The sequence below is a fragment of the Pithys albifrons genome, chromosome 3 (assembly GCF_047495875.1).
Source record: "Pithys albifrons albifrons isolate INPA30051 chromosome 3, PitAlb_v1, whole genome shotgun sequence".
NCBI lineage: Eukaryota > Metazoa > Chordata > Aves > Passeriformes > Thamnophilidae > Pithys > Pithys albifrons.
Window position 1 is genome coordinate 64789523 of NC_092460.1, and position 144179 is coordinate 64933701.

The 144179-nt window shown below is 40.2% G+C and overlaps 3 protein-coding genes across 4 annotated transcripts in view; all 3 read right to left on the reverse strand.

Annotated features, from left to right (window-relative positions):
* Positions 1 to 7862: 7862 nt before the first annotated feature.
* Positions 7863 to 74339, reverse strand: TPH2 (tryptophan hydroxylase 2). Its single transcript, XM_071549955.1, has 11 exons — positions 74221 to 74339; positions 71382 to 71534; positions 68987 to 69170; positions 68778 to 68878; positions 64734 to 64801; positions 58293 to 58489; positions 56430 to 56565; positions 49917 to 50043; positions 23804 to 23899; positions 8855 to 8988; positions 7863 to 8767 (listed from the first exon to the last, which is right to left on the reverse strand). The coding sequence occupies exons 1-11, from the start codon at positions 74323 to 74325 to the stop codon at positions 8593 to 8595; spliced, it is 1476 nt and encodes a 491-aa protein (XP_071406056.1). The 5' UTR covers positions 74326 to 74339; the 3' UTR covers positions 7863 to 8592.
* Positions 74340 to 85631: 11292 nt separating this feature from the next.
* On the reverse strand, positions 85632 to 119810 carry TBC1D15 (TBC1 domain family member 15). Of its 2 annotated transcripts, none has more exons than XM_071552210.1 (17): positions 119707 to 119810; positions 109050 to 109148; positions 108729 to 108803; positions 107885 to 108023; positions 105861 to 106071; positions 101787 to 101886; positions 100565 to 100762; positions 98940 to 99068; positions 97065 to 97168; positions 96702 to 96796; positions 95185 to 95301; positions 92456 to 92556; positions 91651 to 91750; positions 91199 to 91296; positions 88415 to 88531; positions 87694 to 87780; positions 85632 to 87016 (listed from the first exon to the last, which is right to left on the reverse strand). In XM_071552210.1, the coding sequence occupies exons 1-17, from the start codon at positions 119731 to 119733 to the stop codon at positions 86810 to 86812; spliced, it is 2004 nt and encodes a 667-aa protein (XP_071408311.1). In that variant the 5' UTR covers positions 119734 to 119810; the 3' UTR covers positions 85632 to 86809. The 2 variants fall into 2 exon arrangements, with proteins under 2 accessions (XP_071408311.1, XP_071408312.1); XM_071552211.1 differs by lacking the exon at positions 119707 to 119810 and adding an exon at positions 119224 to 119323.
* A 12456-nt stretch (positions 119811 to 132266) lies between these two features.
* The window catches only part of RAB21 (RAB21, member RAS oncogene family), a 12859-nt gene continuing 946 nt past the window's right edge, over positions 132267 to 144179 (reverse strand). The window contains exons 2-7 of the mRNA XM_071552212.1: positions 138022 to 138081; positions 137738 to 137845; positions 136204 to 136267; positions 135349 to 135403; positions 134832 to 134920; positions 132267 to 133949 (exon numbers count right to left, since the gene is read on the reverse strand). Of these exons, the coding sequence (XP_071408313.1) occupies positions 133810 to 133949; positions 134832 to 134920; positions 135349 to 135403; positions 136204 to 136267; positions 137738 to 137845; positions 138022 to 138081 (516 nt within the window). The 3' untranslated portion in view covers positions 132267 to 133809. The remainder of the gene's footprint in view (positions 133950 to 134831; positions 134921 to 135348; positions 135404 to 136203; positions 136268 to 137737; positions 137846 to 138021; positions 138082 to 144179) is intronic.

The following is a 144179-nucleotide window of genomic DNA, read 5'->3' on the forward strand; positions in this document are numbered from 1 at the left end:
AACTCTTTTGCTATTGATAATCTTAAATCTCTCCCCTACTGAAGTCATGTATCCTTTTCCCACTATAACTGTAGGAAAAAAGCAGATACTTCTCCCATGCTATGCAGAGTTCCCTCTTGGGCCTCCAGGAACAATGTGCAAAATAGTGCTATGAAATTCATTCTCTTCAGGTGCTCTGAAGCCATTCCCAACAAGGACAGGCCTGCTCTGCTGCCCACCCTACCTCCTGAGCCAGATCCCAGATTTCAGCACCCACATTGATGACTACTGCTGCTGTCATCAATTTAAGTGGCTCTAACAGCATTTTTCACATCAACTTTATACTCATATTTTATGCTAAGCATAAGAAGTAGTCTCAAATTCTTCAATGAAGTGACAATCTCATCACCATTTAGCAGAAGGGCTGCAATGGGTAATTGCTGTTACTGACCTTTAATTTTTTTCCATTTTACCTATGCAATTAGAAATAAGACTCCTAAATTCTCAACTGTTCAGCTTGTAACCCTTATTAATAGTTTTCATATCCATCTTTATAGCCATAACCTTCTTCCACTGAACTCACTGACTCTCACTGGCTTTTAAAAGCACTACAGAATTTATAATTTGGGACAGAGATTTCCTTTTTACAATATCTTTCTCCAGAATCTCCTTTCAAATAACCCTGATAAACACTAATACATCAGAAATATCAAACTCAGCAAGCCCTTCTGGGAGGCTGTTCCATTCAAACACACTGTTCCAATGAGCAAGAGGTATGTGCAGTCAGGGCTGGCTCACAAACATTTCCAGTTTAAAAACTGAAACTCCTCATAGTCCAAGTGATTTCTGTTCTCAATAAAACCGGGGTTAAAGGCAGAAAAATGTCATCCTGTCTTGTAAAGCAGCTTAGCACATTTACCAAATGCCTCTGGGAGAAGCATCCCTTTTTCACTAGAGTTTTATGTGACCAATTCAGCTGTAACAGTTCTGGCTACTTTACTATTGACAATTTGACAAGTGGACTCAAACAAGAAGTTTTTTGTGATTTCTTTTCACAAACCTGGATAGGAGAAACATTAAATAGAAATTGAACACTGAGTTCCATTAGCATTTTTCTTTTGGACCTATTTTCCCTGGGAATTTAACTTTATTTTTAGAGGAAAGTTCCAATAGACCACAGGAAAGATAACACTTGCTTCATTTCCCTCCCTTCCAGCCTTAAACATCCAGGATTTATACAGTTCTTTTTATTCTTTCCTGATACCGCAGCCTTGCCTGTTTATAAAATGTAAGAGGTAGACAGATAATTGTACTATTTCACTTAGTAAACAGGGAGCTATACACGAAACTGAGCTCTGAATTGGAAACCCTGTCAGAGTTGGGGTGAATCATTGTATGAAATAAATTGTTCACTTTCTGTTCAGTCCATTAGCTGCAAGGATGAAAAGAATTGCTCTTACAACGTGTAATGCTGCAATTTCCTATATTCACTTAGCACTTCCCCTTTCCCTTCTGCAAATCTGAGGCATTACATTTGAGGTTTGATTTGCTCCCTCTAACCAAGTTTTCATTCCCAATTTTGACAAACCAAGCCATTGCTCAGTGAAAATGCACCAGCTTTTACATAGCATTCATGAATACACTGCTCTTCCTCCCCATTGGAAATAAGGTAACGGCAGTGAAACAGAGAATATTTAGAGACCCCTATGCCTATCCATCTGCAAACAGATGATCTTTTGTTTCTCCTGAGCTTTTGGAGAGATGATATAATAAAACCGTATTCACATGAGCCTCATGTCATCTGTATGCCAGATTTTGAGTTGACATTGTGATGAGAAAATCCAATACCTGCCTATAACCAAATGGATGCCCATGACCTTTCCTTGCAAGTCTGAAGGAGCCACTGACTTTTAATAGTCTCAAGTGTTAGGTTTGCTAAACAAGCTATTTAAAGTAATTCTGCCCTGAAACAGGGAAAGGAAGATTGTACCAGGAGCCCTGACTGTCCTGGAGGGCTTTGCTCCAGCAGGGGGGCGGGGCTTACCACCTCAGAGAGACCTGTGCACCACCACACTGCATTCACATGCAGACCTGTATAAGGCTGCCCACCTCTACACAGAAGAGCTTCTGCAGGAGGACTGCAGTGGGAGAGAGGCATGGAGGGATGGTACTCGTGGGCCTCTATTTTGATTTCTTTTTTTTCAAAGCAGAAGCATGTGTTAATTGATCCTGCTACACAGACATCCGCAGACAAAACATGAGGAGTTGCTCCTCAAGTCACAGACAGTGACAGAAGACAGACAGTGGCTATCAGAGGCCACAAGAGTAGCTTGGAGTGGGATCTCTTCTCTGAGACTCAGGTGACTCTGTAACTTCTGCCTGTGAATTAGTGTGGGCCAAGTCTTCCCTTGGATGTGTGAACTGTGCTGACCAGCACTGGGAGGAAGCAATGAATGAGATCTCAGACCAGCAGATCATGTTGCCTCCACACCTTCCAACCAGTACATTTTTATTCTGGAGATAATACCTTCTTTTTAAAAATGCCTGCAAATGAAATAAGGAACAGGCTTTGCATGCCTGACTTATGGTTCTAGCTCCTGCTCCAGCCAACATGGATCTATCTCAGAAAACAGTGGCAGAGTTGAGACCTGCAGGTAAAATGTAGCCTTTCAGTCCAGTAACTATGAAATCTATTTTGAGCTCCTTCTAATTGAACTGACTGGCACTGGCACTAAAATGCCCCTTGGAACATGCGTTCGCTTTGCAGCGGTTTTGATTTTTATTCCCTGGTTCCCATCTGATGAGAGACACTTCCTTTTTCATAACTGTACAGGAAAAGGATCTGTCAGGGGTTATCATTAAAAGAGAACTCAGATTGATCCCCCTGACAAACTATGCTAGACTGGCAAATCCACTGTGTGCATAACCTTAAACTCATTTACCATTAACTGGCCTTATTCACATCTCTGAGGTTTGCAATTCACTGCAAGGAGAGGTGGTGAGGGAGGGTAGCACTAGGTGTACCCATCAATTGTTAAGCCCTGAGAAAAGGCAGCATCACATCATCAGCATTACTCTACTTTCACGTAAAGTGGCAAGACCAGGTAGGGAATTTGTTGGCACATAAAAGAGCTCAAGGCAGAAAATGCTAAGGGCATCAACCATTCCATAATTAACATAACTCTTTACAACGCTTAGGAAAAAATAAAATAGTACCATATTCCAAAAGGTTTAATAGGAAATAAAAGTGATTTTATTTGTGTCATGCTAGTCTCAAATCATCCACTTTTTCTCCTGTGGGGAAGCAGAGCTGTTTGGCTCTAGAGTGCTTTATTGCTGCTCTGTTATCAGGACTGCATTCATGCTGGAGCTCGCATAGAAGCCGGTGATGTAGGTGTATTTGGGTTGTCTTTCAGGTCATATGCCAGTTTAACATGGACTGAAATTTACCTCCTGCTGCTTTGCAAACTCAATCCATTACCTCCTAAGGTGGAGTGTGGCAACAGCGGCTTCTTCTCCATTATTTTTCTGGACATTTGAGATTTCTGACCACATTTAAAAAATGTCCACCAGAATATCCATCACCCACTTGCATTTTAAAGTATGTGACTGTGTAACCATTTCACATTTTTTCCACCTGAAAAGTCCCCTCTGGGCCAAATTCCAAAAAGATGCCAACATTTATTTTTAGTCTTATGTTACCTCACCTCAGCTTTTGGTAAAGAAATATAAATTCTTACTCTAAGATGTTAGAGGGTCTTTTTAAACTAAATGTAGTTGTTGTTTTGAATAGACATCACTGAGATATGATTGTTTTGTGTTTACTCACTGTTTCTCTAGGACCAGATACAAAATGAGATAACAGAGGCTTCATGGAGCATTTCAACTGAGAGCATTGTTTACCCTTCAAGCTCAGTTACCTTAAAGGAATTGCCAATAAGGATGCCAAGGACATCTCTACAGCCTTCACTATGTCAGCCAGAGGGAGTAATTACTAATATCTTTGCCAGTATAACCAGAGCTTTTCTCTTAGTGTCCTATTGCAAACACACTTTGAAGGCCAGAAGAGGAATCGGTCCTTGTTGTCCAGCTCTTAACTGAGAAAGCAAGAATTTGTCTGTGAAACATCTCCAGAGATGAAGTGATCAATATGACAGAGCATATCCATTACCTAGCAATAGCAGAATATCACTCTTCACAAATTATTTGGAAATATGATCATGGTTCCTACTGAGACAGAAGGGAAGCTGTCATATTTCTAAAAAGGCATAGACTGATGAAACAAGAAGTTTCCAGGTTGGAAAAACTGATTCTCTGAGTGGAAGAGCATTGCATTGATCCTTACCTGGCCTTTAATGTGACACCAGGCTGGACTGCAGGTGTAGTCCCAAGTTTCCCAGTAACTTGAGCCTAAACCAAAGTTTCCTTCTGGACCCCACCACTGGGTTTCTTTTCCTTGGAAATCAGGGGAGTTAGGGACAACAGGCTGCTCTGTGCCCAGACTTCAAGACACAAGGCTGATGTCTGGCTGGACCACTCAAGTCCAGAAGCCTGGGAAAGCTCCTGGTTCTCTAGATTATTCAAGGAAGCACAGTCTTCCTGACAGCCCAAGTGTAGGAGCAAATAGGATGAAAGATGTTTTCCCATTTTGTTTATAAAGTTGAACAGATGTAAACCTTGTTTATAAAAACCACAAATGCCGGTTGCATCTCAGTCTTCTACCTCTGGGCAGCTGTAACTAGCAGGTGAGTCAGAGAGAGCACTCTCTCAAATGGCTGATAAACTTAAAATAGAGCACCATAGTCAGCTACACTCTGACCATGGATCCTGTTCATTCCCTAAGAGAAGACAGAAAGGGGAAGAACCACCCTTAAGGGTTGGTCAAAGACTGAAGGAGAAGGCAGAAGTGCAGATGATGTATAAATGCTCCACAGTGGTGGCTGTTGGCCATTACTGCTCTTATGAGCTATCTGAAGCCTTTTCCAGGCTGTTGCTCTAAGGGACTTTAAAATGTTGTATAGCCTCTCCTCTGGTCTTAAGATGGGACTGATTGTGCCAGCATCTTTCCTGAGAGATAGCAGCCTAACCTGTTCTCTTAAATAATTATTAAGGCTCTGCTGTCTCCCCAGGCATCTGTCCCTCACGTTTCACTGTTACATAACTTAATGTTCCTTTCCTGCAATTGAAGTTCATTAGTTCTTGAGGCTGGAGAACAGCTTGTCCCTTCCATTTTGCAGCTATTTCTACATGTTTGAAAAAGGTTATCGTGTCTCCCCTCAGTCTCTTCTACTCCAAACTAAGCAATCGCAACTTCCCAGTTCATCACAGAGAAGCCAGGCTGCTGCTGGCTGGTGATAGCTTTCAGTAACTGCTGACTGGGCTGGATTTGTACCAGCAGCCTGTAGGTGAAAGCCTTCAGCAGCTTTAGCTCTCTGAGCCAGGCTGTCCTTTCAAAGACATGAAACTTTTTTCTGTAATCCATTACAGTACATCAGTAAATACACATTACAGTACAGTAAATTTCTGGAATTTTCTCTGTCACATTAGGATACCATAACAAGAAGAAAGGAAAAGAAACCTTATTTCATGAAAATGCATTTTTAGGTCCAAATTTCAAACAGGATTCCCAACAGGTATTGAAGAGTGGAGAGGGAAAATGCAATATATTGTGTTAATACCTTCCCTGTTCCACCTCCTCCATCGAGCAAATTAAATGAAATGCATGAACCATGTCTCAGCTGGCAAATGAAACTTGTTATTTGTATTTGCTGCCATGTCTCAGAGTGTTGTTTTTCATTTTAGACTTCACATGGCAGTAAACACTGCAATGCTTTACATTCATTAAGCTCAGGCCCATTTACTCTGTGCAGGCAAAGCAAGTGCATATATATCAGACCCATAAAGCATCAGTTCAGAATTACACAGGAAATAAATGAGACTAAGCCAGAAGTCCAATTTCCAGAGTCCAGCTCACTAAAGCTAAACAAGCACCTTAGATAAATATGGCCTATTCTAAATGAAATGTTGGTGTAATTTGATAACTGTCAATAATTCCCTCATTATGCCTAAATGAGCTTGTCATCCAAGGAGATTGCTGCATGGCTGATCTTAATTTGCTAACAAAAACTGCAGAGAAGAATTTCAGCTAAACTGAAACGATCTGATTCATAAAAGTGCAAGAGTGCACTTTTTAAAGCTTTCCTTCCCAGTCCTGGCTCCTGACTGGCTGAAACCCAAAGCCAGTTTGCTCTGCAGCCTGTAAGAAGGCCGCTTTGCTATGTAAGAACAATGAGTGATTGTCTCTCTAAATCACTGTTATTCCTTAGCCCATTATAGTTAATTTATTTTTAATCATGTTGTATAATAGAAATAAAATCATTGGATTAAGCATATATCTAGCAGCAGGAGCCCATTATCCTTTGAAAATGTTCTGTTTCATTGACATTATATCTTTACTGTAGACAGTTTCCTTGCCATCATTAGTCCTAAAGTGACTATTGAATTTCAAGGGTTTCTCCCTAATCCATAATAAGATTTACTTGCTAACAGCACAAAACAAAACTAAGATATGCTTCTATTGTTTTACTGCTGTGAAATTCTTACTTTAAGCTATTCAGAAAAGTCAAGTACAAATCCAGATATTATAAGTATTTAAAGTTTTCCTGCATAATTCTGATTCAAGGGGAAGCCTCAGTAACTTTGTAAGCCTTGGATCTTTTTGGCTTTATTTTACTTAAGCAAGCAACAACACTTATCAGTTCTTGAACCAAATAAGATCTAGTATCTCTTCTACAGTGATTTTTTCAGATCAGTTAAAGCAAATATCAATCCATTTCTTCTGAAAGGGCTGCATGGAGTTCATTAGATTTCATGGGAAGAAAGAGGCAGAAACTTTCCTGCTAAGGTTGCTAGCAATTCCTCTGTGGTAAGTGCTAGCTAACGGTCCACACTAATGTTGGGAGGTTAAAAACTCCTCCAGCATGAGGATCCCCATGGGATAATTCAACAGTTCTTCATTTGTACCAATGACAGTCACAGTTAAATCAAAAACCAGATTTTTCCACACCCTATTAACAGCAGTATTAGAATGCAGCAGGGACCATCCAGAGAAGAGAGCCTTTCTGTTATCTCATAGTTATCTTTGAGAAGGTGGCAGATTTCCCTTTGATAATTATCCTTATAGATTGACCCTTATTGAAAGATATGCTGGTACTATCAAGTGGTGCTCTTTTTATGCTGAAATTATTAGCAACACTTAAGAGTCTCTTCACGACTTCCATCTGGGAGAGCAGCTTCAATAGATACCTATTTTCCATATATGTAGATACGCTGAGACACTTTCATCCATATTGACATGATCTGCATAAGCCATGTGGTTTCCATTAAGAAGGGTCCATAAAATATAGCAAACTCTCCATTATCTTGGCTAATAGGAGAACAGAATAACACAGATAAAGGAAAGACATGCATAATTATTGTTTCCAGATAAGAGCCAGCTCAAATATTTCTGCACTGTGCTCCCCAGACAGAGCTTGTACTTCTGTCAGAGCTTGACAACTTTCAGTTCATTAACTCAGGCATTACCTGCATCCATCTGATACATGCAAGGCAGCTTGGGTGCCTCTATGATTTAATCACTCCACAAGCATTCTACTAAATGAAAATCATTTTAATATGATTAATATGATTCAATACCCACTTCCATATTCACCCTTTTATATGTTCTGATACTAATACAGCATAGACCTCCGTCATGCATGGCCAAGTCAAGGTTGAATGAAGAATAATGAGGAAAGGTAAATTATGTATGAAATGCAAGACAAGTATGTCCAAAAGACAAGGGAATGAAGAAGGCACACAATTATATAGAAGGGGTTGTGGAACTATCTAATTCCCAGATAGCACTTGCAGACAAAGCATGCTCAGGACTGTCAACAGGTGGCATGTGTGAACTAGAACTACCTTTCTACGTGAATTGTCAGAGGTTTCTTTTTTTTATTGTTGCAATTACTCAACCACATTGAACTTTTGTCAGTTGAGAGTTCTTATAATGTGTAATCTCCGCAGACCTTTTAGCACAAACATACAGCCTTCCTGATCTCAGCACTGGTATATCAATTGCATTGTTCAGTTACAGGAGACACTCAGTTCTGTTACAGATAAATTGACAAAACAGTGTCTTTACCACTACAGAAGGAAATACAGATTCTCTTACAAAGAAAATGAAAATGTCACAAATAATTTTTTCCAGATTCTTATGGAAGGAAAGAGATTATAAAGAACTAAACTTATTCAATGAAATCAGCAACACCATTTCTAAAACATTGAAGTGAATCATCTTATTTACCATTGCCAGGTAAATTTTTAATGATTTACCTGTGCGCGACATTGTATTGAGGAATTGATGATTATATTCTGCCACATTCCATGTTGCATTTACAAATTAGCATTGCCTTGGTTTGTCTGCACATTACAATTAGACAGAACTACACAACGGTGCGAGACACAGGCCAAGCTGTAGAGGGAAAACTGATGGGTTAGAGAAGTTAGTCATCTTACATGATGTAACTGGCTACAGAAAGCAACTGACAGCAAATGACAGTGTCAAGCATATCAAATCCCTAAATATCTGTTCATTTTGCTTAAAGCATCACATACAGTATTCAGATCACTGCGGAGGTCCTGGACAACATTTTCTATACTCCTGGTATCCTTCAGAATCTCAATGCTTTGAGTATATGGATTGAAATACACAGAGAAGGGACGATTGATTGATTTGGCAAAGTCCCTGAAAGAAAAAAGAAAATTAACATACTTTTTTTTCAACCACTAAAGAAGAGAAAATTAGATTTTTGAGTCAGGGGAAATAATTTACCTCATCTTTTCTTTGGCTTCTTCAAAACTTTCTGAAACAAAGTAAGCCTCCTGGAAAGTAGTAATAAGGCATTCTTGCAAACAGGTTGTCTTTGGATCAAATGTTTTCACATTGGCCTTGTCAGAGAGAGCATGCTGCAAAATATACCACAGGATCTGTTAAACTGTATTTTGATATTGCTGTGTATCTACATACAACTGCTCATATATACAGCTTTCACATCGCTGTGCTGTACATTTCCCATTAGCCGGTAGCCCCTCTTGTTTTACATACAGTGTTTTTTCAGTTTGCACAGTGAACATTGTGAATTTGCTACTTAAAAAAGCTCTTACTATGGAAGAAATTTTTCTCTTTAATAGTGAAGTAATAAAGAGGAGATTAGAAATGCACCTGCCATGAAGACATATAGGCCTAAATGTTCAGCTGGAAACAGGAATGTCATCAAATAACCATTCCTGAAAAATTATCTATACAACTGCAAATATATATGTTCCCAAAATGTCATTTAACTGGCAGAATTCATCATTGTCTTGGTGGGTAAATTGAGCCTCACCAAACCGTTCATATTATCTGTGCTTTACCTTTTGCAGGCCAAAACCATATACTGTTTTCCTGACAGTGAAAGTGAAACTATATATCTGAAAATCCATTAAGTAATGCCGGTGTATTGCATGGAGATGAAATGCATTACCCTTCTGTCACATACACCTGAGCAATAATGTTCCATATAGTAATGCAAAGGAAAAATAAGTAAACACAGACACAGATAAGTACAGAGTGGACACAGGGCAGGTGAGGCACCAAATGCACCCAGAGTAGAGATTTCTGGTTAGCCTTTCTCTTCTAATGACTTGCCCAAACTACTAGAAAGGACAGAGGTTTCAAAACTGAAAAGCAGGTACTGAGATATTTTCCAACACAATCTTTTCTAGCTCCCTTTTTGACTTGAATACTGGTGTTAGCTGTTGGATCTACCTTTTCTTCTAGATCATACATATTTTCATTCTCAGTGCTCTGTTACAGCAATACAAGATAAGGAAGGAGAGCATATTTAGGTCACCTTTAAACTTCCTTTAGTCCCCTGATATCTATACATAGTGAATATGTGCATGAAAACCATAAAGAAATGACAGGGAGGTAGTAGATCCCTGAGGTCCAAAGATGTGTCTGATTTCTTTACTTCCTATCTGCATGGACATTCTTTATAGCAGAGTAAGGTATTAACCTTAAGGTATTCACCACAACTTTTATCTATGCTCTTGCTGATGCTCCTTCCTAAATCCCTGTGAAAAAGGCACTGAAAATATCACGCTAGCTCTCAACCTGCAGTCTCCAAATAACAGGACAAAAAAAAAACTGGAACAAGAGCCTCTTTCTCCCACCTCCTCCCGCTCCAAAAATAAATACATGAAAAATTAATGCACAGAATCATGACACGTCAGAGAATTACCTTTCTTTAGTACATGTGTCTTTTCCTTCTCACAAGGTTTGCTGTTTCTAGCCAGCCAGCAGTTGAACAGGTTTGAAAACAAATATTAAAAATGGTCCTTCAACCAGCATCCTCTTCTAAATGGATTGTAGGATCAGGCTCACCTTCTTAGGCCCCTGCCTATATCCCTGTTATCACTTTCTCTTTGCAAATCCATGACCCAGGTGAATGTAAATTTAGGCATTTAACTTCTTCTATCAAAATGAATTTGTTTTTCTTCCCTGGGAATTATAATAGATTCCATGGGATGTTAGCTGAAAAGAAAAAAAATCCCCTCTTAAGGCGCCTTTGTACTTCCAGGTGAGACTTGATGTCTAAGGCACAAAGTTTTAAAACTCTGAGTGTACTGAGTGAAGCCCTATGCAAGGAATCAAGATTATGACACAGGCCATGATTTCTTAGAATCAGTGGGTGACCACTTCTGGCTCGTGGATCCCTTCCTGTACTGTGAAAGCTTCAAGAGAAAGGAGACAGTGTTGTCTTCTCTACTTACTAATGATCTCTGCTGGGCCAAGCCTAGTCTTTGGGACTGAAACCATCAGAGGTGAGAAGGGATTCAGCCTGAGGCTCCTACATCATGAGCAACAGTTCTAATCACTGAGCCCTAATTTTATAAAAGGAGAGAGTTTAAAGAGGAGGAAAAGCTAATTGGTTATCACAGGGATGTCTTCTGAGAAAGCCTTTCTAGGTCTTCTCAGATTATCCACATGAAATGACTCATACTTTCTGGATCCCAATTTAGTTTACACATGAGTAGAGATGCTGCTTTGAAGAAAAAGCAATTCTGCAGAGACTAGGATGTGAGGACACCAGAAAATGTGCACCCCGGAGACAGAGGGCAAAGAATTCAGACATGCCTTCAAAGTTAGGTGACAACTGATCAGTTATTCTTAGGATTGCAGTTGAGGAATTAAATGCCTAAATTCTGATTAATTCCCACTCAAGACATCTGTCTCCCCTCTAGGACATAGTCTTTGGCTCTTGGATCAAGTAGGTATTGTCATGGCTACCAAAACAATGTCCCCATCTTTGCAAGTCTGGATGGTGTTTTCAAATTCTGCAGCCTGGCCATCTGTAACGTCTGCTATTGAGTCAATACATAACACCAGCAATGCCAGAGTTCAGCAACTGAACTGAGCTTGCAGCCAAACATTCAGAGAGACCATAAACTGCCTAGTATGAACTAGAAAGGTCAAGATACTGACTCAAAGCCAAACAGAGCATTTTTCAAAAACATTACAGCACTCTGAAATGTTGATCCTTGGCACCCTTAACCCTTATATGAAGTATATCATTTCAACAAAAAACCTTGGTCTGGGGAGTCCAAAAGCTTTCACATTCAGGCTTGCATAATTTTTAAATACATGCTATTCACTTATGGTTTGGTTGGACATTCAGTTCTTCAGTGAATTCAAGTTATTAAGTACCTAATATAGATTTCTCCACCAGAACCTTCTTTGATAATTGTCTCTAAAGGTCCATTCATACAAATCATACTTATGCCAATAAACTATTGGTGATTATTCTTCAGTTTGAGAAGTAAGAATTTGGAGTGAAACTTCCAAATGAATCATCACTGATTCTCAGGAAAAACAGCAGTCTCAAGACAATGGAACAGCTTAAGAATTAGACAATTACCTATAGTGAAAATAAGCATGACCAAAAAGAAAGGCCTCCACTCTCTGCTAGACCAAAAGTTTACAGAGTGATTGAGGTACCTAACCATAGGTCTCTAGGGTCTAGGTTTTCTGACACATTGCACAGAAGATCTAAAGAAGCCTGACATGTTTCTACAGTAGCAGCTGGTCAGAAATACTGAGGCCCCTCAGATGGCATTTACACGCTACACAACTGTGAATCATTTCTTAAGTGACCACTATCACTGACACATGAAAAAAGAGTTTAATCCTGTAATTTCTCCTTTGAGTATAAAAAATGTAGTGTAATAATACAAATCTCAGCTTTTCAGATTCGAGGAAAAAATAAACAAAACCAAACCCAAAACGTAAAATCTTCAGCCACCAAGGGGAAACTTTGAGATGAGTTATAAATACTGCACTGTCTGAGGGAAGAGTACAGGAGGGCAGAATAAGAACACAGGTGAGGAGCTGTGTCCGCACCAGTACTGATTTTATCACCTTGTTATTACAGAGAGAGTATATACAGTCTTGGAAAACCTGCTCTTAATGTTTTTCTGCTTATCTACAACCTAAGTTGCAAATCTGACAGTGTCCTGATATTACCAGAATTTTTTTTCAGCAGTATAATTTTATATATTTTCTAGACAAATAAGGAAAAGGCTTCCTAAAGAGGACTAAAATGAGCATTTGGGATCCAGGAGTTGTTTTCTTGATTCTTTTCAGAAAACAGAGCCAAAATTTGCATTTCAATCTTTCTGATTATAAAGGCTAATAGTGGCTCTTCTTAAAATAAATTATCATTAAAACAAAATAATAAAACTGAATATTGTATTTGACTTTAAAAATTTATACATAAAGATTTGAAGACTACCTCTGTGTTTAATATAGAAGCATACAACAGGGATATATGACTTGATCTGCAGCCAAATGAAGTTGATAGGAGACTTCTTTAATGAAAGGATTCAAGAGAGCATCATGCAAAGTAAATGGATTAAAAGTTTCCAAAGACATTTGAACTGCCTTTTAGAAATAGTTTTAATAATTGAAATGTACATTATTTCCACCTTATCTCTAAGCCCCAAATACATACTGTGTAATAGTGTTAGCTAGAGTTAACCTGACTATATTAGGCAGAACATTTTATAACTACTTACTGCATTATTTGTTTCCCCCTAGGCTTCATGTTTAATCTTCTCTTTCTCCTTATTTTGTTGTACTTCTAAATTTTTTTTTACTTGATGCCTTCATAGCATGAACATCAGGAGATGCATTTTTCAGTATCTGAAATTTTAAGTCTAAATACTGAGTGGGGAAAAAGATTTGAAGGGAATCCTATATTGACAGGCTGGTGCCTACATTTCTCTAGCTTTTACAGTTCTTTGTTACTAAGCTGTTGACCAGATTTGCAGAGTGGAAGAGTGGAGCAGTGTAATATAGAAACAGGGAAGACTGAACAATCCATTCACTCCACTGAAAGGCCCAAATACTGCTGGCCATTTCCACCCTGCAAACAGTGTGACTTATTTATTTCTACAAACTTCTAGAAATTGGCCACCATGGTATTTCCTGTGAATACTGCTGCATTGAAAAGAGAGCTGATGGTGCTGTAGAAAGGCTTTTCTTCTTCCTCACCACAGCATATTATTAACAAATGCCTCTGCAGTCTTGAGTGCACCCTCAGTGAATGTGGATACAACACCAAGCTGAATTTGAGTATTGTCTGCTGGAGGACAGGAGGGCTCTGCAGAAGGATCTGGGCAGAATGGATCCATGGGCCAAGACCAATAGTTGAAGTTCAACAATACCAAGTGTCAGGTCCTGTACTTGGGTCACAACAATCCCATGCAGAGATACAGACTGGGGAAGAGTGACAGAAAAGCAGCTCAGCAGAAAAGGAACTGGGGGTGCTGGTCAACAGCAGCTGAACATGAGCCATCAGTGTGCCCTGGTGGCCAAGAAGGTCAATGGCATCCTGGATTGTAACAGCAATAGTGTGGCCAGCAGCACCAGGGCAGTGATGGTCTCCTCGCACCCGGCACTGAGGCCACATCTCGAGACCTGTCTTCAGTTTTGGGCCCCGCATTACAAGAAAGGCATTGGGGTGCTGGAGCATCCAGAGAAGGACAATGAACTGGTGAGGCCTGGAGCACAAGTCCTGTGAAGAGCAGCTGAGGTAGCTGGGGTAGCCTGGAGAAAAAGGAGGCTCACAGGAAACCTTACTGCTCTCTCCAACTACCTGGCAGGAGGTTGTGGTGAGGTGAGGGTTGGTTTCTTCTCCTGAATAACAAGTGACAGGACAAGTGGAAATGGCCTCAAGTTGTGCCAGGGGAGGTTTAGACTAGATATTAGGTAAAAGTTTTTCACTGAAATGGTTGTCAAATACTGGAATAGGTTGCCTAGGAAAGTGGTTAAGTCACCAACCCTGGAGGTATTTAAAAGATGTACGGATATGGCACTTGAGGACATGGCTTAATGGTACTTGGCAATGCTGGATTGACTGTTGAACTCAAAGATCTTAAAGGCCTTATCCAATCTAAACTATTCTATGACTCCACAAAGTCAAGGGAGCAAAATTCAACATTGAAATGATATCTGCCTTTCTAGTGACAAGAATACTTAAGTATTTGAATTTCTTCACAGAAGTGACTGTTGGCCCACAATCAGCCCTTTCTTAAGAACAGCAGTAATTATTTCTCAAATACTTTCAGTCTGACAAATATGAGAAGTATGGGCACTGCATACAAGGGGGTGAGACTTCATGGCCATGCAATCTGAGTCTCCTATTCATTCTCACTCAGCATTGAAATAGCCAGTATTGTCATCCTTTGCAGAACAATTGCTGCCACCCAACAGGATTTTTGACTACAATCAGGATATTGATATAATCGAGATCTCAGGAATAGTCTATTAACATGATTTTTCAGACTCCTTCAGGTCAAGGAAGAAATTTGCCCTCCCAGAAGGTGCTAAGAGAAAAGAGTGGTAAGGCAGGTTGCTTTCCCAGGAAACAGCAGAGACTGGGAATGGCTTGATGCAAGGCTGTGCACCAAAGTCATGGGTGCCCAGACAGTCTCCTTCCTAGGCACTTGCCTGATGTATCTTGTAGACAAGAAGCACATTCATGCCAGGCTTGTGGTCTAGAAAGGCTTCTGCCATGGTTACTTTAGCAGAAAACTTAGTTGTTTTTTGCATTTTTCTTCCCCTACATTTTACCTTCTTTTCTACCCTTGAGAACAGTCCCCCAGAGGCTTTCTGGAAATTTGTCACATTATCAGCCCCTTCATGAAGACCATGTCTACTTGTGGGATGGTGTTGTCCTGTTCCTGCAGTACACAAATGCTTAGTTTCTCAGTAAACAAAATGTCTAATTTAAGTCCCTAAGCATATGCATAATCTGGTGAAATTTAGCATTTTATGATACACAAGAGGTCAAACCAGATGATCTAATAATCCTTTCTGGCATCATATCTACAGTATATATACACAGTGTAATAGAAAAGTATATAATATTATTGATTTATGGCAAAATTACTATGATATATATGGCCATACCTTTGAAGCAGATCAGTATAGTCCATCAATGCGCAGATTACTTAATTTTTACTGTTGCTTTTCAAAAGGATTATTCTTTGCACTTATGCTCTGAGATTATTGATGAGCAAAGAATACAGATCTGGGATCACATATGTGTGGGACTAAATTATGCACTTGACAAGAATAATGTGTTTGTTTATGACATAGTGTCCTAGTTCAGCAGGAGGAACCAGCTAACCCTGTGTGGGAGTGATCAAAGCTGTGTATTCTACCCCCTCTATTCATTCCCCAAGGTCAATGGGCCATTAGCAGCAGCTGCCCAGGGAGCCATTATCACCTTCACACCCAGCCTGAGGGGGGTGGAGCTGCTAATGGGCCATCAACAGCTCAACACCCCCTGGCTCCCAGAGTTAATCACCTATTGTGTGAGTCCCCGCCCAGGGGGAGGGACTGAGTGCTCCCTGAGGGTACATAAGTGGTGGGTAAGAAGACCTCGGGAACTACTTGTCGGATCCAGAGCAGCAGCAGGACCTTGACAGGAGATCCCTGCTCTCGCCCAGACCACAGCCCTCACCTGCACCAACAGGTTTTTCTTTTCCTTTTGCTCTGGACTTGGGGGAGTCACAGGGGTCTCAGCACAAGGGCAAACAAACCCCCTTGGGTTTGTGCCCCAGGACACTGGGTTATACTGCTGGGGTTTTGTGAGTTGAAAGCAACTTCCCTTGTGTGTCAGTGTTGTTATTGTAATATTATTATTAAATTTTAGCTCTGACTTATAATCTCTCTTGTGGTGAGTTCACCTTTAAACCAGCACATCTTTCGGCGCCCAACGTGGGGCCATGAGAGAGAAGTCAGAATTACAATTTCATTTTGTGTATTTGGATACAGAAACTCCCTGACTACCATGTTGCTTGATGTATTCATGTGGATGGTGTATCTGGGCCTGTTCATATTTCGACACATGGGGAACCATGTGCCTATTTTGATGCTCTCTTTAATACCAGGGAGAAGGATCAAAATTGCTTTATTAATATACTATGTTTATGTTGTCATAACATCAGAAGCAATAAATTTCATTGTGAATGTATATTCAGTCTGGTCTGCCTGTCCTGGTTTGGGTTGTTACCTCTGGGGTCTCATTAAAAATAGCACCCAGACTGTGGGGAAAACAGGCGGAGATGGTTACTTCCACCTTTTCACCTCTGCTACAACAATCATTGAAAATATTGAGCTTCCTTTTGACGTTAGGGACAGCATAATCCTACTGTTAGTGCTGTTAGTGTTGCTTTGTCTCCTCTGTACTGTATACACCATGTTTAGGATCAGAATTGGGCTTTCTAAGGAGGCTTGCTGGAGGCCTGCCCTGGGAGCGGATGATGTTGAGTGGCACGGGAAGTGGGAAGATATGGGCCAGTATTTGGAGACCTTCTCTCCTCAAATGATCTGGAAATTCACCCCAGAACAACTGCAGGACCCTGCCAAAATGCTAAGCTATGTGAAAGGAAGATGCTCTGGTAGTCCCAGAGATGTGTAGCTCACAGCAACCTGCTGGGCCCTGGCCACTGCCTACCGCAAACTGCTTGGTGTGGTACAGCATCATCAGGAGGAGGAGAAAAGGAGCAAATCCACAGGCACCATGTCCACCCAAACCACGGCTGAGCCAGAGAGGAAGAGAGATACATCAACTAGCACCATGTCCACCCAGACCATGACTGAGCCAGAGAGGAAGAGAGATACATCAACCAGCACCATGTCCACCCAAACCACGGCTGAGTCAGAGAGAAGAGACACATCAACCAGCACCATGTCCACCCAAACCACGGCTGAGTCAGAGAGAAGAGACACATCAACCAGCACCATGTCCACCCAAACCACGGCTGAGTCAGAGAGAAGAGACACATCAACCAGCACCATGCCCACACAAACCACAGCTGAGCCAGAGAGAAAGGGAAACAAATCAACCAGCACCATGTCCACACAAACCATGGAGGAGCCAGAAGGACAACAGAAACCGATAGCAGTTGCCCCTGTCCAGAAAAGAAAATCAAAGACCAAATCAGTTCGTATAGCACATGACGAGGAAGAGTCAGGACCTTCATCTCAAGCAGAAGAAATGGAGCCAGAAATAATCACCCGGTCCCTATCCCTGGGAGAGCTGCGTGAGCTCCGGAGAGAGTTCACACGACAGGCAAATGAGTCCATCTTGACCTGGCTACTTCGAATCTGGGATGCTGCAGCCAATGATACAATTCTAGATGGGAGTGAGGCAAGGCAGCTGGGATCCCTTTCTCGAGATGTTGTCATTGATCAGGGCATTGGAAAGAGACAGGAAACTCTCAGCCTCTGGCGGCGACTGTTGTCAAGCGTGAGGGAGAGATATCTTTGTAAGGAGGACCTCCACGTACAGCAAGGACAATGGAACACGATGGAACAAGGTATCCGGTGCTTAAGGGAATTAGCCGTACTGGAGATAATCTTTTCAGAGGATGAGAGATTCCCTAAAAGTCCAGATGGTGTCCAGTGCACATCCCAGATGTGGTTAAAATTTGCACGACTTGGGCCAGAAATGTATTCTCGCTACCTTGCAACATTGCAGTGGAGAGAGGGAGAAGACAAGGTGGGCGCACTGGTCAGCAAACTCAGGATTTATGAAGACACTGTCACTGCTCCATTACGAGCCCACGTCTCAGCTGTGGAAACAAAACTGGCTGAACTGGAAGAGAAGATTAAGTAAGGACTCTTCCATATCTCTCCAGAACAAATGAGAGTCTCTGCCATCAGAAGCAGGTGTCTTCCAGCTAAGGAGAAAGGGTACACTCCACACGGCAATCTGTGGTTTTACCTCCATGAGCATGGAGAAGATATGAGGAAGTGGGATGGGAAACCCATCTCTTCCTTAGCAGCTCGGGTACGTGAATTGCAAAGAGGCACAACTAACACAGGGAATTCTTCAAGGTTGAAGGCTGCTCCAGTCTCTCATGGGCAAGGCTCCAGACAGTATAGGAATGATGATGTTATGCCCGATCCTCTTGAAGGAACCTCCCGGTCATATTCACAGGGAGAGCGCAGTGAATACCATGACCAGAACTAGGGGGGCCCTGCCTCTAGCCAGGTAGAGGAGAGGGACAATTGGGTTTATTGGACTGTGTGGATTCGGTGGCCTGGCTCATCAGATCCACAGAAATACAAAGCTTTAGTGGACACTGGTGCACAATGCACGTTGATGCCATCAGGATACGTTGGGGCAGAATCCATCTCTATTTCTGGGGTGACAGGGGGATCCCAACAGCTGGGTGTACTGGAAGCTGAAGTCAGCTTGACTGGGAAGGAATGGCATAGACACCCCATTGTGACTGGTCCAGAAGCCCCATGTATCCTTGGCATAGACTACCTGAGGAATGGATATTTCAAAGACCCAAAGGGACTGCGTTGGGCCTTTGGCATAGCTGCTGTGGAGACAGAGGAAATCAGACAGCTGAGCACCTTGCCTGGCCTCTCAGAGGACCCTTCTGCTGTAGGACTGCTGAAAGTTGAAGAACAATTGGTACCGCTGGCCACAGCCACAGTGCACCGTCGGCAATACCGCACTGACCGAGACTCTGTGACCCCCATACACAAGATGATTCGTGAGCTGGAGAGCCAAGGGGTGGTCAGCAAGACTCACTCACCCTTTAATAGCCCCATATGGCCAGTACGAAAGTCCAGTGGAGAGTGGAGGCTGACGGTGGATTACCGTGGTCTCAATGAGGTCACACCCCCCCTGAGTGCCGCTGTGCCGGACATGCTGGAGCTTCAGTATGAGCTGGAGTCCAAGGCAGCCAAGTGGTATGCCACCATCGACATTGCCAATGCCTTTTTCTCCATTCCGTTGGCAGCAGAGTGCAGGTCGCAGTTCGCTTTCACCTGGAAGGGGGTGCAGTACACCTGGAATCGACTGCCCCAGGGGTGGAAACACAGTCCCACCATTTGCCATGGACTGATCCAGACTGCATTGGAAAAGGGTGAGGCTCCAGAACATCTACAGTACATCGATGACATCATTGTATGGGGGAACACAGCAGGGGAGGTTTATGAGAAAGGAAAGAAGATAATCCAGATTCTCCTAAGAGCTGGTTTTGCCATTAAACGAAGTAAGGTCAAGGGACCTGCTCAGGAAATTCAGTTCCTAGGAGTGAAGTGGCAAGATGGGCGTCGCCAGATTCCAACAGAGGCGATCAACAAAATAGCAGCTATGTCCCCACCAACCAGCAAGAAGGAAACTCAGGCTTTCCTAGGCGCCGTGGGCTTTTGGAGGATGCATATCCCTGAGTACAGTCAGATTGTAAGCCCTCTCTACCTTGTGACACGGAAGAAAAATGATTTCCAGTGGGGCCCTGAACAACAACAAGCCTTTGAGCAGATTAAACAGGAGATTATCCATGCAGTAGCCCTTGGGCCAGTCAGGACAGGACAGGATGTGAAGAATGTGCTCTACACTGCAGCCGGGGAGAATGGCCCATCCTGGAGCCTCTGGCAGAAAGTACCTGGGGAGACTCGAGGACGACCGCTGGGATTCTGGAGTCGGGGATACAAAGGATCTGAGGCCAGCTACACCCCAACTGAGAAAGAGATCCTGGCAGCTTATGAAGGAGTTTGAGCCGCCTCAAAAGTGATTGGCACTGAGGCACAGCTCATCCTGGCACCCCGACTACCAGTGTTGGGCTGGATGTTCAAAGGAAAAGCTCCTTCTACCCATCATGCCACTGATGCCACATGGAGTAAGTGGATCGCTCTGATCACGCAGCAAACCCGGATAGGGAATCCTAATCGCCCTGGGATTTTGGAAATCATCACTAACTGGCCGGAAGGTGAGAGTTTTGGATTGTCCTCTGAAGAAGAAGAGGAGCAGGTGACACGAGCTGAGGAGGCCCCACCATATAACCAGCTGCCAGAAGAGGAGAAGCAATATGCTCTCTTCACAGATGGCTCTTGCCGCATTGTAGGGACAAGCCGGAAATGGAAAGCAGCTGTATGGAGTCCTACACGTCGAGTTGCAGAAGCGACTGAAGGACAAGGTGGATCAAATCAGGTTGCAGAGCTGAAGGCTGTTCAGCTGGCTTTGGATATTGCTGAACGAGAGAAGTGGCCAAGACTCTACCTTTACACTGACTCGTGGATGGTGGCCAATGCTCTGTGGGGATGGTTGGAGCGTTGGAGAAAGGCCGGCTGGCAGCGCAAAGGGAAACCCATCTGGGCGGCTGAGATGTGGCAGGACATCGCTGCCCGGGTAGAGAAGCTGAGTGTGAAGGTCCGTCACGTAGATGCTCATGTACCCAAGAGCCGGGCTAATGAGGCGCATCGTAACAACGAGCAGGTGGATCGAGCTGCCAGGATTGAAGTCTCTCAGGTAGATCTGGATTGGCAGCATAAAGGTGAATTGTTTCTAGCCCGATGGGCCCATGATGCCTCTGGTCATCAGGGCAGAGATGCGACATACAGATGGGCTCATGACCGAGGGGTGGATCTAACCATGGACAGTGTCTCACAGGTTATCCATGACTGTGACACATGTGCTGCCATCAAGCAGGCCAAGCAGGTGAAGCCTCTATGGTATGGTGGATGGTGGTCGAAATACAGGTATGGGGAAGCCTGGCAAGTTGACTACATCACACTTCCCCAAACACGCCAAGGCAAGCGCTACGTGCTGACCATGGTAGAGGCAACCACTGGATGGCTGGAGACATACCCCGTATCTCACGCCACTGCCCGGAATACCATCCTGGGTCTTGAGAAACAAGTCCTGTGGAGACACGGCACCCCAGAGAGAATAGAGTCTGACAACGGCACCCACTTCAAAAACAGCCTCATAGACACCTGGGCCAGAGAGCACGGCATTGAGTGGGTGTATCATATCCCCTACCATGCTCCAGCTGCCGGGAAAGTTGAGCGATGTAATGGACTGCTGAAAACAACCTTGAAGGCGTTGGGTGGGGGAGCTGCATTTGGCAAAGGCCACCTGGTTGGTCAACACCCGGGGCTCCATCAATCGAGCTGGCCCTGCCCAATCAGAACTCTTAAATACTGTAGATGGAGATAAAGTCCCTGTGGTCTATATGAGAGGTATGTTAGGAAAGACTGTTTGGGTGAGTCCCACCTCAAACAAAAGCAAACCCATCTGAGGGATTGTCTTTGCTCAAGGACCTGGTTGCACTGGGTGGGTAATGCAAAAAGATGGAGAAACACGTTGTGTACCACAAGAGGACCTAATTTTGAGCGAGAAGAGTTTGTAATGTTTCATTGTATATATGAGTATATATATGTATAGGTAAAAAGGGGATTAATTTGAGAATGACTAGATGGAGTAGAATAAGGGGTGGATAATGTCCTAGTTCAGCAGGAGGGACCAGCTAACCCTGTGTGGGAGTGATCAAAGCTGTGTATTCTACCCCCTCTATTCATTCCCCAAGGTCAATGGGCCATTAGCAGCAGCTGCCCAGGGAGCCATTATCACCTTCACACCCAGCCTGAGGGGGGTGGAGCTGCTAATGGGCCATCAACAGCTCAACACCCCCTGGCTCCCAGAGTTAATCACCTATTGTGTGAGTCCCCGCCCAGGGGGAGGGACTGAGTGCTCCCTGAGGGTACATAAGTGGTGGGTAAGAAGACCTTGGGAACTTCTCGTAGGATCCAGAGCAGCAGCAGGACCTTGACAGGAGGAGATCACCACTCTCGCCCAGACCACAGCCCTCACCTGCACCAACAGGTTTTTCTTTTCCTTTTGCTCTGGACTTGGGGGAGCCACAGGGGGTCTCAGCACAAAGGCAAACAAACCCCCTTGGGTTTGTGCCCCAGGACACTGGGTTATACTGCTGGGGTTTTGTGAGTTGAAAGCAACTTCCCTTGTGTGTCAGTGTTGTTATTGTAATATTATTAAATTTTAGCTCTGACTTATAATCTCTCTGTGGTGACTTCATTTCCCCTGCTGGTTCACCTTTAAACCAGCACACATAGATGGTAGAAGATTTACTATGTTCTTGACTACCCATTTCCTTGTTTTTATGCCCTTAGATTTTGTAAATGATGTGATAGGTATTTTCAGGGTCATCACCTAGTGACCATAACTGTTCGTTTAAATAAAAGGCCTGATTTTCTGCAGAATACTGCACAGAGTTTGGGGCTCAGCACTGAATGTGCTGTGCCAGAGGAAAGCAACTGAGACAAATTCGTCTCTTTGCATTTAACCATTTTTGCACTGTGAGTGTAAAATATTGCCAGGCAAATACAAATTACTTCTTTGGCTGAAGTGTGCACAGAACTCAGAGCAACAATAATGCAATCAAAGAAAAAATACCATGGAGGGTAATATTCTTCAACCTTTTTCCTACTACTGAAATAATGGCATCAAAAAGAGACTGAGATACTTCTATTAAACTGCCAGGTAGTTCAGTGAAAATCAGCCCAGGAGGGTGGGAAGATGTTTAAGCACAAATAAACACCAGATATCTTGCAAAATAATTTTAAATACTATTCTGTATATGCTTTCTAAAACCAAATCTTTACCTGCAAGGTCACCAAGAGTTCATTTGGATCCCTGAAGACAGCACCTCCCTCTCTTTACCCTTCCCTCCCATCTTGTCAACAGAGAGATGTATTACATCCCAAAAAACTACACGTGTGACAAAATACCTTTTGCTTGTTCCCTCTGTTTTCTAGGCATAAAAAGAGACAATACATGATCCACTACAACTACTCACACCACACAAGGTTAGACACGTTCACTTTTGTAAGAATAGGACTATGTATTGTCCAACAGGCAAGTGTAGCATGAGTTTATTCATATTTATGATTAAGGAATGTGTATAATCTACTGAATCAAGACCTCAATGAATGTTAGTTTTTAATATCAATAATGAATCCATTCAAATACACTGGATTACTTGCAACAGAATCATGTTTGATTTATAACCCTTTTCTGTGGGTATTAAAAATGCATGCTTCTCATCCAAAGTTTTTAAAGCCTAAGGCACCCTTACCTGTTAGAATCCATGAGCCTCCTTTAACAAGAAATGAAAATTCAAACAGAAATAAGTTTTGTAGTTTACAGTTGTTTTGGTACTTCAGGCCTTACAAGTCCATTTCATGCTTCAAGTACCAGCTGATACTTCAAACAGAGCTTTTAGGTCATACCACATTTTAAATATAAGCTTTTTATCTTGAGAATTTTAACCATTATTTGAAAATCTATATATTTATATCCAACTATTATTTGTTAAGATTAAAGGTTGATTCTCCTTTAATGATACATACCTTTAATTCTCCAATAGAAGACAGAAGTCCTGCCCCGTAAGCACGTAGTTGTCCTTCTTGCTTGCAAAGGCCAAATTCAATTGTAAAAAAATAGCACTGTAAAATATAGAGATTTTCAGATACATATAGTGTAGCTGCAAATGTGCACTTCAGCAATGACAATCAGTACCATATTCATTCGCTTGCCCCATTTCTTCAGAACTACCTGTCTTACAAATAAACTCAGATAAAGTATATTATCACCGCCACATAATTTAAATGCCATGTTCTGCAGTAAGGCAGCTTTGCACAAAAATGTGAAATTCTGCTTTTTGTCTGGGCAACCAAGCAGTTCACAGGAATGGCCAGTTAGGAACAGACAAACAAGATCATTTAGGTATCAAAAGCACAGACAGTAATCTGCAGGGATTTTGGAACCCTTCTGAAACCCAATGAGATACCTTAAAATAAAGTCCTGAAAGGCAGTTGGTCTGACTGTCTAAGAACCTAAAGATACTCTGAATTTACTTAAATGCATGTGCTTAAGACCCTTCTCACGTTCAGGCCTTAAGTCGTCACTAGATTTTATTCTGCCATAAATGAAGAATTCATATGGCATTTGGCTTCTTAAATTACAGAAAGAAAACTGCAGTCAGTCAAATGAGTTCACCTGACCAATCCATTACAGTTGTTCTTTAGGTCTATGTCCTAGTTCAGCTGAAGGGACCAGCTAACCCTGTGTGGTGGTGATCAAACCTGTGTATTCCACCCCCTCTATTCATTCCCCAAGGACAATGGGCCATTAGCAGCAGCTGCCCAGGGAGCCATTATCACTTCACACCCAGCCTGAGGGGGGAGGAGCTGCTAATGGGCCATCAACAGCTCAACAACCCCTGGCTCCCAGAGTTAATCACCCATTGTGTGAGTCCCCGCCCAGGGGAAGGGACTGAGTGCTCCCTGAGGGTACATAAGTGGTGGGTAAGAAGACCTCAGGACCTTCTCGTCGGATCCAGAGCAGCAGCAGGACCTCGACAGCAGGAGATCACCGCTCTCGCCCAGACCACAGCCCTCGCCTGCACCAACAGGTTTTTCTTTTCCTTTTGCTCTGGACTTGGGGGAGCCACAGGGGTCTCAGTACAAGGGCAAACAAACCCCCTTGGGTTTGTGCCCCAGGACACTGGGTTATACTGCTGGGGTATTGTGAGTTGAAAGCAATTTCCCTTGTGTATCAGTGTTGTTATTGTAATATTATTATTAGATTTTAGGTCTGACTTATAATCTCTCTCGTGGTGAGTTCATTTCCCCTGCTGGTTCACCTTCAAACCAGCACATCTTTTGGCGCCCAACGTGGGGCCACGAGAGAGAAGTCAGAACTACAATTTCATTTTGTGTATTTGGGTACAGAAACTCCCTGACTACCATGTTGCTTGATGTATTCATGTGGATGGTGTATCTGGGCCTGTTCATATTTCGACACATGGGGAACCATGTGCCTGTTTTGATGCTCTCTTTAATACCAGGGAGAAGGATCAAAATTGCTTTATTAATATACTATGTTTATGTTGTCATAACATCAGAAGCAATGAATTTCATTGTGAATGTATATTCAGTCTGGTGTGCCTGTCCTGGTTTGGGTTGTTACCTCTGGGGTCTCATTAAAAATAGCACCCAGACTGTGGGGAAAACAGGCGGAAATGGTTACTTCCACCTTTTCACCTCTGCTACAACAATCATTGAAAATATTGAGCTTCCTTTTGATGTTAGGGACAGCATAATCCTGCTGTTAGTGTTGCTTTGTCTCCTCTGTACTGTATACACCATGTTTAGGGTCAGAACTGGGCTCTCTAAGGAGACTTGCTGGAGGCCTGCCCTGGGAGCGGATGATGTTGAGTGGCACGGGAAGTGGGAAGATATGGGCCAGTATTTGGAGACCTTCTCTCCTCAAATGATCTGGAAATTCACCCCGGAACAACTGCAGGACCCTGCCAAAATGCTAAGCTATGTGAAAGGAAGATGCTCTGGTAGTCCCAGAGATGTGCAGCTCACAGCAACCTGCTGGGCCCTGGCCACTGCCTACCGCACACTGCTTGGTGTGGTACAGCATCATCATGAGGAGGAGAAAAGGAGCAAATCCACAGGCACCATGTCCACCCAGACCATGACTGAGCCAGAGAGGAAGAGAGATACATCAACTAGCGCCACGTCCACCCAGGCCATGACTGAGCCAGAGAGGAAGAGAGATACATCAACTAGCGCCATGTCCACCCAGACCATGACTGAGCCAGAGAGGAAGAGAGATACATCAACCAGCACCATGTCCACACAAACCATGGAGGAGCCAGAAGGACAACAGAAACCGATAGCAGTTGCCCCTGTCCAGAAAAGAAAATCAAAGACCAAATCAGTTCGCATAGTGCATGACGAGGAAGAGTCAGGACCTTCATCTCAAGCAGAAGAAATGGAGCCAGAAATAATCACCCGGTCCCTATCCCTGGGAGAGCTGCGTGAGCTCCGGAGAGAGTTCACACGACAGGCAAATGAGTCCATCTTGACCTGGCTACTTCGAATCTGGGATGCTGCAGCCAATGATACAATTCTAGATGGGAGTGAGGCAAGGCAGCTGGGATCCCTGTCTCGAGATGTTGTCATTGATCAGGGCATTGGAAAGAGACAGGAAACTCTCAGCCTCTGGCGGCGACTGTTGTCAAGCGTGAGGGAGAGATATCTTTGTAAGGAGGACCTCCACGTACAGCAAGGACAGTGGAACACGATGGAACAAGGTATCCGGTGCTTAAGGGAATTAGCCGTACTGGAGATAATCTTTTCAGAGGATGAGAGATTCCCTAAAAGTCCAGATGGTGTCCAGTGCACATCCCAGATGTGGTTAAAATTTGCACGACTTGGGCCAGAAATGTATTCTCGCTACCTTGCAACATTGCAGTGGAGAGAGGGAGAAGACAAGGTGGGTGCACTGGTCAGCAAACTCAGGATTTATGAAGACACTGTCACTGCTCCATTACGAGCCCATGTCTCAGCTGTGGAAACAAAACTGGCTGAACTGGAAGAGAAGATTAAGGAAGGACTCTTCCATATCTCTCCAGAACAAACAAGAGTCTCCGCCATCAGAAGCAGGCGTCTTCCAGCTAAGGAGAAAGGGTACACTCCACGCGGCAATCTGTGGTTTTACCTCCATGAGCATGGAGAAGATATGAGGAAGTGGGATGGGAAACCCACCTCTTCCTTAGCAGCTCGGGTACGTGAATTGCAAAGAGGCACAACTAACACAGGGAATTCTTCAAGGTTGAAGGCTGCTCCGGTCTCTCGTGGGCAAGGCTCCAGACAGTATAGGAATGATGATGTTATGCCCGATCCTCTTGAAGGAACCTCCCGGTCATATTCACAGGGAGAGCGCAGTGAATACCATGACCAGAACTAGGGGGGCCCTGCCTCTAGCCAGGTAGAGGAGAGGGACAATTGGGTTTATTGGACTGTGTGGATTCGGTGGCCTGGCTCATCAGACCCACAGAAACACAAAGCTTTAGTGGACACTGGCGCACAATGCACGTTGATGCCATCAGGATACGTTGGGGCAGAATCCATCTCTATTTCTGGGGTAACAGGGGGATCCCAACAGCTGACTGTACTGGAAGCTGAAGTCAGCTTGACTGGGAAGGAATGGCATAGACACCCCATTGTGACTGGTCCAGAAGCCCCATGTATCCTTGGCATAGACTACCTGAGGAATGGATATTTCAAAGACCCAAAGGGACTGCGTTGGGCCTTTGGCATAGCTGCTGTGGAGACAGAGGAAATCAGACAGCTGAGCACCTTGCCTGGCCTCTCAGAGGACCCTTCTGCTGTAGGACTGCTGAAAGTTGAAGAACAATTGGTACCGCTGGCCACAGCCACAGTGCACCGTCGGCAATACCGCACTGACCGAGACTCTGTGACCCCCATACACAAGATGATTCGTGAGCTGGAGAGCCAAGGGGTGGTCAGCAAGACTCACTCACCCTTTAATAGCCCCATATGGCCAGTACGAAAGTCCAGTGGAGAGTGGAGGCTGACGGTGGATTACCGTGGTCTCAATGAGGTCACACCCCCCCTGAGTGCCGCTGTGCCGGACATGCTGGAGCTTCAGTATGAGCTGGAGTCCAAGGCAGCCAAGTGGTATGCCACCATCGACATTGCCAATGCCTTTTTCTCCATTCCGTTGGCAGCAGAATGCAGGCCGCAGTTCGCTTTCACCTGGAAGGGGGTGCAGTACACCTGGAATCGACTGCCCCAGGGGTGGAAACACAGTCCCACCATTTGCCATGGACTGATCCAGACTGCATTGGAAAAGGGTGAGGCTCCAGAACATCTACAGTACATCGATGACATCATTGTATGGGGGAACACAGCAGGGGAGGTTTATGAGAAAGGAAAGAAGATAATCCAGATTCTCCTAAGAGCTGGTTTTGCCATTAAACGAAGTAAGGTCAAGGGACCTGCTCAGGAAATTCAGTTCCTAGGAGTGAAGTGGCAAGACGGGCGTCGTCAGATTCCAACAGAGGTGATCAACAAAATAGCAGCTATGTCCCCACCGACCAGCAAGAAGGAAACTCAGGCTTTCCTAGGCGCCGTGGGCTTTTGGAGGATGCATATCCCTGAGTACAGTCAGATTGTAAGCCCTCTCTACCTTGTGACACGGAAGAAAAATGATTTCCAGTGGGGCCCTGAACAACAACAAGCCTTTGAGCAGATTAAACAGGAGATTACCCATGCAGTAGCCCTTGGGCCAGTCAGGACAGGACAGGATGTGAAGAATGTGCTCTACACTGCAGCCGGGGAGAATGGCCCATCCTGGAGCCTCTGGCAGAAAGTACCTGGGGAGACTCGAGGACGACCGCTGGGATTCTGGAGCCGGGGATACAAAGGATCTGAGGCCAGCTACACCCCAACTGAGAAAGAGATCCTGGCAGCTTATGAAGGAGTTCGAGCTGCCTCAGAAGTGATTGGCACTGAGGCACAGCTCATCCTGGCACCCCGACTACCAGTGTTGGGCTGGATGTTCAAAGGAAAAGCTCCTTCTACCCATCACGCCACTGATGCCACATGGAGTAAGTGGATCGCTCTGATCACGCAGCGAACCCGGATAGGGAATCCTAATCGCCCTGGGATTTTGGAAATCATCACCAACTGGCCAGAAGGTGAGAGTTTCGGATTGTCCTCTGAAGAAGAAGAGGAGCAGGTGACACGAGCTGAGGAGGCCCCACCATATAACCAGCTACCAGAAGAGGAGAAGCGATATGCTCTCTTCACAGATGGCTCCTGCCGCATTGTAGGGACAAGCCGGAAATGGAAAGCAGCTGTATGGAGTCCTACACGTCGAGTTGCAGAAGCGACTGAAGGACAAGGTGGATCAAGTCAGGTCGCAGAGCTGAAAGCTGTTCAGCTGGCTTTGGATATCGCCGAACGAGAGAAGTGGCCAAGACTCTACCTTTACACTGACTCGTGGATGGTGGCCAATGCTCTGTGGGGATGGCTGGAGCGCTGGAGAAAGGCCGGCTGGCAGCGCAAAGGGAAACCCATCTGGGCGGCTGAGATGTGGCAGGACATCGCTGCCCGGGTAGAGAAGCTGAGTGTGAAGGTCCGTCACGTAGATGCTCATGTACCCAAGAGCCGGGCTAATGAGGAGCATCGTAACAACGAGCAGGTGGATCGAGCTGCCAGGATTGAAGTCTCTCAGGTAGATCTGGATTGGCAGCATAAAGGTGAATTGTTTCTAGCCCGATGGGCCCATGATGCTTCTGGTCATCAAGGCAGAGATGCAACATACAGATGGGCTCGTGACCGAGGGGTGGATCTAACCATGGACAGTGTCTCACAGGTTATCCATGACTGTGACACGTGTGCTGCCATCAAGCAGGCCAAGCGGGTGAAGCCTCTATGGTATGGTGGACGGTGGTCGAAATACAGGTATGGGGAAGCCTGGCAAGTTGACTACATCACACTTCCCCAAACACGCCAAGGCAAGCGCTACGTGCTGACCATGGTAGAGGCAACCACTGGATGGCTGGAGACATACCCCGTATCTCACGCCACTGCCCGGAATACCATCCTGGGCCTTGAGAAACAAGTCCTGTGGAGACACGGCACACCAGAAAGAATAGAGTCTGACAATGGCACCCACTTCAAGAACAGCCTCATAGACACCTGGGCCAGAGAGCACGGCATTGAGTGGGTGTATCATATCCCCTACCATGCTCCAGCTGCCGGGAAAGTTGAGCGATGTAATGGACTGCTGAAAACAACCTTGAAGGCGTTGGGTGGGGGAACTTTCAAACACTGGGAGCTGCATTTGGCAAAGGCCACCTGGTTGGTCAACACCCGGGGCTCCATCAATCGAGCTGGCCCTGCCCAATCAGAACTCTTGAATACTGTAGATGGAGATAAAGTCCCTGTGGTCCATATGAGAGGTATGTTAGGAAAGACTGTTTGGGTTAGTCCCACCTCAAACAAAGGCAAACCCATCCGAGGGATTGTCTTTGCTCAAGGACCTGGTTGCACTTGGTGGGTAATGCAAAAAGATGGAGAAACACGTTGTGTACCACAAGGGGACCTAATTTTGAGCGAGAAGGGTTTGTAATGTTTCATTGTATACATGTGTATATATATGTATAGGTAAAAAGGGGGTTAATTTGGGAATGACTAGATGGAGTGGAATAAGGGGTGGATAATGTCCTAGTTCAGCTGAAGGGACCAGCTAACCCTGTGTGGTGGTGATCAAACCTGTGTATTCCACCCCCTCTATTCATTCCCCAAGGACAATGGGCCATTAGCAGCAGCTGCCCAGGGAGCCATTATCACTTCACACCCAGCCTGAGGGGGGAGGAGCTGCTAATGGGCCATCAACAGCTCAACAACCCCTGGCTCCCAGAGTTAATCACCCATTGTGTGAGTCCCCGCCCAGGGGAAGGGACTGAGTGCTCCCTGAGGGTACATAAGTGGTGGGTAAGAAGACCTCAGGACCTTCTCGTCGGATCCAGAGCAGCAGCAGGACCTCGACAGCAGGAGATCACCGCTCTCGCCCAGACCACAGCCCTCGCCTGCACCAACAGGTTTTTCTTTTCCTTTTGCTCTGGACTTGGGGGAGCCACAGGGGTCTCAGTACAAGGGCAAACAAACCCCCTTGGGTTTGTGCCCCAGGACACTGGGTTATACTGCTGGGGTATTGTGAGTTGAAAGCAATTTCCCTTGTGTATCAGTGTTGTTATTGTAATATTATTATTAGATTTTAGGTCTGACTTATAATCTCTCTCGTGGTGAGTTCATTTCCCCTGCTGGTTCACCTTCAAACCAGCACAGTCTACATTCAATCAGGTAACATATCTGAGCTGTAAAACTGATGAGAAACTGTGAAAAAGATGTGCTAAATCAGCATAACAGTATGGTATCTAACTTTCTTGTACTCACCCAAAAAAGTTAAATGTCAGGAAGACTTCAAAAAGCACAGATAGCCCACTGCCCACTAAATGCAGAAGATGCTCCTACCATTCTGAGTTAGTTTGTTTTTGTTATGACACATCAAGATTGCTTTTTCCTATTAGATCAAACAGTTGAGATTAAGATAGTAAATATTTCTACATATGAAGGTTTTAGGAAGTTGCTTTCTAACTTATATGAAAATATAGCACATATACACACATCCCTATATGTGTGTATGTGTGTGCATTCATTACATTATCTGAAATATGAATGTAGGATAACAAATAACCCTGTATTTGTATTAAATCTTAAATTTTTCAAATAACAAGAATGGATCCTAACATAATGACTTTTTTCCAGTCAGTTCCTCCTTAATACCCTCTCTTCCAGGCTGAGTAACATACTAAATGTAAAAGAGTAGAAATTAAGAGCTCTTTTAAGTTCAACAAATGTTTAGAAATTCATAAATTCATAAAATTCAAAGAAGTTTCTGTAAGTTAGTGATTCATGCAGCATGGCACTATGTAGAAGGGTGTAATAAAAGAAAGAATAAAAACATGAGCCCTGTGTCTGATCCAAACCTGCTAAGTCAGCTGAGAAAAAGGAACAGTTGCAGAAACTTCAAAAGTCTTAAGTCAGATTCCATCACAGTAGTCAAAGGCACAGATATCCACAAAGTGAAAAGACAACATCATCCAACAAAACAAAACAAAACATCAAATTTCCACCTCTGACTTTGCTACTGACTCAAGTAAGTCAAGGTGGCATAAAATTTTTCAGTACATGCAGTGAACTGATGTCACCACTGAAAAGAAGGCCAAGAAAACTGGTTTCCAAAAATGTTGTCTCAGGGACAAACAGCCAGGTACGCAAAATTACAAAGGTATCACTGCAGAAGGGATAAGTGATGCTGAGACACCTACCACAAAGAGTACAAACATCACTTCTCTGCCTAAATATTTTGCTAGAAAAACCTTCAAGAGGCCACAATCCTGGCTCTGTACATGCTGTAAATGTCATCAATCAACTACTAAACTTTACACTTAAATCTCACTAACATCTTTGAATTTGCCTTCCCCTCCTCAACTCCCTTAAAGGAATCCACCAGGTAGTAGTCCTTATGCTATAAGAACATGAACATTCTGACAGATACATAGCAGGATTTGGCTTCTGATGAAACACAGTAATCATGCTCATTTTCATTCTCAAAAGCAACAGCAGCTAAAAAGAGGAAGTCTAGTGTTTATCTGTTACAGATCTGTAAGAGCAGCCAGGACTTTGTCCCCATATGAGGGCACCTTTACTGTGAACCTTTCACAGGCTAAGACCAAACCAATGTCATGCTGCTCCCAGGAGAATGCCCAATGCCCATGTAGCAATCTATAGGGTCAGCAGAGAGAGGGAAGAGAAACATTCTCTACCCCCCTGAGGATATGCACTCCAAGGAATGGAAGGGGCAGGAGGCAGAGACCTAACACAGGCACAGGAGAGAGCAATCACTGCTGTCCAGGGTGAATAAGTATCCTGTTTGCAAGACAGGGAGACCTCAATTCCACTTCTTCCTTGTTGAAAGAAAAGAGGGAGCTGCTATTACTTTAGTCCAAAAATTATTACAATCGTTAATATTATAAAAGGGAGTTATAGTTATGAGCCAATACTTACTGATGAAAGCAAATCTTTAATAAGACTTGTATTCTCAATATAACTAACGCAAATAAAACACATGCAAAATGGCAACATGTCTGCCTACTTACTAACTTGTGGCACCCACCTATAGCATTAAGAAAAGCCCTTCAAACGAAAAGCTGTTTTTTTCATAAATTTGCCATATGGAACAACTACAGTTTTGTATTTAAGAGTCCTGCTTAGCCAAGAAAGTGTGATAGCTCACCCAATGCTGCCATCTTCAGATTGTTAGTCAGTGATACACATTTCACCCCCACCTCCCCACTCACAGAGGTGGCTCAGTGCATTAACAGTTTGCAGGCTTTGGTAAGCTGTGCTTTCAAGTCTACAAACATCAAGCCATTCTGATAAGGAAGTTAAATATTAACTGTATAGAGACATTTTTTATAGACCAGACACATAGATAGCCACTAAATACCTCTCTTTGTATGGTAAACTACAGTTGTGGCACTCTATATTATACATAGGATAACCACACTGGAGTGGGAATGACTGTACAAAGAAATGGCTGTTGAGATGAATGCATTTTTTAAAACTTCACCTGAAGACAACAGCTGCTTATTACATTGTTGTTACATGTAGGGTGGAGAATGGAAGCACAAATTGGGGCATTCAGGCTCTCCTGCTCTGATTTCAAATCTTGGACCTGCCTCTGGCATACTTCCTAAACTGCAGCCTAAGACATTTTGCTCCCCTACCAACTACAGCAATATCCTGTCAAGTGCCGTTTCATTTAGTTCTGCCTTGAAAGAGGCTCTTGAAGTAGGAAAGGTGGCTTTCCATGTTCTATAAATTCTGCAGTTTTTGAAGAGCCTTACACTAAAATGCTTGCTCCATTAGTCAAATCAGCAAAATGAGATGGAGAATCAAAGTGCCAAATGAAGGATTAGAAATAAGTTTTATGCCAAATGACACCAATTAAATGATCAAGACAGTGTTCAATATTATTGTAATTTATTTCTATTATTTATCAAAATATATGAAAGATACTTTACAGTCATGCTCATGAAACATTGTATACATGAGTTCAAAAATTGTTAATCAGATGCACGGAAGAAACTCCTGTTAAGGTCTAAAAAATACCAATACAGCAGATTTCTTCCTTCAGAGTCCTTGAAACAAAAGTCACTGGCAACCAAAGCAGCACATCAGGAAAATATTGCCTTATGGCTTTAGACATACACTGTCCTCTGGATGTCTGCCATTTGCCTATGTCAGAGGCAGGATATTGGGGTAGCTGGTCTGGCCAAGTATATGTGCAATTTTACGAGACAGATCAGTTGTCCTGCTATTGACAGGAAAGATACAGAGAAGATCAAGCCCTGGCAAACTCCAAAGCTGGTCTCCAGGGAAAACACAATGTCTGTTCTTCACGGTCAGGTACTGCCCTGCATTATAAACTGGACTACCAAAAGAAAAAGAAAAAAATCAGTGACAGCTATGACAGCTAACAGAAAAAAATCATTATTCAAGGGTGTTTAGAAATTTTCAAAGGCAGGAAAAAAGGTCTGATAAGCTCAAGTCTCCTCACCTGTCTGGTTTCTAAGGCTTTGAAAATCACTTCTCACATCACATCATTTTTTATTTGCGAATCTTCCTCTTGGGACCTGAGCAAAGAGCTTTTTCGTGGTATTGGATTTTAGTGTCACTGAGTCAGAAGTTCAAATCCTGACTTGTCCATAAAAAGGCCTTTTGAGCCATTCCACTTTGCTTAATTTTCTTCTAGTATAGCTTAGACCCTGATACTTATATTCACTTGGCAATTTTCAGCATGATGTATAACACGAGTTTTTATCTGTTCTCTAAAAGTACCTTGTAAAAACGTTATTAGGATGAGTCCTGAAAACACCAACCATGTCAAGAGCTGGTTCACTTGTGCTCTCTGTCACAAGAGGGGAACAATGAGAGATTAATTGCATGACTGCAACTCTGGCACATGGGCAACAAGACTCACCACTGCCAATGGCATGGGGCTACAACCCCAAGCTGACATGTAGTAGCACAATCACATTATATGTGTATAAAATCAGTTACCTTGAAGACAATGCAACTACTAATGTATATAAGTACTTACAAGACCACTGTCAAATAACTACCCTTAAGAAAACATCCTTACATTTTTTTCTACTGGATTTAAGATTTCAAAGGATATTTGAATAGACCACTCAATTTCAATGAATGTGATATGCTCACAATACGCAAAGATTAACATATTTTTCTTTAGGAGCCCTTCAATATTTTAACTCTAACAGTATTCACATAGATATTAAATCTCTCATATAGTTGTAATTATCTCATAAGTAAATAGTTATATATAACAAAAAGACTTTTAAAATTCCATTGCTAGAAATTAATGAAATAAAGGTGTTTTCTTCCCTCCTGTAAAAGCAGCTCAAATTCCAAGCAAACGCTGACTTAGAAATATCTATGACTCATTTGTGCTTCCTTTCTTCATTCAGAGCTGGTGCAAATAAATTTTTGAATAGTTGCTTATTTTTCAATCTCAAAGACATCCAAAAAAAAAAAACAGCTGGCATTTCACATTTGACTGAATTATTCAAAATTCACAGTCTGTTGAGTAGCATCAGGAATGCTCCACTACAAGAAACAGACAGATGTAACACAGGTAACCCAGGCAACTAGCCAATATAGCCCAGTGTTAGAGTCCAGACATCAAGCAATACTGGCTATTTGACAGCTATTCATGCGGGAATGTTATTGAACAGAAATGCAGGGAGATTTTTGAACAACAAATAAATCTCATGATGAGCTTGTGAATAGATCAAAAGCAGAAAAGAAGTAAAATTCAATAGCTAAGTCTCATTATAGATGATTCACCCACCTCCAACAAAGGCAGCGACCCTTTTCACAGCCAACAGCATTTCTAAATAAGAAAACAAAGTTTAATTTTTCAGAGTTACCTTCTTAAAGTATTTTGTTTAGTCTGCCACTTTGAAATGCATTTAGGCTCAGCAAAACAAGGTTTGCTTTGGAGATTTCAAGGTGAATATATTTAACAATATTCTCCTTTTTCCCTCATCTGACTCCTTTGCATTCAGACCCTTCAATAAGGGTGAATGCTTGGAACAATATCTTTATAAACAGAAGTTTGAGTAGATGTGGTGCTGCTCATTAGAGCACTGGGGTATAGATACACACCAGCCTTCACAATTCTGTTGACAGCCACAGCGCAGTATCACTACATGCAAATTCCTCTAACGCAGAGGCTTGATACACTCCAAGAAAGAATGGCCTACAATGAGCACAGGGGGGCTTAACCCCTTGTGAATACTTTAAAATTACATTTCTTTTTTCAGGAGTTTCTGGAGAAAAGCTCATAATGGTGACCAAAGAAAAATTTCATCATGAGTTTGTAAGGAAGCAGTAAGTGTACCTCAAGCAATGCAATGCTACAGCAGTATCAGTAAGGAGGTAACTATACGTCCAACGCTGGGAAGCCCAGCCAAGACAAGGCAACGTGTATGGGAGCTGTCAACCTGGCAGGTGCAATACAACTTCTGCAATAAGATCTGGAGAACAGCCCCACTAACAATTTTGTGACTCTTGAGAAAACGTGTCTTTCTGTTGTCCATTCTCACATGAAGGAGGCCCTCTTGCTACTCTGAAGATCAGGCAGAGAGATTGAAGGTCGAAGAACTTCTGGGATTTTTCTGCGGTTCCAAAAGATGTTAGTTCCCACATAGTAGAAGTCACTGGATGTCCCACTTCGTGTCTGAATTATGCCAAAATAATCTAAATTTAGGTTTGCTCTGCACAAAGATGATGTCTGTCCAGCCCTCTCATTTTTATCTCCACTGAAAACCTTCAAGACCTTTGGAGGTGCAGAATCAGGAACCTCAACACATACACAGAAAGTCTTTCTGTATAAAAGGCTGTTTCCTGGTAAAACAGCAATTCTCTTCCACCAAAGTTAGTGGTCACAGAGATGGCCCAAAAAAATCAATGCTCCAAAAAGCACACTTGCCTCAACTTGCTCAGCATGTCCAGAGAAAAAGTCCTAGCTTTTCCAAGATAATTAACTAATAGTGCTGAAGCTTAATATGCATCTAAGGAGACAAGACCACTGATACTGCAAACTACTGTTTAGATAATTTGATAAAAATAAGGCATTGCGGGCCTAATACTTTGCCCTTCCCATTTCCCCTTCTCTATCATTTGACTCTTATCTTGAACAACTTCTAAAACCTAGAGGTTTAAGGTTTAGTAATTTCATGTGGACCTATGAAGAAAAAATGATGTGCAATAATGAGCCATTCCCTTTCCACTTTATTTTTCAACACATAACATGAATTCACATTCAGCACTCCCTATTTTAGCTGAAGTGAGTATTTACTCACTTCTTTTCAAGCTGTTGCTTCATATTTCAGCTATCCAGAGATTTCACACAGGTAATATAACAAGGGACAGTGAGGTCTTTTGACATGTTACCTGGGAGTCCAAGAGATGGGGTCCTCTGAAAATCAAATTACAAAGGAAAAAAAAAAAAAGAAAAAAAACTGAATAAAAACATCACTGCTGTCCAAACACACTCTTCAGTCTGTGCTGCCTCTTATGACACACTTGATTAATTATGACCCTTCACAATTCACAGTCTGCAAGCAGAGACTGTCTTTATGGCTTTGCCATTCATGTTTTCCAGATCTTTGTCGTGCTACTCTTACAGATGAGGACTTGGTGTTAACCAAACTATCAAAACAAGAACATGTCCTGATTTTATAGGCTACAGAGGCAAGGGCTGGCCCTCCATAAGTGTTCTCCTCAGCCCTGTGGCTTATGCTACTGCTAGAAGAGTATGACTGCTCCAGCAAGGGGCCAGGGACTTGAACACTGACAGGCTGGCATGACTCAAGTGAGAGCACAATTTGAAACAAATACACATACAAGAGATCATTTGTCTGTCCTTTGCCTGAGAGCATACTCATTTTATGAGCCATTGACCCTAGGGCTGTTGCCCTAAATTGAAAATTGCATTTCTCAGAAGAATACACAGAGAACAGACATGAATAAACTCACTTTTCTTCCTCCACCATCCAAAACCAGAATCTCTACAGAAGCTTAGCTCAGTCCTCAGGACCCATTTACCACAGCTATAATCCCTGCATTGGTCCAATATCATTCATCCTCTGAAAAGACCAACTTCCACTCCCCAGCAAGCATGCTAAAAAGGAGACTCGGAAGAGAAGGCATAAAGCTGCAACTCTCTGTGAAATACCAAGAAAACACCTTCAGAATGGGAAGAAAGAGTTCATCCTTTTGAACATGCTGCAATACCATAAGGAAAGTGTGTAATGGGAAAACTGGCACAGGATTCTCTTCCACTTATCCTGGAAGAAGCTTTTGACAGACTAGTAAAGTCAATCCACAGATTATCAAGAAGCAAATGTGCAGCAACTAATCACAGTACAGGCAATCCTCACTTTATAAGAGGGGAGTTTACTGAATCACTGCCCTGTGCCAGGGCAGTGTCAGAAGTGGTTACTGCTGTGAGGCCTCTTTGGCTACCACACTTGACCAGCCCAGAGATAGACCCCCAGTGTCCTCCTTAAGGGCGATTCCCCTGGGGAAGGCACCAGGCTCATGAGGTGCTTCTCATGATACCAGTCCCTGGAGCAGGCTGCGTCCCTGCTTACTGCGTATGACTGCTGCACTGTAGGGAGTGATGCAGGAGAGCCACTGAGTCTCCCACCACATAGCTGAAGAGGGCCATGAGGTCCTTGTGTACATGATCAGCTGCAGATGTTGTAGTGTACCAATTGATGTGAGAGAAGTCACATCTTCAGAAAGGGGAGCAGCCTCCTGGGGCTGAAAGAATCTCAGAACTCTTGCAAGTCCTGAAACTGTGGGTGCAAAAACACATTGAGGAGACAGGGAAAACTGGCCAGTGAAGTTTTAAAATTCTTATTTCAAGGAAAAAATACACTATTTTTTCAGTCATGTCAATTTCAAATTTATTTCTGAAGAGCAAAAAAGGTTAGGACTTCATTCCAAATTTACCAGCATCCACATTCATTTTCTAAACATTTTAAAAAGAAAATTAAGTCCTCACATCTATTTGCTGAAAACTGATTTAATAGCTAAGACTTGTTTTCAAATATCACGGTTTCTAACATCAACACTGCATTTAAACTCAATGTTCTTTTAATCATAGAAATGCCAAGGGACTCCTAAAAGCTTTTGTGACTCTTAATGCATTAACTGAACTTGCTTTGCAAAAAGGAAGCAAAAAAAGACAGTAGGCATAAGCACAAAAGTATAAGTTCTATTCATGTCAAGCTGACAGACAGATCAAAGAAGAAAAGGAGCTCTGGGAATTTTAAATATCTATTAATTTTGCTACTAAAAATACATCCCAATTGAAGATGTTTTTCACAGCCCCAAACAAAATCTTTTTCAAGTGCAGTTGAGCATCTCATTGCACACCCTGATTTTCAGCAGTGAGTGCATGTAAAATGAATCTATCATAACCACAGAACAGTCAACTGAATCACCACTGAGTTACTTGCCAGAAGTGTGTAAACTCAAAGTGAATCACAAGAACATACATTCAGCAAGGTGGAAAAAACTTATACTGAGCAAGTACCTGTAAGCAGAGAGATTACAGTCCTTCTCTGTTCCAAAGTCAAAGTCAGTGACTGCGGTCTAGGAGTAACTTACTACATGTCATGATCACTCTGAAATGGTCATTAGTGACCAGGCTGCCACCAGTACGCAAGAATTCTGTGCTTGTATACATCCTAAATTCATTGCAGATGTAGAGTATGGATCTGTTCATAAGCTAATATGCTTATTCAAAGCTGAAAAATTAAGCCTATAAAGGTGTTTACATTCTAGAAATGCAAAATGCCTTATTAACCTACAATCTTAGCCACTTTTATGTAGTCAAACTCTGTAATTTTTACAATTACAGCCTAATAATTCAAGGGAGGGAAGAAAAATCTTTAGGAAAAAAAAGAGTAACACATTTTATGGGGGGCAAAATATGATACTCTGAGTACACACCCTTTCTAGCATGTCTTGAAAAAGCTCTGAGCTCAAACTGCTTTATCTAGCACTATTAGTAGATGCCATCATTATGAATGGCATAGTGATGTTCTATAGAAAGTTTTCTGTAAGGTACAGAATATATAAAACCTACAGTTAAGAACTGAAACAAGGTCACCCAGTCTAAACTAATGCTTTTTCTGATGCAAAAGCAGCCTAACAAACAGAATGAAGGAGTAGCAGGGTTGTTCACAGTGTGCCTGAAAGGGCGCCATCACGTTGATGTTCTGTTGACCCTGACAACTTCAGCCACAGCTGGGAATCAAACCAAAACCACCAAAACTAATTGTCACAAGGCCCTTCTCTGTAACCTTTTCTTTGGCTTCAACAGTGCTCTCAGACTTAGAGTATTTGCTTTAACTTTCCAAAATCATCAACAAATAAAACAAAAACATTTATAGAATAACTTCAGAAGGCCTACCACTTCTAAGAGGGAGCTAACTACATGAGTTAGGACAAATAAAAAGGCACAACTGCAAAATCATGTGTACTCCAGAGCTAATTTCCCGACAAAACCCATATTCCTAAATAACCAGCTTTGGCAAGTATACGATAAACATTAATTTTACAGCAACAAATTCTACTTTCGTTTCCATGTGTACATCTCTATTATCTTTTAGGAAACAGTACACATAGAAATGAGGTTAGTATTTAGGCCACGAACCTAAACTCATTGAAAAAAATGGCAAAGTATCTCCTGGCCTTCTGCAGCATCACTGTTGGACCTATAAATATATAATTATGCTATACTTAGAAAATAATTATGGTAAATCACCCAAAAATATCTCAATTAAAAATTCATGGGATGATATTCCATCGAGGACTTTCATGCCATTTGGTAGAAAGATGACCACAGGCACAAGAACCATTTCCAAAGTTTCAGCATTAAGTAATTAAGCCCTAGGTATAGTTAGCTCTTTATGGATAGCAGCCATATTTTGTCTTACTTCCATACTTTAATCTGTGCACACAAAGAAAATATCCAAGACCTGTGCTGGATGAAAGAATTAGATCAAACAAATGAAGCAAATCCAGTCCTTGAACAAATATTTAAACAATTCAGGTTAGCACATGGTTGCAAACACTAAGTTAAGGGTCTTTTCAGCCCTGTACAGATACGTATTCTTAGATTCTTTTCATAAGATAATATTTGATGTATGCATGGTAGCTACATGTATGAATGTCCCTTTTGGAAAGAAAATTATTTACTGCCTGAGCAGAGAGGCTGGACCAGATGACCCACTGTGGGTCCTACAAGCCTTACCCATTCTGTGGTTCTGTGACTACACATAACTGGTTTGGTTTCTGCCTGAATGTAGAAAGGCTCCTGGCTTTCTTCTCCTGATGGGACCACCAACCCCTGAAGGGAGGTTGGGTGTGCAGGGTGGCAGTCCTGGTTGCACCACACAATGCAGAAGAATGCACAGACCCCTGAGCAAGGGGAACCTGGAGCTGGTCCACCCCAACACCACTGGTCTCAGCCAGGTAAGTGGGCACTTGCACTCAGGGAGCTGCTCCCCAGAGAATCCTACTGCAGTCATCAAAGCTATTTTTGCACAGAACTCTTCAGCTGCTCTGGCTCCATGGAAAGCATGGGTACAGCCAACTCCTCCACCTGTACACACACAGCATAGACATTCCCTCGGTCCTAAGCAAGACCTGGAGATGGCTGAAATGAACTGCCACATGCTGAACTATTTCACTTCCCCATTTACCTGTGTGCTGCTGCCAGAGGATGTCCATGTCTTGTACAAATGACTCAAATAATGTGTCAGTAGAATGATACCAATACAGAGCCTAGGATTTTCTCTTTTCTTCTACAAACTGGTGAGAGCACAGAGGGAGTCAGCAAGAGCAGTAGCAATATATGCCTTTCCTCTATTGCTTCCCCCCCCCCCCCCCATTATTTAAACTTTTATTTCTGTAATTTGTGGGCACTTTGTTTGTAGTTGTTACACAAAATGTTTGTCCTACTGTTGCTCACTGGCAGCTTATGCTGGATACTTTCTTTTGTCCCAGTTACATATGTTCTATAAAAGACACTTTATGCCTTTTTGCTAGTACATTATCTACTCTAGGTCAAAAGGGAAAACAAATATGCAAAAAACCCTATCAAAATTCATAGACTCCTTTCACATATTTCTCAACCTATCTCAACTGGATCCAACACCAAATCAGCAGATGTTTGCCACTTGCATGCACTCCTAAATTTCACATTTTTTTCTGAAGTTATTTTTCAGGCTTACTTTCATTACTGTTGCAGCAGAGCAAAAATTCAGAACGTAAGCTATTGAACTACCAGCAAAGATTACTATTGCAGAATCTGCAATTTCTTAATGAAAATGAAGTTGCTTCTGAAAATAAACAAATGTAATTAGCAAGCTAGTGCTGTGTGAAATTTGCACCATTCTCTTGTTAACCTATATGTCAAAATGTATTACTTGAGTGCATGCAAATTTGCATTTGCAGTTCAGTAACCTCACAGATTATGATCTAACCACTTCTGGAAACAAAATGCTACAAGAAATAAAAGCAAATCCAGTGCCTGACTGCAATTTGTTATTTTAATAGAGCCTTTTTCTTTAGCGCTTCTAAGTGCTTATGGCTTGATCTTCATAAATCACGTCCTGTCTAAAAGAAGCTTTATTATTTCTATAGCAAAATTTCTAATTTCTTCCCTGCTCCCAATTAAGTCAAATTAGTTTTCTCTCACATCTAGCTCACTCATTACAGGGCTGGGCCCAAGTATACAAACTTACAAGCATATTGTAGAACAACCCTGTTTCTAGTTAGTTCTGAGAAGAAAATTTTGTCTGTTAGGGTAACCTGAGATGCTTTCAAGAAGCAGGTTACTGACCTGACCAACTGGGCTCTTTCAGAGCAACAGGTGAGCCCTCCTTCACCTTCTCGACTTTAAAAGACACAGGCCAAAGCACAAGATGTTGTAGCAAGGTGGGGATTGGTCTCTTCTCCCAGGCAACAAACAGTAGAAGAAGAGGGCCAGGGGAGGTTTAAGTTAGACATTAGGAAGAAGTTCTTGACAGAAAGAGTGATAGTGCATTGGAATGGGCTGCCCAGGGAGGTCATCGAGTCACCATCTCTGGAGGTATTTAAGAAGAGACTGGGCCTATCACTCAGTGCGATGGTCTAGTAGGCAGGGTGATGATAGGTCAAAGGTTGGATTAGATCTCAGAGGTCTTTTCCAACCTAGCAGATTCTAAGATTCTATTCTATGTTTCTTTTCCACATTAATACATCCTGCCCTGACCTACCTTTTGTACTTTCTGCTGATGAGAAACTGGAGGGACTCGTATCCTTGAACAGTGATGCAAGATGGATCCACTGAATCCTACTTCCCTCCTACATGCAGCCTCTCTCCCACCACTAAGCAGCAAACTGTATCAGCTCTGCATTAGGTTCACTCTTCCAACCATACCAAAAGGTCCCACTTCTATAGCAAGCACATCCCAAACTGACTTAACTCCACAGTGCTACTCTTTAACAAAACTCAGATTATAGTTCAGACTGCTTGTTTACCCTGCTCCAGTCACCAGACTGGTGACTTGTTATCCTTTCTTTCCAGTTCTAGCTGGAAAGTTGCAAAGGGTTCAGGGAAGGAACAACATCCCCAATAGCATGAGAAATAACTACACAAACTATTGGGTTTCAATCCAGGAAAGGAGAGAACTAAGCAAGAAAATGCGTTCTGTGGAGTTATGATGGCATACTAAAAGCCTAGAGAGATGATTTGGTAGTTCTCTCTTCAAATACGAAAAAGCTAGTAGGAATCAGGTTAAAAACAACAAAAGGAGACAGCTTACTAGATAGGGAATAGTTGAGCCGTAGAGCTCATTGCCAAAGTGATTGCAGGTACTAAAAATCACATGTCTTCAAACATAGACAGCTGTTTCTGTACAGAAACTCTTTCATGTTAACTAAATACATAGAAACCGCATTTGGTTTAAGAGCTGCCCAAGTTACTGAATGGTCAGAAGCCTGGAAAACCTTTGAAAATAAACGGAGATCATCATGCTGTTCTTATATCTCCCCTAAGTAGCTATTTATGACTTGGGCACAAGGCACCAGCCACAGGCCTGACCAGCACAGCAATTCTCACAGATCCAAACCTGGAATATCTCTCCAAATCCAGAACAAATGCTTTAGCAGACTATCACAATTCCTGCAGAAAATATTGCACATTTGCTCCCATCCCAGCAACAGAACTCTTCAAGTTCTCCTTGTAGTAACTTCTCTGGAGTGCTATCTTATTTTTGTGTGATACACAGCCACTTGGTTTTGAGCTACAAAGCTGGTTAGCTACCTCTGCTAAAACTTTTTTCTTGTGCCACAAATCTCTGACGTGATGAATGTAAAAATGCACTGCTGGAGAACACTGCACTGTTCTAAAATATTAAATATTGATCTCTGTAATCTACAAATTCATTTTTCCCCTTTTAGTCCCATTCTGTGATATATGCACTATCCTTTCTGCCCACCTATTTGATTATGCATACTCTAGGAAGCACTTCATATCAGTGCTTCAGCTTCTTTATCAAAAATTATCACTGAAAGAAACCCTTAAAAATGGAGACTGTTACTTTTTATTAATTCCATTATAACATTTTGCAGAGCAAACCCACAAATTTCAGAATGGTTTTAGAGCAGCAATTGGTGAGCCCAGCAGCATCTCACCACTCAAAGAAAGTAATCCATCAGTAAGTTATCCTTCTGTCCTAATTCAAAAGGGTCCATGTGACTTTGGAATGGTTAAGAAAGCCACAAAGTTTCATCAGGTTCCTCTTCTGCTTCTTCTATAAGTTTTGGGTTTTGCACTTGGGCAATTTGCAAATACCTCTGCATATGGGCAGTTTTGCTTGGTCAAAGCCAGGACACAAACATAGCCCAGGCCATCTACTGATGAACAATATGGATCATAGACTTTTGAGTCTCATGCTGTGTAGCAGGACAATGTTTCACTGCAGTGATCCATCATATAAGTTTGCAGCTTTATAGTCCAAGCTTTTCCCATGGGAATTCATTCATCTTCCCCAAGTGACACACAGCCCAAACCACAGCAATTTCATGTGTCTCCTGTAAAGCCCATCACAATTTACTCTAGTGGTTTTTACGTCATATTCACTCCAAGCTCTTCAGGCTACAGCTCCTTTCTTCACTAACTACAAGTGTAGCTGAAAGTAACTCTTTTGTAAGAAACTCCATGATGTCACCACTGGACTTAAGGCACTCAGTGTGCTCACTCTTGGCCTCTGTCACACATATACAACATGCAATTTGGATACAGAAAAACAACTAAGCAGAGATTTGAATGTTAAACTTCAGCATGGTCAGGGACTGCCACAGCTCTTGAGCTGTAATACCAGGTTTCAGCTGGCCAACACAAGTATTTTCATGTGTCAGAATAGCTTCAGCAGGTGAGCCAGTCACAGACCTATAATGGAGCTTACTTCCCTATCTATCATTCTGTAACTACAAATGAGAAACACACAAGTAGTCTTGACTTTTCAGCTGTACAGTGGGAATGTTTGAAATCTCACATACTTTCCTAGTTTTCTTCTCAGCTACATTTACTCATTCATGAAGGAATACAGTAATCCAGTTCACAAACTGTACTTATGGCCCAGCACTATCAGACTGCCCTTTTGGAAATCTAATCTGTGTTTGTGAAGATGGGACTGCAACAGTCAGTTCTGTCCAGAGAGAGCACAAATGCTGTATATTCCCAAAGTTACCACCTGCTACTCAGTCTCTACCCACAATGCTCCCATTTCTTTTGTTCTGGTTATCTCCTCAACAAGCACAATGGAGAGTTGTCCTGAACTATGTGCCAGTCATTCAGCATGGGAAAAGGATGAGAATAAAGCCAAGACCAGGTAACATAGATCCTGAGGGAAGACAGGCAAGTAAACTCACAGAAATTAGCACTACCCAGAGAGGCAGTTCTGAATGTTGTTTTTATCCCACTATATAATTTTTAAATACATTGTTTGTGATACATTCACAGATAAGTCACCTCCAGAAATGAACCACTAGCCTCAGTCACCACCCAGGCAAGATAATGTATTTAGATCCATAAAAAGCCTGAAATGCATTTACAAGATCTCATCACACACAATTTCTTCAAATTCATAAGCAATTGCTGTGGTTTTCCACACAAAGGGTAGGAAGAACAAGAACAAATTTCTTGACTTCTACTGTCCTATGCTGTTAATATACAAGAATAACTATTAAAAAGAAAGATGAAAAGGCAACAGTTTTACAGTTCTAAAGAACTGAATGTTAAAATGTAACTTGCAGGGAGAAAGGATTGGGAAAAAACTTAGTGCAACTAATTAGGCCCTAATGATCAAACTCTTGTGTGGAAAGATTCAGTGATAAACTGCACACAAAGGCATTCTGCTAACCTCTTTTCTGAAATATCACCAGTTAATTTGGCCCACTGAATTTTACCTACACAAACACATCCTATACATACTGCATCTCAAAGGGGCAACCTGAGCTGTGCTGAAACAACTTAGCAGGAGTTGGATGTCATTTCTGCCATTAGCAAGGGAGGTAGATTCCTGCTTATCAGCTTGCAGCTTTACTAAGATAGCTGCTCTCTGGCTCCCAAGTCCACAAATTACAAGGTAAGACTGAAATGTAAACCCAGATGTATTTTTGTACAATTTTCCTGACAAAACCTTATGTTATGTGCTGTTAAATGTGTTGTAAATTATATACTATATAAATTAGTTGAAACACCTCATGTCAAGTCCCCTCTACAGTTTATGGTTTGATAGGTAAGCAAAGAAGACAGCCTTTTTTATTTTTGTACTATGTGAAAATAGAAAGACCAGACATGCTTGAAAAATCAGCTCAAAAGTGGTTTTAGAAAATCACATAGAACAGCACAAGACATGAGTAATGATGATGGTAGTAATTATCATGCAGACATGCATGGCCAATATTGTATTCCTCAAACAGTAAATGCATTATATCACATTACAAGCAAGAAAAGTGGATTGTGCAAAGATTTTTTCTGTTTCAGTAACATATCTCTCAGTCACTTTTTTGTTTCTTTTCCTCTTTCTTTACTCTCCTAAAACATTGTAAATGAAATAGAATTTCTCAATAAACCACTACAAATACAGTCTTTTGGCTCTTTCAATATTGGACTCTCATGACAAAGCAAAAGCAACTCCTTTCTCCTTTCCCCCACCTGATTACAAGACTCCAAGACGATGAAGGGAACTTACATACTTTCTTTTCAGCCCTCATCCCTTGCAGCCATCCTTCTCCCTCCAGCTAGCCAGCAACAAGGCCTCTGCAATGCCTCTATTTAATTCTTGCCCTCAGTGGGGCTGCACAGATGTGACTAATTGCAATTTACCAAACACTTCCAGTCTGCCCAGGCACTGTGCTCCAGCTTGTCCTCCATCCACCCGCAGGGACAAAAGCATCAGACTTTTCCTTTGCAGCTGAGGACTGATGGGGACAAAGAGAAGATCTATCAAAGCTGATACATGATGTCTTTTTGAGACCGGAATGGAACAAAAGATTACGAAATCACCTGTAATAATTCTTCTCTTTCTGATCTGAATTCCTAAGAGGTGTTTTCCTCTCTGCCTAAAGCCATTGTCCTCCCTGTAATGGTTCAGCTGTTAATGTCACTATCTTTTGAAACAGGTCACACTAATGGCAAGCTTGCTTGGGGCATATTGATTCAAACTCATTAATATGCATGTTCTCTCACCATTCATTTGTTTCTCTATTTACTTTGAAGTTGCCCTTCACTTCGTTGGAACCTGCACAGCTTTTCTGTGTTAAGACTCTTGGCTGGCATTTCTCAGCTTGCTACATATCTGTTTTTTATCTAGAATGGAAACAGAACCAAATGTTGCAAAAGCTAGTTAACAGCACCTCGGGTGACATTTGGTGCCCAGCTGAATAAATTTCTTGGCCTCCTCACCTTCATCACCGAGAGATATTCTTTCTACTTGCTCTCAAGTTGGCTGTTTACATTGTGAATTTTAGGGCAAGGAACATCTCTGTATTTGTCAAGCATCTGCCCCAGGGTAGTACAGCCCCTCACTGTGCTTCTACAAAAAATACCACCTGGGTTACCTTAAGTCTCTTTCTAAATGTCTTTTCCACCTAAAGAGCTATTTCCAGCAACAGAGGAGAAATCAACTTTGACTCATATCAAATTCTCAGTGTGATAAGGGAAAGTGATTCAGCTGTCTTCTTTTATTTTTGGCTTTGTGATTCAGTAGCAGCTCATTGTTCAGATGACACAGTCAGTCATAACTGGAAAATTCTGTGAGGGGGAGGAGTAAAATCATTTATATAATATTAAGAGGTCACTTTATATTAATATCTCTACCCAAACAGATCAGTACCAACTTTGTCCTCTGCAATAGGCCCATGTCATCCAAGGTTATTTGTGGGTAAAGTATTTGGACACGCCATTTTCCTCAAAGTACCTACAGAGACAGCCATTTAGATAGTTTCTCTTGAGACTGCATGTCATGTCAAGGTAGGTCTGCTTTCTAGTAAGTCCCTTCCTAGCAATCATGGAAGTAGCCACAAAACTTTCCTAATTTCTCCACACAAACATTTTCTTCTTCATAGCCATTTACTAAAAAATCAAGAAACACACCATGAAGTATGTAAGAGGAGCTTGTCATGAGCAAGACATAGAGCCTGTCTAAGGAGTGAAGCCAGTTTGATTAACTAAATTTAGTGGCCTCTTCTGGAGGGCTCCAGGATTCAAATCAAAAAAAAAAAATGGTACAAACACCTTTTCTGGCAGATGGGACTCTAAGTCTCTGCTAGGCCAGTGCATCAAAACTTCTACAGTTTAATTGCACCTTATGTGAATCTACCTTCAATGCTGTTATTTGCAACCCTTTAAATCCCCACCATGCTTTTTGTGATACAAAGCAGTAGTATGCTGGATAAGCTTGAAAGTAAACAATTCTTCTGCTTGATCTCACAAAATTTTTCAGGAGGTAAAATATTTACATATAGAGCTGTCTTTTAATCCAATACAATTCATGCAATTCTTTGCAGCATTGGTTTTAACAGGATCCACAAAAGGAAACACATTAAACACAAGCAAACAGAGCAAGTTGTATAGAGCAGGGGTCACTAACCTAACATCACAATGCAAAGGGCTGCGTATGAGTTATGGCAATATGGCAACAAAGCAGGGCTGACAGGTGGTCAGGACCTGAGAGTCTTGACAACTTGACAAGGTCTGCCACACAAGGGCCAAAAAGACTGCAGTTGCAGCAGCATCTAACACCTTTAACATACAACCTCTTCCAGTTCACACTACCTACTGGTTTGCACCTCACTTGATGCAAGGTAGAATCCATCTCCCAGCTGTCTGAGGCACTTGAACTTGGTCTAGATCTACTGCTGCACAGCCTTGGCTTAGTAACTACACATTCTCCAATAGGAGCAGTAGCAAGGGTGCAATGTGATCTCAAAATCCACCACACACTGCAATACAATGAACAGCTGCAAAACAGAACAGTGAGTACAGAAATACCAGTGCTGTGAGCCAAAGTGGCCACCTATGGAGGAACTAGCAGTGCAGAGATGAGTGCTCACACCAAAATGGTTTAAGTCAGGGTTTTTTCCAATATTACCTTCCTTATTTTTTCAGCACCTTCAAGTAGATAAAATCCATCTGAAAGTTGTGGTTATTGTACTTAAAAAGTAAAACTGACCACCTAGTGTGATCGGCTTCGGTCTTATGGAAAACAATGTAAAGATACCTAAAGTTCTGTAATTGTCACATCATAGTCAACTGAAAAATGTAGTCAGCTCTAACAAGACAATGCACATCACTTCATCGACCAAAGAGGAGGACAGATGAGAGAGCATGCCATAAGAAGATTTGACTCACAGTGGCTAATTTCTGAACATCTTCATCGGATGCTCCCAGTGAAGCAAGTCCTATCTCTTGTGAAAACTGTGCAAACTTGGGATCAGCAAGTAGAGGCACATGTCCCAAGAGTTCATGGCATGTATCCCTAAGGGAATGGAAATGAAAAGAGAGTCATTACAGAAATTAATACCATAATAATTCCATAATTAATTTAACATACGCCATTTTACATGGGTCTCACCCCTACTTTAAGTCTTACAATGAAACAGTTTTTACAGTGTAGTCCCTGTGAATGGTTTCTGTGTGTATATAGAAACACACACATTCGCCTCTGTTAAATACGTTATATGGCATTTAACCCCAGCTGTTCTGTGATTTTCTCATCATTTCCAGTTGAGTGGGAGAACCTGACCATGACTGTCTTCCAGACTTAGTGACATGAAGACTGAACTGCCCAAAGGAAAGCCAGAGTCCCACAAGTACAGTTTTCAGCATTTCTCTACACATGAATCAAGTTCAAAATGCAATATATTCTATCTTCCTCTTCTCCATTCCCCTTTCCGTACCTGAGTAGGGCTCCACACCAAACATTATGCCATTTGGCTCTAGAAATTTGGGGCAATATTTACAGAGGTTTCTGTGTGCTTAATTTCTCATTTAGTCATGAGATGCTACTGCAGTTACTGGGTACATTCATTATGCAGTTCTCTACTCAGGAAGGGGATTTCAGAAAAAGTAGAGAACTCAAACCATTTCAGAAATGAAATGTTCACATCTGTAAGTGCATTATTAGTAATGACAAAGTGCAGACATCAGTGTACAAAAACTGCTAACGAAAGTGCACATGCATCATCTGCAAAAGCTCTCAAACAGTTCTGAAAGTTTTGCTGCATTTGTTCACAGGAAATAATGGACTTGGTAGTAAAGTTCACTTTAAAAATCCAATCTGACATTTCCTTTGCTTTTGTCTCCTCAAAGACATTTCTCTCTCTCTTTTTTTTTTTATCCTAAGCTGTAAACAAATGTTTTAAAGGCAGAGAGAAAACATCAAGTTTTCTGCCTTCTACCCAGAATCATCCAATTTGTCTTTTATGAACTATTTTTGTTTGAAAAGTCACAGAATCCAACACTTCAGATAAATCATGAACAGAAAAACAACCTCTATATAATTTCAAGGCTTCTTATTCAGTATCTTCACCAAGAAGTCTGCACCAACTATGTGTAAGTAGGTAGTAGTAGACAGTGATTTCCAAACATGCAAATGAAGATTAACATTTTTGGTATTCCGAGTCTGCCTCACCAAAAGCTTATCAAATATAGTTCCAGTACTGCAGGGTGATGCCAAAGGGGGGTTTTGATTTTTCAATTTTCATATTTTGTAGAGTTTAGGAACACAGTAAATGTAATGCTGTAGATTTTAGTGAATTAATATTTAGCAGCTTATAGTATAAAGTCCTTCTATCTCTACCCCTGCTCCAGAACAGGCAGCTAAGATCTGCCAGCTATTTAGTCTCTTTCTCAAGGTACCAGATGAAAGAATATCAGAGAGAACATAAACATGGAGCAGTGTGACCCGAAGCCCTGAAGAGCGTCCAAAGAACCTTTGTGTGCTGAAGAAGAGGAGGTGGATGAAGACAGAGGGTCCCAACGACCCCAGTCCCAATTCAACAGGGGTGGGAACTGGGAAGGGACAGAGGTGCAACTGGACATGTGAACAGTAGTGATTGGATAGATTATACTATAAAAGCTATAGAACTTAGAGCTTGCAAATACGCGCGTCTGTGTATTCCTGGATGAGCGGGGCTGCTCATTAAAGTGCCCGCCCTTTATCTTATCTCCTACAAAACTTGGCTCAGAGTCTTTTTTTACAGACTTTTACGGCAACAAGGGTCACACTCAAGCCTTCCTTCTCAGTCCAAAAGGCCTCACTGACAGATGCATGCAACATTTGCTCATGTTATACTAGCAGTTTTTGGTGAGAAAAGCAACACTCTGAGAATGGCAAGTTTGAGCCAACTTCATATATGAGTAACTCACTCCACAAGATCCATACGTTAGACAGGAGTCCCTTTCTCACTGGAATTCAGACTTGAAAAATTGGTTAGCTCTGGTGGGTATTCATTTCTTTGTTCAAAAGTGGTTTGCGTCACTTGAGCAGATCATCATCAAAGGTTAATTACCCTTCTTTAATTAGTTCAGTTCCAGTCACAAAAATTTCTTCTACCATCTCCTGCAAGACTTAGCTCACTAGCAATACAAAGGACAGCTGGGAAATTAGGTTTACAGTCTGACAGATACACCCCAAGAACTCCCACTACCAATCAATTCACTGGAGGAACACAACCTCTCCAACCACCATCTTCCAACACAGAAATGCGCCACAATGCCCACTCTCTGGAGCACCGGCACTGTACTGCATCAGTCCAGATATACTTAGCTTTGTATCGGTAGCTCAAACAACAAAAGCAAAGAGGATACAGTGGAACTGGCTCCAAATTTCTGGCTCCAGGTAAGAACGCTTGTCCACAGGCAGGCTTCTACCACAGCATCACTGCTATTGATACCCAAGCAAGTGTCTACATCTCTATTTTCCTGTGCTGAAGCCACAACTCCCATTAACAACTAAGCACAGATGTGTTATTCCCAGTTCTGCCCTGGGACACATGGTCTTTGTTGTGTCCATCCTTGCAGACAAAATGAGAAGAGAGAAAGCCTAATCCCATTAACTTGTCTCTCTTGGCAAGGAGAAGAGAATGAGAAGGCAGAAGATATTTCTCTCCTGCCTTTAGCTTGTGGATTCCTCCATTAAAACCATGCAAAGTAGTATTTTGAATGTGCAGTTATAAAGAGCAGAGCTTGAAGCAAAAAACATATGACTAAAAACACCCAAACCCATAAAATCTTTCAGACAGAAACATGAACCAGCATTTGGGATTGTCATTGGAGTCTCTTAGACTTCCCTGCCAGTTCTGGCCCCTTATAGATAGTCTAAACAACATAAGTCTTCACCTAACTACTAAGGCTTGATTCTTTTGTTTTGTTTCATTCAGAAAATAATTAACTTCCTTTAATTCATTCACACACATTGCTCCAAGAAAATAAGATTTTTGTAATGCACTTTTTACAGCAAGATTTTTCTTGGAGTAAATTAGTTAGCAGGGCAGAGGAAATCTACATAGCTCTGTGAATGTAGTGGAAACATAATGAAAATCAGGAAGAAATATTTTAAACTGCCTACTGTAGTGATGCAGATCAAAGCAAATGAACTCTCTAATTTGTATCTAGCTCTATAGCCTGCATGTTAAATCTGATGGAAAGCCCACTGAAGTCAAAGGGAGTCTTTTTACCAGGTTTATATCATTGAAATGCAACACTCACCAGCCAGGGACCTGCAGCAAACCTCATTATAGCCCCATGTATCAACCAGCAGATCTCAGGGCATTGCATCTACTGTGGAAGATGAAGAGCTGTCCCCACTCAAGTCAATTCAGTTTTGCTATTGATTTTTTAAAAAGCCAGGATTTCACTCTGCACTTCTGGTAACATTTTCTATTGCTATCAAAAAACACTAAATACATTTTAAAAGCGATTTTTCTGTGGAGTTCCTGATAGTTAGTACACATTACTTAACTAATGTGAACAAGTAGGTCTGCAAGAAGAGAGTATAACATCATTAGAAAGTGACAGTTTAATTCCTCTGTTAGTCATATTTAGAGGTGTTAAGACTGTAACTCAGATTTCTAAGTTCAATCCAAATAAGGAATAAAAACCTTCATTTAACTGAACTATTATTATTACTCAGTGACTTTCCAGATAGCATGACCAGAAAGGTTATAAAAAAACATTACTACTAAGGATCAGCTATGATCTACTGCATAACTCTGAATGTAAGCAGCATCCTTAAAACTACAGGGCTCTCAAATACACAAATCAGTGAACCAGAAAACAGCAGCAAAAGCACAGACACACTTCATTGTTTCTTGGAAGATGTTTCTTCCTTCTGTCCTGTTGGAGTTATGTACGTAAATCTCCTATCAGTAGATGAATATGTTCTTCTAGCTTGTACTAAGTTAATAAACGTCATCATTCTTTTGCTGAACATTGGTACATGCTGCAGTCTGAAACTGGCTTCCCACAGGAGAGGAAATCATTGGTGCAAAACCTGGTACTTCCTAAGTGCCATTTATTTTTTTGAAATATCTACAGGTATTTTTAGATAGACTGGAAGAGGTTCAGTATCACGTACCCAAGACCTTCTTTTACATTGTAGCAATTTGGCTACAATTTTAGGAGAGTAACATTCTGATTACAAAGGTTATAGTGATGCCTTAAAATCCTTAAGATTTGTAGCATACAGATTTTCAATATAGCTGTATAGTTTCCAACACGTTAGAATTGCAGTTAAGAGTTTCTAAACCCCTTTCTCATGGTTTAAATCTAATTCTTGAAATCCTTGAAATTTTAATGTTCTTTTCAAGGAAAGATTTTAGCAAGGATATCTTGTTTAGGACACAAATGTAGAAGGACATAATAAGGATATAATTGCAGTCAAAGCAGAAGGCCCAGAAACCTTGGAGAAGTTCCAAAGAAGGCATGTGATGTGCAGATGATGATGGTGAAGAAGTAACAGGTCTTGAGACCTCCGACTCAGTTCTGGGGAGACATGCCAAGGAGCAGACCTGAGCAAGGTTCTGGGGGTGGACAATTCTTGGCTAGGATGTATCCATTAGATATGATAATTAATTAGTGTTATAAATTTGTAAGAACCTTATCCTGTGTGCTGCACTTGCATATATTGCACATAAAAGCACTTTTAATTAAAGGACCTGCTTTCTATTTTATCTATACTAATATTGTCTGGAAAGTTCTTTCTTCCATTTTAGGCATCTACAAAAATGAGTGAATTCCTTCAGGGATCACCACTTCCTTCCCAAAATAAACACATACACAAAACTAACCTTAGAGCATTTCAGCAAATACTTAGCCCTGTTCAGATGCTGAGGAAAAAGGTAGGTAAGTGTCTAACAGCACCACCTGGTGACTCCTGCCAGAATAATGCTAATGCATTTTTAGATTCAGCTTTATATGCAGCTCCATGAAACCTTTTATATCCAAAAATATTGCTCCATGGTTTTGGCTGTTGCTTCATGAAATCAAAGCTAGGCATGAGTCCAAATATTTACAGTATTGGAGCTGAATATATATGTATGAATCCTTTGTGTAAATTCAGGCAACAATCAAATACACTCAAGTAGTGCAAGCTGATTAAACCACGGCTACAATTTCATGCTAACGGCCTGATGACTGACTCACTGCAAAAATGTCATTCCTATGGTTAGAAGATCAGCAGATGCCTTTGGTAAACCCACCTCCCTATTATCTAACTTGCATGTATTTTCTGTTACTCCTGCTCAGAACACATAAGACAAGAACTACAGTCACTTTGATCTTCTTTTTCCCCACTTTTGATCAAAAGACCATATGCCAAAGTATTTCATACAAACTTGCAATCTTCTGTTTTGGAAAAGGTGCAATGCTGCCCCGTGAAAGTCGTAACTAAAGTGTTTTTTATTTCTATCAACAGACTTATTTCTGTAACAGACTTCACATCTAATATTCTTTCTTCGTGAGAGAATAATGTTTCATTACTTTCTTCCATTGTGTTGTAGGAGAGAAATGAAGTTTAGCTGTGGAGCCTGATTCAAAAGAAGGAATACGGGCACACAGAAGTACAAATTATAATTATATAAGCAATGTTTTTCAGGAGATTCAGGGCATTTTTCTTTCCCCAGTTTTGTTCCAGCTGTCCAAGAGAAAATAAAATTTTAGACATTTTTTCAAAATTTTTACTTGAAAACTCTATTTTCCACTTAAATATAATCCAAACAGTATTTTTGACCCATTATATACATTACCCAGCTGTTTAAGATGCTTGCAGAAAGTCATCAAAATCGTCTCTTAATTAAGTTCTGACTCACCAACATGAAAGATTTTTTCACAGAATCATAGAATCGATTGGGTTGGAAAAGACCTCGAGATCATCAAGTCCAACCCTTGGTCCAACTCCAGTCCATTTACTAGATCATGGCACTCAGTGCCACGTCCAATCTCAGCTTAAAAACCTCCAGGGATGGGGAATCCACCACCTCTCTGGGCAGGCCATTGCAATACCTGATTACTCTCTCTGTGAAGAATTTTTTTCTGATCCCCAACTTAAATTTCCCCTGGCAGAGCTTAAGCCTGTGCCCCCTTGTCCTGTTGCTGACTGACTGGGAGAAGAGACCAACCCCCACCTGGCTAGAACTTCCCTTCAGGTAGTTCTAGACAGTGATGAGGTCACCTCTGAGCCTCCTCTTCTCCAGGCTAAACAACCCCAGCTCCCTCAGCCTCTCCCCATAGGACTTATGCTCCAGTCATCAACCTTCCTATTGTAGGAAGGTTACTATCCTCAATCTTGACAAATTCAATTGGGTTTTTTAAGAATCTAGTGAGCATATTTTTTTCGGTACTAAAGCAAATGCAGCAACTTACGGTTCTGGTGTGTAGAGAGGATCTGAGCCATGTCGTATGTACTGAGTACAGTGAAAAACTCTGTATGCTAAGCCAGCTAAAAAATCACGGGGAGACAGGTATCCAGCAACTGGTCTCACTGTGAAGCCAGATCTTTCTGAAGTGAAGATAATAAAAGACCTATATCACTATATCAGTTTCTGGTGACAAATCTGTTGATAAATATTATACCAGAAGCGTGACATGAAGAACCTTGGCTGAAGATCACCACACATCATTGTCAATTATTATGTGCAAGTATTTTGCACTGCTGTCTTATGTATAATGAGAACAGCTTGAAGTATTTCAAAGTTGATTCAAATACCTTTGTCTGGAAAAGAATGCTAAGGTACTGTAAGTGATGTTCTTAAAATTTTTATGTCTGTATTAAATAGGAGAAAATTTTTCATATCAGATGAATTTTGTAAAATATGTTAAAAACTCACAGAACAGAATAGGATTAAAACAAATCTGTCCTTATTTTTACAGATAAAATATTATTTGTGACAATAAAATACTGATTTTTACAGTTGAGGTCCTCATTTAAATATTTAACAGTGTTCCTTTGTCAGATTAGTCCCAGAGGGGAACAGTTTCAGACTCAGTGACTTTAAAAAGCATTTTTGCTCCAAAATTCATTCTTTACTCTTTCAAAGCTTTTATAGGAGAATGCTTCAAGTTTTCCTGCAACAGATACTACCACTGCTGTATGTAGTCTGAGAACATACTTCTGAAAGAAGTCTGAGATTTTGTATTTCTACCTAGAGAGAAAGAACCTGTACAATTTGACATCATTCCTTAGAGACCATGACCCAATGTATGAAAGGCCCAGAAGGACACAATTAAATTCAAAGAACGATGAGTCAGCCATTAGTAAATGCAGGTGTTCACAAACAAGAGTTATGGATGAAGCACGGACAGATTGAGGAAAGTAAGACTGTCATTACAAATTCTGTATTTCTTTTAGCTAAAGATTTTCCATATATATTTGGAACAAAATGCTCTCCTAATTATTCTCTTAACAGCATACTTTTTTTTTCAAACACCCACCTTTATAATATTTTATTTCCTGAGCATGAGGATTAAGGAACAAGTGTATGTATCTGAAGGGCCCTTTGAGGAGAAATTAAAAATCTTAAATTAACTCCTTGGTGGGTTTTCCTCTAGAGCCAAACCCAACAGGTTCATGTCTGCCACATCTTCCATATGGGATGGATTTTCATTACAGATGAAAAATAAGACTATTTTCAAACTTAAATATGTAATATTCTGATCCTTTAAAAATGAAAGAGAAGTATCAGGTCAACTACAGTGTCCCATGTATTTTTTTTCAACATAAAAATTTAATTACTAGCTTCATTTGCACTCAGGAAAACCTCATATTCGCCAGGCTAGGAAACAAGGTGCCACACCTGCACTCCTCTTTAGATTCAGTTATTTTGCTATTTGACTCCTTCTTTTACCTGCCTGGATATTTGGGGAATGCCCACTGTGTTTATCTGAACTCTCAACCTGTCGCAATGAGAGAACAGAACTAACTCAGCTTTCTTTTCATTGTACTGAAGGACTTTTCTCCCTGTGCAAGATAACATCATGCTTTACATGTTCAGCTGTTTAATTTCTCTCAATTTCATTCTTGCAAATATGTACAAATACTGCTTTCTTAACTCAAAAAACTCTCTGCCATGGAGGATACCAAAACCAGAATGATACTTCAGGCTAAACCAAAGACCACCGATAATACTGGGAGTCTTTTTGTTTAATGTGCTTTATATTCCATACTAACAAAAAAAGGAGAGTTTTCATTAAACTGTTATCTATTGATAAACCAAATATGAATCTTACCTTTAAGAAAAACAGAAACGTCTTCCAACTGAGGTACATTATCCTCCCTGTAACCACAGTACTTGGTCAGGAGAGGAAAGTTTTTTAAATATTCACGACAAGCATGGGTGGGATAGAGTTTACTCAGTTCTCTAAATACCACCCCCCATGTTTTAACTTCTTCAGCTGTGTACTCCACTCTAGGAATGGGCTGACCACTGTAAAAAGAAAAGAAAAAATACATCTGATTCTAGACAGACTACAGAGAGCAACATTTCTACAAGAAGTATTATTTAAATAAAGGCAAACAGACTATTAAAACTATTTAAACTCTTTTAAATTGACTAGATGCTATTTTCTCAGAATTATTTCTCGATGTTATGATGTACATATTCTATCATTTTCTTAAATGTATTTCTTATTAAACATTCACATTCTTTCTTAATCTTTGTACATATCATAGTAGAAAGGTAGATTTCTTATATGCCATGTTCGTACACCATACTAGTATTTCTGCACTTATTGCCAATGATGCCTTTGCAAGCGGACAGCTGATTCCATCTAATGCATAGAAGCAGCAAGACCTTCAGCAGACTGCATGCTCTGTGCATTCTTTAAAATATGTAATATTCACACAGCATCATTACCAAGTATTTTGCAAAGTGAAGATTAGGCAATTACATAGATGCTTAGAAATGTATGGATGCAATTTAAAAATATATATTTATTGTTTAGACTGTTGTTTATATGTGCAGATATGTTTGGAACCCCAAATTCATGCAGGACTACATCATAAGGAAGCTCATCTCAGAGCCAGTTTCATCTGCCTAGGTGAAACGAAGCCTGTAAATACATCTCTGGGTTTTTTTAGTTCTGCACTGTTCCTCTGCCCTCCTCCCTTTACAAAGATATACAGAAATTGCAAAACAGCAGCCTTCCAGGGTACCTGCTAAGTTGTTTCCAACATCCAAGATTTGCCTTGAGTCGTTACAGCTAACTCAAAACCAGCTGAGAGTATGAACAGTGCAAAGAACTCTTACTTAGCTGTAAGGAATTTCCCATGCCATGGTCATGGGGCATCATCTCATGTCATTAATTCCCCCTAGAAATTTTTTAATCTTTCTCTGGATTTAATATTCACAATCCATTATATGTAATCTCTGCAATCTGCCTTCTCTTTAGGTATCTTCTTTTGCTGCACTGTAATGATGATATACAGACTGGCAGGTAGATTCACAGGATCCTCCTCCCCTCCATCAGTCCTATCCTCCCACTCCCATGCCACAGGTTGGTACTCCCAGCCCAGTGCTGCAGTTTCCCCAGAACCAGAGACAGCAGCTGAACAGGCATATTGGGCCAGGAGAATCCAATTGCAGCAGGAGAACTGGGGGTTTGCTGGCGTTTGTTGCCCGGTTTGTAATCCTGTCTCCACCATACAATGTAACAAGGAACAAGCCCTCATGTCACATTTGATTGCTGCTATGCAGTTCCTACATGCATACAAGAGGATCATCTGCCCTACATTCATTGTTGCTGTCCCCTCATCTTTATTGAAAACTTACCATTTAATCCTGCTGCCTTTCACTATATCAAAGGATTTTGATCCATGGCAGTTACCTGTCAGTCAAAGGCTACTTTGTATGAGGTACTTGTACTTGCTAAGGACTCACTGAATACATTGGCCAGTTTCCTGTCAGCCACTCTTTTGCAGACACGACAAGAATTGCAACACATTTAGTGAAGTATTTCTCATCCACAGAAGCTGCACTGGATTCATTCCCATCCTGCATTGGGAGCCAGTCTTTCAGGTCTAGTGTTTGCCTTCCCCCTTAACACTTCACCAGCTTTAAGCTGCCTGTCAGCTCATGGAAGGCATAGCACAACTATTCTAAATTGTACCACACGTGAGAGAAACAAGCAGGCTACTATTGCATCCACTTGGGTTTACCAGAATACCCTGCCTCATCCCTTTCCTTAGGCCTGACCTCGACCACGGATCCTGCCAATACGGGTCAGCACTGGCCCATCAAGGAGGAAGATATGCATGCACCAGTGGAAAAACTCATGTTTCTATTGTTACTAGAAAGACATAAACACAATCAAGGATCTGAAGCTTGTTCATGGCTCACTAAAACATTTATAACTTAGTTGCTGTTTCAATTAATTCATTGGTATTGAAGTAAGGTTCACCAAACATTAATTCCTTAATAGGATTTATGCCTAGGAGAACTGATCTTATTTCCAGCTGATCATGATACTGCTTTCTTTATTGAAAGAATCAAGGCAGCCACACTTGAGGGGCGATCTATGCCTTTTCCCCTCAGCTCTGTAAACCTCATTTTTCTTACCCTCTTATTTCAACAAGCAGGACCCACCTTGCACTCCAGCATTTCAATAAATCACAGAAATGGCCACCCTGCATAGCCAGTTTCCTTGTGGCTGAGTGAGATGACTCTACAAACTAACCTAATCTGAATTTTTATTTCTCCTTATTAAAATAGGGTCTCTCCATTTTGCCATGGACATGAACTATCAACTCATATTATAAATTCCCTCTTAAATATCATATGTTTCCTCCAGATTTAATTTTCTCAACACTTTTCCAATCCCTAATCAGTCTCAAAGGACTAATTAGCAAGATTAATACATTTTCACTATCTTTGGTATAGAAGATAAGTGAAGGAGGGAGGAATATGTTTTTTATGGGGTTTTTTGGTCCATTTATTTCATACAGCCCATCTTCACTGCTGTGCTCTATTTGAACAAGTCTTCCCCTTTAATGCCCAGCTCCAGCAAACATCTGCTCCTTCAAGTTCACTTCTTAGTTTTTTCTCTTTCTCTCTCCATTACAGACACCACTTTATGTTCAAACAAAGCAAAGCATCTACCACTATAGAACAGTCACAATTCATAAAGGAAATGCTGATCTGGGATTTTCAACTCAACAACTCTTTATGGAGCCAATTCCTTGCAGTCAAATCTCTTTGTTATTTTTTTTTAAGGAAAGAAGTGTGGGTAGGGGTTTTTTATGCTGGAAAATGAAAAGTGGAAACACATCAAGCCTCAGTAAGTGATTAGGAAGGTCACTTACCTGAAGACACTGAGAGGTGTTTATCCCCAAGGAAAGCAGCTTTTTGTATAAATAAGTAAATAGCCATTAGACCTCAGAAGTGCATGTTATGAGATTGCAATGTAGCGTAAAGACACCTATAACTCTGAGCTCCACAGCATGGGTAGCAGAAACAGATCAGCTGTAGCAGCACAAAGTCCTCCCTGAGCTGATCTGCCTTTCCTCAGCATGGCCCAGGCTGTGGTGCAACACCATGCCAAGGGTGTTTCTCTGGGCTGTTCTGCACAGATAGCCAGAGACAGACTGACTGTGCATACCAGCAGATATGGCACATCCTGGGGACTAAGGATAACCATTGCAGGAGACCCTAAGTATGACTGAGATTTTGACACATTAGGTAACTGCCCTAAGCGCTGGTCTCTCAGTCATTGTGGTCCATGGCTAAGAATATTTGAAGCCTCTTGTTTTCTCTCTGCTCATAATAGGACAAGTTTGAAATCTTTTAAAGGTTTGGAAAGATCAGTGGAAAAAAGGAGTATATCTGAGCAGTTCTGCTGAAGTACAAGATCTGGCCCCCAAATAATATCTAGTTATTTTATTTTTATAATGTGCATGCAAAAATGGTTCATAAGTCTTCAAAATCTAAAGAAGAGAAAGGTTTTCCCTTTCCTTTATCTGTCTGGGATTTTTTGGAATATGCAGGATTACTTAATATGATTTTGTGAAAAGATGTTTTTCACTGGTTTCAGGGTGGAAGAAAACCCACATTTAGAAGCAGAAGACCACCTGCTGCTCAGTAAGCCAGCTGCATGACATTTTCAGCACTTAGCTGAGAGGGAAAAGGGAGTAAGGTATTTCCAGCAAATTAGCAGCTGTGAAATGCACAGCACTGCTGCTACTACCATGGGTACAGGGAGAACTATCCAACTTACTGAAAGAGCCTGGAAGCACACACAACTCACCCTCATCTAAAGGTATCCACTTGACATTTCTCACTGCAATAAATGCTAGCACTAACTTTACTGCAAGCAACAGACTGAAAAAAAAAGATAATAAATCAATCAGCTGCAAGGAAATACACAAACAGAAAAGCTGTCTCAATTTGCAGTTGAAAGGTGGCTAAACCCAGGACTTACCTGGGCCACCTATAGAACTTCTCTACCAATGAACACCCTCCCCCAGCAGGCAGCAGCTCAGTGTGCTGGATGGATGTCATGAGTACTCAGCTAAACAAATGCCACTGTGGGCAAAAAGAAAGGGGAATGAACACTAGCACCTACACATTTGTCAGACTGGTAATAGCTTAATGACAGCAATGGGACAACAGTAAAGGAGAATTATAATCAGAATTATATGGTCACAAAGCAGAGTTAATCCTACTGTCCCCTCAGCCTTCTGCAGGCTGTATACTAGCCTTATACAGAAAAACTTTCAATTTCCAGTTTTCAATTGGTTCCTGACAGGACCTGCCTTCTATAAAGGGAGAAAAAAACTGCATGTTTCATACTCTTTAAACAACATAGGTGGAAATCTCAAAGGAGAACAATTAAAAACCTGAAAAAGTGTGGTAAAATGAAAAAGACCATGAAATTAGTATGTTATTTCCCTTGAGAAAGGGCTTAAGCCTGTTGCAAATAAAACCTACAGCAGGATTAGAGTTGGCTGAATGCTTCTGTGACAAGAAAATTGCAACACAGTAGGTGTTTGTAGGTAGAATAGAAAGTTTCCTAACTCCCAGGGACTGTAGAAATTGAAAATACTGACTTGAAATGGAAAAAAAAATCAAAATGAGGAAACACATGCTGTGTATTTGCACACAGGCATGAGCTACACTACAGAGATAGGCATTGACCAAATTCTAAGGAATTTGGAGCTGTGTCCGTCATCATGGCTCGGCTTCACGAACTTGGGAAGGGCTCTCCCCCTGTGGGTGTGTCCTTCGAGCCTGTGTAGTGGATTTTTCAGGTGAGGCACAGCATGCACAGAACTGGCCCCACCCTTTAACTCCTAAGGTTCACCTGCCACAGCCAAGCGAGCTTGGACAGTGACTGTGAAGTCCTCAGAACTAGAACTTACAGCCCGCAGTATTCCCAGGAGGTCTCCCATCCAAGCACTAACTGGGGCTGACCCTGCTTAGCCTTCTGAGATCTGACAGGATCAGACGTCAGAGTGGCATGGCTGTAACAGAGCTGTGTTCACAAAATTGATAAATGGTACTTTGCAGTATCCAGTAGCATCACAGAATTTTTAAGGTTCAAAAAGACCTCTATGATCACCAAATCCAACTGTTAACCCAGCATTGCCATGTTTGCCACTTATCCCCAGGTACCACGTCCACCCACCTTTAGAACACTTCCAGGGATGCTGATTCCACCACTCCCCTCAGGAGCCTACTCTAATGGCTGACCACCCTTTCAGTGAAGAATTTTTTCTTAATATTCCATCTAAACCTCCACTAGTGCAACTTGAGGCCATTTCCTCTTGTCCTGCATCTTTTTATCTGGGAGAAGAAACCAACCCTCAACTCTCTACAACCTCCATTCAGGTAGCTGTAGAGAGTGATAAGGTCTCCCCTAAGCCTCCTTTTTTTCCAGGCTAAACAACCTCAGCTCCCTCAGCTGCTCCTCATAGGACTTACTCTCTAAACCCTTATCCAGCTTCATTGCCTTTCTCTGGACATACTCCAGAACGTCAATATCTTTCTTGTAGGGAGGGCCCCAAAACTGAACACAGGATTCAAGGTGCAACCTCACCAGTGCTGAGTATAGAAGGATGATCACTGCCTTAGTCCTGTTGGCCACACTATTTCTGATAAAAGCCAGGACGTCACTGGCCTTCTTGGCCACCTGAGCACACTGCACAGATGCTGTTGACCAGCACCCCCAGGGCATTTTCGACCAGGCAGCTTTCCAGTCACTCTTCCCTCAGCCTGTAGCACTACCTGGGGTTGTTGCAACCCAGGTACAGGACTGGGCACTTGGTCTTGCTAAACCTCATACAACTGGCCTCAGCCCAGTAAAGTATGTGCATCTAAAGAAAAAAATCACTTGGGGTTTTAGTGAGCTCTTCCAGCTATGTAGGGATATATGTGTGATATAGAAGTACGTCAGTTTGTCAGTAAGACACACAAACATTTGTAAAATATTTTCTTAAATTTCAGGAGCTGTGAATAAAATGCTGAAGAGAGAGTGCTTGCCTTTCAAATGCTTTACTTGCCTGTATTAAAAATGTAACAAGATTTCAAGCATCAGGTTTGTAATTTATAGCCCACACTAAACTAGTCTAAGTTCAAAAGATGACTTTGTCTACCGTTAAACTTTATTCCACAGAATTAAATAGAGCATGAATTCTAACTAGTCAGCAGCATGGGAAAAAATTATGCAAGTACTTACTATTTATAGCTCATGGCAACATCCACAAAGTACTTTCTTCTCTGTCGATAGACATTGTCTTTAAATCCCTTAAGCAAGGAAAAAGAGAGTAATTTACAATAAGGACATAAAATTAAGATTAAGATTTATATAAAATAAATCATTACAGTGCTTATTTAGTACTTAGTTGCATTGTATTTGATTAACACTGTGTACTGGGCTGCAACAGAAGACCCACAGGAGATGTTTCAAGACAATTCTATGCATAGGTACAGTCATTCGTCCAAGATGTTGAAAAGGGAAACTTTTTTCTTGGCTTTTCATTTCACTTGGGTTTTCCTTGATCTGAGTGGAAATCTACACACAGGCACATAGCAGAATAATATACCTATGTCCTTAATATATTTTTCTTCACTAGAATCAAGCACCTAGAGATCATAAGCAACTAATTTTTGAAGATTCTTATTTCAGCATTTGCCACTTTAACCAAAACATTAGAGGCTGAACCATCAGCCTCCAGCACCAAATAGGCATATTGCTTCAGTTTGAGTTACAAAGGAAGGACTCTACCTCGTGGGCTACAGTAGGCTCACACCTTTTCCATACTAAGTGCAAAAGAGTTGTACAACACATACACACTGGCCAGTTACAGCTGTTTGAGCTATACAAAGATAGAGAGGGAGGGAGGGAGAGGGAGGGAGAGGGAGGGAGAGGGAGGGAGAGGGAGGGAGAGGGAGGGAGAGGGAGGGAGAGGGAGGGAGAGAGAGAGAGAGGGAGGGAGAGAGAGAGAGAGGGAGGGAGGGAGAGAGGGAGGGAGGGAGAGGGGGAGGGAGGGAGAGGGGGAGGGAGAGGGAGGGAGAGGGGGAGGGAGAGGGAGGGGGAGGGAGAGGGAGAGGGAGGGGGAGAGAGAGGGAGGGGGAGAGAGAGGGAGGGGGAGAGAGAGGGAGGGGGAGAGAGGGGGAGGGGGAGAGAGGGGGAGGGGGAGGGGGAGAGAGAGGGGGAGAGAGAGGGGGGAGAGAGAGGGGGAGAGAGAGGGGGAGAGAGAGGGGGAGAGAGGGGAAGAGAGGGGAAGAGAGAGAGAAAGAGAGAGAGAGAGAGAGAGGGAGAGAGAGGGAGAGAGAGAGGGGGGAGAGAGGGGGGAGAGAGGGGGAGAGAGGGGGAGAGAGGGGGGGGGGGAGAGAGGGGGGGAGAGAGGGGGGGAGAGAGGGGGGGAGAGAGGGGGGGAGAGAGGGGGGGGAGAGAGGGGGGGGAGAGAGGGGGGGGAGAGAGGGGGGGGAGAGAGGGGGGGGAGAGAGGGGGGGAGAGAGGGGGGGAGAGAGGGGGGGAGAGAGGGGGGGAGAGAGGGGGGGGAGAGAGAGGGGGGAGAGGGAGGGGGGAGAGGGAGGGGGGAGAGGGAGGGGGGAGAGGGAGGGGGGAGAGGGAGGGAGAGAGAGAGGGAGAGAGAGAGGGAGAGAGAGAGGGAGAGAGAGAGAGGGGGGAGAGAGAGAGAGGGGAGAGAGAGAGAGAGGGGAGAGAGAGAGAGAGGGGAGAGAGAGAGAGAGGGGAGAGAGAGAGAGAGGGGAGAGAGAGAGAGAGGGGAGAGAGAGAGAGAGGGGAGAGAGAGAGGGGGGAGAGAGGGGGGGGGAAGGGGGGGGAGAGAGGGGGGGAGAGAGGGGGGGAGAGAGGGGGGGAGAGAGGGGGGGAGAGGGGGAGGGGGGGAGAGGGGGAGGGGGGAGAGGGGGAGGGGGAGAGGGGGAGAGAGGGAGAGGGGGAGAGAGGGAGAGGGGGAGAGGGGGAGAGGGGGAGAGGGGGAGAGGGGGAGAGGGGGAGAGGGGGAGATACAGCTTTAGAAGATATGATACGTAGAGACTTCCGGTTTTGGACTACAAGAAGAGTTAATTATTTTCAAGGCAGAACTGCCAATCTTTTGAAGATAAAAAGGGTAAAGAGTTATCTAAGTTCCCCAGTTAGTAGCCCTCAAAGTGCATTTAAGTTTCCCTCAGTCAACACTGAAAATTAAAATGCTTTTTTTCCTTATTTCTCACATACACAAACTCAAATCACTGAAGGGAATGAAAAGATAACATGGCTAGATTTGAAATATTTGTAGGAGCTTCTTTAAAACTCAGAAGACATTTTACTGCCCCATAACCAAAGTTGTGCTGCTGGGGCAGAGTAAGTGAGGATTTCAGAGGACTGCAGAAAACCTCCAAGCCTCTCCTCCTACACAAAGAAGCTTGTTTGACTGGCAAAAAGTTACTGTAATCAGGGGGAGCCTTCTAGTCTTCTTAATACCTTTTGACATAAATGTTGGGTTACTCAGCTGAAGGCCATTCAAGACCTGTAAAGTGATAAAAGATAGCACAGGGGACTTAAATGCCTGTCAAATGTAGTGAAACTGAGACTGAAATCATTAGCCAGTATGGAGTAGGTTAGAACTACCACTGTTAAAGCAGTGCTATCCTTGCAGGTTCCATAATAGGATAATTCTCTTTGGTCCTCTGGCGCTTACATGACACCACTATGAAACAGGGCAGGCACCTGGAGTGGCTTTTTAAAAGCCAGTCACAGATTGACAGGTTTTTCCCCATTACTATCACCTAGCATGCTGCATAGGCTAGCAAATGGTGCATAAATCATGTTTGTAAGAGTTACGCCAAGTGTAAAATATATATTCATATAATGCAAATGTCTTTTTTTCAGTTTTGTAAAACTGAAGGCAAATTTTCAGCAGAGCACTCAAGTATTTAATGAAGGTACCAGCACAGAACATAAAACAGTATCTAATGGCCTGTCACAGTAATAAACTCAGAGCTGGAATAAGCTGTCACTACAACCTCTGAACCAAATTATGGTTAATGGATGAAGATAATCAACAGGTTTTCCTGTCTGAGAAATGGTGAAGTAAATCCTAGTTTGTCATCAAGGAGCATATGGTATAAACCAGGATCCCGGAATGTGCTCCCTGACTGTGGGCCCACAATGTGGGAAGACCTCACACATGGCAGAGGTGGCTAGAAATGAAACAAGGTGATGATGATTATTGTGGTGGATACGTGGGCAGGTGACACCAGGGACAGGGAAGTGGGGCTGCCAAGGGACATCGTGATGGTGTCCACCTGGCATATGCACACAGGTGAGAGAATCTGTGCTCAAGCTCCCACCACAGAACAAAATGTGTGCAACAAAAAACAAAGGGAACTATAACATGAGTTTAATTTGATTCTATTATAAGACAGTCTTTTGGTCAGATATCTTAGTTCGCTGCCTACCTCTCTTCAGATGGAAGTTTCCTACAATACTAGTTTAATCCAGTGTACTTTAGGAATTAATACAATAGCTACCACCAGTATCTTTCAGCCAAGTTGTCCAGAGATAGAAACTTGGATTTATAAAAAGGGAAAATATTTTAACAAAAATGCTTTCAATCTTCTGACACCTAAAGACTCAGAGGTTAAGCACTTATGGAAAATCACCAAAAGAAATACAGTAACAAATCATTTTTTCTGGGTTTTGAGTGTTTGGCACAACAGCGAATACAGCTCGTGTGAAATGCAGGCTCTTCTCCTGCCACCAAAGTCAGGAAACAATGCAAGACACCTTCCCATCTGCTGCATTCATCAGAAACAGGAAGATATTGCTCTATTTTGTAATTACCTCCTCCTGAGTGACTAATTATTACTTCATAATTCTTTCCTTCATTTTTCTTTCATTATTGACCCATAATTCTTTCTTCTCTGACACCTATTGAAAATATCAATTATGACCTAAGAGCAACTTGTAGCAGAACTGAAGGTTATATTGATTTTAAACTCTTTCAAGTTTGAAACCTTTCTATCAACTAGTTAATTTTTAAAACCCCACAAGCATTATGAAAGGGGACATACTTGTTAAACAAAGAATAAATTTTCTGGAGGACCTCTATTTTTTTAATCCTTCAACAGAAAAGGAACATTAATTCTCTGAAACCACTGAAGAGAAACTAGTCCCCATGCTCCAAAAACAATTTGCAGTCAACAGGCTTTTTATTTGACTGCCAAATAACCTGAACAAATTATCTACAGGACAATTTGGTGTTACACTTACAGGGTGATCTGCATCCAGCTCAGATCCATACATCAAAACTCTCTGTGAGCATTTGTCTAATTCAGATATCTTCCTGGGGAACCAAGGGACACAGTCGAGATCTGTAGAAGACAGAATGCAAGTTGAAAGTACTGGAGTGAAAAATCATGGAGATACCTGTGCAAAACATCTGTCAGTGTCTAAACCAAATGACACAAGAACAGCCTTGCCTTCTTCGTCTGTCCAGATGTTTTCTGGTGGATTGAGAGATACGATATTAGTCTGAAACTTGAGCAACTGGATTAGTTCATTAAATTCTTTCTTGCTGCAGTCACAGTCCACAAAAATTTCCACCTCTGAATTCCTTCTCTTTGATTTGCGTGATTCAATATGAACCATACTCACATGTTTTTCCTGTGGAAAGATGAAATAACGGATTAAATACAGACATACCAGCTAGAAGAGCAATATTGATAGCACATCCCTCAGGAAAGTTTTTCCAGTTATTAAAAGACCTTTTTATTGAAAGTAGTCCCTTTTTGTATTTACAGAATTAGTTTGTGACACACAATAAATATTGATGTCAAAAAGAAATCTGTACATGGAAAGTAAAAACAAAATTATTATAGTTAACAAAGAAAACTATTTCATTTTATCTACCAAGACAATCTCTTACAGAGAACAATATAAGTTTTTTTAAAAATTAATGCAATTTTATGTTTTCATTTGCAATAAATATTAAATTCTAACGCAATTTTATTAGGCAGTGTGCATAATAATAATGTTAATTTAAATAGATTTGAGAGTGTTTATTTAAATAGATGCTATTAAACATGTACTACTTCAGTCTCTCTCACGAATATGTGAGGAAGAAATTATTTTTGTGATAATTACTGTGTTTCGGTCCTCACCTATCTATTGTGTGGCAATTATCAATAACTTGAAGAGTTAATAGTAATAAAATTGTATTAAAATTAAAATGCAATTCAGTTTATTCTCTATTGCAACAAACATGAGAGTATAAATACTTCTAGCACAAAAACTTTCCTGTGGGGTATCTCTCCCACCACAACTACTGGCAAGTCAAGGGTGTAATACAATGACAGCTAACCACAGTGTGCTATGGCTGTCCTGATCTAGTGCTGTGACAGCCTTGCTTCTAAACAGGATGTTGGATTAGATGACTGCTTTCAACCAATACTTCTCCTGACTGATTTTTCCTCTCTTTTTTACAAACAGAAACTATCTGTTACTTTTCACAACTATCCTTACCCTTACTCAGTGAAGCCAAAAAAACATTTTTGCTGTATTTTACAAAAATGTTCACTTCAGGTGAAGGTCTGTTCTGATAGAGCCAACCAGCAGTTTCAGCTTTTACACCTCTATATATACACATATGCTCCATAACATATGTATACTGCGTACCTAACCCAATCACACAACAAATTCACTTTGATATACCCTAGGTTAAGTAGAGAACAAAACCTGCACTCCCCCTTGAAGTACTCAAATTGTTAAATGACTGCATGAATGGGGTTGATATCTCTGGCACATCTTCCAGCCACATTTTGAGAGACCAGAGTGAGTTACACACCTACTTCCAGGAAGGGGTAGTTAATGTGCAAATCCAGAATGTCAGGTGCAAACCCAAACAAGCATTTAAGCTGGAGCTGCAGTTAGACAATTAACCTTGGAGAGAAGCTGCATTGAAAACATGACCCCTTCTGCAACTTCCGTTCACTCGCTTAGGCTTCTCCTCTTTCTGTGAAACACCTTGCTTCCTGGCAGTGTCCCTCCTGTGGGTCTCCTTGTCCTTGGCTGGGGAATCTAAGCATCTAATCTACATCAGCCTGGGGAATCTGCTCCCAGAGCCAGCAACTCTGAGGGAGGACTGGCCACTCCCAGTGCTCCACACTTACACTCCTCCGATGGTTTCGCCTTAGAAGCAGGCTCCAGGTCACCTCCTCTTTCTCTTTACTGCACAGCACAGACTGAACAACATAAGACTTTTATCATACTGCTTTGCTTTAACTATCCTCAGACATGCCCCCGGGCCCTCTTCCATTTATTTAGGCAGTAAGCAGACTAAGTGCAGTCCCAGCAGCCTGACTGAAAAAAGCATCCATTGCATCAGGACCTATGGAGGAACCAATACCTCACAATTTAGGTGCCAGTAAAGACACATAAAGCCCTGACCCTGCAAGCACTTAGAGGTGTCTTTAAGTTAATGGCCAAAGACTGTCCTGCAGCAAGGCTGCCACCACCACTACCTGATTGCATGCAATTTATATTCTAAACTCTCTCTGAAAGTGCCTCCTTTCATTGTGGCCTGCACAGACAACTTCAAATCTGATTTATGGTGTTGACAGTCACACATCAGAAACCTAAAGTGAACGGTGTAAGTATCAGCATCACTGTTAAGCTCCATTCCAGAACACCCTTCACAAGCCCAAAATGCTTTGTTGAATGGGCCACAAAATTTTAAGTCACTTTCTTTCAGTTCAGCGCAGTTAGTGTAACTGCACTCTATTCCTTCTGCCATGGTCCATTAGGTTTATATCAACAAAGAGCCTGACCTCAGTAGCCCCCCTCAGTCCAGTCAGCATAATGATTTGTAAGCTTTACCTGGAAGAGTCGGAGAGCTTTCACCAATCCACCAACTTCATTCTTCAGGGAAAACACCACAGCTGTCTTTCCACCTTCAGAAACAGATTCACTTTTCCCATTTCCCTTATTCCCTTTCTTTTCCTCATTTTTCCCAGAACTCGACCTGTTTAGCTACAAATAGATAAAGAATATGGTCATCTCAGATGAAAATGGGCATCTCCCACAAAGAGAAATTTTTGTTTGAAAATAGCTGAACGGAACTCCTCCAGACTTTATTCAAAGGTAGAAATGGGATACAAGTATGACAGTATTATTAGGGCAATGCTATCATTAGTAATAACTATGAAGCAAAGGGAGACAGACTAAAATACTGGAAAAGCCTGCAGCTTTGTTACTCTAACCTGATCATTGCTGCAAAATTGCAGGGATGCTATTCTAACCCATATCAGTCAATTTACAAAGATTTGCATTGGTCTGTAATTTTGTACTAACTGTTAAATTTTAAACTTAAAATTTATGTTTTCTGTTGTAGTACAGTTAATGCTGTCATGCAATGTAATATTTCCTGAGAAAACAAAACCTTTGTTGATTATACAAACAGGATGGAAATACAAGCTTAGACTGCACTTCAGAGTATCAAGCTGGTCAGGACCTTAAGGATCACCTGGTCCAACCTTTCATGGCAAATGCACAATCTAGATAAGAAGTCCCAGCACACTATCCAGCTGAATCTTAAAATTGCCAAAGTGTGAGGAATCCACCACTTCCTGAGGAGACTATTTCAGTGGTTGACTCTTCTCATTGTGAAAAACTGTACATCCCATAAAGGATGAGTTAGTGAAGAACTCAAAGAAAATCCCTGAATATTACACCATCCTTGGTGACTTCTACATTCTTCTCACAATGTGGGAGTCAAAAAGTTCTTTAAGCTAAATTTCTGCCAGCATTATAAAAAAAATAGTTACTTTTATGAGCTTAAATCTTGTTGAGACGACAACAGTACAACCTTTGTAGACAATTTTTATAAGATTCACCATGATTTTCAAAAAAAAGCCTGCATACAGTCACTAAAAATTATGAAGATAGAAATTTAAAATCATATATAACTATTCCACAAGGATTGAACTGTCCTTTAGCAATTTGAAATGGAGCTTAGAGAAATTAACCTGAAAATGAAGCTTTTTAAACCAGTCTTAGAACACTCTTAAATGGCACAAGTTAAAACAGCCACATTTAAACTAGTTATTGGACATGCTAAGAAATCTGCATGGTCTGTTCTCATAATTCATTAGACTACCCAAAAACAATCTGGAAAAGCAATTATATTTGGAGAATGATATATGAATGGTTTCATGTTTATTTTTTAACGATTGTGCCTATATGATTCTGCTCAGTAGGAGGTTTACACAGAGATAGTTACAGGGAAGGTCACTTTTGTTCTGTCTTCAGTAGTATTTGGGATCTGACTAAGTCCTTTTCATGTACTTCAAGCACATAACCTCCATGTGAAGCAACAAAGGTGTTATTTTTATAGAATATGTGGGGGTTTCAAGTGTGCTGATTTATAGGAACATTATAGGAGGTCATGGAGTCAATTGAGTGTCTGACAATCTCAACACCATTAATTCCTCTGGAAAAAAATGGCGCTTGACACCTTCCAAGACTGACACAGGTTCCTCAATACTCTCATGAGAGCATTACCCAAATTGATAATAAAGACTTTCTAAAGCATTTGAAAACTAGAACACCTATTTGTTATGAGCCTAATAGATGAAGTAGAACTCAAATCTTATTAGTCCTGCTCATCAGTACATGTCATAATTAAATAACAACTAACAGAACAACTTTCCTAATGAAAATTAATTATCCAGAGCAAGTGCAAGTTAACTATAACAGAACTCAGTGAAGTAACTCAAATATAAAGATAGTAAAGCAAATGTATTCCATTTAATTCAATACTTCCAGTAGAAGTAGAGCATGTACAAATATGGATATTCCACATTTCACTATAAAGACAATAGGCCTGTTCACAACTGGTACAAACTGGTGCGTTCTGTTGGTTCTACGCAAGGGACCCAGATCTTCATGTGTTGAAAAATTCTATAGGAGGCAAAGTCCCCATAATCCTAAATATTTCACATATTCACTGCAAGTTGCCTCATTAGCCCCTATTAACATTCTTTATTCTTACTTAGGCACACATACATTTACCTGTAAGCATACAGAAGTTTATCGCATGCTTGAAATCATCCAACCACCTGTTGCACCCGCATCATCACCTGACAGAGAACTACATCTGCCTCCTGAGAGGATTTCCAGCAGTCTCCTGACCGATGCTCCCAGCTGTCCTTGCATCCCTGCCAGTGGGCAGGAGCTGGGACCGCAGCCGTGCAGCCATCGGCACCGATGCCGTGAGAGTTCGTGTGACCTGTGTTTTACCAAAAATGCTTCACATGGCACATTGTCCTGTGAGGCTTACGGGTACCGTGAAAAGGCAGGTTCTGCTGATGCAAATAGCCCGCAGGACTAACCAAACACTTCCGAATCGAAGTATTTAATCGAAGCATTTAAACCCTCTGACCCGGACCTCGCTGCTTTTCTACTAGTCCAGCATCAATATGGTTTCTTTCTGTAGTAAGGCTTGTATTACTAACGAAACTTTTTCTGTTCCTTACAGAACGGAAGGAACTTAAGGCAGTGTTGGCAAAGTTAGTTTCACCGGCCCCTGCAGCTGCTGGAGAGCTCCTGACCGACCCCACCACGAAGCGCAGAGAAGGGGCCATCCGGCCCCGGGCCCGGAGGAGCCGATGCGCCCTGACCCACCCGGCGGGTGCCCCAGCCCGTCCCCGGCACTTACGGGGAGGCTGCCGGCGGTGTGGCGCTCCTCCGGCAGCGCCGAGTCCAGCGAGAAGCCCCTCCGCGCCCAGTACTTACTGGAGAACATCATCATGGCGGGCTGCATTGGGCCGGCGGCGGGCGGGGGGCAGCGCCGCGCTCTGCCCGCCTCGCCCGCGGCCGCGCCTTTTATACGCCCCCGCCGAGCCTGATGGAGACACGATTAGGGGACACCGTCTCCGGGTGACGAGAGCCGCCGGCAGGCGAACGCCCACGGTCCCTGCTCGCCTCCGTGCACCGCCGGGGCGGGGCGGGACAGCGCAGCACAGCGTCGCACAGTCCAGCCCAGCCCGGTATGGCACAGCACAGCTCGGCACGGCATAGCGCGGCACGGCACGGGGAGATAAGCCGCCGCCGGGAGCTGCCCGGCCCCGCCGCCTCACGCCGCAGGAGCCCCCGGTGCAGCCGGTCCCACCTGCCCCGTTCTCCTCCCGTGACAGCCGTGCCCGCTCCCAGCCCGGCCCGCCCGCACAGTCCGCGCTGTGCCCGCACTGTGCCCGCACTGTGCCCGCACTGTGCCCGCACTGTGCCCGCACTGTGCCCGCACTGTGCCCGCAGCGCTCACGGGTCGGGGCCGCAGGGACAGCGCACGGCGCGGCACAGAACTGCAGGAGCTGAGTCTCTGCCGAAGTTGTGCTGAGAGAGCGATGTGAGAAATTCTTCGATGAAGAAAGTCACCTCTCTCCGTTTTATAGAGTGCTGCTTTGAACAGCATGGGCTGTTTCAGGAAAGATACATTCAGAGATAGAAATCGTATTTTGTAATGAAAGACTTTACATGCCGTATATTGACAGTATGTTAAGTCTGCCTGCAAACAGTATTTTCCCTGAAAGAGGGCACTGAAAGAGGGCACTTGACTGGGGAAAGCTGTTTAGCCAAGGCAGCAATGGCTGTGGTTTCTACCTGAGCTGTGCAAGGGCCAGATGCTGGTCCTAAAACTCCCTTCTAATCACGACATCAGTAAAAATCACTTGTGAAGGCAAAACAATCCCAAGCACTCTTGAAGGTCTTTTATATTTATGACAGCTTCACTTATCTCTGAATTACTGGTGTCTCAGGGTAAATATTTATTTACTGGGGTTTTTTAAGAAGTTGTTTCCTACTTAGTTTCAGACTACTACTGGCTCAGTTTTAAGTGAGCAGAAGGCAACTGCTGAAACCAGAACTTAACTGCAGTGTTAATCAGTCTCTCAAAACTACTTGTGAAATTTAGGATTTTGAATTTCTCTTGCATTCTGAGGTCAAACGCTCATTTTGTGACATGCTAGTCCCTTGCTCTCCCACTTCCTCCACTTTCCAAAGCTTCTCCACTACATCCATTGAATAAATAGGTTACCTTACAGCAGGTAGCACTGAACAGCACATCTGGATTGGGAACAGTATGTCAGTTTCCTTCAAATACAGAGTTTTCCCTGTTCCAATGCCTCAGTCGGGAAACTGTCACCACTTCCCCTTGAAAAGCACCACTGATGACTCATCCTGCGGCCTCCCCTAACAGGGGCAACCTTGCTGAATGCAACAGCTGGCTTCCCATGGCCCTGACTGGGTATACATACAGATCACACAGACTGAGAAGAAAAAGTTGAAATCAGATTGAGTGAAGGTGGAACACCAAGCAGGGAGCTGCACAAGGCAAGTAGCAGGAAGTGTCACTGATAATATGAAGCTTCCTGTTACATCTAACTCAGCCTCCCTTCACAACCTCAAAGCCTGTACCTTTGCAAGACTCAGCACCTTATAACTATCATTTACATATCAGCATCACCAGGGAATTTGTCTGGCTCTTCTGTAAGGCCAACACAGAAGCACAAAAGATTTGAAGTTGTTTTCCCATGGAGTAGGGTGGAATCTTACATTTTATAACAAAGAAAAACCAGCAAAAGCTTCCAGGCTAAACTCACTGCTGTGCTTCTTAAAACAGATGGTCATGCTTGATGTTCAGGACAAGGACAGGTTCACAGCTGCCTCAGAGCTTATGGGAGGTCTGAAGTAAACCCTTTTAGACTCACCTTTCCAGCGTTTCCCAGGTGTAGCATGTAATAAGGATCCTTTCTCCTGGTTGACAGTAAGATTGTAATAATATTTGATTACTCTACCTTCTCCTTTAGTGCAAATCAATCATTTTTGTTATGCTAGCCCACAATTTTACTTCATTTTCCCAGTCAGAGAAAAGCATGTCTCCATGTATTATTAGCTCTGTGTCATATCCTAAGCTATCAAGAGCTGTTTCCTGTCCAGTTTTTTCATTACTTTTGGTGATAGGAAAGCAAGTTGGAGTCTTTGGACTTTGATATTCCTACCTGCTATGCATGAGATACATAAACACCGTTCCTGCAGTTGAACAATTTATAAGAACAAGATTGCTTAGCACTCTCCAAATGCTCCAGCAATGAAACTTTTCACTTAGTGGCATGACAGCAGGATTTTAGCTACTGTTAGATGCTCAGCAGCTGGGACATCACACATTTCAATGAACCTACTCCCTGGTAGCCTTGCTACTGTCACAGCTCTGCCCAGTAACCAGAGCACAGCAAAGGTTTTCTGTCTCTCTTAACCTCCTTCAGCATGGCTCATGAATGCAAAACAAACAAAAGTACATTGTGTCAGCAGGTGTTACAGGCAGGGAAGATTCAAGTGCTTCAACTATTTTAACTGTGCTGCCTGCCCATGTATCCCACAGATAGATTGCTTTTTTCTGGAGAAGGATGTTCTTTTTTGGTAAAAAGTATTTTGTCGTGGACCTTTCCATATCAGTGCCACATCAAAGGACATTTATGGTCTGAAAGTTTATTTCTTCTTTGTTCTAGCTGCTGTATGACAGAGATGATATAGGACTCTGGGAATATTGCTAGACCACAGATTTTGTTTAGAGGTCAGTTTGTTTTTCCATAGTTAACAGAGCTGTATATGTAAAACAAATAAACACAAAATCACAAAACACTTAAAACACAAAAAATTAGAAATGCACTGAAGCAATTAAAAGTATCTGTTCTAGAACATATGTCAGGGTGTCACACAGCAGTGTTTTTTCACCTTGTGAAATAGAGCTAATGTTGACAAGAAAGAGATAAGTTTACTTATTACTAAAAGGCACCATATTTGCCTATAATGAGAATCCAGAAAGGTCCTCTGTAATTAACACATGCAAATTTTCTTATCCTTTCGCAAGATAGTAGAGTCACTGTCATCTGAAATCCTTAGCTATGCAGTTTTTAAGCTTAAAAAATTGCAGAATTCTCAAGTGAAAATTTAAATCTAAAGCAAACCTGTGAGATGTTTTCAATGTTTGAATCATTTCTGCTCCACCTAGAGATACAGATGGCCCAGTTCAGCAAAGTTTTCCTTTAAACTATTTGTAGTGTTTACCACAGTTCGATTTAACATGACGGTAAAATTCAAGGTGCAGAGTGAGTATTGACTGAGAAACTATCTGAATTTATCTCCGGCTCTCCCAAAACACCACCAAGTCTTTGTCTAGAGGTACTACAGCAGGAAGGAGTACTCTTAAGTCATCATGTGGCAGGACTGAGAAAGAAATGAAGCTATGAAAAGGTATCAAAAAAGCATAAAGATGGACTTCACAAGGATCTAAAATGAAACCAACAACATTGTCCAACATAAGGTCAAAAAGGCAAGGAGAAGAACAGATGTGCTTTTCATTAATGTAAGAGATGCTAACACAAGAAGAAAATAGAAATCTCAATACCTATTCAAATTACAATTTAGTTGATGAAACAATGACTTTGTGAAACAATTGACAAGTGGATTAGCCAAAGGAGCTTCTTTAACAAGGAAAAAAAAGATGTACAATCAAGATACACACATCAACTCCAAAGTCCGTTTCTCTGAATGACATTGGTCTGGTGAAAAAACTATGATGAGAATGCATGCTTGAAAATTAAGTCATAAAGATATGGGAAGTGCAGGTTTTCAAGCAGCCAGTAAAACCATCCCAAGCTCTAGTAGCACTAGGGGGATTTTAATCAACTGTCAACTCTTGGGAAAGGATATTGTTATAGTTTCAAAATCTTTCATGGATTTTTTTTTCTGTCCCTTACCAACACCGTGGTTTGGGAGTTGGAGGCCAAGACAGATGGCTTGTTGAAGCCCAGCCCCCCACTACCTGCTCCCAAAGTCAGCAAACTGTCTAAAGGCTAAACAAAGGGATGGCTGATAGCTTTGCCTTCCAGTGTGATGGCTGGGGAGAGGATTGTGGGAGATGAGGGAGAGAAGTTTCCAGGTTTTTGCTACACTTCCCTCCTCTGGCTGCTGTGGGTGCCAGCCACCATTTGCTGGGCTGGTGGAAGCACTTGGAGAGCGTTCTGTTGGCTTGGTCCCCGACTCCACGTGCCCTGTGCCATTCTTCAGAGAGAACAGTCACCACTACCTGGATTCACTACAGACTGCTTGAGAGCTGACACCATCTGCAGGAGTCACTAACCTCCCCCAGTGCTTTCTGACAAAGAACGGTGAGAGGGGCTTTACTCTCACCAAGCTTGCCCATGGGAAAGCTTTCAGCCCATCCCTATGGCTGCCATTCCCACGTGAGTTTTCAGCACCAGCACCTCTCCCTGCATTCCATCTTTGCCTTGCCAGAGCCCATGAGCCACCGCAGCTGCTGCCTCCCAAGGTGCGGCATCGCCTCCTGCTGTCTGCAAATACAACTGCACCGAAGGGGCAGAGATAGGACTGCATTTGTTTGAAAGTTTTAGTTACCGTGTTGGTGTTTGTTCTGGTTTTTTTTCTCTTGGTTATACCCATATATGTATTTGCAGTAATGAACTGTTACCCTTTTTCTCTACATTTTCTGATTAAAGTGTCTTAATTTCAAAGGTTGTGGTGTTGCTGGGGGAGAGGCTCCCCCACCTCTTTTCTAGTCTGGAAGGGTTCCTCACTTTCCTTGATAGATATCTTGGTTTTCTTTTAAAATGAGGCATATATCTACCAAATACTGGCTAGGAGACCTGGAAATACAGATGATATGATGAACATAAAGTAGAATCACAATCTTTCACTAAAGAAAGGTTCTGAGAAGGAAGCAGAAACTGACAATTTCAGAAAAGAAGGATTTGAATAAATTCAGTTATTACAAGCCAAAGGAAAGAAAACCTAGAGGAGAAAGAGTTCTTTCCTTGCTTCAGGAAAAAAATAGTTTCATCAGGAAACTGTTTCATTATAGAGGAGGTGTGGTCTTCTACTACACTTTTACTAGTTATAGTCATTAGTTTGTCATTACCTTCAATTCAAAAGAGGAGCTTATAGGAGATGAAAACCAGAACCAAGCTACTAAATACAGGCAGCATTATACATACACAAACACTATAGTACAAATTTCAAGGTAATTAGTACAGGACATCAAAAGCAACTTGTTTTTAAAATACAGCAGCAGCCAAAAGAATAGAACTATCAGACCACTACTGAACATAAGTAAAGAACAAAACAGAAAAGAAACTTAGTATTTAATGCACTTTTACATAATTATTTGTTAAAGAATCATCTGTGATCAGATGTCTATCATAATTATTAGCAAGGGCAGACAGGTAAGCTCTTTGCTTTTAACAAGATGAGACAGTGTTGGAGAGTACTTGGGGTAAGTTTGATCATAGAAAATGACAGCACAGAAACTACACTTCCAGAGCAGGCTCATTAAACCTCTGCCATCATTGACTATTTTAAAAACACAGGTGATAGATAAGTGACAAAGGACTGGAAAAATCTAAAATAATGTCAATCTTCAAGAAGATAATGGGAAGAAAGAAAGACTGAAGAATTATGATCCAGTCTAATATAATTTGTTTGAAAAAACAGAAGTACCAAAATTATTTGTAAAGATCCAGAAGATAATAGATGATTAAACAGTCAAGACAGATTTTCTGAGAACAAATTGAGTCAAGCAAATCTCATTTCCTCTTACAACAGTCCTGTGGACCATGGCAAAACAATACATACACATCATTCATCTTGATGGTGGTGAAGCATTTGGCATGGTCTCTCAAAACATTCTCACAAGAGACATAAGGAAACCAGGTAGAGATGAAACAAATAGATTGTACATAGTGATGGGTTTGCTGTTAAATGGAAGGGTACAGAGAATGGGAGAGCCTCAAGCACCTACCCTCACGCCTATACAATGTAATAAAACCCTCACATAAGCACGTAGAGACCAGCCATAAATTCCCAAACTGTACCTACCTCAGAGATGCTGTAACAGTTACAAAATTTAAAGGGATGCTGGTGAGGAGAGGGCTGCTTACAAATATCCAGCTGCACAATGACAAGGGAGAGCAAAGTTCATGTGAAGGATGTCAAAAGTTACAGAAAATCTCCAGCTGCATGCAATCATTCCATCAGCCCTGCAAGTCCACAAACACCTGAAAAGTGCTTGCATAATGGAATACAGGATCTACAAAGGTATCCTCCAAATGGACTAGACAGGTATCTGGCACAAGACAGACATGCTTTCCAACAGGAGATACTGTAGCTAATCTCATACTGACAAGCTATTAAAAGTGTTTTCTATTACAAATCTGGAATTCTAACAAACTTGCTGTATGTATATATTCACATATTCACCTCGTGAGGAGAAAACGTGTGGTATGATTGATCCAGCTAAGATGAAATTTAAGTCTAAAATTTATCAGCTCCTTTATAACATTCATTATACACTGCATAAATTAATTGTAATGGCGTAAAACGTTTAGCAGCCCAGAGCAGAGAACAAAGAATTGCCACTTTTGGTCACAGTATTTGTTGCTTGAGGAATTATCAGTTTGAACTCAAATATTTGTACTTCAAAGAATTTCTTGGTCTCTTGCATCAGTTACTTTAACAGTAAAACCAGAAGAGTATGTGGAAATTCTCCAAGACCAATGCCCAAAGTCAGCATGCACCCAACTAACCTAATGGTTATCTGCATCAATTCATACACCAAGAGGGTTTTGGAAAAGTTTCTGGTGTTGCAACTGATTGACTTACAGCAAGCAAAACAAAACATCTGAATACCTGTTGCTTATATGTAATTCAACTGTTTTTTGCATCAGCTCTAGTTGGGCACTTTAAAAGTGATATCTTCAATATAGGAAGGATTTTTTCCTAACATAATCTCAGAAACCATCTAGAGCGGCTGTTATCACACCAAACTTAGTTTGGGATAGAGTTCACTTTCCTCATTAGCACACATGGTGATGCTCTTGGGGTGTGTGTTGATGCCACACCAGGTTTTCAGCTATTGCTGAATGGTCTGCACAGCATTGAGGCTTTCTTGCTGCTTCCCCTGGGGCTGGGCACAAGGCTGAGAGAAAACACAGCCAGGACAGCTGACCCAAACTGACCAAAGGGATATTCAATATCATGTGCCATTGTGGTCAGCAATGAAAGCTCAGGGAAAGGAGGAGGATGAAGCTGGGACATTCATGGCCATGCGGTTTACCTTTCCAAGCAACTTGTGGGGAGGTCTTGCTTTCCAGGAAATGCCTGGACACCTGCCTGCTGATGGGGAGTAGTTGATGAAATCCTCTGTGCTTTTTTTTTTTTTTTTTTTTTTTGTGGGAGCAGCATTTGTTTTCCCTCTTAAAGTCTCATTGCCTCAATTCATGAGCCTTCCTGTCTTCCTTCTGTTTTCTCCCCATCTAATGGGAAGAGGAATGGGCAAGGGGCTGGGTGGGCGCTTGGCTGCGGGCCAGCATCAGCTACAATACACCAAGAGCAAACTGCCTTGTGCTGAACTGCTATAGCTGGGCAACAGTTTAGGCTCTACACAATGGGGCTCTGCAGGTAGTTGGTTAATAACAAGATACATCTGAGGAAACAGTTTAAGAACAAATGGTAAGGTAGGGTACATATGAGCCCTATATAATCAAAATATATACTATAATCAAATTCTTTGAAAACAAAACCCATCTAGAAGACTTCATTTATTTGAATTACATAGACAGTTTGAAATGTGTATTTGATTCAACTGTGAAATTCATTTTGGATGAGGCAAAAAGTGACATCCTACAATATATTTTTTGTTTGCAATTCATCAGAAAATTAAATTTGTGCCAAAGATGTTTTAACATGAAAAAACAGAACACATTCTATAACAAATGTTTAAGAATAAAATCCTAACGTGAATGAAAAATTAAATTCATGCTTAATTTATAGAAGGCCTGCATGGCAGGATCACTTAATTGAATAGCACACTTTCTATTTTCGAGTCCCACTAAACATGAAGCACAAGTCATCTTTTAAAACCATAAAAAAACATTTGAAAGCATCTGCAAGTCAAATATAGTGTCACACATATATGAAATCTGTCTGTTATGTGCTCCATTATGTATCTGTCTCATCACCTTATCAGTGCTCATATACAGTCATGTCAACTACTGAGCTATACATACGTACATAATTGCATACACAGAACCAAGGGTTAGGATTTCCTGCTTTAATCCCAGCCACCATAGAGCAGATCATGGAATTTTTCTCATAAGAACAAGCACTGATCTCTCTGCCATAGTTCTTTCATACAGAGATGGCATCAGCCACTGACTAAGTATTCAGAAAACAGTCAATAGGTTTGAAAAATGTATTTTAAGATATTTAGGCAGCCACAGACAGAATTATTGTTACCAGCCACTCTTCTGCAGGCCATAGACCAAAATTCAGTTTCAATACAGCCCACTTAATTACTTTTTTTGAATCCTATTTGTAACATGAATCAATTTGTAGATGCACTTTTAAAATGTCACTAAGCTCCTCAGAATTGTCATTTCTGTTGTCCAACAGGGAGTGGTTTGAGGAAAACGTAGCTTCTACCTACAGAAATTCAATCTCATACTTGGTTAAGGTTTCATCTGCATCACAGTAGGGTGGACAAATCACGCTAGCAGTTCACAATCCAAATTCTGAATGCTATATCGTTCACAATAAAATCTTTTTTTCAAGTTAAACAAATGTCTTGAAACAGAAAATTAGGTAGAAAAGTAAAGAAAAATTGCCTCACCTATTTTAAAGTAAAACATTACTTCAAAAAGTGGAAGCTAGAAGAATATTTTTAAGGGTTTCTGTAAAGTTTCATTGATGGCACATTAATTTGGTGCTCAAGAATGTATTTGCAAATAAAGAGGAATCTGATTCCTCACTGCTTTGACTAACTGGGCCCAAAGAATTTTTTCAAGCAATATGTGAGGAAAAACTAGAGAGAATAATTTATGAGGCACCATTAGCACCTTAAAATTGTCCACTAGAAAAATTCAAAGGTTTTAAGAAAAATCTTGTTAGCAACAAATTTGGGCTTTGTTGAACATTAACTCCTGAATTTAAATTAAACTACAAATCAAAACACATTGCTAATACAATCAACATCACAGTATTTCTACATCTGAATCTGAAAGCAATGAGGATGCATTGTAACATATATATATATAACATATATAGCCTAAATTCCTTAGGAAGATTACCCGCCACAACCATCACAAAACCTCCATACCTGCCATGGGTTTGAAGCCCATTGGCTATGGCATTCACTAGGTGCAAATGCAGTCACTGTAAGTGAACAGGACTAGCACTACTCAGTGTAACTTAAGCCCAAAGTGATTACCGTGGGTAACTTAGGATAATCTTTTTATAGTTTTCAGTCTCCCAGTATCAAACTCACAAACACTGACATTAGTCCAAACTTTCAAGAAACTTCCACCTATTCACTTTTGTAAGCTATTGTCTTGCCAACAAACAGAAGAAAACAACCTCAAGAATGTACTTGCAAAAAAATAAAATTGTCCAAACAGACAAAATAACTAAAAAAGTCTGATTTAAAGAGAACTACACAAATGTCTTTTTTACCGTGGGAAAAGAAACACTGGGAAAGTCCTATGGCTGAAAAATATGAAGTTTTAAACACACACTCACAAAAGACAATTATCTTCAAGTCAAGTATTAAAAAGCAAAACAGGTTTGCAGGAACTGAGCAAGTATTGCCTCTTTTATAGCCTGACAACTGTAACAAAACCTGCATTCTGAGTTAGTTCATATTTATTAATTCTAAGCAATCTAAATTATTTGCATACAAAGGAAATTTATACATCCTGAACTTTCAACCCATGGCATTTCAGCCATCATGATCCTGATTAAGGCCTCTCACAGTGTTTGTAGTCTCCATTTAAGACTAAATCCATCCCCAACAATCAGAAATAGTTTGATGGAGGATGAGGTTCCTCTTGCAAGTCTTTGCAAGACTGCTTGTCAGCAGGAAGAAAACTACAGACAATGAATGCAAGGGACGTTTGATCTTATTGGTGGGAAGCAAGGCAAGCAAAGCAAGCAAAGCAAGCCTACCTTCTCTGAGCCTTTCACAGCAGCTGCTCACTTTTAATTCAGGAGCAACCTTCTCATCCTTGGCATATGAGTGCTTAACACAAAGGGAAAAGATCAACAATCATAACCAAAAAGGAAAGGCAAACTTGACTTTAAGGGCTGGCAGTCTTTCTTAGCAGCCGTAGCTGTAATTATAAATTACAGAGTTCCACTTAAGTAAGCTTTTCCTAAACATTTGAATATTCAGTTCAGTTCGGTCAGTTACAGTTTTCTTCAAGATCTTAGTGTCTTGCATAGTTTTTAGTGGCTGCATATCCTGAATGAGTAAGAACCATGCAGTTAACTGACAGGCTTGCCCACTGCATTTCTGTTGTACACATTTCCCTCTGGCTTCCAGAGTTTCATCTAAAATAATTTTTGATTAAAATGTTTTGCAGGTACACTCCAAAGTGAACTAGGTGCTTTAGAAAATACTGAAACTAACTGGCTTAATGTATTTGAACCAAAGTGTTGAATATCCAAGTTCTAATGCCTTTGCTATGCGACATTAAATTAACTGCCAAGAAGTACAATGCTGCCAGTGAACAATGGCGTGATGCTTCACAGTAATTTCCTGGACAGGAAATGAAAGGCTACAGATAACACTCTGCTGTGTATCCTTGACTTTCCCTGCATAAGACTGAAGTTCTTATTAACTGATGAGAGATAGCACATTGACGATATTAAAACCAAAATCTATACTGATTCAGCTGTCCAGTGTGTGTTCAAACTGGTGAGAGAAGTTTAATCAGCTTCCAAATTATTGTAACTACTTGATTTATCTATTAAAGCCTTTTTGTATTACTTGTATTTGCTTAAGATGGCACAAATAACATTTGTAAAAGTAAACTGCTCCAGAAGAAAAGAAAGCTCCACCACATCCCACACATTAACCTCCTGGAAAGGAAAGGTGTGTTCCACTCTGTAATAAACAGATACTCCCACTGCCCTTCATTATTCACAGAATTTACAAGATCCATGGACTAACCATTAGCTCTTCCCTCTATCTCATGTTCTTATATCAACAACGAGACAACTAGATTTTTTCTCTAAATATGTTTTAATTAAAAACACTAAATCAGCTTTGATTTTTATTTTATATATGTACAATAGTTACCAAGTAATGAATACACTTAATCAATTATGTTAAATTTTACACGTCAAAGGACATCAGCATGGCATGGAATAAGCTCACTGCCTTTTGCAGATACAAAAAAATGCACTCATGTTAATTGTGATTATTATTTTGGTTTGTGGTTTGTTGGATGGTTTATCAATTCTCAAAATAATGTTGCCATAAAAAGTGTAAGTAGTTAATTGATTGCTTAATATACTAGCAAATATGAACATTAGTAAAGTTTGCAAGAAATCAGTTGCAAAATTGCCTCAAGTGTAGGACTGAATGCATTCACATGAAAGTTACCTGTTAGAAAAGTTTTGAAAAAGAGCCCAGGTTGGAGCTGTGCATTAATTTGGTCAAACTGATTCATATGAATGAACAGTCAAGTTTATTCAGATATTGAAAATATGACTATCCTTTTATTATCCACAAACATTTGTGTATATAGTGTGTGTACGTGTGTAAATATATATATATGTATATATAAAGTGAAGATATGTTAATGTAAAAATATACTGTTCATCCACTCCCAATTACACAAAATTCAGTATTTGGACATTAAACTGTGTAAGTATGAATGTCCATTTCAAATCTACATTCAACCAGCAACAAATACTTAGAAGTATTTTTGTAAACATTTGAGATAGGGAAAAATCCATTTACAAAACAATCCTCCTTTAGCACATCAGCATCTCTTCAGCTTGAAAATTTTGTATAGCAGCTTCAGCTGGCATATTATGAATCTGCTCAAATCAAAGAGCTCACACTGCCTTAAATCAGTATGTGTGAAAGCTCAACAAATGCAGGGTATTAAAATTCAGTCTTAATCACCATCCATTTCCAGTTTACCAGCAAAAAGAAAATGCACTTGGCTACAAAAATATTAAGGAATGTTATTGAAAACAAAAGGCTATCTTGGTAGAAGAAACTACAAAAATAGTTAAGTTGAGTCATGTTGTAAAGCTTTAATGCAAGAGCATTACAGTACAGATTTTCTTTACAACCTTAAAGCTTAATCAACATCAAATGTAAATATCCATCTCTCAAGTGCTTGAAAAAATGTGCTCAGTAAGTCTTTCTTCAATGTAACCAACTGCAATTATGCAGGTGTCAGGCTCTGTGTCTCAGACATCTGCTGAGCGCTGTCTCTTGTTCCATTGGCAGCAATTACAGGTGTCGAGATACTCTGATACAATGACGTTGGACAACTCAACTCAGCTCCACTTTCATCCTCTCCAGTATCTGAATCTGGTGTTACAGAACTGCTTTCTATCCCCAGAATCTCACTAACTGCTTGAGGCAATTCCTGGAAATGATGAGACAGGAGAAAATATTAAGAATCACTGTAGTGGAATGAAAATAGTTAACAGCAAGGTTCCCCCTCTGTCCATCCTGCACCTTCAGTAAGTCATCATTCATCTTAATTTAGCTCTGTTGAAAGAATCTTTCTCAGTATTACTTGCCTTACAGCTACTATTTTCTCTAGCTGCTTTTCAAAAAGACAGCAAAGGGAACAGGCTCAAGAATCAATTCCTGATTAACAACATTATCTTCATTACAAAAATAAAAGTCTAATCAACTATTACAATTACACTTCATGTTATTGAAATTAGTTTTACTGGGTGACCCACTGGTTTCTGTCTAGTAATTCTGGGATGCTTTCAGTGCAATACACCTTTCAATTCTTTTTTTTCGAGCACACAGAACATCAAATTTCTTGTGGGAATGTCATCTAGTGAGAGTCGAGAAATCACAACTAAAATGCACAATCCAGCTTTGCCTCAGTGAACAGTATTACTCTATAAAATCAATCACTCTTGCTTACAGACTTTTAGAATACAGGTGTGCTGTATAGCTACAGAACATCCTTTACTGTACTTGGGCATTTAGCTATTTCACAAGTCATACATGAACACTTACAGCTAACTACATACTTTTACTGTCTATAAACATTCACAGTAGATATAGTCAAAATATCTTTACCTTGCAATTCATCATCTGCATAGAAATTGCTTCTGCTTTGCAGAGTATATATTCCACATCAATTTTCATTGACAGTTCATTGATATGCTAAAAATACATTCACAAAGCATAGTGAGATAAATGGTAAATATGCTTTACTGCAAAATACACCAATACTGTACCACCTTGCTAGTATCACCTTATAAGCCTGCCCCTTAGGCTGTGAAATGCTAGACACAGTCTACTTGCTTTCAGAAATGGCTACTCAAACATGGAGTTGCAACAGCTGGTTTTCACCAGTATCCAAGACCTGCAAGAGGAATCCATGATACTGCTATGTATGACAAACTATCAAGCCTTTCTACATGCTTCCCCCAGCTCACATTTTCAGAGAAAACAAATTAGATGACAGAAGAAAAAGTAAAAGTTATGATTAAACATACTAAGCAGTAGTCTGAGGGGGAGAACCATTTTCCATCTGGCAATGACCTTATTGCTAAACAACATCCAATAAACCATTTTGAAAGCATGGAGGATAGACAATCAGTTGACATTTAACCCTTCAGAAGACAGTATGCATCTTTTCCTCCCCCGATATAAACCACAATCATATTGCAGTAACTCCAAAAACTTAATTAATATTTAATATAATACCCAAACCACAGCCCCATACTAGCCACTGTGAAGGCAATAAACTCTACTCCAGTCAAAACCAACAGAGTAATGCATAAGAATTTGGTACCTTTAATATGTCATTAAAGTCATAGTGCTTGTCCATTATTTGCTGTTTTTCAGATTCTAGGATAGCACAACAAAGGAGAAGATGAAAATTCTGACAAGGCAATTCCGTCCACATGACCTGTTAAAATATAAAAAAAGCATCTGAAATTATGATACTTTTCCTCTGAAAAGAAAAGCCGTTCACGGAAAATAAGTCCCCAAGCTGAGTTGCTTAACTAGAAATAAGCTATTTTTGAAGGCAACTAAAAGTATTTGTATAACTATTTGGAATTTTTCTTTCGGCCCATTAGTGACAACTGCAGGTCTGAGTCACGAAATGCTTATCTGGTTCTTTAAGACTTCTTTGTGTACCACATTATCCACTATAATGCTATTAAGCTGCTTGAGCTTGTGTGTTTTGCCTCAGCTCCTGTGAAACAGAGGTAATTGAAACTAAAAAATTATATGTGTGGCTTAGTGTGTCTGCATTAAGTGTGAATTGGTAGAAGCACACCATGCTCAGCAAAAGGTTCTCATGGTTATAAATAAGGTGATAAAGTTATAAGAACTATAAGAACCCAAAAACATGTTCATGCAGGTATTGAGGGTGGGTGGGTGTTACTTTCTGACTGCAGACACACTGACTTTTGGTCCCATGAAGGACACAATCATTCTCAATTTCACTGGGACTGAAATGTGCAACCTCAGTACTGATACCCTATTTTAGCTTGTTCAGGAAAATCTTTCCAAAAAACTCCCATCTCCAAGGTGCATGTCTAACAACTAGTCTAGTGAAGTATCTTTTTCAGTCATTTTTCAGATAAAATACTGGAAGTCATGAAGTCTGTGGGAATAGGGAAAAACTGTCCAATGCTAGCTTAGTAGTTCACACTAGTCAGAGGACAGAAATTCACAAGAACACTCTGAAATTAACAAACGAGATGCAAACAGCCCCCTAAGTTCTGAAACTTCATATGGTACCTCTCCTTCTTCCCATTTTACCCTCCACAAATGAGTATATTGCCTTCAATTGGATTCCCTCAATTCATGTGCTATTACAAAACAACACTTGAGTTTTGCTCAGACTGAGATACCCAAAAAAGCAGTTAATTTCTCTCTACTGATTACGATGGAGAAATGTGTCCTGTACCTACAGCTCACATATATCCCACTTACACACTTTCCTGACACCAGTGAAGCCGCATGGCTATTCACAACAATAAAACATCCCACTGTAAACTGGACTCAAACAGTGATAAAGGTGGCACTAGCTTTTGCATAAAAACATCAATATAATGTCTTTAATTAGTTTGTTTTAAAAAGGAAAAGAAGATATTCCATTTCCCATTCCGTATCTCCTAGCAAAGAAATTGAACACGTGCAGTAAACATACATTATGATGTGCTAGAAGGAACCTACAAGACTATCATACATCAGTGGGTTTCCACCACCTTCCTAAGAGAGGGAAAAAATGCTTGAGAGAGAAATACAGTGTGTTTCTTTTCTCTATGCACACATACACATGCATTAAAGCAGAGGTGATAAAAATATGCTAGCCTGGGACCATAAACTATAAATAGAAATACTGCTGTCATCATCTTAAAAAGAAAAATTACTGTTTAAAAAATACTGAGAAGACAACATAATATGGGAAGGAAGAGATGAGTACACTTCCCTGCCGAACCATTATCGTTTATACCTTGGAATAAGAGAATTCTTTTGCTACATATTGTTTCCCTTATTTATGAATGTTATTCGTGAACTTTTTCATTCTCTCATTAAAATACCACCACAATACTCTATGATTGTAAATTCCACCAAATGATGATAAAAACCTAAAAAAGATTTACTTTAGACAGTTTTAAATACTGGTCCTCCTTTTTATGTGACTCCTTTTTCATTAGTGGAAAAAGTCAATAAAAGTATCAACATTATTTTTCATCCCAACAGAAACAACATTATTTTTCATTATATTACAAACTTTATGCATCTCAGCCCTGTTCTTTTCATTACCCTTCTGTTCCTCAACACATGTGATGTTATGTCCTAGAAAATACTCCTTCCATTCATCTGAACAGCTATCCTCTTGTTTTGAGTTTTCAGTGGATACCACGCCCTTGTTAAATGCATCTTAGACAATACATTTGTACTGTTGACATACTTTGCAATTTTCTTGGAAAAAATAATTAAAGAGTGTTCAACAGAAATATTTGTTCATCTTAATTATTCTATCCAATCCCAAGATCACCTAAATCAAAGAGGATTTCATGAACCTGGATTTATCAGAACTTCAACAATTTTATGTTTAACAGAATGAATTTTGGCATCATAAGGCCTTATCATCAAGATTACCTAGATCTTCTTACATCATCCTGTTCATGGTTTTAGCTAACACAAACTACCCTGACAGTGCTTTATTCCACTGAATCTATAAAGTCCTACCAATACCAAGGGATTAATCACTCACATATACACAAATGCTCTATCTTTTAGCATGAGCTGTTTTCCATTAACAGTTAACTGGTACTCTCCACTTAGTACTTACACTCAAAGAGTCTGATTTGAAGGTTCCTGTCCAAACCTTTTTGAAAAATCCAATTTATTCCCACCAGCTCTAATAAATACTTTTTTCCATTAACTTCACAAGTTGTTCTTTTGGCTAAAAAGTCGTAAGATACATTTGTCCTCAGTTCATTGCACTAAATATTTTTTTTTTATCAGAGTATTAAACACTTTCCAGAATGATGAACTTTCAGTTTCAAAGTCCAAAAACTGCTGGAATTTGTGTGATGAAGTATCTCCTTACCTCCCAGAGTCGAAGAATATCTTGAAAGCTAAATTCCCTTTTAAATCTGATAAGAAGCCACCGGAAGCAAAAATAAAGGTAGCCTGAGTCTTGAGATTCTAGGAATAAGAGTGTTATATTTCATAAACATCAAATTTGGTTACAACAACAGGTGAAAAAAAAATAAAACAAACCCCACACTTTGCAGGTACACATTCATTTTAAAGATGGTAGCCCCTTTGCAGAATCAAACATATTTACTGGAGGAGGGCAAGTTTTTAAAATTGGTAGCAAGATGACCCTGTTTTTCAATAGGCATGGAGCTATTATTGAAATATTTTAGGCATTATTAATTTAGAAGTCTTGTATTCATATAATATTGCTGTTGAAATTATATTTAGATTGGTAAGGATACCAGTGCACACAGAATGCAGTAAGTTGTTTCAGGCTTTCTGCATGAATAATTCACTTACCTAAATAACTGCAAAATCCACTGTCTAGTAAACGAAGCAAAGCACTCAGCTGAATTAGTTGTGTCTTCATACCCTGCATCTGTTCTTCAAAATTCTGATGCTGTAAGGAATAAAATACTAGCACTGTCATTTTTATTAACTCTATGATAATTTCAAGATTTGCAGCTAGTTTTAAATTTTAAAACAAGTTTTGTTATTGCAACTGCAATGAGCAGTTCTCACACTCCAGGTATTTAACATATGAATATTTAACCACACTTCTACCTAATGAAACGTCTGCCTTTTACTGAGAACTTTAACTAAAGCAATAAACTGTATTTCTTTGCTAGCACTTTTTTATTTAACGTTAGTTTAAATAAACCTAAGCTCTCTGCTTCCAAGCAGCACAACTGCATTCAAACCAAAAAGACAACTTGTTTTTTCACTTCATACCAGTCACATTGTTTTGCCACACGCATATAAAAGCTTCAGTTTGTGCAAAGTCTAAATTGCATTTAACAAATGCCAAAAGGTGGGTATGACAGGGAACCATTATCCTGAACAAAATCCTGCTTGTGGACTCCTGATAAACACCATTTTGTCTGTGATGGCTCTGAGGTATTTCAGAATTCCTAGGGAGCCAAGTTTGTCTGTACTGCACAGCAACAGTACTGCAAACCCATCATAATCTGTGCCAATCAGAAAAAGTATGTTGGCTCCAAACGTAAATGACTGCTTGAAAAGAATTCAAAAAACCCACTGCAATTTATAAAATGCAATTAACCCCTATCTGTAGCTTATGTGGACTAAAAAAGCCTTATTTTACCATTTGATCCATGTATGATACAAAGCACCAAAAGGCATCTACTTCATTCTCCATAACATACAAGACAGGTGACAGCAAGTCGCTCATCCCCTGCACATACCCTTGATAGAGAAAAAGGGGGAGGAAAAAGCAAATAGGAATTTAAACTCAGCAGTTGAACAGTAATTTTTCAAATGTGAATGATCGAGTGAAACAATTGTAAGCATTCCAAGTTTGTACAGATACCATAATTCTCCAACTACAATTTTATATTAATAACCACCAACATCCAGAAGATCTAATAAGACTTTATCAGCCATTTCTGCCAATCTAAGGAGAGGATAAAGCAAACATACTGTTCTAGTAGTTGTTAAAATATGTACAACCTGAGTTGACACCACAATAGAATTTTAGGAAAAAAGTTCCCATTTAGAGCTCAGGAGCACATATTGATATTTTTACGAAGATTAAATATATACTTTGCACCATCACAAATACAACCTTGTATATAGTCTCCTTTCTATCTGTAATTGGTTGCTTTCTTCAAAACATTTAAAATTTTTTAATGTCTTCCTACTCTCCTCCACCCACCACCAACTGAAGATCTTCATCTCAGATTGATTTAAAGAGATGTTGAGTTTCAGCTCCAGGAAAACATGGTGCGACAGCTTTGATGAAGAAATTTCCCACTTTACACTTCTCTTATTTTTTCTGGCACTGAATATGCTTTAAGGATTCCTTTACTTTGGGAAGTAGGGACTATTCTGCTTGGGTGGTACTTTAAATACACCCAAACCTAAGACCATCTGTGTAACCAAGCAGATAACAAAGAATACTACCTATCAAAGTGAGGAAGAGAATTAATAGCAAAATATTGCTTGCAAGAAGCACAGAGGCAACATGTATCTAGACCTGATTAAAGGAAGCACTTTTAGGTTTCTGTGCCTAGAAGTGGTGAATCAAACTAAAAAGCACTCTCATGCCTTAGAAGAAAAGCTTCCACTTAACTGGAGAAGGAAATGCCCACTAAAGCATACAATTTTTCACAGTTATAAAATTTTAGTTATATTAAAAAAAAATCAAAATTTCATAGTTTTTATGTGTCTTCTAGATTTCTTGTTTGTAATTAACAGTCCAATTAAGAGCAGTAGAGGACAGTGATTTTTACAGGTCATTTTTTCTCTTCCTCACAAGTCTTCCAATTACCTTATCACTGATGCTAGTGTCATCTTATCTACTGCCTTACTGCTGAACCCAGTAAGTAGGAGAACACAATTAATGTGTATGTCTATCATCAGTGGTTGGTTCAACACAGTATTTCTCAGTTGGCTGATTTAATTTCTTAATGATGTCACTGTAACTGAATAACTGAAAAGAGGATTAGAGTCAATGACTGAAAATACGGGAGCAGATGTGAGAGGACAACTAGAACAAGTAACAGCAAACAGACAAATAATTAAAAGGTCAAAGATTTTTTTAAAAGTTTTATGCTCCACATGTTTAATACTACAGCCAACTAAAATAAAAGCAGAGAAAATTCTGTTCAAGAGAGTTTACAAGTCCCTTATATAATAAAACCAGTTTCATTAATGCAGACTTAAGAAATTCATTCAGAAAAATATTGTATTAACAGCTCTTCTGTCCCCTCCCCAGTCTGACAGAGTTTGTGGCATATTCAGATCTCTCTACAGATGCTGTCAAAGGATTAAGAGCAGTACTACACTAATGCTTGAGCAGCTTAGAAGCCTTGGACAGTTACTATGTCAAATTTACTGTATTTCCATCATTCTTGCTTGTTCATAAACAGAAGACTTGTCCACATTTAAGCTGTCTCAACAATGTTTTTAATAGAGTGGGTGATGAATCTACTTTAATTTCACTTAAAATGTCACTGCGTATTAACGCAGGCTGAAATGTGGAAAGACACGTGGACCAGAGCTACGTGTTTAAACCATCTCAATCAGTTTTCCTTTTCTCCCTTTTCCAGCCAAAGATCAAGACACTCTAAAGACTTTCAGAAAGTACAAAAGCTGACAAGAACTACAGCTCTATAGCATGTTTATTAGCAATTAAAGATTTATTCCTAATTTCTGTCTTCAAAATTTGGCACAAAGTGGGCTTTTAGAACCCCAAAACTTTTCTGAGACAGAATACCAAAAAAACCCCCCAAGGATACAGTAGCCAAATGTCATGCCTGCGATGGAGGGGCAACCAGCTAAGACAACTTCCCAGGACAACTAACAAGAAGTCAAGAGTTAGACATCACATTAACACCGTGATTAAGGCAAGATGTTAGATGATTTTCCCTCTGCAACAGATGCGTGCACTAAAGCGTAATTTTTGACAGATTGCTAAGTGCACTCCTCAAGAACCAGTTTTTAAAATATTCACAATAACACCATGTTTTACAAACAGCTGGTTCAGCATGCTGAGCTTTAATTACAGCAGTGACAGCTGGTTTATCATTTTTATTGATATTTCAGTCTTAAAAATGGATATAAACACTCAAGTTCCAAAGACCCAAACCCATTTAAAACTCTGAAAAAAAAATAAGAAAAAAACCCCAAAACCAACAAAAACCCCCACGACTAGGTCTATGGTGAAGACAAACTGTCACAACTTCCAATCCCACCTCAGCTGACAAATTCCAATGCCTGCAATAAGTACTAAATTGAAGACAGGAAGAAAAACTGTACCAAGTGATCTACGAAATCAAAAAAGCTTTTATATTTAAGAGGGACACAACTTACCTAAGTCAAAATCATACATGCAATAGGTCATCAAAATATCATGAAGTAAAATCAGTCCTGGATTATCTTCACCTTCGTAGAATTTATTTGTTCTATCTGTCCTGTTGACATCTTTTTCTAAGAAAACAGTCCAGATTTAAAAACATTTTCAAACCCAGTTCTACAAGGCCAGTATCAAATGAATTCAGAATGTTTAAGCTGCTGATTTCTTCCTCAACGTTGCAAAGCTTTGAAGTGTTTGAGACAACTGCATAGCTGAATGTCATTGCAAAATAAAGAGTATTTTAAAAGAAAGAAAATCCTTCCTATCTGCAATAAAAGGATTTGCATATAAACATTTTTTAAAGTTTTCTGCCTTTTTTTATTAATACTTTTTATGGATAAAATCCTGATTATAATTCAGCAAAAATGTTTTACACCTGGGAGGATTAAGAAAAATTTTATGTGAGTCAGCTCTACAATGCCAATTGTGAATACTTATGTGATGCAGCACAAGCCCTAGTTGGAAAGCTACTACGTGATCAGCTCAAAGATGCTGTGATAGTTCATGACAGCACATTTATAAATACTGTTTAACAAGTTTCTGTAACTCATAGTGACATGAAACTGCTCTTTCATCAGGCAGTCTTGATGCCTCAAACATACCAAGCACACGGCATACTCTTTAATAATGTGAAATTCAAAACTGAGTGAAATCAGCAAAATTTTGAGTGCACTTTGATAAAAGGAGTATTTTGTAGCTTGGGATCGATTTTACAACATAAGCCTAATTTTGTCAACTACATTTCAAATACTTAAAAAGGAAAAGAATTGCTTCAACAGAAACAAACATCTGGCCTTTTTTCAACTGTGAATATTATTTTTTTCTGTTAACACTCTCTAAAATGTATTTTACTAACCTAGCAAGAATAGATTTGGACCCTTTCAGCTTGCCTGTTGAATAATTGCCAGAAATAACTTTAGTCTATGTCTCAGAGTAACATAAAAATCTTGTCCTGTCTCCTAAAATAACTATTTAGTAATCTTAAACATTGGTGCCCAGATCTTGCTACCAGAGAAGTAAGGATACAAACTACTAATAGCATAATTTGATGACACTTTTAAAAGCAGATATAAAATCCAACTAGTCAGAATGCACATATACAAATCCCCATAAGGAATTAAAAAACATGAACATACTTGTTCATGTTCTTATTGTATGTCATTATTTTAACATTTCTGGCAAAAACAGATCAGGACATAACAGAAAATGAAGAGCCTTTGTTATCAAGTAAAGGAAGTTTAAAAAATCCAGCCATTTTGTTACACTAATGTGTAAAGCTCTGAATCACTCTAGTTAAGAAAGAGTTAGTACTTAGAAAATAAAAAAGTTTAGACACCCACGGAAAGAGAACAATGTTAGGTTTTAGTGCCTCTTCATACACATTCCTCAAAGTGGTACATTTTTTCAACCTAATACGAAATGGTAGAAGTGTGTGAATTTGTGCAGTTAGGTGCATTTCTAAACCTAAATTTACCTATAAGACTTCGGTAATCTCTTAATCTTGAATTTCGCTTTTCCTGTTCCTCACTGACAGATTTCCACTGCAGTTTCATCCTGAAATATTCATCCCTGAAGAAGAAAGATAACTTTGAAACCAAAACATTTTCAATTACTACATTTCATTTTTTTTTCATTTAAGCATTCATTCATTCCATTTGTTCTTTGACATAAAAGCAATAACACTACACAGTTTGTGTAATATTTTTAAGACAGTCTCACGTGCTTCTTGCATTGAAATCTTTCAACATCCCAAAAAGCTTTCTACATCACAATGTCTTAAGAAAAGATGCCACTTTTAAATTTATTTTGTAACAAAAAAACCCCAAACTGTACTTACGTCTTCCTTTTTTGCAGATTTGCTCTCTCTTCTTTAGAGCTATTCCAAGGAAAATACCCCAAAAGAAATTTCCATGCTTCTTTTCTTAAAGTATGGCAGAGGCCCTATGGAAAAACCGATATGAAACATTAGCAAAAAAATATTTCCATATTGTGAGGAAACATTTCTATAGCTATATAACACTTCTCAAAGTAACAACTTCATAGAATTCTTATATGTTGGTTTCTTTTTACATTGCCGCCAAATCTCACCTACTAACTAGGTATCACACTTGGAGAAAACAGAAGGGAGAGAGTATAATTAAGCAAAAACTGTAGAAGCACTCAATTCATGCTTAGATAAAAAAAACCTTTAGAAAATAATTTTCTCCCTATAGTTTTTTCACTGTTAGCATCACAGACTTTAAGAGGCAAAAAAGTACCTTTAAAATGTGTGAATTTAAATATCATGCTGCTTAACTGCCAGATTTCTGGTCTTGCCACAAACTGATCCTGAGGACTAGACTTCCAATTATTTATTTTTTAAAACAAGTATTTTCATCTAACACGACATGGCCAATCTTCAGATGAATCTTCCAATCAAACTACCAGTGTCCACTCAAGAACAGCGTTTGTCAGAAATCTTTCAAGTAATGCTCAACATTTGTAGATGACAAAGCTGTAGAAGTTGAATCACAGCCCACTCTCATCAAAAGAGCTTCTTTCAACTCCTGCAGTACAGTTGTAAGAATGAGGTACTTTTGCTATGAGAGTCCCCAGTACATCAGGCGAAGGCCAGCTTGCTTCCTCCCTATATTTCTTCATTTACCAATAGCATCATCACAGTACAAAACTAAGCAGCACCAGAACCTCTCCAGTAACAAGCCAACAGTTTAAGCGATGTATTTTAACTACTTTCTTTTTTTTTCACTTTAGTGAGGATCTGCACAATGTACTGGAAGTTATCTGAATCTTGAGTCATAAAAAAAATGGAGTACTCCTCTGGCAAGGGTCAGAGATGATGGGAAAAGGGGCTACAGGAAGAAAAGATTTGCAGTAATTCTCATGACTGTAGAAGGGTCCTTAGATAGTCATCTCAGGCACATGAATAATAAGAAACAGCCACAGAAACTAAAAAGGAGCTCCTTTTCACTCTACCCTCTTTACAGTACATTACTTAATATGTATAGATCTTTGAAAAACCTGTAATATCAATATTATCATTCTCTGCTTCTGCTCAAACAGACTGCATGCTTGCAAATTTGCATCAACACGCACACAGTGAATGCATTAAGGTAGCTGGATTCCCACCAAAAAATAGAAAAACTGAAGTAACATTAGATAGAAAAGCTACAGGATGCAACCATGGTTTTCAAAATTTCCATCACTGAGACAAAATCACATTCATATTCCAAAACCCCTCAACTCAATTAAAAATATCAGCAGAAGTGTTTAGAACTGCTCTGATGAGGCTCAAATCCAGGCAAACTGCTGGGCAAAAAGAGAAAATTTTGCTGAAGAAGGATAAAAAAACAAAAACATTTAAAAGAAAAGAATAAACCTGATTTCCTAGCACTGAAGCACTGGTCTTTTCCTGAAAGCCACTTTCATTTCTTTACCACTTAAGCCTCTGTGTTTTCAACTCATTCACTTCAGCCAGCCACTACAAGACCCCTCTCCTGGTAGAGCACTTCATATGGGTGCAAGACTGCCGAGGTATTTGGTTAGCATGAAATTATGCTTTATGAAGTCTCTAACAATACCGACTGGGTTGTGCTCAAAGTCCTGCATGAAGCATTACAAGTACAATGAAAACAGTGTAACTATGGTTTGGGAAGAAAAAGTAAAAGGAGTCAGAATCAAGAAACATCTTGCTGAATTTAGACACACAAGTTACCCCTTTGAATATCGATCTCTTTATGTAGTCAACATCTACAATTCTTCCTTCAGAATCCATATTCTTGGCCCATTCTTCAGCCGACACAGGCTCTCTTCTATGAACTTCAGGCTGTTTTCCTAGATCAATCTGAATCACACACACATAAAAACATCACATGAATCCTCACAAAGTGCTTCAGTAGTTTCCAACAACTGCACAAAACTGCTCAAATAGTATTAAGCTTGCTAGTTTCTTAAATTCAGTGCATCTACATTTTCACAGCACACACCTCAGTAGCAACTCTAAGGGTCTAAAGACTGTCCACATGAGCAAGAGTGTGGACCAACACAAGCAGATCTTTACAGTGAGACACTTTGTGATGACGACCTGGCTATAAATGTCAATATTTCAGATTTTGGAGGATGTATATGTGTTTTAAATAACTTTCTACCTCCACAAACACCTCTGAGCTAACCTCCCATAAACAAAAAGCCTCTATGCAACTGGAAATGTATTAGGTATGTGCAACACAGTAAAAAAGGACAACACAGACCTTCATTTTAAAAAGAGAGAACTGAAAAATTAGTTGGGCGCAGAGACTGCACAGCATGACTGAAAAGACCAATTTCACTACACATTAAAAAGGCCTCTTAAAAAACCCCAAGACTGTATGTATTTTCAGAACTTCTAACACCCATCCAAAGTTTCAGTTTGTGGTTTATCTCTCTCAGTTCCCAAATTGCATGTTTAAGCAAAGCAGAATTCAGCAGATAGTAATTCCTTACTTCCTGAAAATGTTTTTATGATGGCAACATCCAAATCAATTTCTGTTTCAACTCCTTAGATGTCCAAGGCATTTGTCAGATTAATACATATAGGTCAGTGTTATTTTCCATATGTAACATTCATTATACTTTACCTCATTGATAAATTAACTGATTAAGTGCAAGGCAGCAACTTCTTAGGACTGGCTCAAGTAGCTACTGCTAAGATATTAACACTACTTTAAATTCAAGAAAAAAAGCATAAAACAGTGTAATGCTTTAAAAATACATAAGATGCTTAAATATTAACCACAAGCATTTAAAAATAAACCTTTTCCACCTATCTGTAAAAGATACCAACAAGAGCCCACAGTGATTCATGATCCAATTCTAAGTTCATTGCAGTTTTGGTTCAAATCATACATGGTTTGTAATTTATACCCCTATGACATTAATCATTCAATTAAACACTTTGTTTTTCTCAGCTCTCTTAAAAGAAACTGAAATCACTGAAGTGATTAGGCAAGAAAGTTGCTAATTAACATGTATTCCCCAGTTTTACTTAACCTAGCTCTGACCTCAGAGGAAAGACAAAACCTAAAATCAGACATTTTTTAAGGGAGTGACTCTAAGATAACTATAGTAGCCATTTCCTTAATTACAAACTTCCTTTCAAAGCAGAACTTGCATTTGCATGAATAAAAATAACATATTCAGAAGTAACTGACTATGATCTTAACTCTTGTGAATAAATGGTAATGCAGCATATGCTACAACTGCATAAACAGTGTTAAGTCACCATTCTTTAAGTCCTACCATTCCTTCAAAGGAGGGCATAAAACCAATCAGTGCATCCCTATCATTCATTCATACACTCACTCGTGTAATGACTTCAAATCCTGGTTCTTCCTGCTGATTTATCTTCAGCCCTGGAATAGTATCATTGATAAGGTCTGCCATTTCTGATGGTGGTCGCCTCTGATTCGATGGGTCACTCAAACGGAAACTGTCAAAAATATAGTTCGTAACTTTGGAAAATCTTCCCATTGTTACTGTGTATGGATCTCTCTTCAATTTCTGTGTTATAACAAAGAAAACAAGCAAAACACAAAAGCCTCAAACTATTTGTAATCATTGTACTCAAAGCAAAGCATCAGGAAAAGTCCCATAGATCTCAAAGTTACTGAAGTTTCATGTATTGGTAGTAACACAGAACAGTCATCACATGATTAAAAAATGTATCTTAAGTATGAAGATAATGCTCCTGATTGATTTGAAAAATTGGATACCAGTGTTCTTAGTAAGTTTGACCTACATATAGAAGTGGATCAGATCTACTGTTTACTTTCCAGTGATACCAAACATCTTACTTATGCATAATTTCCCTACCTTCTCAGAAAAAATAGTTTGAACCACCATGTACTCTGTTAGGAATCTCATACAAAACTTGACATGACAACTAAATCCAGAAACTAATCCAATTCAGTCACAAAGATTTTATTAAACAGGTCAGTGGGTCAAAACTCTGGACTCATTGAAGTCACTGAAAGTTCTGTTGCTGACTTTCACAAGTCAATAGACCTGACCAAATGATAAGCAGTTTTAGTATTAAAAAAAAAAAATTGTTAGGCAATATTGTCCTCTCTGGTACTGTATTTGCAGCATCCTTTCAAAAGTGTCAGGAAATATCAATGAAAAAATATGCAGTCAAAGGAAACTTAAATTATAATTAATATGTTTGGGGAAATCCTAAAATTTTTCCTTTTTTCTCTGAAACTTTCTGTACCCAAATGTATAGAATCACAGAGAATATGAAATTGAATAAGTTTGAAATAGTACCACAGGGAAATCAGAAATTATTAGATCATAGGAAACAACTTGTAATTAAGTGCACTTTTTATAGTAAGCATTTGGTTTAGGGTACAGTCCATGCTTCTACAATGCCATTATTATTGGCAATAATTAATAATAACAATGCCATAAATGGCATTCTTGCTTCTATAATGGCATTAAAACATTTTTCAGGGAATATTTCTGTGACATGGTCGGGTGGATTTTTTAAACACATCTTTAGACTAAAAAATTGAAAGATAATACATACTTGAAATAAGCCATATGATGGTTCATCAAAGAGATTTTCAAAAGACTGAGACGGTGACTTCTGAGTCTTCACAAGAAGAACCCGTTCATGATCTGGAGATCTGCAATAAAATTTAAAAAGGGTGTCTGGATATCACTATTTTTTTCTGAACATATTTTTAGAACATTTACTGGTTTTTGAACTCACATTTCAGGCTTTGTGTAAAAAAAGCAGATTTGATGCAAGATCCCTCTTAGTCTTGGGCACAAGCTAACAAGCTAACACTACACAAAACAGGACTTCCATTTTTCAAAACAGTAGTCTTTGCCATATTCATTCTGTATTGTACTCTTTCATTCTTTGAAAAATGAATGTTTTGAAAAGTTTTTGAGAAATTACTCTGAAAGATAACTCCATTTAATGTAAGTGACAAAAGTTTTCTTCAACCATAGTCTTCTATTTTTGACAATGGACAAAAAAGAAATGTAGTGAGACATGAAATGTAGTGAGACAGAGTCAGCCTCAGCACAATATAAGTTGAAACTCCTTTAACATAACAGGAAGTGAAAAGAGCCTATGTCACCCTGTGCAGTTAAGGAATTCTTTCTATCAGTTGTAATGTAAAACTTACATTAAGAAATTACATTATAAAAAGGAATACAAACTGCTTTTCAATGCATGAAAACACATCAATTAATTTCTAACCAACGGTATTATAATAGACACTGTCACAATAATTCTAAGGCTCATACTGATAGGAGCTTAAAAAACACCAGAGCCATTGTATTGTGAAACAGAACCATCTCAGTACAGCCCTGCAAATGTATTTCTGAGCAGACCCCAAAAGCTAAAGGAACACAAACCCAATTTGGCCTAACTCACTGTATTCGTTCACTCTTGTTCAACAGAACATTTGCTTCTCGACAGGCTTCCACAGCCAGATGAAAACAGTAAAAACAAAGACGGTGGAACTGTGGTGCTCCCAGTATTTAATCTCTTCTTTTGCTCTCGCACCCACCCTCACTGCAACATCCCATTTTGTCTCCTTCTTCAGCACAGGCACCCCATCACTTCCTTAAACCAGCTCCTGAATCACCAATTTACTGCTCAATAGTTGACAGAACAGCTCAGAAAGCAGGCTCAGAGTTTGTAGCCAGACAGGAGAAAGCTGAGCACTTTGCCATCTGACTCTAATCCATCACACAGACTTACATTTATAAAATACCTCTCTATTGCTCCCTTCCAAAGTTTAAATCCACTACTTCTAGTCTTTGAAAGAAAAATTACTTTTCTTTTTATTAGCACCTGCATCATCTACCATGTTATTACAGTTAAAGATAAGAACTTTAATAAGCCTTATCTCTCTCCCATTCCAACAGGACAGGACACTGTTAACACTGACGGATATGAAATGCAACAAGAGATCTCATTTTAAGACAGCCAGACATCACAGTCATAGTTCTGAGTCAGCAACAGTTAATGAAGCTGAACTGGCTTTTGCTAAAAAACAGCAGGGGGCAAAGGCAGGTCATGTATTATGTTTTCCTTAACTAAAAAAATGAAACTTTATACCATATCTCCCTTTTAATTAAACACTCTTTCTGGATAGTCAGGTGGGCACCAACAGCTACTTAGGTAATGTTAAAAAATTTGTGAGCTAGACACTTTCTTAAACTAACTCATAATCCGAGTCCTCTGAGTTAGAAAATGTCATCGACACACAGTGTTTTCTCAATATTAGACTGGTGCAACCAAACTAGGAGGCACGTAATTCTTAAAGCAACAAATTATAAATACTTTGTGTGAGTTTCCCTGCTTCATACACACGGATTTCATCAATGACATGACATTTTACAAGGAACAGTGTTAGAAAAGGGAAAAAAACCTTTTGAGGTAATATGAATGTGACAAAATACCTATGACAAAAAGATAATTTAGAGACAGGCTAAAATTTCTGCCTTAACATCAGTATCCTATGTATTATAAATCAGAAGTTGGGATAAGTAGTAATTACACTGCCAAGTATTTGCTTTTAGCATCCAGGCAGCTAAATAAACATCTTTTCCTAAATAAGGTTGTGACCTTAGATGCATTATATACTAAAGACTGAATAACCATTAGGAAACAACAGAAACATGCAGATTAAGTTTGTTATTTCCACAGCTTGGATGGCATATTTGTTCTTTTCTCTTTTAGAAAAAATAATCATCATAATTCACGACTAGACCACAGAAGAGAATTTGGTGCCAGAAGCAGACCTTAACTGGATAAGAAAACTAAAACTAGAAGTTCCTGCTCAGCTCAGCGTTTCAGTTCATCTGTTTTCCACAGCTGCCATGGTTTTTTTCTTTAAAGTTCCCAAAGTATTTGCTGTTGCATTCATTAATGATTAGAACTGTTCAAGGTGATAATACTAAGCAGCGCAGCACACTCTGCAAGCTTGAATATCACCTCAAGTTTCCCTGTCTTACCTCAGCAATTAGAAAATTTGAAATATGTTGCTGCAGTACATAGGCAACAGATCATACAGATCTGGTATAAAGCTTTCAGTGACTCATTACAACACAGGTGTTTTTCCAGTGGTTGCTACATCACTTGCCTCAAAAACCTGCCCCAGCCTACCAGCAACTAGTCAGAAGTATTCACAAGTAAGCAAACACAGAGAAGTATGCTCAGAAAGGAAGGATTTCTTTGGGGGAAGGGGAGGGAAGTGGCAGAATGGCAGGATGACAGTATTTCCCTGTGGCCACAAAAGCTGTGAAATCATGGAACTAAATGAATGGAGGTTTAAGGAACAATTCAATTGGAGCCTAGAGAAAAAAAACCTTCAGGATTTGAAATGAAGTTGTCATTCAGGATTTTCTAATCTACAGTTGTAGAGAGATTATTCTTATTTACAGGTTCATCTTGCCTTCCTAATAACCTCTGCTTTGGTCTTCTTGACTTCTCCCCTTGAAAAGCTCACATACAATTGTACAGCCAGTACCATTTCACCAGCTGGTCACACTGACCATGCTACTTTCTCCAAGCAGTTGGCAACTTCTGATTATCAGCAACTCCCTGTCTGGAGACTGTCAAAGCGTTTCACATATTGGTTCAATAAATATACAACACTCATGTCCTATTGGCATGCTCTCCATCCTAGCAGTAATACTTCACAACAACCTTCCCTACTTGTTGAAAGTAACCCTGACCTCAGTGATGCTACCAATGTGAACAGAGCCCTCTGTAAGGATTCCCAAAGCCATTTCACTATTCACCTTCACATCTATCATCAGACTATTATGTTGGAAGTGACAATAGCAAAACACTTTTGAGAACAGAATACCTGTTACACTGATGTTACACGTGTTATAGGTGTGCATTACACCTCATTTGTTTCTTCATGATCTATCTAATCTTATCCACCCTGCTGCCTTCTTAAATTATATTTATGCCTACATGGTAAGAGCAGAACATTTTATTCTATTCTGCACTTATGCTATGCTGATCAAAAAGGTCCTTATCCCAGTGATACACCTGGAAGTAACACAATATGAACACACAACAACCCCCAAGTATTTAACACTGTGATAAGAGTCTACCTATGTTTACACTCAGAAAGTTGATTCGCAGAGTAAAGATCAAGTGTAAAACATTGACCATACAAGAAATTACAGGGAAACTGAATTCTGTAGGAAAACGTTTCTATACAAATTGAATTAGTTGACAGTACTGTAAGTTACCTCACACACTCATGTAAATACTCATAGATATCGCTCACAAAGGAGAAGGTCTCAAAATTTAACACAAATTATCCCATTTAATACATGTGGTTCATGAAGGATTTAACTTTTACGCTGAATGTTCACGAGAAGCTTTTGCCCCCACCAGAGGGAGTTAGCAAGGCATTTGGAGCCAATAACACTGCAACCGAGTCTAAAACATTCCATAAATAATCCAACAATTTTAAAACTTCAGCTTACCTTCCACATACATATGCAAAATCACAGTTCCAGTCACCTTGAAAATTGATTCTACTAATCTGAAATTCATTACAGGATTTAAGCAAACCAATAATTTGTATTTAACAGAACTAAGTTGTCTGATACTTACTCATCCAGTGCAACATGCTTTTCAAGGCATTTAATCAATAGTTTGCTATCTCCACGATGAAAGTGAAGAGCTGGAAGCTTCACATCATCCTTCAGACAGAACACCAAATAGGACCATCCCATGCCTTTTTTGTTTTGTTTGATGGATTTCAGATCTGTCAAACTGAACAGGAAGGACCACCTGCTTTCTCCATTTGCATGAGTTGTAGCATCTTAAAAACAAAATTACCACATGATTTCAGTTTGACTTCCAGTGTTAGCAATTACAAATTCATCGTATCTGTCCCTGTTCCTAAAAACCAAACTCCAAACATAAACCTCGCTAATGGTTCTAATAATAATATGCTATTTCTGGAGTTCTCTTTGTGCCTCCTTGTCTTTGAAAGACTTCTAAAATAATAAGCAAGTCCATCAGACTGCTTCCCTAAAGCTGTGCCTACAGTTTATAGGAAAAGCTTTTTCACACAGAGGGTGGTTGGGCACTGGAAGAGGCTCCACAGGGAAGTGGTCACAGCACCAAGACTGAGAGAGTTCAAGAAGCGTTTGGGTAACACTCTCAGGCACATGGTAGGCCTCTTGGGGTTGACCTGTGCAAGGCCAGGAATTGGACTTGGATGGTCCCTGTGGGTCCCTTATGGCTCAGGATATTCTATGATTCTGTGACAGAAGTGATCCAGCAGTTAAACATACAACTGCTGCATCCCATTCCAGCAGCAAGCTAAACCCAACCAGCACCTCCACTATGTAGTGCTACTTACTCAAACTTAACATGATATACATCACAGTACTCTAAGAGATGCATCGCCCACAGTTATTAGCCATGTGTTGTGTAAATCTGCTACCACAGGAAGGGTAAAGGAGCTGACAACCTCCCCCTCACCCCTCTCTGCTGTACTGTGCAAGTATCTATGTATGTATACACTCTGCACAAGACTGTGTACATTTCCACACAAGCAATTACATTTTACCAGAGGACACAAAATTGCCAGTGTGCCTAGAGGAATTTGGCACACCCTCTGGCTTGCTCCCATCAAATTACAGAAATTGAAACTAAGCAAGAAGTGGCAAAGAGTGTAATCCCAGGCAGTGGCATTCAGTGACGCTCATTGTGGATGAAGACATGCTCTGATGCCTGAAGATGAAAAATCAATAGAAACTAGTGATGCAATAAACCATCTATACTAGACAGAGATGTTGGGTTTAGCTATATATAGATATATTTATATACACATATCTTGTTAGCACGGAAAGCTCCACTCAGAGAATTTAAGAAGTAAGGATTGTGCTTTACCTAAAAACATTCATAATCTGAAGTTCAAATCCTGCACTCATACATGACATAGGTGACAATTAAAACCATCATAAAGATGGTGAAACAAACACAATGGTTCCTAGTCACAGGCTGTGAAATAGCACATGAAAAACAAGTATTATATAAAAAAAATCACCATGGGAGAATCAGAAAAAGATTATTTGTGAATCACTGTTCTTTCTCCCCAAGTTGTTTTTCAACATCTCTACTGAGACACTGTAACAAAAATGGTGTAGCTATAAAATCATTTTACTGAAGTAAAAAAGACCATATAAAAGACCCACGTACACATCACTGTACATTCCATCTCCCCCTGCTGCTGCAGGATGGAGACACATTTTCATTTCTAACATGACACTTGGTTCAAATTCTATCTGTTTCAAAGAATGCAAGAGCCCAATGCAGATAAAATTGCTACTTCATCTAATGATTGTCACAACAAGAAGTCAGATTTAATGTTCATTTTCAATACAAATCTCTAGCAATTGAAATTAAAAAAATAGATTGGAAGCAGACAACAGCTGTTCCATTTCTGAATTTTTTTTCCACACCCAGAGATTCACCTCTTACCACAAATGAATCCCAGCTTTTCAAGTCCTAGTAAAATCCATTTTACTGTATCTAAAAGACAATTCTTCAATTATAAGTTACAATAATGGAAAAAAACCCCAAAACATCCTACAAAAACCTCTACACATTTATTTTTTAAGTACCTCCATTTGAATGAGGTTTCTTCTTAAAAGAGACTGTGGTGACCATGTCCCATTCTGCTTCATAACTACTTGGACGGTCTGCTCCTCGGGAACCTTTTTCTTTAGGAGTTTGAGTCCACTCCACAACAGAACTGGAATCCTGAGAAAAACAACAAAAGCAACTATCAAAAAACACAAGGCATGAAAACTGAGATAGTTTCCCAGATTCAACAAGAAGAATCAGCATCTTTATTTCGTAGACAAAATTAAAACCCTCAGAAACATATACAGTTCAACACAGGAAATTTGGATTTATGACTAAGTGGATTTACTTAATAAATTCAACATACTAAAATATCCTTGCCTCTCTTGCAAACTTTTATCAACATAACAAATTTTTGTTTAAATGTAAGACTTGAATCTTTCTTCTTCAGTTGCATTCTCTTAATACCACTTAAATATCACATATCACTGCATCTTACAACCCCCCCCAGACTTCTATTTTTATTTTGCATTAGAACAGCACCTCTCAGGTTTATGTCTAAACATGAAGAGTGAATCACTAGACTGAAACATCACAGATGCAGAGGGACTGCTGACTGTGATATACTTACACTCATTTGGTTTTTACTATTCATATGGTTAGTCTCCTACTATTTTATTTGTGAACCATGTAAAAACTAAATGCAGTCAAGCTACACATGTATCATAATAACCTGGGCTGCTGTTCGCAAATAAGATTCCTACATGTAGCTATTAATATCAATGATAAGTAAGTTTTGCTTCCACTTATGAGATCACCTGATCATTAAAATAAAATCTCTGAAGAAACAGAATGAAGACGACTGATAACTAACAAACATACCTTTCCAGCACAGAGGATATTAGAAGTATCCAAAGTCTCATCCAGTGGTCTCCAGTCTACTACTACTTCATTTTCCTACAATGCAAACAATCATAAAAAAATTCAACACTACACAACAAAGTACCAACCACCTGATTTATTCACGGTATGATTATGGCACAACCTATATATACATATAGATGATGCACACAATGTCAAACATTAAGTGACATCTACTCATTTACAAAATCCTAAATGCCTTTTTCAAGTAGAGAATTTGCCAAACAAAATGTGCTTTGCTAGCAAATATACAACGTTTCCATAACTGTATTATGCAAATACCTTTTCTATGACACGTAGTATTCCTGCTATTAAGCTGTCCTGATCATCATTTTTTCCACAGGACGAATGAATGAAAACTCCGTCTTGCTCATATACAACCTGTAACAAAATGGGTAATGAAAAACAAAGAAAAACCTTTTGGTTATAATTGTTTCTCTGTCCTTTGGTACTCTATCATTTTGACTTGCCTACAAAAATTGAAATGAACACTTCTACTTTGTTAGGTAGTTTGTTATAAAGGTCACCCACCTTAAAGATCTGAGTATTTCACTTACTTAACTCAAGAAACAATAGAAAATGGAATTTGACAAACTTACTCTCTAAGCAACATACTGACTATTACTACTTTGTCAGTAAACCACAAGAAAATGCATTCAATATCTAGTATTTTTCAAATCAGCAAGTAGAAGTTCATATGGAAACACTTCACAGCTTTTAAAACATTAGAAGGCGTTCATATATAATCTGCCTTTTCCTCACCTGCTGTTAAGCATGTTGAAATTATAACCTTAATTAAAAACAGGTCATCTAGTTTATTAAATATGAATTACATAGATCTAAAAAACTGGAGCATGAGATTAATTGCCTAGTCCTACATTCAGGGCCAGCGACAAAAATTCCATTTGAATGGTAGAATACATGACAGTTGGATAAAAAAGGCTTATGGAAGTGTACACTGCTCATGCAACTTTTGCATTTAAGCACTTACAACACTCTTCACAGTATTCTGATGATGCTCTTAAAAAAAAAAAGAAACTCAGAGAACTGTCTGTCAAAATTCAGCAGGCTCTATAAACAATGCAAATGGGTTCTGTTTTACACAACTCTAAAAGAAGAGTGAAAAGTCTCTTAAGATGTTGTGGAAGTGAAATATATCAAATATATCAAATAGTAACAGTAATTGTTTTAGAACCATATTCATTTTCAAACCAAGCCGTAAACACTGCCTTAAGAAATACATATTTTTAAATGCAAAGCCTAGTAATTCCCAACTAATCACAGACAGATACTGTATTTCTTACATACTAAAATACCAGTATCTCTTTTGCTCAACTTACTCATTTGTCAGGTTTTTAAAATCACCACATCTGCAGTCAGGCCAGCAAGCTAAAACATTAAATGTGTAAGCTTAACTAGCCAGATGAGAAAACACAGGTTAAAAATAGCAATAAAATTCACTTAACTCATCCTTTCTGCTTTAGTTTTACTTCTTAAACTTCTCTTCCTTTTACACAAGTAAGAAATTTCTTAAGTGTCCCGTTTAAACACAGAAGTATCACTTGGAAGAAACCTCTAAAGGTCACTTCATATATCTCCCTTTTGAAAGATTATTAACTTCATTCCCTTTAAATATTGGAAGTCTTCTTTCCTATTCTCTATCTATCCAAAAAATCCTCCTTCTATTTCTACTGTCTGTTTTCAAATTCAATCTACTTATCACTGGGACAGGTGTTCCACAAAAAATCCAACTATTTGCATCAGTTACACTGTTAGAAGGGCACTTTTGCCAATAATGTATCACAAAGTAAACCTTTTCACTCTGGAAGATCCGCAATCGAGTAATTGGTTTTATTATTTTCCATTCATTAATCTCCCAGAAGGACAAACGATTTCTTTCATGGGAAAAGAAAACGTGATCCCAATGCCACAGTTGTCATGCAGCTGAAAAATCCTACGCTGCTCTTCGTAACAGCATCAGCTCCCTGCCCTGCCCTCCACCAAAACAGGTGATAAAACCAAAGAACATGCTCGGAAGTTTGGAGAGCATTTGTAAAACAGAGGACTTGTCACAATGCAGCTTATTTCCCTCCTACTGTTATTTAAGAGAAAAACTTCTCCAGGTCTGAAAGGCTAGAAGGCCAAGCTGTTGAGATTTTTCTTATCCAATAACAAGTGCAATCTTTTATTTATTTTTTTCCAACTGTTGACAGGAGTCTAGAAAACACAATAACATAAGTAATTTGAAGAAAGAGATGGCATTAGATATACAAAAGAAGATCTAGAAAGTGTTTTTTCACAGTTAATGCCTCTGCAAAACATTTTGGAAGTTACCCTTCTTTAATTTTTCAAAATGTTGAGCTGCTCTGTTCAGCAGTACCTGTAAGATTAGCTCCATAATTGCATTTGAACAAACTAAACTAGTTTAGAAAATACGGTTCTATAGTGGTAGCACCGGAAGATGAGCTACACTGGGCAACTGTATTTCACACAGTGTCTTTAGCAAGCTGAAAATTCAAAAATGCTACTAAGTAACATGTAGTTTGCCACAGATTTTTGTTTTCTGGTATTGCAACACTGGTAAGGTATTCAAAGTCAATTCAAAAAGGAGAAGTAACAATAAGTTACACATACAAGTAATTAGAAATTAGGAAAGTATCACAGAAAGAATACCAATAGTGAGGTTTGAATAAAACCCCATTCATCAGCAGACAACTGGAATTACACTGTGTAGCTCAATCCCATGTGAGGTCCACAAAGGTCCATTTGCTCAGTGCCTCTGCAGCACAGCAAGCATGGAAATGCCTGGTCAGTCGGCACACCTGGAGCTCTGCAGCAGCCAGGAAAACAGACATTTCAAAATTAGGCAATAGCATCATACACTGCCCTCTTGCCTAAAGTTACTGCAGAACATGCAAGATGAATGACTTGAAATGTGGGAGAAAAGACAGCAAATGCTGAAGGATTATCAGAAACATCATTAAAATATCAAGGACTTGCCTAAGGTGTGCATGCAAAATCTATGTAGCGATATCCTGGTACATATGGAGACAGTAGAAGGAATTATATATGAGCAGGGCAGGATAAGAACACTGCTGTCCTCTTATGAAAATTTGAAGTAACTTTAACGCCTCCAAACCTGACCTAAATCTGACTCAGTATTACCTGTCAACACCCTCTGCATCAGAAAGCAACCCAAACTCCTTTAACTCTTGATAATTTTTTGTCTTAATGATGGACAGTTGTGAACTAGGAAAGCCTCATTACTCCCTGTGTGAAAGAATCAAAGAGTTTTAAAGGATGTCATCTGTTCAGTTAGTCCATTACTCTTCCTGTATCATGAGACAAGAAAACACACTACTGGCTCACTATTCATTATTTTACATACTTCATCATGGTCTCTTTTACAAATGTGAAAAGCAGGTAGAGTCAAGCTCAATCTTTCATTTTCTTTTCATATGATTAGAGCCATCACTCTTCCTCTAAGTCTACACAACTTCAATAAGCCCATCATGGAAAAAAGACAAGCTCATGTTAATAGGTGTGCACCACAGGTGATCAGACAATTAACAAGTCCCTTGGGTGTTAATCAAACCCAAAGGTATTCCTTACCCCAGTGTCACAGCCCTTCCACCCACCCACCTCATCAGCATTCTGTGCTCTGCAGTTAACCCACTGTTCACAGAAACAGAAGGCCAGGGAAGAAACAGCATCTGTTGCTCATATGCTCAAGGCCAAAACAGCTGTCCAGAAATGAAAAGCCAAACTACAGATTTAAACAATGATGGTTTTGTTTTTCCTTACATACTTTTTTGCAAACATCTGTTGAACTGTCCATAGAGATGCATATTTCTCAGGTTTAGATGTTATTACACAAATGAAAGCCAGACCCTGCTGGTCCCACAAAAAAAAACACAAATGAAAAAAGAGTATTTGTCAAAAGCACACACCAACACAAGCAAAGCCAATGAGCATGTAATGTGACAGGAACTGAACAACTTTGAAAACTAGTTGATTTTAAACAAATTTTAATTATACCTTGTAACTATACATGTAGCTGGACATGTATCAGGATTACTGAAAGGTTTTCAGGCATTTACGACATTTCAGACATTTAATTCATTAAAGCTAGTTCTATGCAAAACAGTTTCCAGATTTATCTATCCCTGCTATCCTTAAGTTCCTAGAATGCTTCAAATCATAAGCATGACTAGCTAAGGCAACTTACGACTGTGAAAGCATTCAATTGGCAATTTTTTTCTGCAAGAAAATTCTAGAGAAAGTAAGAAAAAAGTTTGTATTATTTAAGTATTACTTTTAATAATGCTAGATTTTCAAGTTTGAAATATTATGTGCCCAGGAAGCTTATGTTCATAGGTCTTTCCTGCCTGTAAAACACATCCACACTGTCAGTCTGCAATCATGACTCACACCGTATTTATTTTTCCAGTTCTATAGAATGAAAACTAGACCCATTGCCTGTCTGTGTCAGAATCCTACCAAAAGCTAAAAATGGGTGCAAGAGTTTCCAAATGCTGATAAGCCACCTTGACCTGTTTGTTTGCAGGTTTCATTCCAAAGGTGCTACAGAAGTCAAAGGTGAATTCGCAAGTCATTTTAAGCAGTTGTTGAAAGCACAGTGCCACACAAACTACAGCTATTCCAACTCATATACTGACTGAGGGTCTGTAAAAACCTCAGGGAACCACAGCAGAAAATTCAGGAAAGCTGCATAAAGCAATAGTTGTCTATCCAACTGCTATGAAGAAAAAAAAACCTAAACCAACAGATGGAAGCAGCAGGATGTAGGCTCAGTTTACATGTCATGGCATATGCTAGTTAAGGTTCTGGAAAAACTGTTCAAGTATTTATAGTCTGTGTCCAGCAAAAATTAGCTCTTAGAAGTCCCACTGTTGCCCCAGTAACATTTTCTGAGAAAGAAATTGTATCATTCTTAATACCCTAAGAACACAGCACAGACAATTCCTATCTCCATATCTTTACTGCAAGGCTAACAATGAGCGGGCAGCAGGCAATGATTGCAGCTTTTTATTACCCAAGATGCCCATGAGCAGAAGGCCTTCAGCACACCACACCCACAAATACAATATATGCCAGAACACAAGTAAAGCTTTGTGATTTAACACTTGCCATTTGATGGCAATTTACAGCCCTGTGCTACCAGCTAGTGAAAGATAACAATATTGCACCCTAAGATAATGAGGTGTAGCCAACAAAAAAAAGGAGACCTAAAGTCTCTACTACACAGAACAGGGTGGTCCTGCCATTCTCACCATGTATCTTCCACCCTGTCTGTGCTGGGCACCCAAGTGCCAGCTGTCACCACGTGCACTGAATCATTCATACCTTATAGGTCTTGCTGTTAGGTCTGTCGAACACCAACAACTTGCCAGAGGCAGGACATTTGGGAGAATACAGGAGCATTGCAACTCTCCCAGATAGTTAGCTCGTCCCACATTTCAGACACTTCATACTCACACCCTGTGCTCTTGGACAGTGCATTCAACTCATTCTTCTTTTCCGCCAGAGAGTACAGATCAGGGCTGGCATTGCTCTGCCAAGATGCCCTAGAGCTTCTCTTACAGACATAGCTTGCAGCACTTATATAGTGCATCAGTCACTGCTCCGGAGTCAGTAAGTAATTATGGCACTGTAAAAATCCTGATTTTAACAACTTTTCAATAGCAGTTAATTAATTTTTGCCTTGTATTAGAGGTAAAGGACCTCACTGTGGATTCAGGAGCTGAAGCAGTAAGTAGGCATGCTCATAAGAAAGTGACAGAGTAAGAAAGTCTGAACACTCCACAGACTACAAATTAAGGAAAAATGGGTCTGTCCACAAACATTAACAATAGATATAACAGCTGCACAGCACCTTCTTTTCAGATTCTGAAGGAAAGTAAACAGATCAAAAGATTCAATAAGGTAAGAAAACAATTACAGGGCATTAAAATAAATTCCATTTAGGCAATGGTTGGCCTGAGAGACCTTACATCCACAAAAGAAAGCATCTTAGTTTAGAATTAAGCTTTAAGTAAGAATATAACTCAATTTAAAATGTAACTCAACTCTGCATTTTGCTGCTTGAATTTCCATCTCGCTCTTTAGAATAGCTGAGGTTTGCCCGGAGCTTGTTCACCCGTTCACTGCTAAACTGCCACTGGGCACAGTGGAGTACCCACTGCATCAAGGGTCTGCTTCCAGGTGCTCTGGAGTGCTCCACAAAGCATCAGGTTAACATTATTTGACCAACATGATCATCTGCTCCACAGAAGATAAGCTATAACTCCTGGCATTCAAATTTTAGTAAAATATAAATCATAGAATCATAGAATGGTTTGGGTTGGAAGGGACCTTAAAGATCACGGAGCTCCAACCCACCCTCCCATGGGCAGGGAACCTTCCACAAGACCAGACTGATTACTCAGAGCCCCATCCATGAACACCTCCGAGGACAGGGAGTACACAATCTCTCTGAGCAAGCTGTTTCAGTGTCTCACTACCCACATAGTAAAGAATTTCTTCCTAATACCCAATCTAAATCTACCCTCCTTCTTCAGCTTAAGGCCATTCCCCCTAAGTCTACATACCATTGTGAAAAGTCCCTCTCCCACTCTCTTGTAAGCCCCATTTAGATACTGGAAGGTGCTCTAAGGTGTCTCTGGAGCTTTTCTTCTCCAGGATGAAAAACTCCAACTCTCTTAGCCTGTGCTTATAGGAGAGGTGCTCCAGTCCTCTGACAGTCTTCATGGCCCTCTTTCCTCCAGCACGTTCATGTCTTTCCTCCTTCTGCCGGGAGCCCCAGAGCTGGATGCAGCACTCCATGTGGGGTCTCATGAGGACAGAGTAAAGGTGGAGAATCACCTCCAGCAATCTGCCAACCACACTTCTTTTGATGCAGCCCAGAATATATTTGGCCTTCTGGGCTGCAGGTGTGCAGGAACAGCCTCAAGCCTTTCTCCCCTGGGCTCGTCTCAATCCATTCCCACCCAGCCTGGACCTGTGCTTGGGATTGGCCCAACTCAGGAACAGGACCTGGCACTTGGCCTGGTTCAACCTTGCATGTCTTCTGTTTGCTGAGCCTATGGCTCAACTATTTTCCTGAGACAGTAAAATTTCACACCCTGCCTGCGAGTCTTAAAAGTCTTACAAACACCAAGTTTCTAAGCGCAGGTGGGATGAGGAGGGACAGTATCCCATAAATACTGTTTATGTTGTGACAAATATGAAAACGTTCACAACACCAGGAATCATACAAAAAGTTTTCTGTTTGACAACAGTACGTGCATTTTTCAAGGTGTGCCGAACTCTTGAACCACTAAATATTTCTGCTACTTATGCAATAATAGTGGGATATCAGTGTAAATATAAGTCTATTCAGGGTACCAAGAGTAAGAGCTTGAGGTGGTAACACACTGTTCCTATTTTGTGAGCAATTCTGTGAAGAGAAATCCTTACTGAACAGAAAACAGAAAGAAGATACAGAATTTCAGATTTATCACTGAATTGCTTTACATTCAAGCATAATGAAACCTTAACTAAATTCCAGAGAGGCAGAGGCTTCTGTTCAAATAAAACCTACAAAATACAATAGAGTAAGAAAGAATTACAATTGTGTACACAATAAATTAAAAAGGTTGAAAGAGTTACAACAAATAGTTTAAATCAAATACTTAATAAAATGACACAACTATGAATATTGTAGGAGCCTCTGTGCACCCAAATTTAATGACTAGAAGGTGGAACACGACATTGCCTATACAACAGAATATATATACACCTAAAATAATTCACTGTATCTGTGCCAACAAACTACCTGAAGGATGCAAAGCTAATTTTAACATACCACAGTTTAAATCTCCTGGCTAGTCCAGGCTGTAAGGAGGAGGAAAAAAAAAAAAGCTGAACCATAATCACAACCCCCACCCCCAACAATACAGGACTTACAATATTATTGTTTAGTAATAGCTACATTGCTACTTGAACACTTTGAGTTGCTGAACTAGTCAAACATCTAAGCTTTAGAGGCCAAGCTCAACTGTCTGGCCAGTTAACACTGAAGTTTTACCGCCAAGAGCAAGAGAGCAGGCAAGTGCAAAGTTACTTCTCTGACAGCCCACGTGTCAATTGGTAATTTGAGAAAGATCTTAACAGCCCGTGTGCTGAAGATACTCTGAACTCCTAGAACATAAAAAAACCCTGTTACTGTGTTTAGATCAGCTGCAATGATAGCCTATACACTGACAGACTAAAACTGAAGTTTCCACTTCTCTCCATACACAGCTTTTTACTTCATTTTCTACCACGGTTTTCTGTTGTAAGGGTGAAGTCAGTTTTCTGAAATACAGTAAACAAACTGCCATTTGCTAAGCAACAAAAAGACAAAAAGTATACCTGTCTTCATGCATGAAGTCAAAAGCTCTGAAAACCAAAGACCTTATTGCCAAGTTACTTGCAGCCAAAAACGCAACCCTAAGAAAGGGCAAAAAACTGAAGCTCACACTGTTCTAGGGCAGATGATCATTAATAAAGAATGAGTCACGACTCCAGAACTCAACTGCATTGACTGAAGTTTTCCTGAACCCAGTTAACCATCCGTATAGAGAAAAACACTGATAAGAACCTTCTCAGATACGATACAGTAAGAAAAAAAATAACAGGACAAAAGTCCAGGTAATGTAATACATGAGGTAACCATTTATCATTCATATCCCACTCATGTATGGAGCAGGAACAAGACACTACATCAAATAGCAGAGTTCTGAATCCACTGATACTAATGATGTCTGGGAAATAAAAAAAAATACAACAGAGAAGAGGAAGGCAAAGAGGGTAAAAATACAATATAAAACACAGTCTTATATAGGTGCTAAAACAAGACTCCCCCAGCTGCTTAATATACTTTCATGTGCATTCCACAGAATTACTTTGTGTAATATTTTGCAGAAAAGAACCCATACATTAAAATACAGTACTTCCATGTGATAAGATCTGCCATATAAGACTAAAGGATCGCACAGACTAATGTCTACTACTCTTTCAGAAAACTACCATCTGAAACACTCACTACAACACTGCGCAACCAGAATGAACAGTGTAACTAATTTAGGGCATCCACAGCTTGGAAACACATTAAAGAACAAAATGCCTGAAGTGAGAATGCTGGGTCTGTACTGAAGAGAAGTTTCACTAGTTTGTGAGCCTTTCTAAAATCCTGCTGCCGCCCAAAGAAACAATCTGTGGTCCAATGTATTCCCAACAGAAAAGCAACCCAGACAAAAATAAGAATAATCAGTTTTATGTATATTTCAGCTCACTAAATCAAGTCACTAAAAGATCAAACTAGTACTATATCCAAGAAAGAAGAAGTGCAACACACAGGTGGGGAAATACAGAGAAGGATGGAACTGCTCCTGAGAGCAGTGAAACTTCAAACCAGCCCAGCCACTTCATGAAGTTTGGGAGAACACAACTGTCTTTTTTCCACTGTATTAAGAGAGAATGGCAAAGAATGCTGCTGAATTAGAAATTGTGTTAACAGGTTGCATTAGTATTGTGGACGTGGCATAACTGGAAGACAGTTTTGCAATGTCTTGGAGATTTAATCTCAGACAAACAGGCTTCTTTTAAAGGGACAACGAATACAAAGCACATTCACAAGCATCTAATCCACAGGAGTTTTAGTCTCTCATATAAAACATAATAATATAGATGCTTTCAGGAGAAAGATGGTGAAGAAGATCCTGACAAAAACCTAAGGGGGGTGGGTGGGGGGGGGCGGGATAGAAACCAGCAAAAATTCAAATATTTCCTGTTATTTAATGTACTTCTGGATTGAGCTTAAAATGGACAAAACCAGAAAAGGAACTTCCATGTATACACAAAAACTGGATGTGCACAACTAGAAAGAGTTGGGAGGACAGTAAGGGTATCATGATATTTACAGCACCTAACAGCAGTAATGAACATTAAAATAAAACTGTAGCAACTCCAGCTACATAAATTGCCTGCTCCATGAAACAGATACGGTAAACTGGCACAAAGTAAGATCTGTACTGAATTTTCACACTAGATAAGTGCACTACTCAGCACCCTCAGAGCAGCACAGACATGGCTAACTACATGTTTTCTTACGCCGAGATCAACATGAGCTGAAATAATCATTTTCTGCCCTATGCTGCCGAAGTGATAGAGCAGCCCACCACACACTCACTGCCGCTACATACACAGTCCGACCGGACACCGAGATTTTAAATCCTAATTAAAAGATCCGCGTGCTCGGGAGAGCCAGGCATTGCAAAGTAACGCCCTTAGAAGACAGTCATGAAATAAAAATATTTCTATAACAAAATAATATGGACAAATCTCGTATCTGCTGGCGGGGGAGGAGGGAGGGTTGCCAGCCCCTTCCCCTCCCCGCGATATGAATCCTTACCAAGCTGTACCGCTTCATACAGGAACACTCAGGAAGAGTCCGCGGCAAGTACAAGCCCTGCAGTTCCCACCTCAACCCCGGACCGGGTCTGTCCCGGCGCAGGGCGGGCTGGCGCACACAGCGGGCGCGCAGGCCGGGCAGGGCCACCCCGCCCCGAGCACCGCCGGGACGCGGCCACGGCCGTGGGACCAGCCCCGCTCCGCCACCTCCGGCGGGGCGCCAGCGCGGCCGCGGGGGGCCCCGGTCCTGCGGAGAGAGCCCTGCCACCCTGGGGCCGGGGCCGGGCTGTCCGGGCGGCAGGTGCGGGCACAGCCCGAGTCCCGCCCGCCGGCCGCGGGCCCCTGGGGCGCAAAGGGCCCGCAGCCTCTGCCAGCGCCCGGCCCGCCCGTGCCCGGAGGAGCGGCTTCAGGCAGAGACCCCACACGGCAATGGGGAAAAGCCCCGCCGTACCCAGCCCAGCCCAGCCCAGCCCGCCCCCGTTACCTTGCCGCTCGGCGGCGCCGCCGCCATCTTGCCCACGAGTGTTTACGGTGACGTCGCGCTCCTCACGTGCTTCCCCGCCCGCGCCACAACACGGCGTCACTCGCCGCGCACGCGCACTGCGGCCGGGCGGGGAGCGGGACGGCGGGACGGAGCGGGGAGCGGCCCTGGGGCGGAGCGGGGCGGGACAGAGCGGGGCGGAGCAGTCGTGCTGGCTCGGCCTATCCCCCCCGTGTCGCTCCCCGTACGGGCTCGGGTGACGAGGCCGGCGCCGCAGGAGGGGTGGCCGCCCCACCACAGCGTGCAGGGACGGCTGCGAGTACTGTTTTCTCCCCCCTCACCCCTAAAGCTTTCCCTGAGCCACCGGAGATTGCAACTATAATTTGAAAAATGTTAGAAATTTGATAAAAAACACAAATATTCTTTCTAGTTGTTTTTCTTCCTGCTGTTGTCCAATCATAAAATCGTGGAATTAGTTGTTAAAAGGGCATCAAAGACCATCTGGATCCAACCCCCTTGCCATGGACCAGGACACCTTCCCCTGGAGCACATTGTTCAGTGCCCCATCCAGCCTGGCCAAGAACACTGTGCATGAGGCACCCACATCCTGTCTTTGCAGCCTGTTCCAATGTGTTACCACCCTCACTGTAGAGAATTTCTTCCTAATATCTATTCTAAATTTACCCTCTGCCTGTTTGAAGGCATTACCCCCTGTCCTATCACTACATGCCCTTGGAAAAAGCCCTTCTCCAGCTCTCTTGCAGATCCTTTTTAGGTACTGGAAGGTGCTATGAGTTCTCAATGTAAATATCAGGGTGTCCACAGGCACTAATAAGCTTTCCCAGTACTCATATACCAGACTTTTAATGTTAGTGAAAAATACACCACTTTCAAGGTGATGGCTTTCAACATACAACGCATTCGTATTTGTCAAACCTTAATTACAATGTCATCCATGTTAGCAAATATTCAGCTTTCATATGTCTATAGGTTTATAAAGCCTGAAAGAATTCTCCTGCAGATGCCAAAAGGTTTTGATTAGTCTTTACTTGGAAAAGCATATTATGTATAGTACCACTTTAAAAAAAGGGCTTTCACTTAATGTCTGCAACATTTGATGCTGCTGAGCACCATCAATAAAGATGTGTTTTAAGCATTGCTTATACTCCAACACCAGCATAAAATATTTTGAGCAAATAGTATATCCCTAAATATTGTTTATTCGAAACAGCCAAATGACATGTTTGCAGGGAAGTGATTTGTTACTCAGAAGGAGCAAAGGTAGTTTGTTGGGGTTTGGGGTGAGGTTTGGTTGGCTGGATTTTTTTGTTTCTGCCATAATATGGCATAATTTGCTTCTGACTTCTAAAATTAAAAACTCATTTGGTTAGAGTAACACCCATTACTGTGCTTTATACCAAGGAAAACCAGATTTGCAATTCTCAAGACAAATATTGACCTGTTGCAAAGTTAGGAGAGCCTGATGTGACTCTCTGTATATAGATATGCATAAAGATGAGAAAATGACATTAAAACATAGTAAGAACACAAGTTCTTGTAGTAATATCTAGGTCTGGAAAGCTGTATGGATGTAGCAAAAATGGACATAATTTCTTTGCTTGTCCCTTTCTTTGAATCTCATAAGAGCACAACTGAGTGTTATGGTGAATAGAAAAGGCTACACATTAAAAATGCATCACCATAAATTAATTGCTTTGAGAGATGCAGTTTTTACAGCCATCTTCCCCAGCTACACTGGTTTAATCTCATTTGGTTTCCCATGTGTTCATTTTCATTCTTTCACTTTTTTTTCCTTAATTTCTTTCTCCTTGCAAAATAACCATACATTAGTTACACATCCCTCTGTAATCCTATTTCCCTCTGCATTTCTTTCCAAATCTAACTTCCCTGAAATCTGCAATGAACAGTGGGGACTTCCTTCGCTCAGCTCCATTGCATCCCCTCATTCTGCTCCTTCAATGAAAACTGCTTTGTCAAGATTTCTTTCAAAGTTCCTGTCCTAATAAAAGCTCAGAATTAAGACTGCCATCTCAGTTTTGTTAGCCAAATCACAGTCTACAACAAACTCCTTGAAGTCTGCTCTCTTGACTAGCATGACTGCCAACTTCTCCTGTCTCTTGGACTTCATCATTAGCATATCAGATCTAAGCTTCTCTATCTTTGTAGGGAATTGTGTCAATAAATACTTATTTATCTCATTACTTACTGCCATGTTTCTATTACATCCATTAGTCCTGAACCAAATTAAAATCTCTTTTTATCATCTGCAGGCAGCTAATGGACAAGATGGTTTTATCTTCCTCCAGACTCTCTTGGCACTCATCTCTCTCTCTTCAGTATCACTATCCTTCATGTATTTCCAAGGCACACAGCTTGGTTAATGCCTCAGTCTTAGAGATCTCCCTGGACACTGTCTTTCATGTTATAGCTAGCTTCCTTGCAGCCTTTTTCTTGTACAACAGCACCAAAACATAGCTTTCCCCATCTATTCATACAGCTAAATATTTTTTCCTGTACCATTCTGTTTGCTGACAGTGATCAACCCCATTTTGATGTATTTGGACTTCTGCAGAATGTTTTTGCCATTCATGTAAGCCCATGTTACTTTAACCCTCTCATCTAGCTCCTCCTGTCCATTTACCAACTCTTACCCTTCTCCAGAGCCCAACATAAAATGCCATTATTCATTCTGAGGACAATTAACCTCCCACTCTCACTCACTGCCAAAGGTCCCATTTCCACATCGTCAACTCAGTGCTAGACTTTGCCTATTATTTGTAAAATTTTCATGCACCAAGTTGTGTGGAAGGCTCTTTCCTCAAGCTGACCTTCCTGGAGCTGTTAACTAAGTAAAGAACTAAAACATAAATCCCATTTTTATTACTGCTGGACATCAGTTAATTCTGCCTTTTCTGAAGTTACCCCCAAGTCCCTTTCCACAACACTGCTTTCCAGCATCTCATTCCACAGGTTGTATGAATATCCAGAGCTGCCCCACCCCAAATGCAGAATCTGGCACTTTCCCTTGTGCCCTCTGATTTGTCGAGGTCTCTCTGCAGGGCCTCCCTGCCTTTGAGGGAGTCAACAGCTCCTCCCAGTTTTGGGTCATCTGCAGACTTGCTCAGTATCCCTTCCAGTCATGTGTCCAAGTCATTTATGAAGATGTTGAAGAGCACAGGGCCCAGGATGGAGCCTTATGAAACCCCACTAGTGACAGGTCTGATGTCACCCCATTTACTATTACCCTCTGTACTCAACCCATGAGCCAATTGCTCACCCACCACATGATGTGTTTATCCAGCTGTGCTGGACATTTTATCCAGAAGGATCCTGTGAGAGACAGTATCAAAAGCTTTATTGAAAACCAAAGAGATGACATCAACTGGCTTCCCTTGATGAACTAGGTGGGTTACCTTGTCATAGAAGAAAATCAGGTTTGATAAGCAGGACTCTCCTCTCGTGACACGGTGCTATCTGTGACCCAGTGACCGTGTTGTCGATCAGGTATTTTTCAGTATTTCCCAGAATAAGTCTTCTCCATAACTTTACCAAGTGAGACTAACAGGCCTGTAGTTTCTCTTTCTTGCACTTCTTGAAAATCAGGACAATATTGACTTCTCCAGATTCCCAAGACCACTCAAAAATCATCGAGAGAGGTTTTGCGATGACATCAGCTAGCTCTTAGAGGATGAATCCCACCAGGACACAGTGTTTGACCACTGGGTGAATGCCAAAGCTTTTTCTTATGCTGAAATGAAATTTTTTGTCTTTCAATTTGGGTCCATTTTGTCATATTCTTTCATTGGATACTGCTGAGGAGACCAGCTGCACCTTTTTTATTCTCACTCAGAATATATTTTTAGACATTGATAAGATCTTCTGAGCCTTCTCGAGACTGAACAGTCCCTACTCTGTCAGCCTCTCTTTGTATGACAGATGGTCCAGTCTGCTAATTATCTTTGATAGCCCTCCACAGGCCTCACTCCAGGATGGCAGGTGTTTCTGTTGTAGTGGGGATCCCAGCACCAGACCCAGCATTCCAGAAGCCTCTCACCAGGGCTGGGAGAAGTATCATCACCCTCAGCCTGCTGGCAGTGCTCTTCCTGATGCAACTCAGGATGCTTTTCTTTTCTGGTTCATCTTTAGCTTATTGGGCACTGAGACACTTAGATACCTTTGTGCGAAGCTGCTTTCCAGCCTGTAGTGGTGCATTACATTATTTAAGTTTACAAACATGAATGATACAGAATACCAGGTTCCATAGGCTGATACAGTGTTAGCAGGTTCTCTCCCTTCTCCATAAATCCATTAATAAAACAATGAGATAATCTGTGGCTCTATCCTGAAGCCCAACCTTTTACACACTACACAAATGGGAATCTAAGGAGGAGGGTATATTTAACCTCGGGGCTCACTCTTCACTGGATTTTAATTAACCATCTGCTCTAATGAGGAATCTTTTGTCACATAAAGGTAGTCACAGAACACCAGCCAGCAATGAGTGTGCAGCCAGAGTGTTCCTGATTTTCCTGTTGCTTCTGTTCCTGTCACAGCTGCAAGCAGAGCTATTACTGCTGTGCCAAAAGCTGCAGTGGCTGTTGTTGCTGTTGTCCACACAGCTATTTCAGCAGAGTTCCTAGACAGTTTCCTGCATTCAGAAGTGTCAGCTGCCTACATGCTCAACCACATGGAAACCTAGCCCACATAAGACTAGTGCAGATTCTGTCAAGTCCTTCCATCACAGGCTTAATTTGTACAAAGAAACCCCTCCCCGGCAGAAGAACAAAGACAAATAATGCCAAAAATATCTTTCCCTTTGACCTTGGAAATATTGAAATGGAAATATTCCAAGCTTTGTTTTGACAGACACAACTCATAATTTTTCTAGGCTACTCCAGTTTGTCACAGACCACAAGCAGATAGTACATGGGGTGCTGTCCTGGACTCAGAGTGCAGCAAGACACCTAGGAGATAACTGCAGACCAGGTTTTTTAAGTGTCTCATATTTTAAGAGGTACCAGTCCTTAGAATGAATTGTATTGTAGACAATAAAGGAAATATCCCAGGATTTAGCTATCAAATGCTTTTATATTCCACATGCAAGAGGAAAAGGTTAAAAAAAAGGATTCTCCCATCCTACTCCACAGTGAAGAGAGCAGGAGGGAGATAAAGCCCTGGCTACATCCATACAAGTCAACCAAGTAAGCCTTGGGTATTGACCTGAAGTCAGCCTTTCTATTTTATCATTAGCTTGGTCTTTTATATAATTATGGCCCATACCATTTAAGGCTTCTCAGATTAATACCTAGACACAGTAAAGGAACAGCACAGCCACTCCAAGAAGGCAGCATATAAATATGATTTTAAAGGCAGAAGAGGACTTAATAATCACATGGATTAAAGCTGTACTACTGTGCCATCTGCTCTCAAAGGTGGAGCTCCTTAGGCACTGTGGCCCAATTTATTTGCCAGTAAAAAACATAGCCCCTGGGACCTTTACTACCCACTAGTTAAGAACTTCTCTGCTCACCAATTGTTTCTACCTCAAAGTAGAAATTGAGAGATGAACATATGAGAGCCTTTCAAAGCTGTTCCCCAAAGAAAACAAAAGAATTCCCTAACCTGCACAAGCAGACCTTGCAGACATAGTAATGCTCCATGCTTGGCTGCCTTTTGCCACAAGGTTAGACAAGAACCAGGACAAACAAATGAAGTATACATAGACCAAAATTAAAAGGAAGGAAATACCATTACCCAGCAGCACTTACTGTATTTAGAGTGTGAAGGCATGGAGATGTAACCAAGACATGAAGGCAGCACACTGGCTGATGAGCTTTCGTGAAGTATTTGCACTACATCACATTTTGTAAATCCATAACCACAGCTCTGAGTTCCAGTTTGTAACTTGATTTTTTTTTACCTGTGTATCAATTGAATTCCAGAATATGAATCCATCCAAAACATACAGGAGTTGTCACATAAGTAAACACTATGGTTGCTGCAACTGATCACCAGTTTAGAATGGCTTTGTTTGCTCAAGAAACATTTAAAAAAAATCTAAAAGTAGCAGAGCAGATATCAACAGGAATGCTCTGCATTTGTCATGGAAGGAATGATTCGTGATTGCATCAGCCTCCACAGAGGGTAGTTGGACGCTATCCCAGAGTGATGACTAAACAGAAACTGATCTGTTGTTTGCTGATTGGCACATGAATATTGCCAGAGCTAGGAATGCAGAGGGAAGGACAAATGGTCCATCGCTTCTACACGTGCACTACAATACCAAAAGGAACATTTCCTGGAAAGTGCAGGAAACTAATGGAACAACTTGGGGGGGGGGGGGGGGGGGGGGGGGGGGTAGAGGGTGGAGGCAGGGCAAAGAGAGGAGAGCGGGCAATGCTTGCTTCCTGAACTTACTTTATTGTCACAACTCTCTTCAGGGTCCACCTCCATTTCCCATACAGACTTGAAATCCCCAAGTCCTTGAAAAAGAGTCGATGTCCCATGGTCCTAGGCATTGCAATATTCACATACTAAAAGGATGGTCAAAGATTCCTTGAAGGCACCTTGATTGGAGTAATTTTAAGCCTCAAACCAACTTCATTATGGGCATATCTTACAGTTGAGGATTGTTTTGCAACTACTCTGTCAGAAAACAGTGGGAGAGTACACTGGCAATCAAAAGTGCTTTGGATACTTTGCTGCCTCTTGCTGTTTGAAATATTCACCACAGGACTCTGAAGGGTATTAACAAGCAGTGCACTTGCTCTTCACGACTTAATAGAGCCCTTTAGTGAGATGCTGACAGGCTTTGGAAAAACTAAATCTGTGAAGGAACTACATTTACTCTAAACAGCTCTAGATTACAGTTTCCTGGGGAAAAAAAATCTCATCAACTAGAAAATATGCCTTCTGACAGAAAAAATGACAGAGATTGTGAAGTCTCCCACACTGGAGATATTCAAGAACTGTCTGGATACAATCCTGTGCAGTGTGCTCTGGGATGACCCTGCTTGAGGAGGAAGATTGGATTAATGACCCACTGTGGTCCCTTCCAACCTTACCCATTCTGTGACACAAAAGTAGGATGTCATTACAAAGTAGAATGTCATTACTGTCTTTTAAAAAGTGCAAGTGAGAGAGCTAAGAACAGCCAAAGCAGAAACTCCTCTCACCTTGCCCTGCTTTTCCATGTTGCTTGCCATTTTCACTCAAGAGTATCCATCCAGTTCAAATCCACAGCATCACCTGAACAGCAGTTTTCACAAGGGAAGCAGGAACAAGCATTAATTGTGGAGATAGGACATTAGTAGGTTACGAACTCATAGCTGGTGGAAAATTTCCCTTAGCCTTGGTTCCATGGTTGACTTGGCTTTGCTGCATACAGGCAAGTGTCCCTGCGGCTATGGCTAAACTGACAAATGTGGTTCAACGACAACTGTTTCTTCCTCATGAACTTTTCTGAGCTGCCAAAGACGAGTTTTGAGAATTAAGGCTGCATTTTACTGGGGTTATGCTCGTGCTATACTCTCTGGGGTATAAGCTAGCCTGGTTTGACACCTTAATGCCATCTTTCATCACATCATGCTCAGAAATATTGTATTTGTAACATAAAATGACCTGTGGTCTCAGATTTTACCAAATCTCTTTGTAAGCCAGGCCACTGCCCTAAGCTCCAGTAACTTTCAGGGTGACTTTATTACAGACTGTCATCACATTTCAAATTCTGTAACATAACAAAATGTAAGATATAACAACTTTCAGATGTGACAGTTTTCTCTGTGTTGATTTTCACTACACCTTTTTCTCCTTCCTATTGATCCATTTCCACAAATTGTCACTTTTGATATTAGGCATTGATAGACTAGCAGTTGTGATAAAGAAGCTCTTGCTTTGTAGTTGATTGATCATTTGGAATTGATTTATCACAGCACTATCTTCCTGTAAATGCACTGGTATATAGAATACTCCAAGATTTATTTAAGAACTCCAATTGCAGCAATGAACTGGAAAATTTAAGATTTGTGAAGCCTCTGCCAGATACAATTTTTAATATGTTTTGTCAAAATGTCTTTTATCCGCAAATGCCAAATCGAATATTCCTACAACATTCAACATTGTCAAGTTACCTGACATGAAAAATGCTGTATCCTTTTCAGTATTGGCTTTTACCCTGCTAACACTTTCTTTCTACTTGATTGAGTCTGGTAACCTCAATGAGCTTATCCGATGAGAAAGCCATCCAGTGAGACAATCATTATAATGCCTGTATGATCAAAGAGCGCTGACAACACTTAAAGCTTTAGGTGCTTTCCTCTTCTCTTTTCACTAAGACAAGCCTGATTAGACAGTTTTAAGTTTCCTGTTCTGAAAAAGAAATTACTTGTTCTCTTCCACTCCAAGTCCCAAATTTGTTGACTTTTCAGAATGGAGTGATGGTTAATTTGAAGAAGAGCCTGCAAATTAACAGTTTAAACAGTTCAAAAACATCTCTTACATGAATTTGGATCTGTCACAGAATAGCAACTATTTGGCAACAGACAAGAAGTAGTCCTTGCTCTCTCCACTCCTCTCAACTTAGCTTTCTGATACGTCACTTCCCCTATCCAAGAATCAGGAGTCAGATACAATGGTAGCAGGAACTAAACACTAAACTTCCAGTATTCTCTTCCCTGGTTTTCAGACAGGATATGACCAATTGCTAGGGAAGATTGCTGTAATACCGCTACTCATCATCCTTCTTTGTCTTGCCCTCAAACTGTGTATCCCCTGGGTAACCTACAATGAAAAATTAAAATCCCTTCAAAAGATCAGTGAGACTAGGGAAAAAAATACTTGTCAACATGAAAGAAAAGCTCCTCTTGAGAAAAAAAATGACTGTTCTTAAAGTGAGAGGAACTGAGTATTACTGCTATAATACCTATCACTGTATAGTAGATCTAGAGAAGAAAGCAGAGAACGTGTGTTTCCTTTCTTGGACATAGGGATCTCCAGCATCCAGAGTCCTGTAGTAGTAATTCATTAACAACACAGGTCAGTGCAGCCAGCATGCAGGAAGAGGGAGAAGCCCTCTTTTCACAGTCATCCCTGCAGCTGCATCAGGTCCACGCTACTTGCCTGAGTGCACAAAGCCTTGGAAGTAGATTAAAACAATTATATCTGAAGTCTAACATTCAGCATCCTGGTACTGAATAAATACAATCAAACCTCCAAACTGGCCAGTGGAATATGAATGAGTACGCAGCTCCCTCCTGCAATCAAACATTATTTTATGGCTGTAGAACATGACAATCAATTTAAGTCCTTGGCCAATTTTAGAAAACTTAAGTCTTAAAATTTTAAGATTAGGAATTAAGAGATCATTTTGAAATAAGTTTTCATTTTAGGAGTAATTTTTCATCAGATTACAGTAAAAACTTCTCCAAGCCAAACTATTTTCTGTTGTCTTGGACAGAATACTCCTTTGGTATAATGGTAAAAGTTTCAAAGATTGTGATTTTTCAAGCTGTCTCACAAGAAACATTCCAGATTCTTCACAATTCTCAAAACCATTTCCATCTCATTCTGCTCAGTATGAGCCAATGACACTCCAAAAATGCAGGAGCAAAGAGTACACATTGTTATTTGATAGAAAAAGACTCTATTTAGTAGACACCTACATCATTGAGATGTATACGCTTGCCTAAATAGAGAGAAAATCCTGTTATTGAGCTGAGCCCTCCAAATAGTAGCATAAGCAAGTGCCCAGCACAGTTAAGAAGAGCCAGTTTTGGGCCCTTGTTGAGCTTGCACAGCGAATAGTGCCAACGATCCTGGTCATCAGCTGCAACTCCTTGACACAACTGTAGTTAAAGGTTTCCTTAATACTTCCTGACTTCTCAGGAAACAGATATCCTAAGATTTGATGCAAAGTAAGAATAATAAAGTCAGTGAAGTGTAAATAGTTCATAAATTAGAATATTCTAATAAAGTTTTAAGTAGGTTAGTATTGTGCCTAAAAGCCTGTTCAAAGTTAGTTGTATTCTCTTTAATGAAACAAAAATGGTATCTCACAGGAGAAACAACCTAGGAGTGACCTTAGAAATCTTGCATTAGGCACTACCATTGCTGAGATAACTTGCTAGCAACTCAAAGAAATGGTTAACTTGGCACCTCACTCAGCAGCCTACAACCAGCACCCTCAGTTTTTCCTACATGCCTCTTTCTTCCTACTTCTCCTTTTACTTCCACTAAAAGCAAGAAAATAACCAAGAGGTGGCTGCTTTTAACTTATTCCCATGCTCTACTATTCATACCGCTTAACTGCATTCAGCTTGTGGAGATTCCTGACTGGCATTTGTCCTCAAGTAGGCCTCCCATCCCTCCTACCTTCTTTCAAGTGTAGGAGGTTATTTTGTTTTTTTTCTGGTTTTGGTTGTTTTTTTTCCCTTGAGTTTTGTGTGTGTGCATGTTGTGTTTGGGGTGCTGGGGTTTTAATTTCTTTTTGTGTATGTGTTGTGGGTTTTTTCTGACAGCATCTAGTATTTCCAGACAACTCATTTGAGATCAAACCACCTTCCATGATGCCACACCTTTCTGCAAAGCTTTTCTCATCTGGTTGGTAATCTAAAGTAGACATGACTAAATTCTTCAAGAGCTGTAGTCAGAGATACAAGACGATACCTGAAGAAAAGAAGTGGTAGGATAAAAAAGAATAAGGGATACTTTTCAATGTGGTAGGAAGCAAGAATACTTATCCACAATGCATGAACACTGAAGACAAGCATATAATGAAGGTAACATTCAATTACTTGACTGCTTAAAGAGATCATCCAATACAGGTCATCCAGACATTAGATATCCCCATCTTGGAATCCTGCCCAAGATCACTGCAAAAGATAAAGTCATCATCCCAATTTTTACAGCTAGTTACACTCATCTCCAGGTACTACACATCTGAATTTATTAGTGTCCTTGACTGACCCAGTCTATTGGGTCTTTTATAACTTCTGAACTGTAGTCTAAGTGCAGTATACAGTGTCCATAAATAATGGTAGCAGAGATACAGACTGCTTCACTGAAGTGACTGGACTTTGGTTTGTTAGATTTTACTTTAGCAAGTGATAAAGTTTCGTTGGTAGCTCATGTATTCGTAATAACAGCATCAAGACTGTGAACAAGTCCTTAAAAAGTTGTTCTAGAAAAGTATTTGTAGCAAGTCAGACAATTTTATTTAGTATGTGAGTAATCTTTGTCAAGTTTTTATGTGAGGAAGTGTGCTCAATGTTGACTCACATGTAGTGCAGCGAGTGTCTGGCTGGTTCTATCTGTCCCACCACAGAAGGACTTTCTAAAGACAAATGGCCTTGTTCTCTTGCACACTTCTCACAAGAATGAAAAAAACAGCTTACTTGCTTTCAGCCACAAGAGTCAGGAACTTCTCCTTTAGATTTACAAACCAGGCACTCGAGATCAAATGCAAGATTCATGAAAAGCAAGCAACATAGAGAGTAAGATCCTGCTCAAATACAGAAACACAAGCTATTTGTGCTTTCCTATATATCAAATGCAAAGAACATTCTCAGTATCTTTGATAAAGATGCTTTTTCCTGGAGCTGTTGTATGTTGTCTGCTAGAACTGAATAGCTCAAGTGTTATGTTAATCCATATAAACACATAATAACGTTTTCACTTCTGCCTTGCAAACCATCTTCACTGACTTCAAGAAGCTCTATTTTTGTAAGGTTATAAACCTGTGCTTTGCAGGGTGAATTTCATAAAGTCCAACCAAACCGCAGCATACACAGAAAGGTTTCCAGTGAGTACTTTTATATTTAGCTTAAGAAAAGTAACTTGAGAAATTTATTTTTTAAAATATTTTGCTAATACCAACCAGAACATTTTCAGCATTACAAAATTGCAGGCTTCCTTCCTCCCACCTAAGTTTCCAGCAGTAGTAGTTTTAATTCTGTAAGACTTAAGAGTTAGTATCAACACATCTCTGTTAGTTTTGTAATTGACACAAGTCACATGGAATGCCCCTACCACAGAATACACTAAAAACTCTTTAGCCGCAGGCAGAAAGATACATTCCAGATACCGCTTTAACTAAGTCTAATTGAGGTTGGGTTGTTTGGTTGGCTTTTTTGCAGAGGTGGAAAAAATGAAGTTTGAATCAAAATATCTGGAACTCCTATTATAAGGAAATACTAGTCTTGAACATCAAGTTTTGCCAATTTCACTCCTCATATCACTGTTTTATCACTTACAAGACTGACTGTCAGATACTGATTTTAGATCAAAGTGACCTGTTTTTCAACTTTGTCAAAGTTCACTGTTAGACATGAGAATGTTAACGGTGCTGCTACATATACACACATGTAATCACAAATTTTAGATTTACACCAAAGCTCTGTACAGTCAAGAAACTTGATCTTCACTAGCACAAACAGATCACCTTTCTCCATCATGCATACAATCACGTCAGAAAAGCACAACAATGGTAGTCTAAGAGAAAGTATCTATACCACAGTTAAGGCAGAAAGGGAAAAAATGCACCAGGATCAGTCTGTATCAAAGCCATCTATTATTTCAGAGAAAACAAAAATCATTCTCAAGACAGCACACTTCTTACACATCCAACTAATTCGTTACTACTGCTCTTTTTGTGTATCAGAACATACCCACATCACTCAGTGCATTCATATGCCATACTAATTCTACCTTTCAGAAAAAGGAAGGCCAAGGATATTCTACTTTGTCATAGACATCACCTTTACTGTTTTTCCAAGCATGACAACTTAAGTAAAAAAAGTCAGAGCACAAAACATTTTGAAGTTTCAGCTACTGCCATTTGTGTTCCTTTGTGATAGGTCATACACTTTTTCTGAAAAAGCCTCCTCCCAAAACTTAAGTGGGCTTCAAAACACTTGACAGGAGAAAGAGCAAATCAGGAATAAGTTCAATTCTGCCTAGAATCCCCAAAGTTACAGCTACATCTGGCAAGTTTCACATCTTCCATTTAACCACTCCAAATCAGAAGCAGTTCTAGCTAATGCAAATTAAATTATTTACTCAAGCCCTGCAATACAGGGAAAATTATGTTCATAAATAGTTTATAATGCTGTCTTGGGACACAAACATATTAAAGCAGCTAAAGGTTTCCCATGCATCTGGTTTACTCGCTACCAGACAGATGAGGGCTAAAGTTGCTTGGACTTTCTGGGGATATTCTGAGAGGACAAAGTAACTGCAGAGGCAAAGTATATGCATGCACCAACTGTTTTAGCTGGGAGTCAAACACCTCAATGTTAAACAACAGTCCACAGATGCATTCTTTTCCCAATAAGGGGATACTCTAAATAGTGTTGCTTGCCAGAAATGGATTAAAAAATTGATGTAGCTATGGATGTACCCAAAACAAAGCTGTTTTCAAGTAGGGGGACTAGAATGAGTAATTCAACAGTACACATGAAAAGCTTGCATCTTTCACTGACTTATTCACTTCACAATCACTGACAAGACTGATGTACATATTTCTGCACCTGCAATTGTAAAAGCAGATAAAATATTTAATATGTAATTTACAATGTATTTTACCAGCTTGGCATTCAGGATGAACAGAATATATCAAAGTAGTTGAGTTATAGGCTTGTGGAGGCCCTGCAAAAATATTACTTCAGATATCTGCTAATTACAAAAAAAAAATCAATTTGCATTTTAGAAGTGATACAATTCCATCTACCACAAAATACAAAGAGCTGCAAAAACGTATACCATTCCAACAACAATGTATATAAGTTATTAAATAATGATCTGATTTAAAAGAATATAAATGAAGCCTTTAAGTAGGTCTTTTCTACATGCATATTATTCCTCATTAAAGAAAAATATGTAAAAAGGCCATTGGTAATTGCTTTGTTAACCACTGTAGAAAATGCCAATTCTCTGGTCACAGATGCCACTAGTTTAGCACTTAAGGTCTCTGCAGTGTTACATGTGATTATTTTTAAATACTGTTAATTCTATTACTCCATTGGTAAAGAATGCGTGACTTGGAATATGGCAGTCTTCATATTAAGAGGGCAGTGATGCACAGTTTTATAATTATCCAGAAGAACAACAACCTCCAGTGCTCTGTACTTGTGGCTCATCATCAATGATCTGTACACCTCGCCTTGCTATTCCTGACTGACTGGAACCATTGCCTCTTGCTCTTTCATCCACCTGAGCAGTTTCTATCATTCCTGTAAAGAAAGAAATGTATTAGATGACATTCCACCACATTTTTACACAAGACTTTGAGATCTCAATCTGAGTTATGCGCAGAGACAAAGTTTGGTAAGGCTGGTTCTCCTGTTTGTTATGTGGAACTAACCACTCAAGTATCACATGACAGCTGCAAGAATGTACTTAACCTTTCTAAAGCATCAAACATTCAGCAGCTCCTGCTATAGATGCCCAGATGTTCTGGAGTTAGCAGCTTCAAAAGCTAGATTTATCCCCCCATATCAAGAACATTCTGTTAAAAAAAAAAACAAAAAATCAACTACAAAATGAAAGAAACAAGCAAGTCAGGAAACTCCACCCTCTAAAAGAAAAAAATTAATCCAACCAAGTCTTGAGACATGCAGGATAAGTTTTTCTTAAGTTCTTCTATCACAGAAACACAACTGATAGGACAACTTTCCTGTGTAACATTTTAATCCCAACATACCATCTTTACCATTTGCTTAGACTGCTGTGTAAAATTTGCATCATTACAGCTTTGAGTTTATGATTTGTAATTGACAGTATTTGAGAAGATTTTGAAAGAGGTTGAAACAGAGGGCTTGAGGCAAGCAATGGTGAGACCAGTCATATGAAGTTCAATTTGGGTTACTATTTGAGCATGGTAAATGGAGCAGCAGTCAGTGCTCCAAAACACTAAAATATTTTTGAAGTAATATTGCAGGCATTCATACATCAAGCTTCCAGAGCTGTTATGGTACATGAATGGCTTGAAGTAGACTCAAATGATGTCAGTTCTTAGTGGTAGTTTACATTAAAGCTCTTCTATATGGCCTTAAAAGCATTTCTGAATTCGTTTTGTGAATGAGCTCTGTACCAACAAACTACATAATACCTACTTTTACAAAGGTCAAGAAACAGTTCTTCAATTCCTTTGTTCTGTTTAGCTGAAGTATGATAATGTTTTGCTCCAACAGATTCAGCATACCTGTCAAAAGCAGATACAGAGCTTCATTGTAGTAAAGGACTCAATCTTTCTAATCCACTTTATATGAAACAATAATCACAGGAGGTTTTATTCTGACTTCAGAGTCAATCTATACATGTTGATTTTATATAAAAAACAAGGTGTGTTTAAAATTGCTATGACTGATGCAACACACTAGACAAAAATAAGAAAATTTCATGCCTAGAAATGCATTTAAACTGCAAATGTTGACTTTAATCATGTACAACTCCAAAGCTGCAGTTTGGTCAATAAGGTTACCCTGGGACTCAGACACTTACAGAACACTTAACAACTGGCCGGCATAAACCAGCAGTGCCCAGCTGGCTGCTGTATTAACAGCATCACAAGTTTATTACTCCAGCATAACTCTGCAATGACTGTTTCTATTAATAATTGGTGTGACTTACGTTTCTGCTTCTTGCACTGAAACATGCCTCTCTTTTTCCAAGTCTATTTTGTTACCTGTTGGAAACAAGTTAATAATTCAAATTTCTATACTCCAAGATTCCCAAAAGAAAGCAGACAAGTAATCATTGCACCGCACCATTTTCTCACAAGCTGTCCCAGTAAAGACCAGGTCTTACACAAGTCTCAGTTTGGAGTACAAAGATAAGATTTGAGAATCTCCTTTCACACAAGCATTTACAGACAATGAGGATGAAGTGCTACTTCTCTAGAGAGACCAGGATAGCTAAATACCTCCATATAAGCCACCCAGTTTAGCCTTTTGCTTTCCTCCTGTAATTTACTGGCAGCTTCCCTGTGCTGCAGAGGTAATTTTTATAGAATGTCCATATCTCATGAAAGTGTTTGAATAATTAGATTAGATTTAAATCTAAAGGGAGTATTTCTGTTGCATTCCATTTACACTGAAATATCAGAGCTTTAAGACTCACTCTACCCCACAAGCACTTGTTTATGAAAACAGACAAATATCTAGACTATGCCACTGAGAACAGTAAATACTATGAGTTTGAGTATTTGAAAGAATTATAATACGCATTTGGTTAAATTACAGCCTGCAGGTGTCTGCACCATTCACTTCTGCAAGTCTATCATTAAACAGCTTATTTTTTTTGAATCAAACTCTTATCTTCCCCTATGTGATCTACTGAAACTTCTGGCTCCAATTTAACTTTAAGTATTTAATTAACAAAAGCTTTACCCCTTCACATGTACAAGCTGTTAAAGCAGTGTTTGGAAGATGCTATTAAAAGATGTTTCCAATTCAGTTATTAGAATCACATGTTAAAAAGACTTACCTACTATACATAAACAGATTTCATTTCCCAACATTTTTCTTAACTCCTTAACCCAGTTTTTTACCTGTGAAAAGAAGAGAGGTGAGTTTATTTTCACTGGCTACACTACTAGCTTAGGCTATGAGGAACTATCCTATTTCCTTCATTAGCCGTTCACTCTAAACTTGAACCAAACATGTTTAGAGCAACATAGGTGGAAAAATATTCTTTAGATAGCTACACATCTCTTGTTCAGCAGGTTTTAGTTCACAGGTGAAATTAAGAGCAAATGACTTAGGTAAAATGGCTCAATGACTCCAGAAATATAACTCACCACACTCATGTTAGCCCCACTCCAAAGAATAAGTTCACTGCATGGGCCACTTTAGGTCAGGCATGAGATCTTTTATCAACAGGCACTTACTGACAGATCACAAATGGTACTTTAAAGGTAGAGGCACCTGACCTGAGTTTTTCAGGCTAGATTATAACAGATGTTTGTTTCCTGAGAGAAGAGATGGGACAAGAGTGTCGAGTCAGCTGATGGTAAGGTATCTGTTGTCAGTCTTTGAAGTTGTATGATCACTGCATTGACTTAGGGACTGCTATTTTAAGGGAATTTGATTGGGAAGAGGCATTCCTTTCAAGAATCTAAAAATAGTTAGGCTACATGAGACAGTAGTAGTTATGCAATAACTTGTGCAAAATAGCCTTTTATCTCTTTTTCTGCAAATTTTACTAAGTAGGGCTCAGCATGAAGAGAGACAAATTGAAGTAAACTCTCAAGTCATCATAATTCTGCCAGTGGGGCAAGTGTTTTAACTGCTAGCACAACTGCTTTACTTGCCCTACACCAGACTATTTAAGAATTAAACTGTTGTGGAATTGTACCCTCACACTATTTCCATCATTGTTAACCCAAGGCTTGTCCATACAACCACAATTTCTTACTTCTCTACACAGAAGTCCCATGGGTTTTACCACAAGCAACTCAAACTGGCTTAAAAAAGAGCATCACTAGTTTTCAGCTGGAACATCCTATAGAGTGATAGCACAGATTTGACGCAGGGTTGGAAAAAACTCACTTGCTCAAACTCATCAACTAATACTGCTGTTAGATAATTAGCCATCAAATTCCAGGTTTTGATGAGGATTTGAAGTACCTATTATCACAGAGAATATAATGTTTCCACTATCTTGTATTGCACTTGCAGCATCCTCAGATCTGTGAAAAGCCATGTCACTTAATATTTTCGAGAAATTTGGTTTATACAGTAGAGAGCAGTATGGCATAGTAGCACAACAGCACCAGCTCATGCTTATAGCCTGTCACAGGTAGCTCACACATCTAATTCTCTGGTGTTCTTTGAATAACCCTGTTAGAATAGAAGTCAGCCTTCAAAAGAATAGTAATAAGGTGTATCCTTCCATTATATGGTCTAAATTTGCAAATGTCATGTATATTGCTGAAAACAGAAGATTCCCATTTACACATATCACAGATTATCCTTTAGTCAGTTTACATCTCACACAGATGTATAAAGATGTCCAGTACCTTTTGAAAAGAGTCTTCATCTGTTATATCATATACTAGAATAGCGCCATTGGAATCCCTGTAGTAGATGGGCCCCAATGCATGAAATCTTTCTTGACCAGCTGTATCCTGCATTTAAAATACACTTGTTAGCATTTAAGACAAAGCAAACAATAGTTCAAGGAACTCCAAGTACGTAACTTTATTAAGAAGTGCCTAACATTTGAGATATAGTAAGCCTAAGTATTTTTTCAGAAACACATTCTAATTAGCTAAGGGAGAAAAAAATAGGGAAGTAAACATACCCATATTGCAAGGTTTACTCTCTTCCCACCAATATTTAGCTTCTTTGTAAGAAAAGATGCCTGGAAATCAAAGCAGAACAGAGTTAAATTTTACACACCAAATGCTTCATTAGACCTCAGATTACTTGATTAATAAAAATATCTGAATCAATAAAACACACATTTTCAGATCAAAACATTCTGTAAGCCAGAAGGCTGAGTCAATACCAAGTCAGTTAGTCATTTCACTACAGTTTGCCAACAGTCTGTTCTAAATAAATTTGGCTTAAGCCAATCCTTTACTACATCTTTTTCCTGTTGTTTTGAATGATTTGGGGAGGATGAATTCTGTGGATAGAGTCTGAATTCACAGGACTAATCAGTTTAAACTGAAATCAAGGCATTTCACAGGAGTACATGCAGTTAGGTTAGGAATCAACATAACAGGATTTTTAATTTGCAGGAATTAGGCAAAGCAGTTCACTATTACTGAACTACTAGAACAAAAAAAAACCAATTTGAGTTTTATCACTAAACATTTTGGAACACTGGTATTCCACAAGTTTCCTTGTCTGTATATTTTCCTTTTTTTTGCTAAAGTGAGCCCACAACTCACCCTCATCCGTTTTTGGGGTTTGTGTTTTTGTTTGAGGTGAAAAGTCTCAGAATAAGCACACAAAATGCTTTGAATTCCACTACATTAGCTTCTGGAAACATTTTACAAGACTATGGCACATTGCAATGTTAGTCTAACTTCAGTAACTTGAGTAGATCTGGTTTTCTCCAAGCTTGCATGATCCACATTTTCAAATGCACCTCTGTTACCAAGTCTACAATTCAATGGCTAAAAAGGGATAAAATTTAAGTTTAATGGACCAGAAGAAGGTCTGAAGGCATTGTTGCATTAGGAACCCATTTCCCCCATTCTGAAGACTAGCAGTAACATGTTAACATCAGACAATTCAGTTGCCAAGGGTTAACTTTTGTTTTCTCCCTTAAGTTATATTCAGTTTTCCTTTCAGTTTCACTTCAGCTTGCACTGGGTTCCAACAGGTGCTAGGTGCTATTTTGCAATACATCCATCACAGGTTATTTTAGGCTGGATTGTAGCAGCTCAGCAGGAGTTCTCCTTACAAGCACTGACCAGCCATAGAACCAAGACTCACACATGTGGAAAGTGCAGTGGGTCAGATAAGCTGCTGGAACCACTTGCTGCTTGACTACACAAGTGACCTGTACATACGCACAAGACCATAACAGTTCAACTTAACACCAACCTAAACTGCTCTCAAAGTGTCTCTCACTCAGCTGCTACAGCAGCTCCTGCTCTTCAGCTACTTTCCTAATATCAACTCTGGCATTTCCCTGACCTAAGGAGAGATGATTAAAAAACCCCTTTTCGTCAGTAAGTTGTACCTTCCCCCAAAGCTTTCCACAAAGTCTGATGAATGGAACAGAGAGAACAGACCAGAAGAAAAACACTCACTTTCCAAGAGCAGACAGCAAAGAACTCATTACTACAACCACTGTGTTCAAATAACTAAAACATTAACATGACCCCTTCAGTCTACAGGTAAGGGGACACAAGTCAAAAGTCTGGAAAAAGTTCTAGAAAGCATGTTTGAATGGGTTTTATCTTCTAGCCAACCTGTAAACAAACAGCCAAACAGCAGAGTAGCAAATCTTTAGACATCAGAAAAGATTTAATTCTATAATCAAAAACTCTACAGAAAGTAGCTGCTGGCTTTCAGCTAGCTGTCCTTGAGGATTATCTGATCAGTACCAAGTCACCATAACTGATCATGCTACACCACATTTTAAAAGCTTAGAGGTGACTTCAGTAGTTTTAATTCACCAACAATTGGGCCATATGGAGAGAAGATGTGGTTGGGCACAATGAATCAAAGCTTACCTGACAATATTTTATTGATCTGCTGTACTACAGTACTCAATATTCTATTGCAAATTTCAAAGGAAAAGCTCTTCTGAACACTGTTTGCTTTTGTCACAACATCAACCATCCAAATCTGCTTAGATGACACCAGTTTCACATATGGGATTTAGAATCATATTTCTGAATCAAAAGGCAGAAAAATCGTTCACAGAAACAGGATTTATATTTAAAACTACAGAGAATTCACTAACTATAAAGTTATATCATCATAGCTTTAGACACTGACCCAATTAATAGCATGTGTATTTCCTATCTGACAGAGCAAACACTAAAGCAGGTTTATCTGCATAGCTGTTTTGCTTCAGTATCACCCATTCTACAGTTTTTATACCTGTAGTACCTATACTACTGTCTTTTTTCACTAAGAGTAGAATATTCCATTTTCTATGACCCAGTACTAGAAGACACCTACATTCAAGTAAGGCTTTTTACTATCTCCTGCAGAAATGTCCCTAACCACAGCAGACTGTGGCAAGGTATTTAGCATTAGGCTACTGTACTTGCTCTCAGTATTAAAACTTGATAAATTTGTACTGATTTTTAGTCTATCTAAAGTCTTGGGCCTGTAGTCAAAAAAGGAGAGACAGTATCCCATAGCAGGTACCCCGATTACAAGCAGGCTTGTCTGATAACAAGTCTGGAACCTGGTACTTGAAGCAGTCATGGTCAGTAATGAGCAGAAAGCTTTGCAAACATGCTGCAAGAAATCAGCAGTACAGTATTACAGATTAAATGCTTCATTCTTCTTCATTGTCATCATGTATTTGAAGAATAGTTAGCAGGCTCTGCTCTTGAATTAATAGGTATGGGTAAGTTTGGTGCGTTTACCATCAGTAAAATGCATTTTACTTACACAGTGGCAAACACAGTAAACACAAATCAATGAATATCCACCTTGTGACACACACACATGTCCACCCCCTTCACCCATTCTAAGGTTAGTGAGCACAAAACCCAACAACCAACCACAAAAAACAAACCAAAACCCCAAACCAAAACCAAAACAACAACAACAACACCAAACCAAAACACAACACCCACCCACCCCCACCCCCACGTGAACAGCAGGACTACACAGCAGCTTTTAGAAATTTGGGGGAACCCAACATGTAAGGAAGAGTCTTAACTTCTATTTTGAGATAGTTTAGGGAAAAAATCAGTTGCCAAGATTCCAAAGTTTGCCAAGTTTCAAAGTCAAAGCCTTTGAAATCATAACAGTATACACAGTGTTAGGTAATTACACATTGAAAAGGACTCAACATTTTCTCTAATCTCCCAAAAATGCACCAAATTGAGTACTGCAGTATTAAGTCTGAGTTGTGACTCTACTTAAAATCAGTAACTCCTTTCCATATTATTTTAATTACTGTGACAATTCATTTTTGCTAGGACTTTGAAAAACTCATGGATATACAAGCCCACAGTTAATTCAAAGATAAGTAATTTCAAACAGCTCTTTGAAGTAGGCTACTAACTTAGGTATTTTGACTTGAGTGTCTTATGACTGGTTTGAAGAATACTTGGGCACTTAGAAGAACAAGGATAGTGCAACTATAAGAGCTAAAATTCCAACCTAGGGGCCTGTAGGAAACTTTTCTTTCTTTTAATTCTTACTTCTAAGAGCTCAGTTTCACACGTCCACCAAATCCTGCTGGGAGCTGACAAAGAGGCTTGAGTAGAAAGAACACAAGGAAGACTCAGCCAGAAGAGTCTCCTGAAAGTCACTGAAAAAAAGCAGGTGTATGTTACCCGCCCTTGACTGTTTTATGTTCAACAGAAGCAGGGCAGGCTTACAAACACTGAACATAGCACTGAACTTCCTTGCTTTGTCTTGCACCCATCCCCATCTATCCTGAAAGCAAACACCGCTCTTCCAGGTTATGCAAGTCCAGCAATGCAATCAGGATCTCTGTAGTATGATCAGAACCACATGAGCAGATCTCTTGGGTGGGATATTTTGCAGCCCCCCACACATCTGAGAGATCAGCACTTAGAAGTTGTATTTATCTTGAGTAATGAACTAATATAAAGCATCTACCTGATTAAGAGTTTGACAGTAGGTTTATCATTGCAGTAATTCCAGCACAGTTCACTTCACATCAAGTTATAGCTTAGAATTATTTTATCAGTATGAGAGCACTGACCTCAATATTTCAAACAATGGGAACCAAATCTAACTGTCCTATCAGGTCTGACAACAGGTTATGGATTGTACCCATTGCCTGCAAAAATCCTTACCTCTCCTGCATCAGCTTTTCCACATTGTTCTACCTGGATGTTTTCTTATGTGAATCAGCAGCTACCTTAATTTTCATCTGCAGGTCATCAGTATGTCAAGTACATGACTTGCTGTTCACACAACTACATCAACATGTTCCAGCAGCCTCCAAAATCAAAGGAAGTTCCCTGTGACTCCAGCTAGCATTTGGAGATGGGGGTTGGGAAGAGAAGAGAAATTGCTCCCTTTTAGTGAAAGTCTTCTGTTGCTAGCACAAAACTTTCCTATTTGAGCATACAAAGAATAATTTCACAGCAGAATAACTCCACTAAGTGAAGTTTCCAGAAGGCTCCAGTCCCACTACCCTTTTTGTTGCAAGTATATTGGAATAATGCACTATGCAACACTTTCCTTTTTTGAGTCAGAGAATATTGTGGATGGAGACCCTCTTGCCTCAGTATCTAGTCACCTTTCCATGATTCATCACTGTCACTCGTTTGCTGGAGCAGGAGCAAAGGATTTATCTAATTTTGGGTTTATTGGAACAAAAGCAATTTGGTGCAATACTCTGAACTGTTTCCGTGAAACAAAGCAACCTTATCAGACTAAGCCTTTAATCTTAAAAAAAAACACAAATGAAGGATGCTTTGCAAATGTGATATTTCATTGCTTAATCAGATAACCAAGTTTCTCTTATTTTTAAGGGATGTTTTCATAGCAGAAGGACTTACTTAACTTTGTTCTAGAACTGTAAGATATATGGAAAGAATAATACAGATAATACTTCACAAGTGCACATGATCCATGGTTAAGATTTAACAGCAACTGACACATTTTATGATGGATGTGTTAACAGAAAAGCAAATGACTTGAGAAACAATGTGCAGTCCGTTAAAAGACACAGGTAGCAACCAGAAACCCAATTACAGCAGAGAAACAAAACCTCAGTATGAAGATGAGCATATGCTTCCACTCCTCTATACACCCCACTCCACACAGTCAAAGTCAAAAGCTCTTGAGCCACAGTATCTACAGCTATTTTCCTATCAGCATTTTGGAGCTTTTTAAAGGTCCATTTTATGACATTTGTGACCCAAGTCTTTATTCCAACCTATTTTTTGCTTATAATTTAAGGTTTTCCACTACAGATTTAAAGAACAAATCTCCAAACAACAAATACAATTTATATCACGTAACAATCTACTCAGCCCTTCTCTTTTTACATGGGATATGAGATTCAGCTACACATCATCATTTTGGATACACTTTAAACAACTGTTTGCTCACTGCTACACTTCAGCTACACCTCTGACACCTAGAAGTTATTAGTCATATCTGTAGCACCCCAAATATCCTCTGTGGCATCAGTGCTTGCCTTAAATACCACACCATGCCTAGGAAACCTACCAACAGCCAAAAGCCAGGTATGAACACAGGGTAACAGACTTCGAAACAACCTTTTTAGCTTTTCATAGGATAACTGGAGCAACATTATCTGTTTAGGAAACATTCACTGTATTGTTTCTAGTGCATCTATAACGCTTCTTTGGTTTTAAGGGAAATTTTCACTATTAAATACTTCTGAGATACCCAATTTAGGAATTTTACCCTAAATGCACAGGAATAGCACATAACTACCGTAGAGCTTTTTTTTTGGCATCACTTACTATTTCTTCTGGACTTTAAGAACCTAAAAAGTAGTTCAAAATCCACCAGTGGCCCAGCAAGTGGAAGGGTTTGTTTCTTTATTTAAAAATGAAAGTATTAAAAGCAATATACATTAAAACCCACATTTTCATATACATGCTCACAACTGCTAAGAAAGATGCTGTGCAACTGGTGTAACTGCAAATAAAACGGTTAAGCAAAGTGCTGTCCATCACTAGTAGGTCATGCAAAAACATTGCTTTGAACCAGACACTCTCACATTTCATAAACAAAACATCACTTTGTAGTTCTTTATAAATTAGCAGACAGTACTAATGACAATCCAGTCAAAATTCAGGG

What these genes read in the sequence shown, in the direction of transcription:
- TPH2 (XM_071549955.1), bottom strand. Translation starts at nt 74,325, where the DNA reads ATGCAGCCCGCCATGATGATGTTCTCCAGTAAGTACTGGGCGCGGAGG. An exon ending in AGCTGGATGCAGATCACCCT is followed by an intron (nt 64,802 to 68,777) that starts GTAAGTGTAACA and finishes TCCTTGCTTAAG; the next exon opens with GGATTTAAAGACAATGTCTA. An exon ending in GAAGCCAAAGAAAAGATGAG is followed by an intron (nt 8,768 to 8,854) that starts GTAAATTATTTC and finishes TTTTTCTTTCAG; the next exon opens with GGACTTTGCCAAATCAATCA.
- TBC1D15 (XM_071552210.1), bottom strand. Translation starts at nt 119,733, where the DNA reads ATGGCGGCGGCGCCGCCGAGCGGCAAG. An exon ending in GAAACCTCATTCAAATGGAG is followed by an intron (nt 106,072 to 107,884) that starts GTACTTAAAAAA and finishes TTTGTTTTTAAG; the next exon opens with ATGCTACAACTCATGCAAAT. An exon ending in CATCATATGGCTTATTTCAA is followed by an intron (nt 100,763 to 101,786) that starts GTATGTATTATC and finishes GTTATAACACAG; the next exon opens with AAATTGAAGAGAGATCCATA.